This window comes from Lygodium microphyllum, chromosome 18, assembly GCF_053477565.2.
Source record: "Lygodium microphyllum isolate KBCC chromosome 18, Lygodium_microphyllum_v1.1.10, whole genome shotgun sequence".
Lineage (NCBI taxonomy): Eukaryota > Viridiplantae > Streptophyta > Polypodiopsida > Schizaeales > Lygodiaceae > Lygodium > Lygodium microphyllum.
This window is the reverse complement of record NC_141152.1, coordinates 17,953,933-18,098,111: the sequence shown is the minus strand read 5'-3', so window position 1 is coordinate 18,098,111 and position 144,179 is coordinate 17,953,933. Positions and strand designations below refer to the sequence as shown.

General features: G+C 39.6%; 1 protein-coding gene across 2 annotated transcripts; it reads left to right on the top strand.

Moving 5' to 3' along the window:
* Positions 1-73,556: 73,556 nt before the first annotated feature.
* Positions 73,557-123,272, top strand: LOC148020640 (uncharacterized). 2 transcript variants are annotated; one of them, XM_087698446.1, is made up of 6 exons: positions 73,557-74,193; positions 74,285-74,382; positions 74,504-74,528; positions 99,665-99,785; positions 99,913-100,058; positions 122,582-122,748. In XM_087698446.1, exons 1-6 carry the CDS (start codon positions 73,725-73,727, stop codon positions 122,602-122,604), a joined length of 882 nt encoding a protein of 293 aa, XP_087554572.1. In that variant the 5' UTR covers positions 73,557-73,724; the 3' UTR covers positions 122,605-122,748. The 2 variants fall into 2 exon arrangements, with proteins under 2 accessions (XP_087554572.1, XP_087554571.1); XM_087698445.1 differs by having other exon boundaries at positions 73,558-74,193; positions 99,924-100,058; positions 122,582-123,272.
* Positions 123,273-144,179: the final 20,907 nt, after the last annotated feature.

Sequence of the window (144,179 nt, the reverse complement as noted above, 5' to 3'; positions counted from 1 at the left end):
AACCTCTGTATTTGAGAGAAGTAGCTAGAATATTAAAATTTCAAGATAGCATGCAAATACGTATTTGGAGATAGTATGCAAATCTAATTTTGAGAGAAGTAACAAAACTATCAAATTTTGGAGGTAGCATGGGAAGAAAACTTTGTGCAACATCTTTAGTCAAAATAGGTATTCCAATAGCCACCATCTAGTCTCTCAAGTACTTGACTCGAGTGATGAACTTTTCGAGCAATGGGCAAGGATAGAGGAGTACAATAGCACTAGGGGTAGTGGGAGGAACTTGGCAACAAGATCGATGCACTTTTGCAATAATTAAGTCAGAGAGACATACAGGCAAGTGGATGCATGGAGTGCATAGGCAACAAGCGTCCTAGGCTAAGGATGTAGAGCAATCTTATGGTGGCCGTTACATTCTTGTAGTGTAGGCTGGCTCTAGGTCTATACAAGTGGCTTTCTCACGAGAGAGAGAGAGAGAGAGAGAGAGAGAGAGAGAGAGAGAGAGAGAGAGAGAGAGAGAGAGAGAGAGAGAGAGAGAGAGAGAGAGAGAGAGAGAGAGAGAGAGAGAGAGAGAGAGAGAGAGAGAATAAAAGGAGGAGAGGCTAAAAAGGAGGAGGAGGATAGAGGCAACTCATGGTAAGCACTAGTAGTAATTTGCAAGGTTCAAGTAGGCAACAAGCACACATGACCAAAGTGGCAAGGCACAGGTGGAGCTACACCACAAGAGGCAACCAAAAAGGGCAGAGCAGTAAGGCTAGCAAGAGGAGCTCAGTGATAAGGACGTACCACTTTGTTCACTAATCCACAATGCTAATCATCTATCTCTCTCTTTCGATATTGAACCAACATCCTCTCCTTGGTCTTGTCATGCCTTTTATGTTACTAAGCATAGTAAACAAAAATAGGGCAAAAAGCAACTTGTCATCAATTAAAAGCCCCTTAACAAGTATCTAGTTGGATAATGCCATCCACTGCCCCTAAAAGACACCCTTCTTAAAAGACTTTGAGGAGCCCAAAATTTTTGTAAGTTTGACATAAAATTGGTTTTCTAGCAATTGCCTATAGCCCCACAAGACCGATTTAAGACTGCCTTTTATGTTCCATCACCTTCAACTCTTTCTTTTTCAAATTGAAGAAGCAAGCATGGTTCTCTTCCCTTCCAAATTCACCCTTATCATGATTTTTAGGCTTACAAATTACAAATGGTAAAATTGTGCTATAAGATCATGCTCTAAAAGCCTTAAAAGCTTCTAAAAATACATTGCCTTCCATAATCCAACTCTAATAATTTATTGGTTGTTTAAATTGGATAAGCATATCAATGTCTCACATGATCCAGTATACTTCTCTTCTTTATCATCTACTTTGAAATGACAACTTCCAATGGGGTGAGCCTCAAAGAATTGCCAGGATCTACCTCCACCCCAACTACCTACTAGAAAACCCTTTGTTATTTGTACAAAGCCTACCAAAGAAGAGTTTGTAGTCGCCATTGGAGAAGTTGTTCTAGTTAAGTGATGTTAAGAGGCATATTCCACAGTGGATTCCGTGAGGTTTTGCAGTGGATTCTGTAAAACTATATTTATTTGCCAGGGCTTGTACACAAGGTGGATTCCTTGTACAAGAAGTTGACGGGGATAGTTGTCATTTTTGGGCGTCATATTAATTTAATGTGCACATGGGTGATTCCATAGCGAGTGATTCCGCAAAATACATATTTAAATTATTGGATGTTTATGAGTTTAGAGTGCACTCGTATTAAATTAAGGTTAGGATAAAGTTCCGACCTATTTATTTATTTTGTAGCTGAAGATTGCCACTACAAGGATATGAGGGTATAGCGATGCCCATTAGCGACAAGAAATAGCGGTGTCGTTATTTGTGTCGCTATTAGTTGCATTTGCGATGTAAATAGCGATGGTACCCAGAGGAAAAAAACGCGGGCCGAAACCCGAGTGCGTCATTTTTCGCGCATTCACGAAAGAGAGAGTGAAAGGGAGAGTGAGCATCTTGCTGAGAGGGAGAGAAAGAGAGAAATAAGGCTTCTCACCGCCGTCGCCGCTGCCGCCGTTTGCGAAGAAGAGGAGGTGTACGGAGGGCAAAGAGGAGCAGCCGTTGCGAAGAGGAGCCACCAAACCCTTCTTCGAGCCTTTACGGTGAATACATTGTCCATTATTGCTTTGCTTTTGTGTTTTCTTTCTCTCTTTTACTTGTTTTTGATATAATTCATGTGTATTGAGAGAGGGAGAGGAAATGAGAGAGAAAAAGAGGGAGGGAGGGAAAATGAGAGAGGAAGAGGGAGAGGGAGTTTTCTCTCTTTCTTTTACTTGTTTTTGGTATAATTCGTGTGTATTGAGAGAGGGAGAGGAAATGAGAGAGAAAGAGAGGGAGAGGGAGAGGGAGAGGGAGGGAGAGGGGGAGGGAGAGAAAATGAGAGAGGGAGAGGGAGTTTTCTCTCTCTCTTTTACTTGTTTTTGGTATAATTTGTGTGTATTGAGAGAGGGAGATGAAATGAGAGAGAAAGAGAGGGAGAGGGAGAGAGAGAGAAAGAGAGGGGGAGGGAGAGGAAATGAGAGAGGGAGAGGGAGAGGGAGAGGGAGGGAGAGGGAAATATTGAAAGAGAGAAAGAGAGGGAGAGGGAGGGAGAGAGAAAGAGAGGGGGAGGGAGAGGAAAAGAGAGAAAAAGCATTAAACATAATAGGGAAAGAGAGGGAGAGGGTGAGGGAGGGAGAAGAAATGAGAGAGGGAGAGGAAGAGAGCAAAAGGAAATGAGAGAGGGAGAGGAGAGAGAAAAAGAGAGAAAAAACATTAAACATAATAGGGGAAGAGAGGGAGAGGGTGAGGGAGGGAGAAGAAATGAGAGAGGGAGAGGAGAGAGAAAAAGATGTTAAACATAATAGGGAAAGAAAGAGAGGGAGAGGAGAGAGAAATTAGGGAGAAAAAACATTAAACCTAATAAGGAAAGAGAGAAAGAGAGGGTGAGGGTGAGGGAAGGAGAGGAAATGAGAGAGAGAGAGAGAGAGAGAAAGAGAGAAAATGAAACAAGAGAGGGAGAGGAGAGAGAAAAAGAGAGAAAAAAATTAAACCTAATAGGGAAAGAGAGAAAGAGAGGGAGAGGGTGAGGGAGGGAGAGGAAATGAGAGAGAAAAAGGAAGAGAGAAAAGGACATGAGAGAGGGAGAGGAGAGAGAGAGAAAGAGAGAAAAAAAATGAGAGAGGGAGAGGAGAGAGAAAAAGAGAGAAAAAACATTAAACCTGATAGAGAAAGAGAGAAAGAGAGGGAGAGGGTGAGGAAGGGAGCGTATACGAGAGAGGGAGAGAAAGAGAGAAAAGGAAATGAGTGAGGGAGAGGAGAGAGAAAAAGATAGAAAAAACCCATATACCTAATAGGGAAAGAGAGAAAGAGAGAGGGTGAGGGAGGGAGAGGAAATGAGAGAGGGAGAGAAAGAGAAAAGGAAATGAGAGAGGGGAGGAGAGAGAAAAAATGAGAGAGGGAGAGGAGAGAGAAAAGACACTAAACATAATAGGCAAAGAGAGGGAGAGGGTGAGGGAGGGAGAGGAAATGAGAGAGGGAGAGGAAGAGAGAAAAGGAAATTAATTGTTGTTGTTTGTAGTAGTAGTAGTAGTTTTTTTTTCTTTTCTTATTTATTGTTGCTTAATTTTCTTGTTTTTTGTTGTAGTAGTAGTAGTTTTTTCTTCTTTTCTTGTTTATTGTAGTAGTAGTAGTAGTTGTTGTTGTTATTGTTTTTTTTTTCTTTTCTTGTTTTCTTGTTTATTATAGTGGTCGTAGTCGTGGTAGTGGTAGTGGTAGTGGTAGTGGTAGTGGTAGTGGTAGTGGTAGTGGTAGTGGTAGTGGTAGCGGTAGTGGTAGTGGTAGTGGTCGTGGTAGCGGTAGTGGTAGTGGTCGTGGTCGTCGTGGTCATGGTTGTGGTCGTGGTCTTCATCGTAGTCGTAGCCGTGATCGTTAAAGAAAATGAGAGAGAGGGAGGAAGAGAAAAAAGAAGAAGGAACAAGAGAGAGGGAACAAACATATAGCATAATAAAGAAAGAGAAAAAGAGAGAGAGATGGAAGGAGAGGAGATAATGAATGGATAAAAAACAAAGAGAGAGTGGTAGTGAGGTTCGGTACAACACTACGAGATGGGAAACACTCCGACATATATATATTAATCTGTGGGTGGGTGTGTGGAGACTTTACATACATTAATTTTTGCTGAGTTACAAGAGAAGAAATCCCTTCTCAAACAAATTAAGAAAGAAAAAAAGAATGATAACAAAAACAAATTGATGGAGATTACTGGACCTGTCCATACGTGATGGATGTTCTTCTTGGAGCGCTTCATGAAAACCTTGAAAGGCTTTGTGCGACAACGAGCTTGGCCAGAAGGTAGCATGCCTGAAGGTTGGTTGGTGTTTGAGGCGCTAGTGCATATTTCACAATGGCTATCAATGGTGGATCCAGACAACAAAATGCTATGGTCGCTGAAGGACAATGATAGACTGACCAGAGATGTGGTGGTTGGAAATGGGGTAGAAAAAAGAATGGATGCTGCAATGGAGGAGAATGTGAATTGCCTTTGTATGTTGCACCATGCCTCTACGGAGACGTGGCTTGCCAAATACCAGATCGCTAGGCAAGATCGAGAGGAAGCGCGATCTGAATTTCAACGTAGTTTGCGCCGTCGACCAATTTGATATCCCGAGGGCATGGAGGAGATGCCATGGTTCATGTCAACCCGATGGTTGCATGGAGCTTTGACCGCCGCAGTGTCTCGCGAAGGGGCGGAGGTCTCAATGGAGGAGTGGGAATTCTCGAGGGGATGTAGTCCAAAGGTGATGACGTATTTAGGATTTGTTGTATCTATATTTTATATGCGACAACTAATTTGAGTGTTTCAATGTACAATACAAAATATATAGTGCAGCGTGGTTGCGTAGACAGCATTTTCGTGTGAGCGTATTGATAAAATGCACTCCACAATGGATTGTGGTATCATGGCAAGGTTCGAGCAGGAGAGCCGACGACGAGCAACGGATCCAAACACAGTTATAGATGAGATGGAGTATTTTGGAAACTTGCAAAGTATTGTTACAGTGGATTATCGTAGCTTCTCCATGATACTATTCGATGTAAAGTGGTTCAAAGTGGTACTTGAAGGAGCTGGAGCAATAGTTCGACGAGGTCTATCTGGATTTCTCGAAATAGATTCCGAAAAAAATGGACGGATTTGTACGATACCTTTGTGATGCCGGTCCATTGTGAACATGTGCATGAACTCATTTGTTTGTTAATTGTATTACGATATGGTACATGTCACAATAGTTTAATCTCTCTTGTACGTGTTTATGAACATATAATCTTCTATCCAAACCCCCAACAACCTCGATGGTGGTATGTTATACCTTCAGCTCCCTAAACTGCGAGAGTATATGATCAAAGCGATGTTTCGAGCATAAATGAGGACAATATGCAAATAGAGGGGTCGATATTGCAAGGGGTGGAGGCTACCAAAAGCTTGGAGCATGTAGAGGAGCTAGTATCGGTTAACAATGATGAAAATATAGGAGTCCAAGAATTCTTTGAGAACGAGGCAGACTCATCCTTTTGTGGTGACATGTCTATCGACCTTCCAGTGCATGCGAAGTTGTGCAAGGAGATTGACATGGGACCATAGGATACTTCATACTTGGAGCATCCACTTACTCAATCTGTTGACTAATCGCTTATAAAGGTACATGAGATATGCATTTTAAGTGAGATCATTTTTTAAGGATTTTTATTGTCGTGCTTTGTATGATTTAAATTGATTATGCTAACATCATTTTTTTCTGTGTAGGTAATCTTTTCAAGATGAGTCGAGGGATAAGCGATGAAGCATTCCAGGATATCTTCACGCACATGTCTCCAGATCAGATGGTAAGATTCAGAGACATGGCGGACCAGGAGCTGTCTCGGATATCATCACTCTGCTCTATTAGATCTACTTCGGCAAGATCAGATGCTTCAGCTTCGAGCAAATGAGGTCGACACTCCAGACTTGGGCCAGAGGGAGGGAGTGCTTTAGGGTCAGGGGGATGTTGTAGAGATACGGAGGCAGTGAGCCCACGGTCGACATGGGATATAGGTGCGACTCCTCACTCTCATGGTGGTTCCAGGGAGCGTGGCTCAGGTGGTTGCTATGGAGGCACGAACGCTGTTTCTCCATCTCGTCGTTCTGCTGGAGTTGCATCACCTCCAGGATTTGTCACACCTGTGGAGACGTCCACTCTAGTTACTCCGGCTTTTGCTCAACCGTTTGCAGGTGGCACCCCTATGGGTGCTACACCGATAGATACTACCTTGGTTGGTACACCAGATGTATAGGGGTCTCCTGGATATGCCTAGGAGCGTGGACGCAAGTGGGAGAGGACCCATCTTAGGTATACCCCAGAGGGATATGCCTATCTTGTCGATGATAGGTCAGGAGCCATCATCATGAATGATGAGGGGAGGAGGGTGATGGTTTGCATGAGAGAGTTGTGCCAATAAGTTTTTCAGCACAATGTCTTAGATCATTGGAAAAACATACCGGAGGGGAGCAAGGACTACATAATAGCATTCTTGCATGAGGAGTTTCCGGTTCCAGCCACAACAGATAGATTTTCTACGGGCTGGATGATGGACTACATGCGTGTATATATGTCACACAAACGATCGGACACACGTAAGGCACTCAATAGTGGGGTTGCAAAGCCCGAGTGGCTAGACACGAATGACTGGCGCCAACTGAGGGAGGAGGCTACAGATTCTCCAGGACATTGGAGTCAGCAGCAGCGCGAGGCGGTGAGGGCACAACTAGAGGCCGGAGTGGTCCATCATCTTGGGAGTGGCAGCCACAGGACATATCTGAAGGACTTTGTAAGATTTTCTTGCTTATTTTTTTGCAATATCCTTTGTACTGCCTCTTGTTCAATTTTCTTAAAACCATTAAGCTTTTAATAAAGCTTAAGGTTATTAAGCTTCCTAAAGCTTAAATATTTAAATTCTAAACTTCCTCCACAGTGATGTTCACATCGAGCTAATCTCGAACTCGTTTCCAACCTTCAACAAGCCTCTGTTCACACCTGCACCTTGACAGAGTCAATTTCCAGCAAGCAAACTATCATACGCATACAATACGAAAGACGTATTCGCTTGGAAGAACACTGTTATCAATTACTGTACCCACAAAAAAAGCAAGATTGTAAGAGCAAAGCATGTTGTGAGCTCACCAAAGAACTTCTTGGAGGAATATCCTCAATGATCTCTTCACACTCGGATTACAAGAAGAACCAGTTTGTTTGTAAGAGACTGTTCGCACTGCACAATAAACAAAGCAAGTTCGTGGTGGTCTTATTCACATGTGACTAGAGGATGAGTGACGAATCCTCAATCAAATCCAGGTTATGCTTTTCAATTTTACGCAACTTTTGTTTAGTATTCTACACTAGCATGTCATCATTTACATTGAGATCTTAGTTAATAAATTGGATGAAACTTTAATTACGATAATTTATTCTAAAAGTTGGGGTGTGTGTGTGTGTGTATTTGTTGACACCTTATGCCTACCTGTTACTAAGTTCGAGAATGTATATTTCTTTTTTTTTACAATTGTCTAAAATTTACTAGTTTTTGTTAAATCTTTAATAGAATAATAGATTTATATATTTATTAAAGTCTTATTATTATTGACATATAATTAGATTTTGTTTTAGCACCACAATTAGTAGTCAAATATATTTGAAAATATGCTCATAAATTACCATTAGATAAATTAGTTAGATTAAATATCACAGTTGATATTTTAAACATTCTACATAAATTGGTTGAGAAAAGGTAGCAAATCATAGCACCTTATAGACACAATTAGATTGAACAAAAAGAAATCCAAGCACAAGTTGAATAACTGTTAACACGAGGATTCATTAGGCCCAATAGTTCTCCTTTTGGTGCATCTGTCCTATTAGTTAAGAAGAAAAATAATACCTATAGGATGTGCATTGACTATCGTGCCCTAAACAAGATCACTGTTAAGAATAGATATCCTATCCCTAGGATAGATGACCTTGTGGATAAACTACAAGGAGCCACTATTTTTAGCAAGATAGATCTCAAATCTAGATATCATCAAGTACGATTGGATGCACCTAACATTTTCAAGATTGCATTTAGAACTCAATTTGGTCATTATAAATTCCTTGTTATGCCTTTTGGTTTGACTAATGCACTAGCTACATTCAGTCGTATGATGAATCGAAAATTTTTGAAGTATTAGCATTGTGTAATTGCTTTCTTTGATGATATATTGGTTTTCAGTAAGAATGAGAATGAGCATTATGAACATTTATCTCAGGTTTTCAAATTGTTAAAAGAAAATCAATTATATGCTAACCTTGACAAGAGTGAATTTTTCCAAACCCACATTGAATACTTAGGTCATATTGTTTCTTTTGATGGTATTTAAGTTGATCCTAAAAAGATAGAAGCAAATTTGAATTGACTAATCCATAAAAATGTGCATGATTTACGTTCTTTCTTAGATCTTGCTAGCTTTTATAGAAAATTTGTGTAAAATTTTTCATTGCTTGCATTGCCTTTAACAAAATTGTTAAAGAAATGTATTGTATATCATTGGTCTGACAACCAACAAAAGTTTTTTGATTTATTGAAACATGCTTTAACACATGTACCTGTTTTGCAATTATCTAATTTTAATCGACCATTCTTTCTAGTAGTCACTAATGCTAGCAGATCAGGAATAGGAGCTGTCCTTATGCAAGATTCACATTCCATAGCCTATTCTAGTTGCAAACTTAAACCCTCTAGAACTGAAGTCTTCCGCCTATGATAAGAAATTGTTAGTTGTAGTACAGGCCTTACGTCAATGAAAACACTATCTAATGGGATCTGAATTTATGATCAAAACTGACTAATAAAGTATCAAATATCTCCTTAGTCAGCTGCAAATTTCTGACTGTCATATTGAATGGGCTGCTTTCATTCAAAGTTTTCATCCACTTATCCAATATCAACCCGAAAGAGAGAATGTTATTGCCGATACATTGAGTAGAATACCAAGTATCCATAATATTTTCGCTATATCTTTTGATTCCCTTATTCCTATGAAGGATATCTATGACCATGACCCCAGTTTTCAAGTTGATTGGAATAAATTAGTTGCTAATAACTTGATTCTAATTAAATTTTTATCTTATTTTGATGGATTTATATTTTATGATAAAAACTCGTGTGTCACTGTTCCATTTAGATTATTTGTGTTGCACGAATTTCATTGTTCCCTCCATATCAAGGCCGTAGAGGCATTATTTCTACTTTAAGAACATTGGTTAAAGATTTTTATTGGCCACAAATGGAATATGATATTTTTAACTTTGTTTTTGAGTGTTTAATTTGTCAAAGAGTCAAGTGACACCATGGTAAGCAATATGGTTTGTTAATGCCTTTACCAATTCTCGAACGACCATTGGAACATATTTCAATGGATTTTATAATTGGTTTGCCTAGCACACAAGCTCATTATGATATGATTTGGACTATCATAGATCGATTTAGCAAACAAGAATATTTTCTACCATGCAAGAAAACATTAACTGCATCTCAAGTTGCACAATTGTTTTTTAAGACTATTTTCAATGCATAACCAAATATAATCATCAACATTGAAATTCATGGATTTTCTTTTCTTGTTAGCTTGTCTAGTGTATGTTTGTTGGGCTTTTGCAATCATATCTTTAACTTCAACAAAAATAGTAGCATGCATATTGGCAATATCATCAGTAGCTTTAACTTTGTTTGACAATGATGTAATAGGTACAGGCAATCTATGTCCAAAGGCGCTGTATGTGTAGCTGTATGTGGTGTATTATTGTATGCAATTTAAAGTAAATACAAATGTGTATCCCATGTTTGTGGTTTTGAAATTGTGTATGCACGCAAAATATCTAAAATTGTACTATTAGTAGCTTATGTTTTGCCCATTAGTTTCAGGATGAAATGTAGATGAGAAATCAATATTAGTACCTAAATTAGCAAACAAAGTAGTCCAAAAATTGTTGCAAAATCTAGAATAATGATTTGAAATAATAACTTTTGGCAAACCATGGTTAGTGAAAAAAACAAAGTGTTGAGAAACACCCTATTGTTAAATTAATACCTAGATTTTATGGACCTTTCGAAATAATTCACAAGATCAATGACAATGCATATAAATTAGAACTACCTCCACACTGGAAGATTCATAATACTTTTTATATAAGTTTATTACGACCTTTTAGAGGCCAATTACCTGTCCACCTTGTCTATGAAAACCCTTCTTTGTTAGAAGAAGAAATTGAAATTCTTCAACCTGAAACTATTCTAAACATTGATTTTATGACTACTAGAACTAGTCGTAGGTATTCTAGATAAGTTTAAAAATCATCATGTTGAAGAAGCTCAATGGATGCACGCCCTCGACTTAAGTGCTTACCCCTCATTGCTTGCTCCACATTGAGTTAATAGTAAATTAGGACAATTGCTATCCCACCCTGAGGGTATGATACTAGGAGCCATATTTCACAGTGGATTCCGTGAGACCACTCTTGACATATTCCACGGTGGATTCTATGATACCATGGTGGATTCCGTGAGGTTTTGTGGTGGATTCTGTAAAACTATATTTATTTGCCGGGGCTCGTATACAAGGTGGATTCCTTGTATAAGAAGTTGACAGGGACACCTATCCTTTTTGGGCGTCATATTAATTTAATGTGCACGTGGGTGATTCCATAGTAGATGATTTCATAAAATACATATTTAAATTAATGGACGTTTATGAGTTTAGAGTGCTCTCGTATTAAATTAAGGTTAGGATAGAGTTTCAACCTATTTATTTATTTTATAGCTGAAAATTGCTAGGTATTCACTTTTGTTAGTTTAATTTTATTATTTTTTAATAATTGTGAATGCTTCACTTGATGTGTAGAGCAGGAAGCGGTGGCATTGGGAAGCATTGGGCGATGGCATGTATTCAATTTACCTAGAAAACATTATTATTTTTGATGGGCGTGTGCCTTATCATTCAAGGCGTGGAGCCAATATTTATTTAGAGCACTTATTTATTAAAGCACTTGAGAAACATTTATTATTTTGCATGCGCATAGGCGCTCGATTTAAATATTTCATTATTGGACATTGTATATGGGCACATCTCGGACTTTTGGGACGTCCAACAGTTTTATTCTTTATTTGGACAAAAGCAAACACAAAAGCCAAAGTATGCTGATTGTAAATTGGGCTTTTTTTAGCTTGGAGATTAATAAATTTATAAATACATGCCTTGTGAAGCACTCACACAAGGCATGGGGGGAGATTGTACCCAATTGGTCTTTTTGTCTCATGTCATGCAAACTCTCTTCTTGCTTTTATGAAGTTTATGTAGAGTTCTTTGTTCTTGGGAACCTTTTGGAGATCACTACGCGCCGATATAGCATTCGATTTGCGCACCAATAAGAGGAAGCAAGGAAAAGGGTAATAGGACGATAGGCCATAAAAATCACCGGTAAGTGCTTTGTTTCTCTCTACTAGTAGCTATGGTACTATCATCCTATAAGAAATTATCTTATTTGGCTAGGAACTTATTCCAAAAATATCAATCTTTAGCTAATTCTACTATCACAGTAGATGAAACTAATTCATCAAGCAAATGGGTGTTACCCTCTGTTAAGCCTATAGAAGTTTATTTGGAATACTCTCTTTTCAAAATTTAAGCTTCTACTGTCTTTATTGAAGACCATGGGTATATGTCCATTGGAGATTCTTCCCAAGATGAACAATTTATCTCTCATCTTAGTCTTCCTTGTGATAAAATCCAAAAATCCAAAAAAGATATCCCTTACATCCATATGGGATATCTTGCCATTGGCATTGTCCCTATTTTTCCCTAAGGCCTTCCTCTATCTCTTGTGTTACAATGATTCTGGATACCATGCACAAACAACTCTGAGATATGATTGTTGGGGCTATTGTGTTTGATCTTTCCAATGGTCCCATTTTCTTTGAGCTTCACCGAAACTTTCTTATTTCTGTGAATGATCCTTATCTTGAAAATATTCTAACTCTAAATATTTACATGACTAGGCTAGAGATGAAGCAATCATTGTGAGGTACCTCCTCCAATAGATCCGAAGGAGTCCTCTTAATAGTCGATTGAAATTCATATCCATGCACATCACCATCTTGTCTCCCCATGGGAAACCTTGGACTTAGTTGAACATGGAAATCTTAGTTTTACTTCATAGGGGAAGCGTGGACAAGTCACCCCTAACAACAGTCTAACGCCCACCTAAGAAAGACCACTTTGTAATCAATCAAAGGCATAAGTGAGGTTAACACCACACTTAGTTCAAAGAGAGTGAGAGACGGGGGAGAGTGTAACTCGATTCCCCTACCCATAAGATAAAATCTCAGCTCTGGCTCCCTAAAATAGTGTTAAACTTGGTAATTAATCATATCGGTATTGGGAGGGTCACGATTTAATCAGCTCTATCCAATGTTGAAAAGTTACGAGACTTATTGGGTCCACCCAACCATAGGCGTCCAATCGTCAAGGATCAAAGCCTCCCACTTTCCTCAATGGGGTTTGTTAGTTTCCTAATTAGCAAATCATACTACAACATTGTTTGGGCATGTAAAATGAGCTTCCTTTTATTACTCCATTAAATTGGGTTTGTTAAACTCAATCTTTAGCACATAACAAACAATTCAAAAATCATATACTTTATTTCACCGTTACTCCGTAGAGTGATACAAAACTGTCTTTCTGCTGATAGACACCGTTCAGCCTAAGATAGAACCTTCCAATCCCTCAGGATTGGGTTGTATATGATCGCACCCCATTCGCGGTCAACAGGGAATTTACTGGCTCAGAGCCCCTCTGAGATTCCCTGAGCCTCTGAAGTTGTCCTATACAATAGGAAACTTACCACTCGGCCCTGTTATTGGGTTGGGGATTCCAATGTTCCGAACCACCACAATCCACAACTCATCTAGCTATGCAAGCTTGGAATCATAAGAGCCATAACTCATCATTTACAAATCCAAAAGTAGTCATAACCATAAAACATTTTTAACACACTTGTCAATGTATGCGATGCATAAAATCTATCCCCTTCATGAATTTTCGTGTTCCTTTCTAAAAAGCATTTGATAATACTAATATGCTTTTACAAGTTTAAGTAAGTTCTAACTAATCGTGATCCTTTTCTTATGTACTAACCTGATTATCTATGTTCGACCATCCATCATGATTATGGTTTATGGCTGCAACCTTAGTTTGTTGTGGAATAACCCGTCCTTTAGGTTGAATGGAATAGGGGTTAACTTTTGCTTACGCTTCAACAGCGACTACTTATTCACGTTGGGAGTTCTTTGAGCGTGACCTTGCTCAGCATCTTGACGTCTCTTGGGAGCCATGGAAGAAGGTGATGAATTCGAGCAGCGCTTTTACATGGAGAGGGAGAGAGAGAGAGAGAGAGAGAGAGAGAGAGAGAGAGAGAGAGAGAGAGAGAGAGAGAGAGAGAGAGAGAGAGAGAGAGAGAGTGCGTGTGTGTGTGTGTGTGTGTGTGTGTGTGTGTGTGTGTGATTGCAACATAGCTTTGTTGCATCCACAGTAGAGAGAGACTTGTGCACTAGTTCATGGTGCGTATGTCTGTGTGTGTGTTTGATGTGATGCTCTACCCCTGTTCATATAGTAACCGAGGGGGAGAAAGAGAGGATACTTGCTTTTTAGTGTTTCCGATGACGTTATCGATGATAAAGAGAGAACACATTCTTTTAGCATTTTTTATGATATCAGGGAGGGGGTTCTATTTTTGTAGCGTGAAGATAAAAATTGATGAATACATGGGTGAGTAGTAGAGCGTTGTGTCGCCAAGAGACTTCTACACTGGTTTGTTGTACATATGTGTGTGTGTGTAACGTGACGCTCTATCCCTATTTATATAATAACTCGGGGGGAGAAAGACATGAAGCTTACTTTTTAGCATTTTTTAATGACATCATCGATGATGAAAAAAGAACACTTTTTTTAAGCATTTTTGACGATGTCAGGGAGGGGGCTTTGTTTTTGTATCACGAAGATAAAAATTGACGAATACATGGGTGAGTAGGATGTTGCATCGTCGGGCAGGTGTCACTCTAAGACTTATGATTAAGGAGGTGACTAAGGTAGTGACTAAGGCATAGACATTGGCATAGTTGGCAACGGGCTACAAAGGCATCACCCAAGTGCACTTAACTTCCAAGTGACTATGCACTATGCTAGTTCTTTTTTGTGTTTAATATTACAAACATAGTTTTAATAAGCTAGTCTTGGGAGGGTTTTCCAAGTCTTTCTTCTATGAACTGGCATATAATACCTCATTAATAATAACAATTATATTCATAATTAGAGCCAATTTCATGGAACTATGAGGTGTCCGCTAGTCTCAATCCATGGCACACCTTTTAGTAGTCAATCAGTAGGTTTTCCAAAAATGACACCGCCCGACACTCCCTTGGAACGTCATGGGGTTTGTCACTTAGGCCCTATTGAGTCTACTTTGCAACGGGAGAGTTCCGGTTGGAATTGACTAGGATCGACGTGAATTTTTGGGTTCCTAGGATGTGATATCTCGACTTTAATTTAAAAAATTTCCAAATTCTTGAAAAATGGAGTTTAAGAACTCTAAAATCATTAAATAGAGAATATCTCGGGCAAAAAGACCCGAGGATCGTAACCCGACATTTTTTGGATTGACAAGGACTGTAGCCACCCATCACGGAAGCTACAACATGACCGAGAGTTATGATACATATTAGTCATTAATATCAATGTCTATAATATGGATGGTCCAAAAATATTAGATTTTTGGGTAAAACTAGTATATTTGGGATATTATTTATTGTAAATATCCTAAATAGATATGCAAATTTCTAGAATAAGATGTCATGTTTTAAAAAAAGGTGGTTTTTAAAGCCAGTTTTGGAGATTTAATGCAAAAAAAGGATTAGCAAATTCGTGTGCGTCGCGATCATAGTTTAAAGGCAGCAAACAACACTTCGAACATGGAGAAAAAGGAGTGATCTAGAAGATTTCTACTCAGGTGTCTTAGCGTTTTCCCCCGCTTTCGGAGCCAACGAAATCATCACATTTGTGATCTGAGTATCAGATTGCTGATTTTGCCAAGATCCCCTCCATAAAAAACTCTTCTTCTTAGCCACAATCTTTCCTCTCTAATTTAGCTATAAATAAGAGGCATGGGGAGTCATTGAGAGTAATCCAAGCAAGAGGGGAGAGGCCCTTCTCAAGAGTATAGAACAAGAGGGAGTGAGGTAAGAGAAGCGCGAGCACGGGAATTTCTCATCAAGAAGACAAGGAGGATACTCCACGAGCTCTTAAATTCAATTCCTCTATCCCTTCTATCCTATTCCTTCCTATGGAATCAAGACTCTTCTCGATTTCTCAAAATCTTTGGTGATTGCTTCCCTCCCCCCTCGGTCAATCAAGATTCCATCAATCTAATTACCTCCAAGCTACTTCGCCAAATTTCCATTTTTTGCGGTCTTGTGATAAAGACCATGGCCCTGAAGAAAAAAGCTACGAAGGTAACAGAGGTAGGAGCTGCCAATAATGCTACAAACACACAATTACTATAAATGGAATGGCAAATACGTGGATCACAAATGAAGGCGTGAATACCATCGACCAAGCACATGTCACGGATCTTTAGGTACTAATTTTCTTAAATAAAAGCAGCTAGCAGGCCTTTATTCCATGAATAGGCAACAAAAGCTGCATGCAAAAAATAAGATTTTATTCAATTCATGTATATGATTTCTTTGAGGAATTCTTAACCGCGAATTCCAAGGGCTTTGTACAAGATGAACCTATGTGAGTACAAGGAAGGTACCGTGTCCCTAAAAGATTTAATATTTCTGATTTTTGTGTTGATAAAATAAAATCTCTGCATCATAAATGCTAATCCTCAGTATATAAGAGATCTCAAGATGCAATTGCCAAATGATACTATTCATAATTTAACTAATCAAGATTTTCTTTTATTGTGGGGAAAGACCCACGAAACTCCAAGGGAGTTATCCTCAGGTATAAAATTCTTGCTTAAATTCAATCCAAACTAATCCCCAAGGAATAGGGAATCCAGGAAGACTACTGGAAGGTATCGCCACTTGTATTGATTTGTCTTGAAGTTATTTTACCGGTTATGCTAAAATGCCTTGATGTTATTATTTTTGGAAAGAAAAGATTTGTCTTAAAAATAAACTTGTTAAGAGTTTATGTTGTATAATGCATTCGAAATAAGATGTTTATGATTGTAAGCTAGGTATTGTTCTTTCTTAAAATCATCAGGCTAAAAGATGGATGAATGAGTATAGATCACGTGACTGAGGCAATGTTCTTAATGACACGACTTCCCCAAGGCCAACGTGAATAAAGCCTACTCCAAGGGGTTTTTTTTTTTTTTTTTCATGTTAATGAGTTTAGACCAATCATGATGCAAAAGATATTGTCATCATAGAGGGACCTCTAGTCGGCAAGAGGAGGTGAGGATACCAAAAGGCTCTGGTCATAAACTCCTTAGGCTCTTACGAACTGCCAACTACCCTTTGATTTTCAAACTGTGTTCTGGAAGTTCCAATACGAGTTGGGAAACGAAACTTGGAGAGAATCATACTTCGAACAGACGACATTGTACAAGTTCTTTTTCTGAAAGGAACTATTAAGAAGGAATTGCATTACTCTGTTTTTATGTTATAAATTAAAGGCATGTAACGAATTTGTATCAAGAGATAATTTAAGGAATCTAATTTTATATGTTGAACCTAAAGTGGTAGGTAATTAAATAACTAAAACTACTCTATCGAGGGAAGCGGGACGACGGATGTAGACCTATGGTTGGGTGGTCTCGGTAAGCTAAGAGCTTTTCTAAGAAGGAATAAAAATCGCACTTGATGGACCATTAGAAACCAAACAGATTGACTCACATCACTTTAGAATCCGCTGATATTATTTAGTCGCTAGTAATATATTAGATCAGAAAAACTCAAAGTATGTTTTTCTGCGGAAAGACAGTTTTGTACCACTCTAGGAAGTGATGGTGAAATAAAGTATTTGATTTTTGAATTGTTTGTTATGTGCTAAAGATTGAGTGTAAGGAACCTAGTTTAACGGAGTAATAAAAGGAATCTAATTTTATATATACAAACAATGTGGTATTATTCTTTGCTAATTAGAAAACTAAGCAAACCCCATCGAGGAAAGTGGGAGGCTTCGATCCTGTGACGATTGGATGCCTATGACTGGGTGGACCCAGGATAAGTCGGGTAACTTTCTGGCATTACATAGAGCTGATTACATCGTGACCCTCCCAGTATCGGTAGGATTAATTACCATGTTTAACACCATTTTAGGGAGTTTGAGCTGAGATTTTACCTTATGGGTAGGGGGATCGAGTTACACTCTCCTTGGTCTCTCACTCTCTTTGAACCAAGTGTGGTGTTAACCTCACTCCTGCCTTTTATTGATTACAAAGTGGTCTTTCTTAGGTGGGCGCTAGACTGATATTAGGGATGACTTGTCCATACTTCCCCTGTGAAGTAGAATTGAGATTCCCATGTTTAACTAAGTCCAAGGTTTCCCATGGGGAGATGGAATGGTGATGTCTATGGAAATGAATTTTAGTCGACTACTAAGAGGACTCCTTTGGGTTTGTTGGAGGAGGTACCTCACACATGGTATTAGAGCCTAGGTTTCAAAATAGCTTTTAGTGTAAGGTTAAGTAGTCAAAGTATAAAAGGAATTAATAAAATAACCACACTTGTTTGAAGAAAACTGTTGTCAATTATCTTTCACTGACACTAGCATAGACATGGTTTCCACAAGAACTTAGCGATGAGGAAGCTACACGTTTGTGGGATATTTTTCCCATCATGTATCAAGTAGCCTTACGGTTGAATAAATTCTCATACCACGAGTCTATATTTGAGATAATGGATATGATTTTTATTCCTCCAATTGTATTGCAACCTCATTCTAACTCATGGTACATGGGAGATTTCTGGCCAAGTAATAGGTCACATATGGGGATACATTATGGGCATAACATCCTTCTTCATTACAGACTATGGAGGGTTCGATGGTGGGCTGAACAACTAAGGATAGTTAAGATATATCTTTTGTTCAGTGCCTTTGCTAAACGGTTACTAAACATTGGGGATGAGCCTGTACCTGAAACTGCGCGGGTATATTAAAAAATGCTACAAATAGTACCACCCAAGAGAGTTGTTGTAGTGCCAAGAAGGCCTTATTTTAGTACAAGATATTTTGGTTACCCCCAGGAAACACCATATTATGTTGTTTGCCATGTACACGAGAACTCACCAAGATATGAGAGTATAGACCCTAATACTTTTCATGAGGAAAGGATCCATGAGATGATGTATTGGTAGATCATAGTATGATCAATACATTTTTGTAAATATTTTTCATAAATATAAAGTCTCATTATTATTTTTGAAGAGTGTGAATTATGAGCTTATGGTGATAATTGAACTGTTTTGACAAGTTGATGATAAAGTACACTTTATGCGAGTGATTTTTGAGAAATGTACTCCACTGCTTGCCAATCAAACATATTGGAATTAAGAGAAAGCATAATGGCTATCTTAGAGAAGACTCGTCTATGGAGTTGGTTAAGCTTATGAAGGGGCTAAAATTGGAGCCCAAACCTAGGGAAGGGACGACCCTTACTTTTACTTAGACTCAACTCTGTGCGAATATGTGAAAGTCCATCTCAAGTTGTGGAATTGGCTCGGAGACCTCAAATTAATAGGACTTTATAAGTACGATACTCTTTGAAATGATAAGGCAAAATATATAGATGGAAAAATTGTAATGAGAGATAAATGGGTATATGTCCAATATACAAAGGTTATTTCTCCTAATAGGATGGCCCTTACCAAGAGGGTAAAGTCAAAAAATTTATGAGCTTCCAGAGTATCCCAAGCTTCCAAAATCTTATCAATTCCTAGAGACACCTCGTTTTGTATCAAGGAAGTTACAAAGATAATCAGGATTGCCAACTAGTGCGAATTGATGAAACATACAAGGAACTTCAAGAGAAGAAGTTCTTCTCAAGCAAACACCACCATCTAGGTTTAGCTGTGAAAGACCCAAGGTGGAGCAAGATGCATAAGCTTGGATTGAGGATTTGGACGATTATTTTCTAGCCGCTGAAAGTAATCCTGCAAATAAGTTCATGATTGCTCGTCTTCATCTTATTGGCGAAGCTCAGCTTTGGTGGAAATAGTTTTGCTGAGATAAAGGGGTAGCAGAAACTTTCCAAACTTGGGAGGAGATCAAAGAAGTTGTGAAATGATGTTATCTTCCCCCATCTTTTGAATCAATCAAGATGAATGAATTCTACAACTTACGAAAATTAAGCCTAACCTTGGAAGGATACTATTCTAAGTTTGTGAGTTTGCGCAAACATGCATCCCCAACAAATCGCAAAGTTCTGCTAAGAACTAAATCCACCTTTGGACACACGCCTTGAATCAATGAGATCAACAACTCTCGAAGATGCTCTTATGCAATAAAAACCTATGGCCAAGGAAATCGCTCGAAATGGCCAAAGGAACCGTCCAATAAACAACTATGGAAGGGGTTATCCAAACCGTGGTGCCGACATGGCCAATGCCAGAGGGAATGGTTGAGCTAATGCAATCACCCAAGGACCAAATGGGATAGAAATTAGGCATTGCTACTAGTGCGGAAGGATTGGACACCCAAGGGCAAGTTGTCGTAATCATCCTCAAAATCCTAGCCCAAACCCGATTGGTGGAAGAGGCCAAGGGAATGGCAACAACAACCGAGGCCGTGGACGTGGAGGAGCAACTGGTGCCCGGGTAAATACCATGATTGGATAGATTGAGGAATGCACATTAGGTGAAGAAATTGAAAGAGGATCCATTCATGTTGCCATTGAAAGGAAAAGAGCGGACCACTAATGTTTAGTAATTCAATCTCCAACTACTTACAAGGGTACGTCGTTTATAATCTTAATTGATTGTGGTAGCACGCATTCCTTTATTGCACCCAAGATAGTTAAAAGATTGCATTTAGAATCCAGGGGGACAAGGAAAATGATAGTAGAATTGGCAAGTGGAAAGGAAATCACCTCAACCAAAACTGTAGGGAAACTTCAATTTGAGTTGATTTGAGTTGGACATGCATATAACTGAAGCCAAATTTCAAATCCTACCCCTAGGATGCTATGATTGCATTCTAGGGATGGATTGGCTCAAGAAGAACAAAGCCCAGATTCTATGTGCTAAAGAGGAAATAATATTTCAAGACTTGGAAGGAGAAAAAGTAAATGCATATGGAAAAGCTAAAAGAACTAGAGTCCAACTAGCCAAGGCAAGTTGACTCAGGAAGGGATTGAAGAAAGGTCAACCAATCTACATGATTTGGTTGAATAAAGTCGAAAAGACTAATGAAGGCACTCTACCTTCCTAGATCAACAACTTCGATGATGTCTTTCCAAAAGAATTGACTCAATTGCCTCCAAATTGTGACGTTAATATGAAATAAAATTGATTTCTGGAGCTGAGCCAATGTCAAAACAACCATAAAAAATGTATATTCCTAAAGCTATTGAGCTTAAGGAACAATTGAGGCAATGAATAGAGCAAGGATTTATCTGCCCAAGTAATTCACCTTAGGGAGCACCTGTCCTCTTCTAGAAAAAGAAGGATGGAACACTTAGACTATGCATTGACTTTAGAGGACTAAACTAGGTTATGATAAAAAACAAGTACCCCATACCCAGGATAGATAAACTTTTAGATCGCCTATACGGAGCCAAGGTTTTTTCCAAGATTGATCTAAGGTCTGGATACTATCAAGTTTGAATCAAGGAACAAGATATCCCAAAGACTACCTTTAGCACTAGGTATGGTCATTATGAAATTTTAGTCATGCCATTCGGATTGACTAATGCCCCAGCTACATTCAATCGTCTAATATAAGACATCTTTTGACCATATCTAGATGATTTGGTGCTAGTATTCTTTGACATTATACTAGTATACTCAAAATCAATAGAGGAACATGAAGGTCACTTAAACATCACCGTAGTAACACTTCGTGAAAATCAACTCTATGCTAATATGAGTAAATGCGTATTTCTCACTAACAAGATTGAATATCTTGGATACATTGTTTCCGCTAATGGAATCTTTGTAGACCCTAACAAAGTAAAAGATATCGTAGAATGGCCAATACCTAAAATAGTAAAAGAAATTTGAAAATTTTTGGGACTGACTGGATGGTATCGAATCTTCATCAAGGATTATTCCCTCATTGTTGCACCCTTGACAAATCTTTTGAAGAAAAATAAAGTAATCATTTGGACCATTGAGTATCAAGAAAGCTTTGATAAGCTTAAAGAAGTTGTAACCATTGCATTTGTATTAAAACTCCCTGACTTCAATCAACCATTTGAGGTGATCATTGATGCAAGTGGACTGGTAATTGGTGGGGTGCTAGTACAAGAAGGAAAACCAGTGACCTATACTTCTAGAAAATTGAAACCTTGTGAGTCCAACTATGCCACTCATGACCTTGAGTTACTCGTAGTAATCCATGCCTTGAAACTATGGAGACACTATCTATTAGGAAGGGAATTCACTTTAGGGACACATCATAAAAGTCTTGAGTGGATCTTCACCCAAGCTGACCTAAACATGAGGCAAAGAAGATGGATAGAGATACTGCAAGAGTCTGATTTGAAAATCAAATATTGTTTAGGGAAGAACAATGTTGTTACAGATGCATTAAGCCGAAAAGCCTTTCTTAGCAGTGTCGTAGAAGTTCGAAGCTTAAGAATCATATCCATACCTGATAATAACCGTGTACTTGAGCTTGTACACCAAGCTATTTCTCAGGATAAGGAATATGAAGGACTCATGGATAAGGTACTCCTTGATAAGGAATATGAAGGACTCATGGATAAGGTACTTCAAGGAGAAATCTTTGACAAAGAAAAGGTCCAAGATTAAGGATTATTGTGCTAACAATGGTTGTCTATATTAACATGATCGCCTTTGTGTCCCAAAAAGACCAGAAGTGAAGGCTAAGATCTTATGGGAAGCACATGATAGCCCCATTGTAGGACATCTGGGGTATGCCAAGACACTCAATGCAGCTTGTAAGAGCTATCATTGGCCAGGATTAAAAAGGGATGTATTAAAGTATGTAACTTAGTGCTTGACTTGCCAAAGAGTCAAGGTAGAAAGGATCAAGATGCGTGGAGAGTTACAACCCTTAGACATTCCACAAATGAATTGGGAGTCAATAAGTATGGACTTTGTTGTTGGATTACCTATTGCTATGCTAGTGGATATGACTCCATCATGGTAGTGGTTGATAGATTGACAAAAGTTGCACACTTGATCCTAGTCAAAACAACCTATAAGTCATCTGACATTGCTCGAGTCTTTATCAATGAAGTATTTAGATTACATGGATTGCCAAAGAGCATAATTAGTGAGACCAAGACTCCAGGTTCACCTCTAAGTTTTAGAATTGCCAATTCCAATAAATTGGAATGCAGCTATGCTTCAGTACTGCTTATCATCCTCAAATTGATGGCCAAACCGAGAGGGTGAACCAGACCATTGAAGATATTCTAAGGTCTTTCTATGGCAAAGAACCGAAATGGTGGATTGAACGTTTACCTTCGGTGGAGTTTGCTTATAACATTGCCTTTCAATAAAAAAATCAAGATGTCACCATTTCAAGCCTTATATGGGCAAGAATGCCATACACATTTAAACTTCTCAAATTCCACTTTTAAGGCTATGCTTGAAGAGATGGACCAAAAAATCCAATTGATTCGACATGACATTCAAGCTGCTCAAGATTGGCAAAAGTCTTATGTAGATCTTGAAAGATCCATAAGAACATTCAAGGAAGGTGACCTGGTGTTTCTAAGGTAAGGCCTGAAAAGAGCTCATTATCCTTGGGAAAATACAAAAAGCTTAGTCCAAGGTATTATCGACCATATGAAGTAATCAAAGTAATGGGAAGGCGAGCCTACAAGCTTAAATTGCCACCCCATCTCAAGATTCACAATGTGTTTTCATGTAAGCCTATTGAAACCTTATGTACCAAACCTTGATCATGTGCTTAGTGACAAACATATAGTCATGCTTGGCCAAGGAATTCTAGAAATGCAACCCGAGAAGATTCTAGATACAAGGGAGAAACCTCTAAGAAGCCCAATCCTAAGAGAACACCTGGTACAATGGAAGGATTATCCTAAAGAGGATGCTACCTGGATTGATGAGGCAATCCTTATGAAAGAATACCCCTAGTTTCTCTTGAGATGAGGACATCTTGATTTCTCTAAGGAGTGAAGAATTTAATGTCCCCATTACTTAGTTTATTTTAATAAACAATGTGTATATCAATTCCAAAGAAATTTGATTTATGTTGCACATTTTTAAAAACTAGCTCTAATTATGAAGTTAATTGTTATTATTAATGAGATATTATATGCCAGTTCATGGAAGAAAAACTTGGGAAACCCTCCCAAGACTAGCTTATTAAAACTATGTTTGTAGTATAGAACAACAAAAAGAACTAGCCTGTAAATGCATAGAGTTGCACGGTACAAGGCAGAAGCAGAATAGGAGAAACACAAAAAACACAGAATGAAAGCTCAAAAGGACTTGAGATGCACATATAAGGAGACTCAGTTCAAGAAATCTTAAAGCTTAAAGACCTTGTATTGCTAGTGGATTCCTCTCTACCAAATGAATTACAATGGGAGGTTTTATGCACTCATGAGGGTGAAAAGATAAGGAAGCATCTTGGTAGTGGATGTTGATGAAAGAGCATTTGTGCGGTTTGGAAAAATATCTCAAGATAGTGGAGGAATATTGTATAATCAATAGTGTGGGGAATATTGTACATAATCTTGATATGTGTCAAGGTGGCTGTCGAGACAAAAGGTCAACCACAGTGTTTTAGATGCATGGCACATGTTGGAAGGTTGCATCAAGGGCATCGAAGAAAAGGGACCACTGTAAAAGGCATTTGTTTCCTATTTCACTAGGTGCCTTTTTGGCCAGGTAGCTTGGTACATGTCTTAGGTCTGTCCGAATAGTAAGGGGGACAAGTTCAACAAAGAGCCTAAAAGACATTATAGCTTTGATAATTGCTAGAATCTCTCTATGATAGGAGGGATAATTTTGTTGTGTACTATTGAAAATCCCTAAGACGTATTTGCATGGGTGGAGAGTTGATGGAGAGGTGATTGAATCTTCTTCACATAAACATGCACTCCTTTTGGAATTGGATGCATCAGTGTATAGGACTAAAGGTAGACCTGTAGGTAGGCAAAGGGGAGGAAGATGCCCAATCAAATTCTTTATATTTTAAACAGCCAGTGTATGAAGAGGTTTCCATTTGAAATGATCTTTCTGGAGCAGTGGATATAGGTCTTTGGAATAAGTGGCAAGATTTAGTGTGGAATGATTTATCCAATTTAAACACCTTTAAAATTGTTGTAATTGTTTTACACTTGAAAAATCTTCAGATATATCAAGGATTTTTCTTAAAACATGGTCCTGGAGCTTTATGGTGCCTTGGTTAATTTCCAAACCTAAAAATTCAAGAGAAGTTTGGAACATCACTGACTTTGTAGGAGATAGGACCATTCTTGCATCCTCCACTATTGTAGCAAATTGAGTTAGATTCTCAATATGCTCTTTGACAGTCTTTGAAAAGACTAGCATATCATCAATATACACTAGAAAAAATGGGAATTTAGCAAATATGGAATTTGTCAAACCTTGGAATTGAGTGGGAGTAGTTTTGATTCCAAAAGCCAAAACAGTCCACTGGTAATGGCCGTGGGAAACACAAAACCCAGTTTTGTACTGATCTTAATTCTTTAGAGGAAGTTGCCAAAAACCTGACTTGCGGTCAAACTTGCTAAATACATTGGTATTTTTTAACTTTTTTAGTAACAAATCCTTTAGTGGAATAGGATGGCCATGACCTATTAGGTATTTGTTTAAGGGTTTATAGTTAATTACCAACCTTTTCTTTCCTCTCTTTTGTTTTGAGTGTTTATTTACATAGAATGTCTGACATGCCCATGGGGAAGTAGTGGGTTCAATTAAGCCCTTGTCAAGAAGAGTTTAAATCTCTTCTTTGCATATTAAAAGATCATCTTCCTTCATACTTGAGTGAATAGCCTCGGTGGGAATAGCATTGGGCTATATGGGAAGAGAAACAGCATAAGAAGCCCTTTTTTCTTTGTACATGAGCGGGTCATCATGCATAAAAGTTCTGAGATGATCTTTGATCTTCTATATCTCTGGCGCATGCAATTGCATTTCTCCATTAATCCATTGTTCTCTCGCAGTAGTCTTTTGTTGTGGTGTGGATTCTGTGATGGCATAATTATAGTTCTACCAACTCTAGGTAGCAAGGGTAAGTTTGTATTTTTGCCTTTATAGGAGACTGTAAAATGGTCAAACCAAAAAGTGCATGGAACTAAGTGTTGGAGAATATCAGTTTCTATTAGCAAATCATATCTCATTTGCTTCATCAATTGGACTTCAATAGGCACTTTGATATGACCAAGTTGGAGGAAAGCTTGTGTTACATGGATCAGTGTGATCTTCTTGTTATTTGACAAATCAACTATAATATAAGTAGAAGATTTTACACAATGTGGAGGAAAGAGTTCAAAGGGTGCGTGCTATTGTGAGACTGGAACTTGTATCTAATAAAGCATCTACATTCAGGGAAATTTGTGGCTTGTTTTTTAATTGAACACATACCATAGGGATAGGGCCTCCAATAGTCATAGCATTGATCTTATGTACCCGGGGTTGTGACAATCTAATTTGGTTTACATGTTTAGCATGAATTTCCATGGAAGAGGAAGAATTATGCATCTCTTGCAAAATGACAATTGTCCCATGTGCTAATTCTTTTTGTCCTTTAAGGATTCTTTTGTATACTTTGCATAAAGAGTGTAATTCCTATTGCATAAGGGTGAAAGCTTGAATCATGTCAACACCTATTTGTTGAGTGTTAGAAGTTGTAGCAGAGAGGGATTGCATTAGTTAAGTTGTTGTATGGGGTTGATGCATTTGCTCAAGGGTATAAGGGACAAACATATTGGCTTGTCCTTTTGTTTCGAGGCCAAGAGTTCCTGGTTTAGGAAGATCATATGGATTGGCAAAAAATTCTTGACATACCTATTTTTATGCTTTTTGAAGAGGATCTTGTTGAAGTGTTAGAATCATCAGAATCTGAGGTAGTTTGTTTTGCTTGCTTGCCTTTATATTTTCTAGAAGATTCTCTTTTGACAATAGAAGTGGGTCCGAGAGACAATTTATCATTTCGGCCTTGAAAATGAACTGTATGTGCATTTACAGGCTCAAATGTGGAAGGGTGTATAGTGTCATCTTTAGAATCTTCAGAAGTATCACTTAGGGATTCTATATCTATTTCTGTAGAGACATCTGTAGATGTAGATTTGTCAGTAGTGGTTGGAGCAGTGTGCCAAGAAGTATTGCTATTGCTGGAGTCAGAAGTATAGGCTTCACTTTCAGAATAAGAATCTGCATCTGAAGAGCGACCTTTTGAGAAAGAAGTATTGCTAAGGTAATGCATATTCACCTTAGTAGCATTTACTTGGGACTTTCCTTTCTTTGGACACTTATTAGTTAAGTGTGAAGAACTTCCACAGATATAGCACTTGAGTTCCTTTTTGGATTCATTGTCATGTTGTGACCTTTCACAAAACTTTTCAGACTTTTGGTGACAAGATTTGCCATCTTTATGGCGATGTGAATGCTTAGAATGTCGAGATGATCTGTTGGAGTGATGGCCGTGGTTCTGTCTGTTGAAATAGGGTTTGTAGCTTTTATAACTTTTATAATGGAGACTCAAATATTGTCAATTCTGGTAGCCATTGTAAGTAGAACCACAATTACATTGTGTGCAGCCAAAGTCAACTTCATATTTGGAGTCAGATTTACAAATTGACTATGGAAATTTTTTATTTAGTTGGGTCATCTTTTGATGATGGTATACTTCTGTTATTGTCTATTCTATTGTTTGTATAATCTGACCCACACTGTAAGTAAAGTCTCTGTTTTTTTAATTTCATTTTTTGCTTGTAGTAAAAAGGGATTGGATCTGGGAAAGAACACACCAATTGTTCTTTCATACTATTGTCATGTGCTCCTAAACCTTCATAAAAAGGGTCTCTCATATAGATGAGATATTCTTTATATAGTCTTGGATCACAAAGTTTTGATTTGAAAAATACCTATTGGACTTCCAATACATCATCTAACTTGTTTCCAACAAGTTCACCAAGTAAGAGTTCAAAAAATAGGTGCACTAGGTCGGTGTGTTGTACAATTGCCATTTTGACTTGGGGATGTATTGATATCCACCATTGTTTTAAACCACCAACAAAACCATGTGTCATTGCATTAAGTATGTCAATCCTATTTGTTTGTGATTTTTCTACAATTTTTTGGCCTACATAGGCATACACCATATAGATAAGAAATTTAATCTCCTCTTGAAATTTTCCATCTATAGACCAAATAGGAAAAGATTCGACCTTTTAAGGTACACCAATTTTCTTATAGAAATGGTTATAAGAAGGTTTTGAATGATATGAAGATTTTGAAGAAGTTGCATTTAAGGGAGCAATATTTGTATTGGCAGAATGAACTGGAGGCGAAGACGATTTACTTACAATATGTGCGTTGAGAAAATCATGAAGTATTGAATCTACAAAAGTGTTGGCTTTGTGGGGATTAATAGGAATAAAATCATCATCCACCACACTATCATTGTCTTCATTAGAAGAAGAGAGTGTGTAAGTAGCTTGTTGCTGGAAAGCAGCTTGATCTCTAAAATACCATGCATGGAGTTCATTTGGAGTAATATGAGGAGGGTGTTGTTTGATACTTTCTCCCATCATTCTTGAATCAATTCGAGCTTTAACATGGAGTTGTAAATCATCCTTCTGGCGATTTTCAGGATCAATGCATAAGGGAATTTGGTCTAAGACCTAATTTGCTTCTCTTTGTCTTTTAATGCGGTCAAGATCAAAATCATCAATTGTGTCAAATGCAAGTTGATAATCATTATCAAACCAGTCTGGAAACATAAATTCAAGATATTTTGCTAGACCTTCAGCAGTATGACCTGGTTGTAAAGATTTCTGGTATACACTTGGTTGGGGGTAATTCATTACTTCAGACACAGCAGAACAATAAATATGTTGTATCTCTTTCAATGTATTTTTTGTATCCTCATCAGAAGAAGTATTTAGATCTTCATAGCAGTACAAATCCATTTTGGAATTAGAAGGGGTTTTTGAAGTACCTTCACCAGTAGGAATAATCATTTTACCTTTGCCTTTGATATTAGAAGAAATTTGATGCACATCGAGTGTCCCTAAGGATGGGGAAGCAAAATGGGAGCTCCAACCTTTTTGGAGTCTTTTTGTTGAGAATATAGCCCAGTCAGTAAGAGGAGTTGTAGTCAGGACCAATGAAGAAGTTGTGGGTATTGGAAGGGCTGTAGTAGTGGAAAGACTAGATTTTTAAGTCTTCATCATTTGTTGGCAAAGTACAACAAATTGTTTAGAGAGTTGTTGTAATGTGTCAACTTTCTCAATCAAACTTGTAAGAGCCAAGTGTGTCCAATTTGCAGCTTGCAATTCAACAGTCCAAGAAGCACCATCATGTGGTCTTAAATAGGGAGCGGCTTTATATTTGTTATTTTCATACTCAGATTATTGAGTAACATTGATGACATGAGAGGAAACATTGGCCTATTCAATAAGTTTCCAGCAATGTTGTCAAATTCTATGCACAATCTGGTTGTGCTGGCAAGGTTGTGTGTGGAATTGGCTTTTTGAGATGGGGAGACCTTTAGTTGAGGTTGTAGAGATGTCCGTGGTACCACTGTATCAGGAGTAGGAATCTTTGGAGCTTGATGTTGAGGCAAAAGAAGTGTCTTGCCATTAATATTCTGGACTTTGATAAGTTTGGGGGGAAGTAATTCCTTCTTCTTTAGTGAAGATATGTCCATTTGCCATTCATGAGGTAGTTCTATTTCTGACCAGCTAACACAATTAGGAAGAAAGCATTGTGTGCTTTCATCTAATTTCATGATAATTGTTTGGCCTTTGTCTTTGGACAAGTTAATACCTTCTACTACTCTTGGGATTGCTAAAGACATACATCTAAAAACCATTCTATACTGAATAGCTAGATGTGCAGATGATGTTTTCATTTGTAAGCCCATTGTCTTAACATGAAGCATAAGTAATTCAGCTAGGTAAGGATCATCCATAGCAATTGCATAGTTTGGGCGGAGTACAAAGAAAATTGGACCATTTGAAAGTGGGGAAACAACAACTTCGACTATTATGTCATGCAATTCGAGATGCCTAATATCTAACACAACTGCCATACAAGAGACATTAAGTCCTCTGCGAAAAAGGGGAACGATGCCTATGGCAATATAGCCTAGCTGAAGGTAGGGATAATCTTTTTTATGCTGATGATTTTGTATTTTAGGCAAAATAAGAGCTAATAAATTTACATGTTGATCCTCAGCGAGAGTATCACCAACTGTTAATATGCCTTGATCTTCAATATACATGGTAGAAACTTTGAATTTAAATAACTGATTCTCACTATATATCTGTGATGCACCTATCTCAGGAAGTATCCATTTAGAGCTCGAGTGTGCTTCATCCACAAAGATTGTAGAGTTGCCCAATGATTTGTAGTGCTCAGACAATGTCTTAAAAGCAGAGCTGAGCATATTTCCAACTTGGTGAGAGGAAACCATCAGGGTTTACTGGACTTTCGAGGGTGAAAACACTCTTCACATAGCAAAAGCGGCAAACATAGCCTGATTGCCTTAACACGAGCAAGACCTCACTTGTCACTAACTACCTTCTCTCAAGTGGTATATGTTATTGGCTCTGATACCAAAACATAGAGTTGCGCAGTAGAAGGTGGAAGCAGAATAGGAGAAATACAGAAAACGCAGAACAAAAGCTTAAAAGGATTTGAGATGCATAGATAAGGAGACTCGGTTCAAGAAAGTTTAAAGCTTGAAGACCTTGTATTGCAGGTAGATTGCTCTCTACCAAATGAATTACAATGCGAGATTTTCCTACAAGCTAGTGGGAGCTTCTCACCCTCAACCAACGGTGCTCATTGCCAAGTATGCCAAGGCCAAGATGCCAAGGTCTATGCCTTGGTTGCCACCTTGGTTGTACACCTTGGAGTGACACCCACCCTACCTCAAGAGGTAAAAAATGCTAAAAGAAAGTGTTCTCTCTTTATCATCAATGACGTCATCAAAAAATGCTAAAAAGCAAGCGTCCTCTCTTTACCCCTGGTTACTATATAAATAGGGGCAGAGCATCGCGTCTGACACAGACAACACACAATGACCCGTACACAAGTCTCTTTACTATTGGCGCAACGAAGCTCTATTGGAAATCAGTCGAACCTCTCTCTCTCCCCCCTATGTGGAAGCGCTACTCGAATCCATCAAGCTTCTTCCATGGCTCCTAAGAGACATCAAGATGCTAAGTGAGGTCATGCTTAAAGAACTCCCCAATGTGAGGAAGTAGTCACTAGTGAAACTCAAGTGGAAGTTTACCCCAAATCCATTCAACTCGAGGACGGGTTATTCCACAACAAATCGAGGTTACGGCCATAAACCATAATCTTGATGGATGGCCAAATGGAGATAATTAGGTTAGTACTTAAGAAAATGATCACGGTTAGTTAGAACGTACTTAAACTTGTAAAAGCATGTTAGTACTATCAAATTCTTTTTAGGATGGAACACAAAAATTGATGAAGGGGATAGATTCTATGCATTGCATACATTGACAATTGTGCTAAAAATGTTTTATGGTTATGACTACTTTTGGATTTGTAAATGATGAGTTATGGCTCCAACTGTGAGGTATCCCCGCTAGTCTCAATCCATGGCACACATTTTAGTAGTCCATTAGTAGATTTTCCAAAAATGATGTTGCCTGGTGCTCCCTTGGAACGTCGTGGGGTTTGTAACTTAGACCCTACTGAGTCTACTTCACAATGGGAGAGTTCTGGTCAAACCCACTAGGATCAACCTAAATTTTCGGGTTCTATCAGACAAGTCTCTTAATAGCTAGCTAGTATCAGTAATTTCAAGTTCTCACTTCTATAGGATTACTCAATTTGAAGCAGACTTGCCATTGCACTTGGTTCAAAGAGAATGGGACACGGAGGGGAGTGCGATATGTCAACCCTCCTGTTCATAAGGCAAAATCCCATTCTGGCCCCCTAAAACAATGCAAGTAGGTTCTATGTAATGACTAGTTGGTCAATTTATCATCTTCTTATTTCTATTGCCGATTTAGAAAAGCTCCCAGCTAACCGGGATCACCCTACCGTTGGATAGACCTGGCCATCAGGGGTCACACATACCCGCTTTTCTTTGATGACGGAATCATCTTTAGTATTTTAATTACCTACAATACATTTATTGGAATATATCCAACCTATTTTCTTAATTAGTTCGTTAAATCACATGTTCCTTCAGGTAATTTATCTCACAAACATGCATACAAAATCAAACAATCCTTAAATAAAACAAACTTATTTATTATATTGGAAGTTATTACAATTTCCATCTTTTCAACTCTGTGAAAGATATACAAAATTCCACGAAGGTATTTTGCCCACCAAAATTCCACCCTAACTAGTATTTAGGGTTCCAGGATCCCATCCTGGGTCACGAAGGGGCTTATCAGATTCTAGAAAAAGTGTAGGATTTACAGTTAGAGCCCCCCATGGCACCCACATTTCCTACTACCCAAGATTATCCCTACAAACTTTGCTAACGGAGTTGGTCTAAGCCTTGTGAAGTGATAACCATGACCCCCTTGGAGTAGGGTCTCACAATTAGCTTGGGGGTAGCCTAGCGTGATCCTTCCTTTTATCCTGTTTGTTAATATTTTCAATCACAGATCTAGATCCTAGCAAATACAAACAATCCTTCCAAACATATATCAAATGATGTAATGACAATCACACTATTGTGCAGCTCACAGCTTCATATAGCCAAGGTAGACCTTATTCCAAGGTAACTTTACATTATAATGAGGATTCTCCTTCCCACAAAGAAGTGTTGAGTATATATCTTACAACATGTTAAGCAAGGCATGAATTTTCCATTTGGGCTATCTTACCCAACACAAGCAAAATTTCTTAAAGAAATATATTGTGCCAATTATAGATCCCTTTAAATAGAGTTTTACTTTTTAAGAGTTAGTCAATGCTTAACCTTGTCTCATTTGACAATAATTATATCAAGTTATTTTACTAATCTCAAGTGCGTATAAAGCCATATGTGTAATAACCTCTTGTAACTCTTTCCATCACAATTCCACAGTTTAGAATCTTAATTAATCTAACTAAAAATCATAGCGATTAATTGTTTATGCATGCACTAGTATGCTTTCTAGATGAAACTGTCAATTCGTATAAGTGAACAATATAAAAGCTAATATATTATGTAATTATTTTATACGGTAAAATAATAGCCTAATAATGAATAACCTGGTTTGGCACGATGACATTGGAAATTTCATCTTTGCTCGTGCTTGCGTTCACCACACTTGATGTTCCGTTGGTAGTGGCAACTCTAGCAACCTCATGCACTCTCGTATCTCATGCAATACTTGTTCCTTGACCAATTGTGGTGGTTCCCGTGGTCATTCGACCTCATCGCTTTGGAGCCATCCTTCGCAAGTGAATTTGAGAGATAAAGAAGGAGGAATGAATTCAAGATAGGAGAGCGTAAGAGAAGATGGCTTAGTCAAAGACCGAGACAGGGGGATTGAGCTATCTCTCTCTCTCTCTCTCTCTCAAGCTCCTCGCAGCCTCTTGGAGAGATATCCTTCTACCTACCTCTCTCTACCTCTCTCTCGTAGCCTCTTAGGGTCTCCTTATGCTTCTAAACCGCTCCCCATGCCTCATATTTATACTGAATTAGAGAAGAAGAGTTATGACTGAGAAGAAGAGCTCTTTATGAAGGGGATCTTGGCAAAATCAGTGATTTAAAACTTCTAAGATGTAGTGTGATGCTCAAATCACAAATTTGATAGTTTCATTGGCTCCAAAAGTGAGGTAAAGCTCTAAGACACTTGATTAGAAATCTTCCAGATCACTCCTTCTTCTCCATGTTCGAAGTGTTGTTTGCTGCCTATAAACTACAATCGCGACGCATGTGATTTTGCCAATCCTCCTTTTTTTGTATTAAATCTCTAAAACTGACTGAAAAAAAACAACTTGCCTTTTTTACATGACATCATGTTCTAGAAATTTTCATAGCTTTTTAGGATATTTATAATAAATAATATCCAAAATATAAAAAAATATACTAAATTTGTCCAAAAATCTAATATTTTTGGACCATCCATACTATACACATTAACATTAATGACTAATATGGCTCATAACCCTCATTTGCATTGTAACTTTGGTGACGAGTGGTTACAGCCCTTGTCAATCTAGAAAAAATATTGGGTTATGATTCTCGATTATTTTTAAAAATATTTTTAATTAAATAAAATTATTAATTATTAATGTTATTTAGCTTTTACTTTAGTTAGTAATCTTATTAACTTAATAATTTACTAACTAACTTTCGAACTAACCAACTAACTTTTAATTGCTTGGAAGTATTACATCCTTTGATACCACGTATGAGGTATCTCCTCCAACAGACATGGAGGAGTCCTCTTTTAATAGTTGATTGGAATCCATATCCATGCACATTACCATCCCGTCTCCCCATGGGAAACCTTGGACTTAGTTGAACTTGGGAATCTAAGTTGTACTTTGGGAAAGCATGGGTAAGTCACCGCTAACATCAATCTAATATCCACCTAAGAAAGACCACTTTGTAATCAATCAAAGGTAGGAGTGAGGTTAACACCAAACTTGGTTCAAAGAGAGTGAGAGACGGGGGAGAATGTAACTCAATCCCCCTACCCGTAAGGTAAAATCACAGCTCTGACCCCCTAAAATGGTTAAACCTGGTAATTAATCCTATCGATATTGGGAGGGTCACAATTTAATCAATTCTATCTAGTGTTGGAAAGTTACTCAACTTATCGGGTCCACCCAGCCATAGGCGTCAATCATCAGGATCAAAGCCTTCCACTTTCCTTGATGGAGTTTGCTTAGTTTTCTAATTAGTAAAGCATACTACCACATTGTTTGGACATGTAAAATCAACTTCCTTTTATTACTTCGTTAAACTGGGTTTGTTGAACTCAATCTTTAACAAATAATAAACAATTCACAAATCAGATACTTTATTTCACCATCACTTTGCAGAGTGGTACAAAATCGTCTTTCCATAGAAAGACACCCTCCAACCCAGGATAGGACCTTCCAATCCCTCGTCGGGATTGGGTTGTACGTGATCGCACTCCATCCGCAGTCAATAGGAAATTTACTGGCTTAGAGCCCCTCTAAGCTTTCCAAAGCCTCTGGAGCCATCCTACATAATAGGGGCACTTACCACTCAGCTCTTTGCCCTCTCAGGTGCAGGAGTGATCAAAAACCAAAAACACTTATTTTCCTCAAGAGCGTAGGACCCCCACCCGTATGTGAGTTTTTCCACACTCCACAAAGTGTTAGGGAGGATTGGGTTGGGGATCCCAATGTTCCAAACCACCACAATCCACAAATCGTTTATATGTGCAAGCCTGGAATCATTAGAGCCATAACTCATCATTCACAAATCCAAAAACAATCATAACCATAAAACATTTTTAACACAGTTTGTTAATGTATACGATGCATAGAATCTATCCCCTTCATCAATTTTTGTGTTCCTTCCTAAAAAACATTTTATAATACTAACATGCTTTTACAAGTTTAAGTAAGTTCTAACTAATCGTGATCCTTTTCTTATGTACTAACATGATTATCTATGTTCGGCCATCCATCGTGATTAGGTTTATGGCCGCAACCTCAGTTTGTTGTGGAGTAACCCGTCCTTCGGGTTGAATGGATTCGGGGTTAACTTTCACTTGCGTTTCAACAACAACTACTTCTTCACATTGGAGAGTTCTTTGAGAATGACCTTGCTCAGCATCTCGACATCTCTTGGGAGCCATGGAAGAAGGTTTATGGATTCGAGTAGCACTTTCGCATAGGTGTAGAGAGAGATAGAGAGAGTTGACTGATTGCAGCAGAGCGTCATCACATCAATAGCAGAGAGACTTTTGCACTGGATTGTTGTGTTTTATCTGAGCGTGTTAGATGTGAAGCTCTACCTCTGTTTATATAGTAACCAGCCACATGCGGGGGGCGGGGGGGGGGGGGGGAGGGGGGGGGGGGAGGTAAAGAGAGGGCGCTTGCTTTTTAGCTTTTTCAATGACATAATCTATAATAAAAAGAGAATGCTTTCTTTTAGCATTTTTGACTATGTCATTGATGACGTGGGGGAGGGGGCTCTGTTTTTGTAGTGCGAAGATAAAAATTGATGACGTGTTGTCGTGGGTGTGCGTCACTCGAAGGTGGCGACCAAATCATAGACCTTGGCATCTTGGCCTTAGCATACTTGGTAATGGGCTACGAAGGCTTCATATGCACCGTTAGCTACGTGTGAGAAGCTCCCACTAGCTTGTAGGAAAATCCTCGTGGGTGGTCACCCATCTCGGTAGTGTCGTCACCCAAGTGCACTTAACTACCAAGTGACTATCCACTAGGCTAGTTCTTTTTGTTGTTCTATACTACAAACATAGTTTTAATAAGCTAGTGTTGGGAGGGTTTTTCCAAGTCTTTCTTCCATGAGCTGACATATAATACCTCATTATAATAACAATTATCTTCATAAGTAGAGTTAGTTTCATAATTAGAGCTATTTTTTAAAAATGTGCAAATAAATTAATTTTCTGTGGAATAACTACGCACATTGTTTATTAAAATAAACTAAGTAATGGGAATATTATATTCTTCCCGACTTTAATTTAAAATTGTTCCAACTTATCGTAAAATGGACTTTAAGAACTCTAAAATTATTAAATAGAGAAGATATCAAGCAAATAGACCCGATAATCGTAACCTGACATTTTCTAGATTGGCAAGGACTATAACCACCTATCACGGAAGTTAAAATGTGAATGAGAGTTATGAGCCATATTAGTCATTAATGTCAATGTGTATAGTATGGATGGTCCAAAAATATTAGATTTTTGGGTAAAACTAGCATATTAAAGATATTACTTATTATAAATATCCTAAAAAGATATGAAATTTTCTAGAATAAGATATCATGTAAAAAAAAGCAAGTGACTTTTTCAGCCAATTTTGGAGATTTTATGTAAAAAAAGATTGGCAAAATCGTGCACATCACGGTCGCAGTTTACAGGCAACAAACAGTACTTCGAACAGGTAGAAGAAGAAGGAGTGATCTAGAAGATTTCTAACCAAGTGTCTTAGGGTTTTACCCCCTTTTGGAGCCAATGGAACCATCAGATTTGTGACCTGAGCATCAGAATGTTGATTTTACCAAGATCCCCTCCATAAAGAATTCTTCTTCTTAGCCGCAACCCTTCCTCTCTAATTTAGCTATAAATAAGAGGCATGGGGAGCCATTGAGAGTAATTCGAGCAAGAGGAGAGAGACCCTTCTCACGAGTATAGAACAAGAGGGAGTGAGGTAAGATAAGCACGAGCACATGAATTTCTCGTTAAGAAAACAAAGAGGATACCCCGCGAGCTCTCAAATTCAATTCCTCTATCCCTTCTATCCTATTCCTTTCTATGGAATCAAGACTCTTCTCGATTTCTCAAAATCTTTGGTGATCCCCCCCCCCCCCCTTGTCAATCAAAATTCTATCAATATAATTATCCCCAAGCTCCTTCGCGGAGGCAGGAGCTACCAATAATGCTGAAGACACAATTACTATAAACAGAATGGCAAGTATGGGGATTACAAACAAAGTTGCGAATATCATCAACCAAGCACCTGTCACGAATCTTTAGGTATTAATTTTCTTAAATTAAAGCAACTAGCAGACATTTATTCCATGAATAGGCAATAAAAGCTACATGCAAAAAATAAGATTTTATTCGATTCATGCATATAATTTATTTGAGGAATTCTTAACCGTGAATTTCAAGGGCTTTGTACAATATCAACCTATGCGAGTACAAGGAAGGTACTGTGTCCCTAAAAGATTTAATATTTCTGATTTCTGTGTTGATCAAATGACATATCTGAATCACACATGCTAATCCTTGGTATATAAGAGATCTTGAGATGCAATTGCTAAATGATATTGTTCGTAATTAAACTAATCAAGATTTTCTTTATTGCGGGCAAAGACCCACGAAACTCCAAGGGAGTTATCCTCAAGTATGAAATTCTTACTTAAATTCAATCCAAACTAATACCCAAGGAAGAGGGAATCCATGAAGACTATTGGAAGGTATTGCCACTTATGCTCGAAGTTATATTGCCACTTATGCTATTTTGTCTCGAAGTTATTTTGCCACTTACGCTAAATTGCCTTGATGTTCTTATTTTTGGAAAGAAAATATTTGTCTTGGAAGACCTTTCTTCAATCCCTTCATGAGTCAACTTGCCTTGGCTAGTTGGACTCTTTTTCTTCCAACTTTCCCATATGCCTTTATGGTTTATGCTTCCAAGTTTTCAAAGATTATTTCCTCTTCAGCACATAGAATCTAGGCTTTGTTCTTCTTGAGCTAATCAATTCCCAGAATGGAATCATAGCATCCTACTGGTAGGATTCAAAATTTTGCTTCAGTTATATGCTTGTCAAACTCAAATCAAAGTTTCTATAGTTTCGATTGAGGCAATTTTCTTCCCACTAGCCAATTCGACTATCATCTTCATTGCCCCCCTAGAATCTAAATGCAATTGGCTTGGGTGTAAGAAAGGAATGCGTGCTACCACAATCAATTAAGATTATAAACAATGTACCCTTGTAAGTGGCTGGAGATTCAATTCATGAATATTGGTGGTCCACTTCCACCACAGCAGCATGAATGGATCCTCTTTCAATTTCTTCACCTAATGTGCATTCCTCGGGCTGTCCAATCATGGTATTTACTGGAGCACTAGTTGTTCTTCCACGTCCATGGCATGGGTTGTTATTGCCTCCTCCAATAGACCTAGAGGAGTCCTCTTAGTATTTGACCAAAATTCATATCCATGCACATCACCATCCCATCTCCCCATGGAAAACCTTAAACTTAGTTGAACATGGGAATCTCATTTCTACTTCATAGGGGAAGCATGGACAGGTCACTCCTAACAACAATGTAACACCCACATAAGAAAGACCACTTTGTAATCAATCAAAGGCAGGAGTGAGATTAACACTGCACTTGGTTGAAAGAGAGTGAGAGACGGGGAGAGTGTAACTCGATCCCCCTACCCATAAGGTAAAATCTCAGCTTCAACCCCCTAAAATGACATTGAAGTTGGTAATTAATCCTATCGATATTGGGGGAGTCACGATTTACTTAGCTCTATCTAGTGTTACTTATTGAGTCCACCCAACCATAGGCCTTTAATTGTGAAGATCGAAGCCTACCAATTTCATCGATGGGGTTTGCTTAGTTTTCTAATTAGCAAAGCATACTACCACAATGTATGGACATGTAAAATCAACTTCCTTTTATTACTCTATTAAACTCAATCTTTAGCACATAACAAACAATTCAAAAATCAGATACTTTATTTCACTATCACTCTGAAGAGTGATACAAAACTATCTTTGCGCAGAAAGACACCGTCCAGTGCCTGACCTTTCAATCTCTCGGGATTGGGCTATATGTGATCACACTCCATTCGCGCTCAACAGGGAATTTGCTAGCCCAAAGCCCCTCTAAGCTTCCCTAAGCCTCCGGAGCTATCCTACATAATAGGGGCACTTACCACTCGGCCCTTTGCCCTCTCAGATGCTTGAGTGATCAAAAACCAAAAAAACCTACTTCCCTCGAGAGCATAGGACCCCCACCTGCAACAAGTGAGTTTTTCCACACTCTGTAGAGTGTTAGGGAGCATTGGGTTGGGGATCCCAATGTCCCAAACCACCACAATCCACAACTCGTCTAGCTGTGCAAGTGCGAAGTCATAAGAACCATAATTCATCATTCACAAATCCAAAAGCAATCATAACCATAAAATATTTTTAACACAGTTGTCAATGTATGCGATGCATAGAATCTCTCCCCTTCATCAATTTTTGTGTTCCTTCCTAAAAAGCATTTGATAACACTAACATGGTTTTTACAAGTTTAAGTAAGTCCTAACTAGTTTTGATCCTTTTCTTATGTACTAACCTAATTACTACGTTCGATTATCCATCATGATTATGGTTTATGGCCGCAACCTTGGTTTATTGTGGAATTGCATGTCCTTCGAGTTGAATGGGTTCGGGGTTAACTTCCATTTGTGTTTCAGCAATGACTACTTCTTCATGTTGTCGTGATGTTATGAGAACACAGTGTGAAAAAGTATGGAATGCATCATCATCCGACTTCTCTATTGATCTAGAGAGTCAATGTGATATGAGCCATTAGTACTAGTGTGAGTTGCATGGATTATTCAAAAATACTAGAATTTTGGATAATTTTAGTCTATTTTTATATTATTTATAGTAAAAATTTGAAAAAGTTAGAAAAAGCTTCTAGACTAGGATGACATGCAAAAAACTAGTTGCTTTTTCAACCAATTAGGAGATTTTTCATAAAAAAGACAAATTGACGAAATTGCGCACGTCGCGATCGCTGTAAACAGGCTGAAAACTGCAGATTGAACTGAAAGAAGAAGGAGTGATCTGGGAGATCCGTGACTAGGCGTCCTTAGGTTTTACCCCCCTTTCGGAGCCAACGGAACCATCAGATTTGGGTTTTGGGCAGCAGAGAAAGAGCTGATTTTTCTAATCCATGTTTTTTGTTTACGAAGGAGCTCCAGGATAACTAATGCCTGGAGATTACTTCTGAGTAGTGAAAAGATTCTAGGTTCTTTCAATACATATTGATTCAATTCATTGTGATTTGTTTTTATCATGTTTACTACTTGGGTATTCTTTATCTTCTCTTCCATCTCCTATCTCTACTTCCTTCTACTTCTGATCCTTGGTGGATTCGACCTTTCGACAAAAATCCCTCAGACATTGGTGAACCCGACGTGAAAGGTCGTCACAGAAGAAGGAAAGATAATATGGGAGAACCTTCGAATACAATCTCCAGTGATGTTTTGCAATAGTTGGTGCAAAATATGAATATGCTTATGCAGGTATAACAACAACAACAGGTGATGCAAGCTTCAACTCAAACAGAAAGTGTTGTGATGAATGCTTTGCAAACAGTTGAGCGTGAGGCGAAGTTATTCAATGGCAGGAATGTATCTGCATATGTACATACCTATGCTCAGAAGATGGAATTCTTTGGAGTGGCTCAATCTGCATGGAGTCAGTATTTTGTACGTGTTACTGTTCGTGAGCTGAAAGCATGGATTACTGAATTATACTTGCAGGATGCTGACTGGGTAGCCTTCAAGAAGACACTCGAGGAAGAATTTTACATTGAGGACACCAGTTTGATTACGCGCAAGACTTTTTAGGAGTGGGTTATACAACCCAATAAGGGTCCCTTGTGGCTACAGAATTGTTAAGAGAATTTGAAAGTAGATTTGAGCAGTTGGATCTTGCAGAACAGCAAGCTCTTGCAAGTCAGAAAAATGAATTGTTTCTACATGCAGCTGATCCTGAGCTTCAAGAGAAGCTTGATGATTTGCTGGAGGATCAGACTACAGAGATAGGTTTGAGAACAGAGTGGAGACATGTTAAGGAAGATGTTACTGCGCTTGTGAAGAAGCATAGAGGAAGAGAAAGATTGCATGTCTCTAGCTTGCCCACTGTTACGGGTAAGACATTTGAAGTATACAGTAAGCCACCCGCTTCTGTGGCTAACCCTATGGTTGTACTTGCTATTGTTCCCTCTGTTAGGGAAGATGTCTTAGATGAATTGGTCAAAGGGATGCACGATCTTCAATTGAAGGTTGCAAAATTGGAGGAAAAAGGACAAGAGGAAAGGGGACAAGCAGCAGCCCCTAATCCTGGAACAAGATGTATGTGGTGTGACAGTTTGCAGCACGAGAGAAAGGATTGTGCTGCCTATCAAGAGGCCTTGGCATGACAGCTTATCTTTTGGAAAGATGGCAAGATCCATGCACAAGAAACGGGATTATCTCTTGCTTTGAATTTTGGAAAGGGAGGTATGCAGAAGTTGTTGGAAGACTTGGCTGTCCGAAATGCTTATGCGGTCGTACATGCTTCTACTTTTGGTCTATAGTTGGATAGAATGCATGGCCAAGTGCTGGTTGGAATATGGACACATGCTTTGCATGCAGCTGAAAAGAGAAATATCATTGATAGTGAAATGTCTCATGTAGGGCAAGACATTTGTGGCATAACTGGTTGGGAATCACCGGTAGATGCATATTCAGTGTATGCATATTTAGTAAAGGTACAAAACACGAATGTACTTGTGGAAAAAAAACAAAAAAGAGATGAAGATATTGTAGGGACATCTAAAAGAATGACAAGAAGAAGTGTGGATTAGCCTAAAGCTGCAAATCAGTCACCTCTCGAGCATGTTATGGAAGAGGTCAGTTGTCAGAAGCAAAAACAGGATAACAAACAAGAGGGCTAAAAGAAGGGCAAGCAGCTAGGATATAAGTTGCAATCTGACATTGAGACAGCCACAGGTCTTAAAAAGGTTCTTGAAGAACGGATCTTAAACAGTGGGGTGGAATTTACCTTGGGAGAGGTGCTTGGTATTACCAAGTGAGAATTTCATGGTGAGATCATTGACATAATTAAAAGGAAGCATCAGTTTCTTAGTGATACCACTAGTGCATTGCTGAAATTTGAAGAGGAAATTGGTTTGTTGGGTATTTGGGCTGAATATGAGCATGAAGTAAGTACAGGATTGTCTATGCATGATGCTACTAATCAATGGACAGCATGTGAAAAAGAGAAGAAAGTGGCTAAAAATGCATTGTCTTGTAGCAATATGCATGGTGGAGTAAGGCAAATGCAACAATATGGAGAAGAGACTCTAGGATTTATTCCTCGAAGTCACTACACAAGAAATCATTGGGCTAGAGCTACCAGTGAAACGGTAGTGAAAATAGGGGAACGTGAAACTCCTTGTGTTGCTTTACTTGACTATGGGTCTGAGATAAATGTCATTGAGCGGGGATTATATGAAAATGGTGCATGGCCTGTGGACACTAATCATGGTTGGTGTATGAGGGCTACAAATAATTCTTCAAGGGAGCTCTATGCTGCATGTCTTAATGTAAAAGTGATGATTGGTGATGTACAGGAAGAGCAACACTTCTTTGTGCAAGATAATTCCTCATATGCAATGATTTTGGGACAGTCCTATATTACAGGTGTGTGTATAGAAACAAAGGTGCTTGATGATGGCTCTACTTATGCAAGAGTTAGAAGCAAGGATGGGAGAAAAGCAATCCAACTTCTTACTGTTTGTGTTAATCATCCTAGAAATCGTGACACGCTTCGAGAGTCTCCTTTGGTTCCAAATGCAAGGGAATTCAAAGACCTGGATTTTCATTAAGCACTGTTGTAATGCGGGGCTACAGTAGTGTTATTCAGAGGGTGTACTCGCCTCTTGATGAAATGAAGCATGTATTTACTATTGGTAATTCTTAATTTACAGCAAACAGTTCATGTTGATCTAAGCCTATGGAAGCTATGTGTAGGGCTGAACGCATATCTATGAAACTGGCTATTAAGAAACTAAGAGCATTGGGGCTGTTAGCTAAAAATGATGGCATTTCAGGCATCTTTTATGGTTGAATATTAATGACACTATGGCTGAAAATTCAGCAACTATACATGCAGAAAATGAGGCTGAAAACAGAGTGTTATCAATATGTTCTTTGGATATGTATGATGTTATAGCATTGTTTGCTCAGCAGGAAGGATCACAATGGGCTGAAGCACTTGTGGGGACAAAGTATAAGACAGTTGACAAAAAGGTGAAACCAATTGCTTTGCCACTTCCACCAAAGAGTGAGGGTATGTATGAAAAAGTGTCAAGGTAGCCAAGCTTACGGGATCCTAAAGATATAGGTCATCAGTTTACATCTGAAACATTACGAGAATTGAAAGTTGGTGCAGAAGGGTTTCTTTTGCTTACTGAGAGAAACTGTTTTATTTTATACAGATGTTGGCTAGACATGGGAAGGCATTTGCATTGTGTGGATCCAAATGTTATCTCTCCTATGGTCATATTTAATGTGCCACATGTACCATGGAACTTGAGGCATATTCCAGTGCCTAAAGCTTACTTGCCAAAGCTGATGGATTTGCTAAATGAAAAGATTTGCATGAAGATCTTAGAGCCTTCTTCAGCCCCGTACTCAAATCGTTGGTTTATTGTGCCCAAAAAAAATGGGGCTTTGAGATTTATTCAAGACATGCAATCGGTCAATAAAGTGACCATAAGAAATGTGGGTGCAGGTCTTGTGATTGATGAATTTGCTGAGGCTTTTGCAGGCGGAGCGATCTATTCTTTGGGTGATCTTTACTCGGGGTATGATCAGTTTCGGCTTGCAATTGAAAGCAGGGATATCACAACCATGAAGACTCCTTTGGGGTTAGTACAGATATGTACTCTCCCAGAGGGTGCAACAAACTTAGTGGCACACATGACAAATGTTATGAATAGGGTACTTAGGGATTTTATACCACAATTGACTATGCCCTTCTTGGATGATGTTCCAATCAAAGGGTGTGGAGTGGATGAAAATAATGAAGAGATAGATGCTCATGGATGCAGACAGTTTGTTGCAGATCATATTGTGGATTGTGAGAGGATTTTCACACGTCTAGAAAATGTGCATTTAACTCTTTCTGGACAAAAGTCTGTCTTTGGAGTTGAAGAGGTTTTGATTGTTGGGCATATGTGTGGGCCTTATGGGTGAAGGCCATCACCAGCAAAAATAGATGGGATTGATAGAATGCAAGATGTATGCACGAATGTATTAGAGGTGTGTAGATTCTTGGGTGCATGTGTGCTCTATTTGATATGGATTCCTCACTTTGCACATGTAGCCGATATTCTTTATCAGATTCTAAGGAAAGGTAAAAAATTTCATTGGGAAAGAAAGCATTAGAAAGCAATGAAGAAATTAAAGCAACTCTTAAAATCTACTCCTACTTTGACAAAGGCTGAATTCACATGGATAGCCTATCATTATTATTGTTGATACAAGCCCAATCGGGATTGGATGGGCAATCGGGTAAGATGATGAGGAAGGACAAAGATATGCAATTCGCTTTGGTGCTAAAGTATTGATTGAACGATAGAGAAGATATCCACAGGTTAAAAGAGAATTATGGGTAATTGTGACAACCCTTAAATGTGATAAGGAGTATTTTATGGGTGCTCATGTAGTCATTGAGACTAATTGTTTGCCGGTATTGGGTATGATTACTAGTTGTGGTACCCCAGATATTAGTATGCTCCGGTGGATTGCATACATAAAATCTTTGAACCCTGAATTTCAGCATATTGTAGGAAGAGATAACCCAGTGGCAAACATGTTATCTTGAGCACGCTATGAGAATGAAGATGGCATGATGGATGAGGAGGAAGAAGATGACTTTCTTATGGCTGAAAATGATGTTGCAAGAGTGAATTTAGCAATGCAAAGTGTTGCTATAGCATTAAGAGAAGCTTGGACAACAAAGAGAAGACATCTTAGATGTTTTGCATATTGTGTAGAAGTGTTTCTGGAAGACAAATATGCAAGAGAGGTGCTGAGAATTGGTCAATATCTCAGTACATTAACAAAGAGAGATGAATGGTCAGATGAGGAGTTTAAGAAGATCAAGAGGAAAGCCTATGGATTTCTCTTAAAAGATAGATACTTATGGAAACATGCTAAAAAGAAACAGGATATGCCATTGCGAGTTTTGGATGATAGAGCTTCACAAGTAAAAGTAATGCAAGAATTTCATGAAAGCTTATGGGCTAGTCATAGAGGTGTTTGGGGTAATTTTACAAAAATCAAAGAAAGATATTGGTGGCATGGTATGTATAAAGATGTTGCTGACTTTGTGAAAACATGTACGACATGTCAAATGTATTCAACTGTGAGACATCGGGATGGATTGCAACCCACATATCCATTGTCTCTTCATTTTAAGTGGGTGGTGGATTTGGTCACAATGCCTATAGGTCTTTGGCAAATGAGGTATCTTATGCTTGCTCGTGAAGACTTGACTAATTAAGTGGAAGGGAGAGCCCTATGTACTAAGACGACAAATGCGGTATGCACTTTTCTCTTAGAAGAGATCTTTTGTCGATATGGCTGTGTGGGAAAAATTACAGCAGATAGGGGTGAGTTGGATGCTGATGAAGCTCATGATTTCTTTGTACAGTTGGGGATAAAGCTTGCTTTAACTTCAGCCTATAACCCTGAAGGAAATGGCAAAAGTGAAAGAGGTCATCCACCTATTGTGAAGGCATTGGCAAAAGCATGTGGAGAGAAGATAAAAGAGTGGCCACGATTGCTCCCTTATGCTTTGTGGGCTGATAGAACAACTCATAGTGCTGTTACAAGATATATGCCTACAGAATTGATGTATGGTCAATAACCTATCATGCCGATGGAAGAGATGATAGTCACATGGAGTGTGTTACCTTGGGAGGAGGAGTTGAATCGAGAGGAGTTGTTGGCCTTATGCATTAGACAGTTGGAAAGAAAGTCAGAAGACATAGAGGCAGCAACTACAAAGTTAAAGGCAGCAAGGATACTGAACAAGAAATGGTTTGATAAAAGACATAGACTAAGACCAAGAACCATACAAGATGGGGATTGGGTATTGGTTTGTGATAGCAGTTTAGATAACTAGCATAGTGCCATGCGTGAAGTTTCCAAAAGATGGTTTGGACCCTATGTGGTAAGACATGTGTTTGATAATGCTACTTATGCATTAAATGAGCTGGATGGGAAAGCCACAAAACTTCCGGTAGCAAGAAAAAGAATCAAATTATTCAAAAGGCGGGAATCTACTGCCTATGAGTTGCCAAAATTTGAAGAAAATAGTGGCCATGATACATGGGCTAGCTAGGAAGATATGGAAGATGAAGAAGTAAAGGATATGGTTGCAGAGAATGAGGAGGACTCAGAATCCAGTGACAACTAGGATTTTGGTACATACCGGAGGATGTACAGGTTCAGAGGGGGTGGATGTCGTGATGTTATGAGGACACAGTGTGAAAAAGTATGGAATGCATCATCATTCGACTTCTCTATTGATCTAGAGAGTCAATGTGATCTGAGCCATTAGTACTAGTGTGAGTTGCATGAATTATCCAAAAATACTAGATTTTTGGATAATTTTAGTCTATTTTTTATATTATTTACTGTAAAAATATGAAAACTTTAGAAAAAGATTTTAGATTAGGATGGCATGCAAAAAACTAGTTGCTTTTTCAGCCAATTAGGAGATTTTTTATAAAAAAGACAGATTGACGAAATCGCGCACGTCGCGATCGTCGTAAACAAGTTGAAAACTGCAGATTGAACTGAAAGAAGAAGAAGGAGTGATTTGGGAGATCTGTGAGCAAGTGTCCTTGCGTTTTACCCCCTTTTTAGAGCCAACGGAGCCATCAGATTCGGGTTCCGGGCAGGAGAGAAAGAGTTGATTTTTTTTATTCACATTTTTGGTCTATGAAAGAGCTCTAGGAGAACTAATGCATGGAGATTGCTTCAAAGTAGTGCAAAGATTCCAGGTTCTTTCAATACATATTGATTCAATTCATTGTGATTTATTTTTGTCGTGTTTACCACTTGGGTATTCTCTATCTTCTCTTCCATTTCCTATCTCTACTTCCTTCTACTTTTGATCCTCGGTGGATTCGACCTTTCGACAAAAACCCCTCCGACAACATTGGGGAGTTCTCTGAGCATGACCGCGCTTAGCATCTCAACATCTCTTAGGAGCCATGGAAGAAGCTTGATGGGTTCGGGCAGCGCCTCCGTCGCATGGGGGGGAGAGAGAGAGAGAGAGAGAGAGAGAGAGAGAGAGAGAGAGAGAGAGAGAGAGAGAGAGAGAGAGAGAGAGAGAGAGAGAGAGAGAGAGAGAGAGAGAGTTGGCTGATTGCAACAGAGCTTTGTTGCGTGCACATCAGAGAGAGAGAGACTTCTACACTAGTTTGTTGTGCGTATGTTTATGTGTTTATCTGACGTGATGCTCTAGCTCTACCCCTGTTTATATAGTTACTTGAGGGGGGGGGGGGGGGGGGGGGGGTAAAGAGAGGACACTTGCTTTTTATCACTTTTGATAATGTCATTGATGATGAACAGAGAACGGTTTCTTTTAGTGTTTTTGACAATGCTAGGGCGAGGGCTCCGTTTTTGTAGCACGAATATGAAAATTGACGAATATATGGGTGAGGACACACCGTGCATCGTGTCATCGGGCAGTGAGCATACGTCCAAGGCGGTGACCAAGGCATAGACCTTGGCATACTTGGCAACAGGCTATGAAGGCTTCATCGGCACCATTAGCTGCGCATGAGAAGCTCCCACTAGCTTGTAGGAAAATCTTCCCAAGAGGTCACCCATCCCGACACTATCGTCACCCAAGTGCACTTAACTACCAAGTGACTATCCACTAGGCTAGTTCTTTTTGTTGTTCTATACTATAAGCATAGTTTTAATAAGTTAGTCTTGGGAGGGTTTCCCAAGTCTTTCTTCCATATACTGGCATCTAATACCTCATTAATAATAACAATTATATTCATAATTAGAGCCAGTTCCATAAAGTTAAAGCTATTTTTTAAAAATGTACAACATAAATCAATTTTCTTTGGAATGTATACACACATTGTTTAATACAATAAACTAAGTAATGGGGACATTAAAATCATCTATACATATTGTTATCCAATAGTGGTTCATCTTTCTAGTCTCAATGCCCATTCGTTGAGTCATTGAAGGGATCAACTCTCAAAAGGACTAGGGCCAAACAAATGTTATGAAAAGTGATGACAAGATCCAAAGTCTCTCTCCACCATAATCAATCAGGCAAATGTCGACCTTCCCCAGGAATGGAAAATGAATATCTCTTCCATACAAGTGCGAGAGTTGAAACAACCTTAGGATATTCAAATTTACTCGCACATTGTAAAAGGTAAATATGTTATTAGTGCCCCTTCCACAACTAAATCCATCCAAAAGGAGTAGAAAGCCTTCCAGGTACAATCAACTTTGCCTATCTAGCTTAATTTTCTAAAGCTTGCATGTTCTCATGAGTCTATGGATGAAAATGATATATGTACACACTGCAAAAGACTCATCACTCCCACAAGTGGCAGTAATAGAACTATTAATGCTTAGGAATTCCAACCATGAGAGTTCTCTCATAATGACTCTCACTATAAAGTTGCCCCTTCCCTTCACCCACTCAATGGTGATTGGATTGTAGAGCAGTAGTCCCTAAATTGGACATATCTCTCCCTTCACCAACTCAGGGAGCAAGTTGAATGGATTCATCAAAGTATGCACTCTCTCAATACCTATCTTGGTACTATTGAATTGTCTCTCAAATGTGTGGAATTCTCTAAGCTTCAAAGTTTGTCCACCCAACTTTCCACCACTACCACTTCCTCTTCTAAGTCCACCCTACTAGAACTGATAAGGGGTGGGAATTCCACTACCCAACCCAACCTCCATAAAATAGAACACACTTTCAAGGACCTCTAACTCCTCCCCCTATCATGAGTGATATCATGTATTGGGAATTTGAAATGGAACTTGAAGAAGATGATGAGGATGAGGAAGAAGAGGAAGACAACCTCCAAGGTATACCAACTATTAATGCTACTACAACCATCAATGAACATGTTCTCTCTAGTTCTACTCTGCCATAGGACATCCTTGAATATACCCTTGATACAGAACCACCTATCCTTGGTCAATGGAGGCCTTTTAGTGAAATGATCCACAACTTTCCCATGCACATTGCCCCTGATGAAAAGACATTATTGAAAACATATAGATTCTGCCAACTTGCCATTGAAATTTCCCTTGTGGATGAGACTCTCAGGCATCCCGATGGCATTTATGGGAACAATTGTGAACCCACTAATGACTATTGGGGCATCTATGGAGGTTATTGAACTCTTCAAATGAAGAATCTGAGTTGGATGATGTTGCTAATACTACTCCTCTCAATGATGAAGATGATGATGACTCCTCACTAAATAGTAATGAGTTTCAAGTAGTTTCCAGATTAATTAATATAAATGCTCACTCTATTACTCATGCATTTGATCAACAATGATATGATTCTAGTTTATTCATGGAGCTTGATTCCATTGAAGCCAAGTACATTAGTGCACATGGAGTAAAAGAGGAATCTTTAACCTCTAGTATCAAAGAAACTAGCTTGCCTAGTCTTTCCAAAATTGGAAAATTTCCTATCTCTAGGAGTTTGATGGCAAATCACAAAAAGGGATTAAAACTATCTTGCATATGATGTGTGCCTATTGCTATCAGGAGGTTCAGACTTGAGTGAACTTGGACAAGATTGGACTAATATCAAGGTGTGCAATAGACTTGGGTGGACTTGGACTAATATCAATTTTTGCAGGCTTGAGTAGACTTGATGGATGGATTACTCCTACTATCAAGGTGTGCAAACTTGGAAGGATGGATTACTCAAAATTTATGACAATGGAAGAATAGACAAGATAAACATGCTATAATACAAATCATTACTATGTTCAATATTGAAGCAGAGTCCTAAATTGGAAGCATTAATAATAAGATAAGTAGTGCTATGATTAGTGAAAGAGAATTGCATAATGATTAGCATACTTGTTCAAAAGAAGAGAGAACGAAACATTTTAATACAATGCTTGATAAAAGAACTCAAAATGGAAAAATCTTAGATACTCAATTATGATAATATGTATTATAGATAGCTATAAATAGACAAGTATTCGCTACATGCTCAAGATGAAGTTCATATTGTGGCATAGCATAGCTAGAATAGATTGTTGGAATATGCTTTACTACAGAGAGACAGAGATAGAGAAAGAGACTTACTCCATTGTATGAGCTCTAAAGTAAAGTCGGGGGAGTAAGATAAAAGGTTAAATTGATGCCTCTCTCTCTCTCTCTCTCTCTCTCTCTCTCTCTCTCTCTCTCTCTCTCTCTCTCTCTCTCTCTCTCTCTCTCTCTCTCTCTCTCTCTCTCTCTCTCTCTCTCTCTCTCTCTCTCTCTCTCTCTCTCTCTCTCTCTCTCTCTCTCTCTCTCTCTCTCTCTCTCTCGGAACTTGAGGATTAGAATGAGAGAGTGAGACTCCTTCAAGAAGGAAGGGATTGTGGAGGATATGTCTCTATGAGATACATGACAAGGAGAAGGCCATGTCTTCTTTATTTATGTGGTAGAGAAGAAAAGGAGCTATGACATGTCTCTATTATTACAAGAAGGAGAGAAAGACACGTCTTCTTTATTCTTTTAGGGGATGATGAGAAAGGTAATTTACAATAATATTTTCTATTCCTTTGATATTTGGGGATGTCATATCAAGTTAATCAAACCAAATTGCCCACCAAAGAATCCTTCAATAGATGTTTTCCCTCTTAAATAGCTAGCATTATGGTTGAGGTCACTTTTCACAATGAAGTGTACAAATTCAACAAAAACACAGATGCTTTGGATGGATTTTTTTAATTCCCAAAATTTCTCGATGGGATAAGAGATAATTATGTTTAGTGCTAGAAAAGTATCACTTGCAAATCAGTAAAGTATCTCACAACAATCATATTGCTATTCACAAAGAATCCTTGCCCATCTAAGATCACTAGTATTCATATAGATAATTAGGGGTTTTCTAATAGGTAGTTGGTGTGGAGGATTATTCGTGTTCCACTCCTTTGATTGACAACAAACTAGATCTTTTTGCGATTCATCCCATTATGCCTTTAAGCCTAACAAATTGTTTCCTAGATTCTCTCAACCTAATAAGTATCCCCGTAACAGTTTCAACTCCACTATCACTTTTGATCTCAATGGCACACCAACCTAGCACATCCCTCCCCAAGCTCTCTAGATCTTGCAATGAAGTTCTAGATGCCTTTATTCAACAATTCAATGTGCCATACATAGTTAACTATCCTAACCAAGTCAATGAAGCCCACAATGTTGCCATATCTAAATCCTCGATGCAAAAAACACAACAACTCGGCTAGTGGTAGAACATGGCTGGCCATCATGGAATGAAGCACTAAATGCCTTCCATATCTGATTCCAACTAGACTGAATGGATGCACATAAACTTGAAAGACTTTGCCACCCTAAGTAGGGTGACAGATCTATCTAAGTGTATACTCCAAGTTCTCAATACTCAATAGTCACATTGATCCCAATGCTCAAGCAAAAGATGAAATGTTAAATATAATTTATGTTTAAGGTTTCAATAAATCTATTCGAAAGGAATTTGCTTCTGATGATCTATTAGGTAATAGCATTGACCCATTATATAAGAAAGCTCTCTAGTTAGAGTAGTTTATGTTAAAATAAAAGTTAGGAAAAGGGAAGAAATCTAGTAAGTCCACCCCGAAACATCAACATGATGATAGCAATGAATCCACTTTTGATTTTGACTTGGAAGTACAATCCAATAGTGCAAAATTTGGCTCCAAAGAGGAGGAAGAAAAAAAGTAACTTAAGAGTATGAAGAAGGACAAAGGAAAGAAAACGATGGAAAACACCAAGAAGAATGAGGTCAAAAATCTCTCTCTCCTTTGCCTCTTCCCGCCTTCTCTATCTTTGGCCCTGCTCCACTCTCCTTACCATGGTGTCCTTCCAACATACCAACTAAGGAGGTTACACCCATCAACCCTACGACCCTCAAAGATATTCACAAGTCCCTATAGCTCACCCAATTCGCCAACCTCCCATGGAGCTCTACCCCTATTCACCCTGATGCCCAATCCATGTTGGAGTAGCTAATTAATGGCTCCACTGTCCAAATCTAAGGCAACACATATAAGCTCTCCACAAAGAGAGTATAGAGGATGTTCTACTTCCCACCCATGGCAAATAAGACCCACCATCCCTTCCCACTGCCACCATGGAAGCAATCTTCGGTCCCATTGTTAACAAGAAGTAATGACTAACCAACCTGGTTGATGACCATAAGAGCAAACTTGATGCCCTCACATTCTTGCTCAAGGTCCTCTAGTTATAGGCCAAGGCATTCAACATATCCAGAAAGGTAGCTCCCTTTTCTTCTTCCCTCTTGATACTCATATTGCTTAGGTGCATGTACTTTTGGACTGACTCTTGATTGAGATGAAATGTCTATCCCATAGGTAGGAAAACTCCATTGTCAAACCATCAAGGTGATGTGTGGACAACAATTCACCCTTCTCTTCCCCTACCCACCCTTGTTGACCTTGTCCACCAACTTTCCTCATCAATTCGTAGACATCTCCCAGTCTCATCATGAGACAAGAGGTACAGTAGAGCCCACCTCCAAACCCACCAAGGACACCATGACACCGAAGACCAGGTGCTCAAAAAGGAGGAGTAGTCCACATTGTAGAGTAGCAAAAACCAAGTCCTTAAAAAGGATGATCAACTGCCCCATTGCCCAACAATCCACCGAGCAAGGCCCACCACCATAGGAGCCTCAACATCCCTAGTCTCCTAAGAAATGTAGCTCTGCCCCACCATCCTCTCTAGCAAACTCAGTCACCTCACATCGAAGGGCCAAATATAACCAATGATGGAGGAGAGCACTGATGACACAAAGCCCCCTGTTGCCACTTCTACCCTTACTAATCCACGTGGCACTTCCCCTTATGGCTATGCCCCTCCCTGCCAACTTGTCTCGGTAGCTTGTCATTCTCCCATCCAAGTTTAGCTAGGAGATGGCTCACTAGTCATTGAACTTCATCAATGGGTTCTTAACTAGGTAGCAACACTAGCAGGAGCACTTGGTGGTGGCCGAGGTGGATTGCTCTACTTTGATATCATGTGTATCAATGGGTTCTTGACTAGGTAGCAACACTAGCAGGAGGACCTGGTGGCCGAGGTGGATTGCCCTACTTTGATATCATGTGCATCTTTTTATCATGGAATATGACACTATGGCTATGAATAACCTTATGAGTATATGGATCCCAAAGGCAGCAACCCATCTCACCTACATCACCATATCAAAGAAATATGAACTTGACTGACTTTAGATCCAACTTATGGTATTTGTCCTTGGGAATATGGCAAAAAGTCTCACATCCAAGCTATGCAACTTTATATATGAGGAAGGTTTACCAAACCATACCTCTTCTACAACTCTACCATCTCAAGTGATGCATGGGGATCTATTAATCAAATGGCCAATAGTAGTAACTACCTCAGTCCAAAAGTACTTTAATAAGCCTATTTGACTAAGCATACTATGAACTCTTTATTTAATAGTCCTATTTGTGTTCTCTACATCACCGTTTTGGGGTAAAGTATACGTGCAATCAATTAATAATTAATACCCCATCTCATCACAAGACTACTCAAATGTCTTAGAGACATACTCACCCTCATTTTTAGATCGTAGGCATTTCAACATATGTCTAGACTAGTTCTCAACCATAGCAAGAAAGCATTGAAAATTGGCTAGTACCTCTATTTTTTGCCTTATTGGATAGGCCCAAAATTTATACAAATAATCATCAATGAACTCACAAATTACTTAAACAACACTTAATGATTGATAGGGTATGGGACCACAAATATTTGAATGAATAAGAGCTAAAGGCTCACCCACCTACATTGAGCCAAACTTTTTGAAAGAGTCATGTGTCTATATGTCATATAAACATGATCATAAGAGTCAAAATGTGAGTACTCAAGAGGTGGCAAATATTAAAAACAAGTAAATACTCACATTTCTTAAAGGAACATATGTTCAAGATGGTGATGCCAAAGAGGTGCAGGAAGAAGATCAATCATGACCAAAACATGATCAACATATCCAAAAACAAAGATATTGGCTCCCAATCTTGGTACCTCTAGCCAAAACAAGACTACTACGAGAAATCTTCCATGTAATCACCAAAAGAGACATGGTATGTGCCATCACCCAATTGTCTAGGTAAGATAGGGCATTTAGTCAAAGCTAAGACATGAAGTACAAATGGGAAACTAGTACCAAACTACAACTTCACATTACCTATACCAAAAATATTTGATATAGTGTCATCTCCTAGTCTAACCAAACTTGTAATGGTACAATAGGTATAAAACCAATGACAGTGTGAGGTAACATGAAATAAACCCCCCAAACCAAGAAGCCAACATTGAGAGTAAGTAGATTGAACATCAAGTAACCCAGTAGCATTGAGTGATGAAGCATCAAGAGGAGATTTGGCATTTTCGTACTCTTTCCCTTTTCCTTTTTTGCACTTATCATTGCACCCATTATGGCATTGTGGCCTTATGTGACCGTGCAGCACCCCATATAATAAGTAAGAGAGGACTTAGGACCATGGGACCTAATCTTTAATTGTCCATGAGACTTATACTAAACCGTGTTGGGTTGTGAGTCTCTAGTGTGATTATTATTCCCATTACCACCTTGTCTACATTTCGTTGTAATTGCATGAGAAGTATGGGTTGTATCAACATTCTTCATGTTTACTTCTTCTATGAGCAAAGCACCCTCTAAATCCTTGAGTTAAAAGCCACCTTCAAGAGGGTTCACACTCATAGCAATGCAAAAGGTATCCCAAGACTTAGGTAGCGTGACAAGTAAAAAAATAGACTTAACATTCTCCTCAAATTTTAGATCCTACGAAGTAAGTTGACTAAAAATGGAATGAAACTCATTTAAGTGAGAAGACATAGATGTCCCTTCCTTTATGTGAAGGTCCATAAGTTTCTTAAGCCAATAAAATTGAGTTGCAACACTCTTCTTATAATAGAGATTACAAATCTTTTTCCAGACATGCATAAGCACCACACTTTGTCTAAATGACATTGAAGTATACTTGCTTTGACAATGACGAAATAATGGTAGACTTACATATCTCATCAAGCTCTTTCTAATCCTCTACATCATAAAGTTTTAGCTTTATGCCCTTTATTTTCAATGGATTGACTTACTTCTTTTGCACTAATACATGCCAATATAAGCCTTCTAATACTTAAAATTATTTCCATCCAAGTACTCTATGATGACGATAGCACTGTCATTGGAAGCATTTGAACCTTTCATTGTGTCTAACATACAAAGAGAGTATTGGCTGCTATAATAACAACAAATTGGCCCCAAAACTAAGCCAAAAAGAGTGTAGAAAGGGGAATACTAAGCAAAATATCGATGTCCACAAGTAAGAAGTATTAAGCCAATATATTGATGTTCACAAGTAAGAAGTACTAGAGTGCTAAATATAAGTGTTTGCTCTCAAAGAAATTGCTCAAAATTGATTTTCAATATGGCTATCCACCATCAAACTATAGTAAATAAATATGTAATTATAGTCAAGAATATTCGGGTAGCAACCACGATGTATAATACAACTAGGAGCTCGGTGCATCTCTCTCCTCCTCCTCTCTCTCTCTCTTTGTGTAGATAGGCAAGTGGGTAAGTGGAGTGTGCAAGCAACTAGTACAAAGGATAAACGCAACATCCCAATAGGCATTGGCAACATCATGTGAGATTTGAGGAGCTACTAACAAGAATATGATAACTAGGTATTATTAGAAGGGTGAGATATAGGTCGAGCAATATGCCATGAGAGGGAACAATAAGGATAGAGTGAGACAAAAGCACCAAGAGTAGGAGGAGCTCGGTGGCAAGGAAGACATAGTTTGGCGGTAACAAGTAGTATCATCTCTCTCTCTCTCTCTCTCTCTCTCTCTCTCTCTCTCTCTCTCTCTCTCTCTCTCTCTCTCTCTCTCTCTCTCTCTCTCTCTTATGCATATGCAACTAGCACCATAGGCGTGTCAAGAAATGCATGGTGGGGGAACTTGCTTGAGCTACTACTTCACACACACACCATACATAAAAGAGGAAGCACACTCAAGAATAGAATAAGAGAGATGGAGGCCAAAATGTTTTCTTGCTGGTTTTTTCTTATTCTTCCTCACACAATACTATGTATACAAAGTATAGATAAGCTACATTATAAAGAAAAGTGGCCTATTAAGTCAAACAGTGCATGATTGACTTCACATACCAATATGCACTTAACTGCATCCAAACGAGGATTTCTAGGCATTTGCATAAAGTGACTACAAGGCCAACATTATAATTCAAGTCTAGCCTTGTGATAGTCATGTAAATCAAACTTTCTACTATTCTCTTGAATGTAGTAAGGTCTTCTATCTCATCCCCAGCATCAGCACTCAACTTCACATTTTGCTCTAATGGCAATGAAAGAGGCTTACATGCTGTCACACCATACATAGATGACATATCCAAGCCATATACCATCATAACATCCAATAATTTCAATACTAAGAAAGTACCTCAACTCACCGAATTCCTTCATCTGAAACTTCTTCTTCAAAAACTCCTTAACTTTAGCAATCCCATTGTCACTGTCACTAGCAGTGCATGATCCACTAGCACTATAACTATGCCAACTATAGGTAGATGTAACAAACTAAATATAATAAGTGATAAGTTAGTGGCCATGTGAGGATCCTAATAACCACCAACATGCTAAGTGTAGATGTGCAAACTTATTTAAGCAGGTGGTCCATCATCAATGGCCACATGTGTTGAGCTTTCCATCTCAATGCTCCCCCTCAAGCTCAACAGTACCTTTGCAACCCCGAGTAAGCTTTGAAACTTTTGAAGCTTCTTTGCATCCAATGCCTTTGTGAAAATGTCAACTATCTGATCATGTGTGCTTACATATACCAAGTCAATCTCTCCTCCAAGTACCTTCTCTCTTAGAAAGTGGTATAAACCTCGATGTGTTTTGTTCTATCATGGAATACTAGGTTCCTAGCTAACTGTATACTACTCATGTTATCACAATGAATGACAATTGGACCATCCCTTGCATATCTAAATCACCCAATAACTTTTGTAGCCATACTACCTTACATGATGCCATGGTAGCACCTCTATACTCAGCCTCAATACTCAATAAAGCAATGGTAGATTGCTTTTTGCTGCTCCATGTAACTACTATACTACTAAGGGGAAACATGAATTCATTGGTAGAACTTCTATCAGACATGCTACTAGCCCAATCATCATCAATTTATCCAAACACTTATACATCCTTACATGCCTCATAAAAAAGTCCATAATGCAAAGTGGACTTCACATACCTCAATATGCATCTAATTGTATCCAAATGAGGCTTTCTAGGCATCTACATAAACTGACTACAAGGCACACTATTCTCTTGAACATAGTAGGATCTTCTATCTCATCCGTAACATTAGCACTCAACTTCACATTTTACTCCAATGGCAATGGAAGAGGCTTATATGCTATCACACCATACTTAGATAATATATCCAAGCCATATTACCTTTGGCATAGCCATATACTATCATCACATATGATCGTTTCAATACCAAGAAAGTACCACAACTCACCCAAATCCTTCATCTAAAACTTCTTCTTCAAAAAATCCTTAACTTCAGCAATCCCACTATCACTGCCACCTATAATAATTAAGTTATCTACGTGCATGATTACGATGACCAAACATGCATCTCCCTTTCACACATAAAGTGAGTGATCAACATAAAAAATATAAAAGTAAATATTGATAAGATACTCTTCGATCTTATCAAACCATGCTCTAAGTGCTTGCTTCAGTCCATGAAGTGTCTTCTTTAACCTGTATATATATGTGGGATACTCTAAATCCTTATAACCCATTGACTACTCCATATACACCTCTTCTTGCAATTCGCCATGTAAGAAGGCATTCTTGACATCCATTTGTTACAAACTCTAACCTTTTGGCTACTGCCAAAGAAATCATACATCTAACAGTTCCCATCCTAGCAATTGGATTTAATGTCTCCTCATAATCTATACCATATACTTGAGCATAACCTTTTGCAAAACCAACCTAGCCTTATACATGCTAATAGAACCATCTATATTATGCTTGATTTTGTAAACCCACTTACAACCAATAGCTTTCTTGCCCTTAGACAATGGTACTAGATCCAAAGTCTTATGAGCTTCTAATATAACCATCTCATCTATTGATGCATCCCAATGAGCATGACTAATAATATCCTTAAAACAAGTGGGCTCAACATCCTCAACCACCTTTATCATATAAGCATAATGGATGAGTTGTATGACCTTCAAAACCAAATCTTTTAATAGGGTATCTAATCCTACTAGACCTATGTACCATTGGATTACTCAGTGGAGCCTTTACATTACCATGCGCTCTTTGTATACCTAGTTTTCTGATTGAAGAAATACTAAGCTCATCATGTAAACTCTTTGAACCACTAAAATCTCCATCAAATCTCAAATGACTAGTAGATGTATCATTACCATATGACACTTTCTTCTTCCCTTTGTCTTTACTTGTAATACATGTAGAGGCACCTAAAGATGTGGAGCTATTCCTTAGTCTCCCTCCCATACCAAGGACTAGTTGTAGATGTAGTACCATATGATGTTTCTAGTCTACTAATGCTTCATGATTCTTGCTTTTCTTTCTACACATAACTATCATCATCATCATCATCCAATACATCACCACTAGATGCATTCTGAGTGCTCATCTCATAAAAAATTAGCATCCTCTCTTACTTTGAACTCACATGTGCGACATGGTTATAACAAGATATCCTTTATTCTCTAAAAAGTATCCAATATAAATACATTTTCAGCCTTTTGATCAAGCTTCTTTCACAACTCATTTGGCACATAAACATATGCAATACAACCAAATACTTTCAAGTGTAATACATCAAGCTTCTTGACTGTAAAGCATTCTTCGGGGGGGTCATCCCATGAATTACAGCTATGGGAGTTCTCTTCGTAATATTGATAACAGTATGAACAGTTTATCAAAAATATTTTGATATATTCTTTTTAGTCATCGATGCAATATAGCCAGCATGTAAACATATGTAATATAGTCAAACACTTTCAAGTGTGATACATCAGGCGTTTTGCATGTAAAGCACTCTTTGGGGGTCATCCCCCATGAATTGCAATTGTGGTTGTTTTGCTCATAATATAGATAATAGTATGAATAGCTTCACACTAGAAATAAATTGGTATATTCTTTTCAGCCAATCAATGCCAGTGCAACTTCTCTAATATGCCTATTTTTTCTTTTTGTCAACCCATTTTGCTGTAGGATATACTTGCAAGTAAAGTGTCTCCTTATCCCACAAGACCTCAAGAAGCCACTTATTTCATTAGAGAGGTACTTTCCCCTCCATTTGATCTTAAGTACTTAACTTTCAATTCTATTTCTATTTCAACAATAGCCTTGAAAGTTTTGAATTGCTCAAACGCATCTCTCTTTTCCTTCATGAAGTATACCCATAGCTTTCTTGAACAATCGTCAATAAATGTGACAAAGTATTTGTTGCCACTAAGAGATATATTTTGTGCAGGTCCCCAAACATCTATATACATAATATCAAGTATGTTTTTGCTCACATCTCTGTCATGCGAAAAAGGTTGTCTTACTTGCTTACCAAACTAACATGCTTCACACACTTTATGAAATTCTAAAACTCTAAAAGCAAACAACCTTGTAACCAATCCTTTGGATTGTATTAATTTCAACCTTTGTACATTTTTAGTTGAATGTCTAATATATTTATGCCATATTTCAATATTTGAAACCACTCCTTTTTCTTTAGCATACATAACAAAACAGTTCAAGCATTTAAACTAAACATGTGGCCAACTCTACTTTCTTTTGTGACCAACTTGCACTTATCATTAAAGTGTTGTACAAAAACAATCTTTTATATTAAATTTAATCTACAACTCTTGCTCTATCATTTGGCCAATAGATACTAAATTATTTGATTGATGGCACATGTAATACACCTGACAAACTCTTGACCTAGCCATCATACCAAGACAAGGAAACCTTTCTAATGTGTTAAATTAGGTAGCATGAACCATCACCCATCTGCACATAACTTGGATTTCACAGAATAGTTTCTATGACCTTCTAAAACATGTATTTCACAGAATAGTTGATTTAACAGGTTTCACTAGTTATCACCAATACGCCCATACCCCACAGCAGCTTGAAGAGGATCTACCACAAGTCCTTTCTAAACTTGAGTAAAAAAGCTTAAACATGTTTACCATTTCTTTTTAGATGATTCACCTTGCACCTTAATCTATTTGATGATAATGAGAGAGACCAACTCATCAAAATCTGGAAATGGCTCTTGTATATATACATATCAATTGCTACCGAAGCATCTATAATAATCCTCACCTTCAAAACATACTCATTGACATACATTTTTCCTTTCTTCAAAGTATTCAACTCTTGCTTGAGTTGAATCTTCTATACTTTTGTATTTACTAAAAATATGTTCTAAAAATTTATCCAAGCTGCATATGAAGTCAATACATCACCCTTGTGTCCTTTACATTCCATTCTTTCCATGCCTTTAATTCATCTACAATCATAGGGTTACTCAGCTCTGGCTCCTCTTCTTCACCTAAAACGAACTCATAAAGGACTTTTCCAATAAGAAACTTTGTTACATGAAACTTCTATGATGGATAGTTGTTTTTGTCTAGCTTCTCAATGATGGGGTTTCCACTATTATTTGCCATTATAAAAAAAATGATACAAAACAGCAAGCAAGTCTTCTACACCCTTTTGTAACAAGTGTGTAGCAATATATCAAGTAACGATTTTCACTGATTGCTCAATAGTACATGTAATTTTCTTCCTATTTGTAAATAAAACTTATGTTTGCTTCCTACAAAACACCTTAGAACTTATATATTTAAAATCAGTACCTTATGCACTCACTTTTAGTGAACATAATGAAAATTATAGTATATCCTAAAATTGCTATCTACAACCTTGTGGCTCTAAAACGAGGCCCAAAATGGCTTTATATGGCCAAAAAAGCAACAAGAATGTCCTATATGGCTTATTTCTAGGATTTACTGTGTTCTACTTACATCAAAATCTTACAACAATTTGAGATTTTTACTTGTCCCCTGCTTCCGGTGCCTCCACAAGGACTATCTAAGAGAAATAGTGGAAGAATGGGAGAGCTTGTTACCTATTGCGCTTACTTGCTCAAATCCTTCCTTATTCTCCTTCACTTCAGCCTTCAAAACTAGCCTCTCTCAATTGCACTGCTCTGATTCCTTGTCAAGAATCGCATGGTGGAGAGACTTGCTTGAGTTGTTGTGCCAAATACACACCATACACATAAGATAAAGCTCACTCAAGAATACATGAAGAGAGATGGAGGAAAAAACATTTCATTGATGGTTTTTTCTTATTCTTTTTCACACAATACAATGTACACAAAGTATAGATAAGATACAACATAAAGAAAAGTGGCCTACCAAGTTAAACAGTGCATAATTGACTATACTAATCAACTGGCACTATAACTATGCCAACTGTATGTAGGTGCAAGAAAATAAATATAATAAGTGATAAGTCAATGGCCATGTGAGGATCATAATGACCAGTGACGTGCTAAGTATAGAGATGCATACCCATCTAGCTAGGTTGTCCATTGTCAATGTCCGCACGTGTTGAGCTTCCTATCTCAATAAGGCTAAGGATACATAGGGACTATATTATGGTTGCTACATTCTTGTAGTGTAAGTTGCCTCTACACGAGTAGCTTCCTTGCCACACACACACACACACACACACAGAATAAGAATAAGAATAAAAATAAGAGATAGCAAATCTGCAAAACAAGTGGAAATATGGATGTACCAAAAACACATACAAGTAACGAAAGGATAAGAATAAGGAGACAAAGAAGAAGAAAAAGTGAGAGAGAGAAGAAAATGAGAGTGAGAGAGAGAGAGAGAGAGAGAGAGAGAGAGAGTGTGTGTGTGTGTGTGTGTGTGTGTGTGTGTGAGGTAAGGGGAGTAAGGAAGGGATAGAAATAATGAGAAAAAGAAGAAATAGCGAGAGAAGTGAGAGAGAGAGATGAAAGATGGAGCAGAAGTAAGAGGGAAGCAAGAACTATGGAGGTTCAAGCAGAGAAGAGAGAGATTGGCATATGGGAACACCAACATCACAATGTGTGACTTTTCTTCCCTTATTCTATTGCTCCTAAAAGAATAAAGAATAAAGTGATAATGATGGGTGCCTGCTACCTGCAATGTATGTGTGCATGTATGATGTATATAGTAAATCTGCCTCAAGTGAGAAGAAAAAGAAAAAAAGTAAAATATGTAGATAAGTATAACTCGTTGAGGAAAGATATCATCTCATCCTATGCCCATCATCTTTCTAAGGAAGGCCTCTTGTTCCACTAGGGGACTTTTACTAAGCAAGTCTATAGGATTCCTATATGTAGGGATGTTGACAAGCTTAATGGACTTGTCCTCTGCCACCTCTCTAATGAAGTGATAGTGCACCTCAATGTGTCTTATCTTTGTATGAAATATTAGATTATGGACCAACTAAATCGCACTTATTGAATCCAATTGTAGTGTAGGAGCCATGATCATACCAGAAGTACCACTAGACAACCTAACCATAGGGTCTCCTTGCAAGCTTCAATGGCTACAATGTACTCAACCTTGGTATTCGACAAGGCTATGCATTTTTGTACCCTAGATATTCAAGAGATAGCACCTCTAGCAAAGATAAAGTACATACCTAGAGATGGACACCAAGTGGACCTTGGACCACTACATCATCAACATCTATAGTAGTTATCAAAACTAGGCTAGTTGTACTATAATAAGAGGCTCCTTGCGAGAGATCAGCCTCTGCACCTTAATCACCTACTCTAGTCACATATGCATCTTTTTCTCATGGAATATAACATCATAGCTAGGAATAACCTATTGAGCTTGCAGATCCCAATGGCTAGAGCCTATTTCACTTGCATCACCATATCCAAAAAATATGCATTTGATAGACTTTGGGTCCAACTTATTGTGCTTGTCTTTGGAAATATGTAGAAAGCCTCACATCCAAAGACTTGTAAGTGTGCATATGAGGGAGGTTTACCAAACCATACATCCCCTGCAACTCTAGCACCAAGAGTAGTACATGGAGTACATGGGGATCTATTAATGAAAAGCATAGGAGTAGTATTTACCTTAGCATAAAAGTATTGTGGTAAGTTTACCTAATTAAGCATACTACGGGCTCTTTCCTGAATAGTTATATTCATGCACTCTTCAATATGATTCTAGGGTGGGGTGTATGGGCAACCAACTAACTCTTAATACCCCTCTAACCACAAAGCTGTTGAAAAGCCATAGAGACATATTCACCCCCATTATCAGATTGTAGGCATTTCAACCTATACCTATATTGGTTCTCAACCATAGCAAGAAAGCACTAAAATGTTAATTTTTGCTTAATAGGATAAGCCCAAACCTTATGTGAGTAATCATCTATGAATGTAACAAAGTACTTTGTGTCACCCCAATGACTAATAGGCCATGGAACCACAAACATCTAAATGCATCAAGAGCTAATCTCTCATCCATGCATATAGAACCAGAATTTTTAAGAGAGTCACACCTCCCACCATAAAGACAATATTCACACAAATCAAAACACGAGTAATCAATAGGTAAAAGATACTGCAAACAAGTAAGTGCTTTCATTCCTTTTAGGGATATATGCCCAAGATGACAATGCTAGAGAGATACATATGAAAGATTGGTTACATCCAGAATATGGTCAATAGACCTACTGAAAAGTAAGGGGTAGAGGCTACCACCCTTGGCACCTCTAGCAAAAACAAGAATGTAAAGCTCACAACCATAGATGTGATGGCAAAGGTTTTTTTTCCAATTTATTAAGTAAAAACTGCAATGTTAAGTGGGATTGTAGTATTGGGCCATTCCCAGTTAACTTGATAGTTATGGTGCTTCTAACAATGTTGACATGATGACGAGAGATTTAGAAAAGTATTAAAGGAATTGTGCTAGTGACTTGAGAAGATAGCTCTAAAGCTGAGACCCCCTAAGTGTTTCCTGCCCTTGAGATGCCCTAAGTTTACACTAGGGAATAGTAAGCGGGCATGGGGCATTAGAGATGGAGTCCACCTTAATGTATCTTTATTCCTACATGATTAACATGTGCTATCAAACATAAAGAGGCTATTGCTAGGGCTCTTCGAGAAGTGATTGCAGAGATGAAGAAACATTTCGAGGTTTCTTTACTTCTCTGCGGAGAAGCTGGAGCTGACCAATATACTAGTAGATGATATGTCGAGATATTTTACCAAGGTTGTTTCTAATAAAAATCGGACCTACATAGAGTCCATCTACACAAACGATGAAAATACATGGGTGGGTTTCAAGAAAGCCCTAAAAGATGATTCATACTTGTAAAAAATATGCGAGATTTATAGATCAAGCTTGTTAAGCGTGAAGAGTAAGGGAAAGCTTCTACTTTAAAGACCCCATGCATGGAATTTTTTGATAGTTGTTACATATGGTATGATAATATAGAGCATGATTGCAACGATTGTGAGTCATATACAAATGCTTTAAAAAATAATTAGATTTTTTAGAAGCATGGGGAGATTCATGCAAATGAAATTAGTGTACCCCTTTCTACAAACTTCATGAAAGAGAGGTACACTGAAGATCCTTGAACATATTGCAGTGCAAAATGCATATGGAACTATAGATGTTGCTGCTTATGGATTGCAAATAGAGAGATCTTTAGTATATGGTATAAGCAAGAAAGCAGAGTTATAAACCCATGCCATGCAAGCTACAAGCAAGGGTAATGTGCTAAAGACAGAACTAAATGATGTAGGTCAAAGTATTAGAGAGAAGACTCATTGGGATTCCCTTATGGATTCCTATTCTATCTATCCCAAATTGGTAAAGTAATAGAACGCATGCGTAATAGTAGAAGATAAAAGAAAAGGAGACAATAGAAATCCAAGAACCTAAAAAAGGCTAAGACTTGTCACTAGCTTTTACATGTATTTAAATATGTCAAACCTTACTTGCCTCCGAGGTTCTAACCCATATGTTTTGTTAGCACAAAAAAAAAAACAAAAACATTGTGCTTCTGGTAAAATAGGAATCTCATTTTGTTTAATTTTTAATAATTGAAGGGACTTTTTTTAAAAATCTAGATCTCCAAATTCTAAGTTAAGAGAAATTTTTATTTAGTTAGGGCAGTATATTGAAACCTTGTTGGGATCTAACTGAATAACATGATTTGACATTTAAAAGTAATTGTACAAAATTGATCTAGACTTAGGTGTCGACGACTACCAATAATAACTTTAGACACAAACTTAGATTTGCTGCTTTGATTAAACGTCCATTGATGTGCCTTGAGTTATTGAGGATGGTCTAGAAGCATCTATCCATACGATGTTGAGGCTCTTATAAAAATCTACGAGATTAGCAGACTTGGTGTAAGGTTTCTATATGTATAAAACCATTACCAATGTGGCAAGACTTATTTTGAGTGGTACAAGTCTTCTGAGCTGAAAAACATAAAAAAATGACGTGTTTATTTCTTTTCAAAGACACTTTCAACTATTTTGAATAAATTTTCACAATTCCAGCAGTGTTTGCTTGTCAACCAAGTCCATTCGCATCCATTTGAGTACCCTAACGACCCTATTTTGAGTTCATATGCAAAAGTTATGGTGAAAACAAGTGGCAACCACACACACAAAAACAACGAATACAGTAAAAGCAAACAACAAGTGTTTAGAAGGCAAAAGGCACGAAAAGCAAGCTTGAACTGTTGTAAATGGTTATAAATAGAGATCAAAGCAAGTGTTACAAGCTTGGGCAACAAACAAGTGATTTGCCTTTAGGACATAAAGGCTTGCCTCAAAGGTCATTTTTGGGACAATTTGGAAGAACTATTTATCTATTGCTGTGGGTAAGGAGAGCCTTTCTATGGTTGTAATCGAAGAGATCACACATGGCTTTACCAAAGAAAGAGGGTTGAAGTGGTTTCATATTCTGTAAATGCGTATTTGGGCTTTTTTGGCAGGGTATTCTTTAGCATTTCCAAGTGTTTCCTGTGCAATAATTTCTTTTGGGCAGAAAGAGTGGTGGTGAGCTATCTTCTTAGCTAGAGTTTGCAGGAGCTACTGTATTAGGCATTGTATATTATTCAACTTGAATGGATTTATTGTAGTTGTAGACAAGAGCAATACGATTGCTTGCTTGGTTTATCTATTTCTTGTGTTCTACAAGATATTCACGAGTTCTTGTTCCAACATCTCATTCTTCCATATGTCTTCTCTTTCCCCTAATGCCCGATAGGTTTAGGCATAGACCTTTCCAAGCCCTTGACATTTAGCAAACTTGACGTGAAAGGCCTACCTCATATTCTAGAAGATTGGAGAACCAACAAAAGAAGAAATTGTTAGGACAATAGATATCATAGATTTAATGAGGACTTAAGAATTGTAAAGATAAAGAGGCTATTGCTAGGGCTCTTCGAGAAGTGATTGCAGAGATGAAGAAGTCTGACGGTATAAATATTTCAAGGTTTCTTAATCGGAGCTAGATAGAGTCCATCTACAGAAACGATGAAAATAGATGGGTCGGTCACAAGAAAGCCCTAAAGGATGATTCATACTTATAAAAAATATGCGAGATTTATAGATCAAGCTTGTTAAGCGTGAAGAGTAAGGGAAAGCTTCTACTTTAAAGAGCCTATGCATGGAATATTTTGATAGTTGTTACATATGGTATGATAATATAGAGCATGATTGCAATGATTGTGAGTCATATACAACTGCTTTAAAAATTAATTAGATTTTTTAGAAGCATGGGGAGATTCATGCAAATGAAATTAGTGTACCCCTTTCTACAAACTTCATGAAAGAGAGGTACACTAAATATCCTTGAAGATATTGCAGTGCAAAATGCATATGGAACTATAGATGTTGCTGCTTATGGATTGCAAATAGAGAGATCTTTAGTATCTGGTATAAGTAAGAAAGCAGAATTATAAACCCATGCCATGCAAACTACAAGCAAGGGTAATGTGCTAAAGACAGAATTAAATGATGTAGGTCAAAGTATTAGAGAGAAGACTCATTGGGATTCCCTTATGGATTCTTATTCTATCTATCCCAATTTGGTAAAGTAATAGAATGCATGCGTAATAGTAGAAGATAAAAGAAAAGGAGATGACAGAAATCCAAGAACCTCAAAAAGGCTAAGACTTGTCACTAGCTTTTACATGTATTTAAATATGTCAAACCTTACTTGCCTCCGAGGTTCTAACCCATATGTTTTGTTAGCCCAAAAAAAAAAAACATTGTGCTTCTGGTAAAATAAGAATCTCATTCTGTTTAATTTTTAATAATTAAAGGGAATTTTTTTAATCTAGATCTCCAAATTCTAAGTTAAGAGAAATTTTTATTTAGTTAGGGTAGTATATTGAAACCTTGTTGGGGTCTAAGTGAATATTTTGATTTGGCATTGAAAAGCAACTAGTACAAAATTTATCTAGACTTAGATGTTAACGAATACCAATAATAACTTTAGAAACAAAATTTAGATTTGCTTCTTTGATTAAATGTCCATCGATGTTCCTCGAGTTATTGAGGATGGTCTAGAAGCATCTATCCATACGATTTTGAGGCTTATATACAGATCGAGGAGATTAGTAAACTTGGAGTAAATAACCACAAACAAAATATTATCAAATTGGTTAACACAAAATATATATTTGAGTAGGTTTCTATAAGTATACTCATACGCAGTAAAATATTGGCCACAATGTATTATAAGCAACTCCATGCAAGGACGTGCCTTTAAGAAGTCCCTAAAAGTAGATCTTATTGTGTGTGAAAGAGGTTTTGAATGCTAAATAATGTTGCAAATGCCCCATGTAGAAACACAAGCTTTAGAAAACCTTCCCAATTTTAAAGGAGAATGCTTCCAGATACCTATGTAAGAATAGCCTTTAAAAAAAAAGGGGGGTGGGGGGGCGGGGGTGGAGGTGGAGGGAGTAAGATCAGTGTAAAAGGGGAGTTATATGGAAAAGGAGGTAATAAGTAATGGCCCCCCCTCTCATTCTCAATAAAAATCCTGTCATGAATAAGTGGGGTTGTTGATTGGACCCCCTCTCAATTTCCTTCATTGAAAAGACAACCATAAGTTATGAAAATCTTATTGAATTTGAGGCTTTTAAAGGTTTAAAGCTTCAAAAGGTAATCTAGCAACTAAATGATAGCATGAGATGACAATTACAAGCACAAACGATGGCAATAAAAATGGCAACAACCTGAAATATGGCAACAATTAGTGGGCTCAGCTGACAGTCATCCTTCAGCAGGGCAAGAAGGAGATGGTGGCTCCTAGCAGCATGTAGCATTGTCGATGGCAAACATGGCAATTGGGAATAGATTGCTACCTTGACAATTTTATTTTTTTGAAAAAATTATACTTTAATCCTTAAAGCTTTATCGCTTTAAACGAAGCAAGTTGGTGATGAGTATATCTTATGAATGGCAGTGTGCAGCCGTCCATTTGATGGTGAGGAGGAATTAGGGGGCTTAGTAGCAAAGTAGAGGGTGTTTTTTTGAGTCCATGCCAACATCAACGAATTTCTTATGCTTCGATTTGATTGTCTTATCCTCTGCCCCAAATTGCCTTACTACACAAAACCATTGGATGGGTGGTTTTTTCCAAGGTCACGTGGTTTTGAAGTTAGGGGTCTTTTATAAAAGTTGTTTTCATAATCTAATACAAAAGGAAGAGGGTTGTTCTAGCCATGAACCTTAAAGTAAAGCTTTTATCCATATGAAAATGGATGGATACTTGATGTGAGGATGTTGATTACTTTCAAGCATGAATGAAAACTCTTCCTTGATGTGGACAAGTTGACCAATCACACTGTGCCCTAATACCTATGCTGAGGCCCTTTGCCATAGAAAAAACAATTATTAATCAATATTGAAAGAGAACAAATTGAAAAATAAATAAATTAGAGATAGATTGGGTACAATCTTTCCCATGCAAATAGGTGAGCACTTCCCCCATGCATGTATTTATAATATTAGAATAAGCTTCTATGCTCAAAATACATTGAAAGAATCCTTTTTTAGTTCTTACTTTCTCTCACCTTACATGACTCACTTTTGTGCAAATAAATCAAAATACGCTCTATTCTAATAGTTTTACAAAAACAATATTTTGTCTTCTATAATAAATACCTCAAATTAAATATATTGCGCATATATACATGCAAAGTGCTTATGTTGATAGGCATATACAAAATATAATGCTTTCAGTAATATTTTTCCACAATGTGAAGTGTAAAAAAATCCCATGCATTAAAATACACACTCCAAAATAATAATTTCATTTAAATGTGTCTAATTATGTACTCACCACAATATGACATACATTAGTATCCATCCATCTATCTACTAGACATAATCACAGGTTCATATGATGAGTCATGGATTATGTGACAAATAGACAAAAATCCATAATAATAATAATAATAAATTTAATTCCATAACAATACAAGCTACTTTCTGATATAAAGATGGCCACAGATCTTTGAAAGGTTTTGGAAGAGTAAAGTTGAGCTTACATTGGGTGAGATACTTGGAATAGCAAAATGAGAGTTCCATGAAGAAATTATAGACATTATTTTTTTAAAAAATTGCTTGCGCTATGATATACAGTGAAGAAGAAACAAGTTTACAAGGCATACAATTGGTTTCTAAAGATGATGTTGATATAGAGGTTGCTTGTGAAGAAGTTAAAGAGCTTATTGTAGAGACAGTGCTGAATTGAATAGTATTACAAAGAAGACTATGATATATAGGAAAAATGCAAGAGATATATTGTTTGTGCACTATACAGGGGATGAAGTGGCTTTAGGGGTGATACCTAGGAGTCATTATTCGAGGAACAATAGGGACCATACTTCCATAGAGATTATAATGAATGTTGGAGAGCTAGAGACTATACGTGTTGCATTGATAGAAAATGGTTTAGATATAAATATCACAATGAGGAGTATCTATGAGAGTGGAAGATGGCCTATGGATGTTGACCCACAGATGGAGAATGTAAGCATCCAATGACTTTTTAGGAGCTCTATACATTTCTTGTTCAAATGCGAAGATTACTATTGGAAATATATAGGATGATCACCATCTCTTTGTGTAGGATTCTTCATCCTACCCTGTGATCTCAGGGCAACCATTTATTCTTGTAGCATAGATGGAGACTAAAGTTTTAATGATGGTTTTGTCTATGCAATACTCAAGAGACATAAAGATAACAAAAGAGCAATGCAATTCTTAAGTCCTCATTAAATCTATGATATCTATTGTCCTAACAATTTCTTCTTTTGTTGGTTCTCCAATCTTCTAGAATATGAGGTAGGCCTTTCACGTCAAGTTTGCTAAATGTCAAGGGCTTGGAAAGGTCTATGCCTAAACCTATCGGGCATTAGGGGAAAGAGAAGACATATGGAAGAATGAGATGCTGGAACAAGAACTCGTGAATATATTGTAGAACACAAGAAATAGATAAATCGAGCAAGCAATCGTATTGCTCTTGTCTACAACTACAATAAATCCACTCAAGTTGAATAATATAAAATGCGTAATACAGTAGCTCCTGCAAACTCTATCTAAGAAGATAGCTTACCGCCACTCTTTCCGCCCAAAAGAAATTATTGCAAAGGAAACACTTGGAAATGCTAAAGAATACCCTGCCAAAAAAGCCCTAATACGCATTTACAAAATATGAAACCACTTCAGCCCTCTTTCTTTGGTAAAGCCATGTGTGATCTCTTCAATTACAACCATAGAAAGGCTCTCCTTACCCACAACAATAGATAAATAGTTCTTCGAATTTGTCCCAAAAATGACCTTTGAGGCAAGCCTTTCTGTCCTAAAGGCAAATCACTTGTTTGTTGCCCAAGCTTGTAACACTTGCTTTGATCTCTATTTATAACCATTTACAACCGTTCAAGCTTGCTTTTCGTGCCTTTTGCCTTCTAAACACTTGTTGTTTGCTTTTATTGTATTCGTTGTTTTTGTGTGTGTGGTTGCCACTTGTTTTCACCATAACTTTTGCATAGGAACTCAAAATAGGGTCGTTAGGGTACTCAAATTGATGCGAATGGACTTGGTTGACAAGCAAACGCTGGTAGAATTGTGAGAATTTATTCGAAATAGTTGAAAATGTATTTGAAAAGAAATAAACGCGTCACATTTTAATGTTTTTCAGCTCAGAAGACTTGTACCACTCAAAATAAATCTTTGCACATTAGTAATGGTTTTTGATGCTTAGTTTTGGTAGATCACATAAATAATTGAATAACTAAGGCATACAATAATATCTTGTAACATTGAAGAACTTGTTTGTTTTCACACTTCAGAAATGCCGTGTCTTGACAATGTCACATTCGATTCCATAATTTGTGAAAGGACTTGTCCAAGGTAGAGGAGTTGAAACAACAAGTTGAGGGGTGAAGCCAAATTGAGAAATGTTGGTTTAAGAATCGATCCTGAATGGTTTAACTTAGAAAATCTTAGAGGAGAGGTGAGCCATATGAAATTTGAAAGAGACCTGACGTATGTAGCCCCTACTTCTTTTCATGTACTTACTACTATTCAATGTACAGACTTAGCTAATATCCCTTGCTTAACAATATCCCTGTGGATTGCATGTTGCTAGCAAGCTAGGATAAGGAAAGGTACTACGTTTGATGTTGCACAATATTTATCCTTGCTAATGAAGGTGCCATGACTCCTTGATACCTAAGCTACACTAGAGTATAATATTGATTTCTATAACTAGCTTTCACCATCTTATAGTAACATGAAATCATAGTGTATCAAGGTATATATAATTAAACGGTGCTTTCAATGATTGTGCATAAATAAAACTCAAATATGTAAAACCTCATACACCCCTACAAACAATGAGAGTCGAGTTAAGGCAACAAGGATTAGAATTTATTTAATTGAATTCAAAGAAGGGGTACTTCTTTCATCGAGCTACTATGACCAACAATAGTAGATGCCTTGAGCCGGAAAGCTGACTTGAAAGCTGTCAGTGTGGTCAGCAGCAACTTCATAGAACTTGTCAAAGAGGCCCTAGAACAAGATCAAGAAATGCACAAGTTAATCAAAGATGTGGAAGCAGAGAGGACACCACATGGAATGTACACCTTAGAAGAGGGTATTCTATTTTTAGGCAAGAGATTGTATATCCCCAACAATGTGGAATTAAAGAAACTCATCCTGCATGAGATACACGACGGCAAGATTGGAGGCCACAAAGGGCAAAGCAAAACCTTGGAGGCCCATTGAATAATACAAGAGTATACCTTGAGCCCATATCGTGTTACCTTTCTGTGCCGTGTTGAGTGCGTAAGTTACGCATGCAGGTTTATTACTACCCCCCCCCCTTTCCATTGACTTTGCCACATGATTTAATCTTTTATTTATAGCAAGATCATCCATAAGAAGGCTTGGATTACAACAATAGACATTGGCAAGACGAAGACAAATACTTGTAGATTTAGACAACCTCATGCAAGTACCACAACATTTAAATATCTTTATATATAGGTTCATGCAGTTATGACATTGTAGTCATTTGTTGTTTTTATAACCATTGAAAAATGAATTGATAAGTATTATTTGCCTTACAAAAACTTGTACTAAAATCTATGATTTGCTAGTTCCTATGATCAAATCCAACCCTTCACACACCCATACTCAATGTTCACAAAAAACATATTTGGTGGTAGACAAAGAAACCTTTACCTCAAAAATTTAAAGGGATTTTCGAATCAATTACATGTGTTTATCATTCTACGTATTTGTCGTAAACCTACATAGCACAAAATTCACATACACATGCCATTTTAACAACTAAAAGTTTTGTAAATTAAAAGAAGGTTTTTTTTAGTATAATATTGAGATTCATTGAACCTCGGTTTTTGTTGAAGTACATGGTTATAATGCCAGAAACGATGGTGGTGTAATGGATTGAATATGGGTTAAGTATCACGAGCATGTAAGTATTAGCGGTTAATTGGACTGTAATAATAGTAATAATATAATAAGAGTGGGTTGCCGTTTAAGAAGGTTCTCCTCATTCTGCGCAACAATTCGAGGCCTGGGCTTTTACTACCGTACAGTTCTCTGGGTTTGGGAATGTTGCGGCTGCAGGTGCCATGGCCCCGCCTCCACTCCATGCGCAGCAGATGGTGCTAGCCCTCCGTCTTCATCCTGCCGAGAAGGCCCGCTGACACATGGCATCCATGAGTCGAGCTGCGGGAGACTTCCACTCGTCGAGCTGGCGCTCCATCCCCGCCGGTGCCTCAAGATTCGATAACGGCTATTCAGGCCTTGCTGCTTCAGTTTTCTTGGCGAATCTCAACAAGAGGCCTATCGCGCCTTCAAAGCTCCTGATCTTTGCCATAGAGGGATACAGTGGTCCCAGAAGAAGCGCTTCAAGCTGCCAGCGGCAGTCTGTTTCTCAGAACGACAATCAATTTAAAAAAGAATTGGATTCCGGCGCCGGTGTTGATCACGGTCTAGTGCTAGGGCTGTCTCCTGCACCACCAGGACAAACTCAAGCCAATGTACTTACGCAGTCCTCATCAGTAGGCAAAGAGGCTTCAGAGGATGCTGCGTCGGCAAGTTATACTGCACATTGTCGCAAGGGAGGTTTGACAATACCACGGAAAGTGCTTCGAGTAGCTGTAGATGTTGATGAAGGTATGATGGAGTTTTTAGTTTACTCCTATCTCAGCTAAACTGATCGGCATGCGTGGACTCATCGTGTATCTTTTGGCAATGTGCCCTATAGTTCTTGGCAGTTTTCTATCTAGTCTCAATAAGTTCGTAGCGGAGCAGCACTCGATGAAGTTCAACATCTCAGAATATCATGTCTATGATTTTATGAAGGTTTGGAATGCTTAATATCTGATTAATCCTATTGCAAGTTAGTTATAGTGACATTTTGCAAAGTTTGTTTTTTCTCAGGTTATATTGCAAGTTGTTTTGATGTTACAGATGTTCTTTGCAGATCTGGGGATGCACACAATCTGAAGGTATTATTTTCTGAATAAACTCTGGTAAGAGACAAGAATAGGATAGCCTTTCAAGTTCAACTGGGTTGCCCATCTTTCCTAATAATTTCAGTGCTTATATAATGATGGCACTAGGTTGTATAGTCTGGTATATGGTTGTTCTCTATGAAGCTTAGGTGATACAAAATCAGTTCAATTTTCTGCTGTATTGTCGTTGGTAGACGTCTAAGCTTTAATGGTTGCTCTCCGTTGGACCTTATGCCTATTCAACTTTACTTTTTCTGTGGTCTCTTAGATGTTTTCTTTGCTGTTGGGTTTAATTAGCCATGTCCGAGATCTTTTTCATGTTTCAGTCAAGCAATTCTTAATAACAAGAAATAGAGCTTATGGAGGGTGACTTGTCGACATCCCCTTTCAACCTAAAAGAGTGCAAGCCTATGGCTTTATTGGGAAGTGGCTGATGCGTGGGACAATATATTCCGCTTAAGTTGAGGATGAAGGAGTCCCAGCAATGTGGCCCTGACCATTGACATTCTGATGCTCATGATATATGATAGTAACTCGGTGGTCTGGTGTCCAAGGTAAGAGAAGAAAGGCAGAAAAGAGCACAGGACTCAACTCATGGAGGCATGAAAGAAAGAGAAGGCTGAAATCTGATCATAAGGTATGTTCTCCAAGAGCTTGAGCACTCTGTGTATAAGGGCAGAAGAAAGTACCATGCAGAAAGGCAACTACTGCTGTAAACATCAGCAAACCAACTGAAAGTGCGCTATGGTAGGTCATATCATAGTCTGTATCTAATCTCTCCTCTTTCTAGATACAATGAGTGTGTGGATCTGCTTATGATTAACCAAACAGCCACCTTGGACTGAGGAATTGCACATTGACTGAGCTCACTTCCATATGGCAAAACTGGTCCGATTAGCACATGACAGGGGATACCAATCACTTTGCCACATATTCAATTGCTGGCAAAACATCGAGATAGAGAGACTTCAGGGTCATATTGCCCTCCTGACTAGGTTCTAAGATGCATCAAAAGGAGAATTGTAGTTGGCAGGGATTGTGCCAATGGAAAGAGAGTTGTGAATGTTAGCTAGAGGAAAAATGGGAGAAGTTTTTAGAACAGGAATGGTGCCTTTGGTACAAAGTTATCTCAATCATGGCAATTAGAGATGCTCTCACTTCATTGCTTTTGTTGCTTGAGCTCAGCTGCCATGAAGTCAATGCATCAATCTAGGGAATGAATATGGGAGTGCTTTGACTTTGGGTGTGGTTAATGAGAGCACGCTGCAACCATTTGGCATGGGATGTGGGCCTCTTCAAAGAATGAAGATTGGACCCTTTTGACCCCAGGTGTGGCTAATCAGAGTATGCTACAACCATTGGTCTGGGTTGTGGGTCTCTTTTGGTGGGCCTCTTTATAGAACATAGAGGAGCACAAACTTGGGGGTTCTTGCTTGTTGATGCTTTTCCAGCTATGGGTGTTCCAATATTTGCAATGGCAATTGGAATTCTATTCAATATGTTCATAAAAAAGAAAAAGAAAATTTTAGAAAGTTAAGTTTGGTGTACAGCATGGGCTCTGATCTCATATAACCGTTGCCTGCAGTTATTGAGACTGCTGATCCCTCTCTTAGTTGTGGCTTGTTTGGCGTTAAGCCTGTTAAAAGTTGATTGTAATTTTGAAAATGCTAGTGGCTATAGGATATCCTCTATAATGCCATCTTTGGGTAAAAACCTTTGGTGCACCTGAGACCAGCCTTTCTGAACACATAGGGTGGTGATTAACCTGATTAATTGGCAAATGTAGCAAGCAATAAACTTACAATTCTGAAATAAATATTTTGCTACTTAAATCAGAGGCAATTGACACCCAATTGGCCACAAAATTGGTGCCTGTTGCAGTACTTCTATAACTTGTATTCCATGTAATTTATAGTACATTGAGATCTCGATCAATCTCTCTACACGTTTGGAAACTTTGGGCTGTCACAAATGGCCAGAAACATCAGGACTCGATGTGCCCCTCGATTCCACAATTCATTTTTCATCTTCAAAGATGGCCTGAAAACCTTGCTTATTAAAATCTGAAACCGAAAGAAGATTTTTAGTGATGCCAGGCACATAATTCATCCATAAGCTGAACATCTGATCCATTTGTAGTAGTGATCACCATTGTACCAATGCCACAGACATCATAACTAGAGCTGTTTGCACAAGGAATTCTCTTTCCCGCAGGGGCTGATTGCATGGATGTGAATACACACTTTTGAGAAGTGATGTGCTTGGATGCCTCACTGTCAAAATACCATGTATGCTACGTTTCAAGTGTTAAATGCTGGGTCAACCATAGAAGTATCATAACTGCAAGTTCTCCTCAACAAAGTTGGCTGAAGCATTGCCATTTAAAGACTGAGTGGCTTTGCTTGGACAACCAAGCTGGAGTACTCCTTTTTCTCCTTTGCTAACCTCTTTCTATATTCATCTATGTAGTCATCAGGCTTCTTGTAGTAGTAGCATTTACCCTTCTTCTTTCCCTTGTCTGTGTCTTAGGTAGCCTTGCTAGATGGTTGTCCCATATCAGCCTTGGGCTGATTTTTTCCTTGTTGCTTGCCTTTGCCTTTGCCTTTATACCTAGAAAGCATAGCCACATCACTTGATCTCATAGTCATATTCTTTCGAGTTTGTTTCTCTTGCAACAAGAGGCCAGTCAACTCCATGAATACGAGGGGGGGTTGTGCCCCCCAGATAAATTCAATGAAGTATGGAAACTAAGATAGGACTCTGGAAGAGAGTTGAGTGTGATGTTCACCATCTCCTCAACAGATATTGCCTTGTCAATATTCAACAATTGCTCTCTTAAATCTTGTATGTAGGTAAACTAAGATAGGACTCTGGGAGAGAGTTGAGTGTGATGTTCATCATCTCCTCAACAGATATCTCCTTGTCAATATTCAACAATTGCTCTCTTAAATCTTGTATGTAGGTAAGGTGATCTGCCATGCCATCACTCTCATCCATGTATGCATTTGCTAACTCTCTTCTCAAGTAGGAGATCCTAGCCTCATTTTTAGCTGCAAATGTGCTCAAGAACATGTCATGCTACCTTTGAGGTCTTGTAAGACAAAAAATGAGGTATTATTGGCAATTGCTCTTTTGACGAATAGAGCAATTATGGACAAGGCCCCTGCATTTTTGTAGTCCCATCTTCTCTATTTGGATGTAGGTGGAATGGGAACAACAGCAAGGGCATCTTGTCTCTAGCACCTCTTTGAGCATAAATTGGAGTTGATCTCAAGAAAAATCGCAAATTTCTTGTGCAAATTTCTCTGAGCATAAATTGGAGTTGATCTCAAGAAAAACCGCAAATTTATTGTGCAAATATTGTTGAAATTGCACAATGTTGGTAGTTTCAGCGGTGATGTATGCAAAGGACCTCGAATCGAGCAAAAACCCCAAATTGTTGAGTCCTCTAGATTTGTGCGAAGGTTCCAAATTTGAGTATAGGGCAAGAGGTGCAGCAAGGGGCTCAGGGCAGTGCAGGGCAGAGCGCAGGCAGTGCAACACATAGGACAAAGCATAGGTGGCGTAGGGTAGAGCGTAAGTGGAAGCTATTGACGAGCTTCTTGTGGCTTCTCCCTCTCCTCTTCCTTGGTGGCTTAAGGTGGGTTCTCTCCTATTGGGTGAAGTCGGTGGCGGCAAGGTGGCTTGAGGTTGTGACAGGATCTTGCGAGGCCAGTGGCGTCAATGGTCGCGATCAAGTAGTTGTGATACCAAATGTTGGAATTGGCTATGGAGAAGAGAAAAATGGGAGACAATAGACAGTGATAGTGAGAGCAAAAGAGTGTATTCACTACAATTGAGACGATTGAATGAAAGTACGAGTAATATCTAAGGTTGACCTAACCAACCTTCCACATGCTAACTAGAGTCAATTTTACTAACTCTAGGGCTTGGTGTCAATACATTAAAGTCCTCAGACACAAGATGTCCACACCACACTTTGACACTTTTCAAGTGTCCTCACACCACACAAATTACATCAAACACTACCAAAATTGGCAAATTCGAATAGTAGAGTGTAAACATGTTACAATTACTGAGGATATTATCTTACTTGAGGATGCTATCCTTCACATTCCACCAAGTGGCCCTTTGTTCTTAACATATGGTGTATACATAGAAACATGAAACGGGGAACAGGGACGGGGACAGTGATGAGGATGCCAAACTTAGGGAATGGGGACGTGGGAACATGAATGGCATTAAAAATTTTAAAATTAATTTTTAAAAATAAATTTTCATTCTTAATTCATGTGGGGTACTAAAGCCAAGGTCTATAATCCACAATGACAAATTAATATTTCAATCAATTCATGTGGTGTCATGGGCAGAGCGAAGACAGGCATGTGAGTGAGAGATAGGCAAGCTATAGGTGATGTTGGCAGGAGACAGGTGCGTGATTCGGTAGATTGGTCACTTTGAAGGTAAGTTTTGCCACGTGGCATTCCTTGTTGTGTTCCTGATCGGGAACGCAGTAGGGAGCATGGTTCCCTGTCAAGAACGTGACACGGAATGTACGAGCCAACAGGGATGTGATTTGGAACGGATTTCGGTCCAAAACGGCTTTTTGGCATCCGGGGGGGCCATTTTGATCGTTCGCTATCACTGTGGGTGTATATGAGAAGGCACAATCCATTGCAACACAAGCTTTCTCTCTCTTACCATGTCTTCCACCTTTGTTTCCTACTTAGCAAAGAATACATATCCCATCCTACCTTAAACCCAAGTTCAACCACCTTTGGCACGCAAATGTCTTCTTTTATGCTGTTGGTGCTTATTCCCTACCAGCCCATTCCCTACAAGTGTAATGGGGTTGGAGTGTTCCAATCAGGGAATGGTTCTTGAGAATGGGGAATGGAATGTTCTTCCTTGTCTTGGAATGCATTTCTCATTCCTAACCATTAGGAAAGGACATTCCAACGTTCCCTCTTTGTTCAATGTTGCTATGCACCAATCTCTAAGTCCACGCAATACTCATTCTCCAAAGTTTTATGGTAGCTTAGGACACTTATGCAAGACCTTGTTTTCCATGTTTTGTTCCTATTTTGTAAAAGATACCCATCCCCCACCTTCGCCATGGGGGCTGTTAAGCTACCCTTAGAATTAGCCTAGAGTTAATATCAAATGAAGGACTAATTTCTCTCAGCTCTCAAATAGTGTCAAAAAATTCTCTATAAGACCTATTTAAAGGTTGGGGAGTTTTTGGTAAGACAAATGGCTCAAAAACCTCTATATACTGGATTATGTGTTTGACCACCCTTTGCATCATGAATCATTGCTTGCATCCTTTGCATTTGGTGTGAGCATTTATCTCTCTCTTTGTAATTCAGCCTATCGCACCTTGATTTCAGCCTCCATCATTGCCTTCCCTCTCTCAACAATGCCATTCATCAGTTGACAACCTGATTGTTGCTGCTGAATTCATTGCTTGATGTTGGCCACATCATACACTCGTTGGCGACAAACTTGCTGCTAGCAAAATCATCTATCTATTGGTGACAACCTCCCAACTTGTGTTTTCAGCTAATGATTTGATTTCTCAACTTTCTACTTTTGGGACACTCACTTAACAACTATGTTTTACTGGCCTTGTGGATTGACTATATCTTGAATGCAATTGATTCAATTATGTTCTTTACTAGAGGATGTGTTTTGTTGCCTAGTTTTGATGACACTCACTCCACTTAGATAGGGATATTTGGCCTTTTTTGCTATCGTTGTTGTTTGGACAATGTAATGCACTTGGTCACCGCCTACATGCATGTGTTCATACGTTAGGCAGGTGATGGGATAGGTGGAGTTGGATAATGTGGTTGAGGGAGCATGCAAGAGAAGAACGCAAGAGAGGCAAGATGCATGTGCAACCATTAGCAAATCATGGGCAACAAATCATGGGATTGATGGTTGTAAGCAACAAATTGTGATCAATACATCATGTGGGGTAGCAAGTCATCACTTACTGAAGGCTGATTGTCTTTTTGCCAAAAGGCATAACATTGATTGTTGATGAGGTGACAAATTATTAAAACATTGAATCAAACATTTTAATTAGTTAAAGGCAGAACATTGATTCGGTGATGTGACAAATCATTAAAACATTGAGTCAAACGTTTTAATTAGTTAAAGGTGAGAAACCAAAGGCGTTGGCTGTGTGTTGAATCAAGTGGATAAGAACGGTTGTTGGCGACTTGTAAAGATCATTGTGGTGGTGAACATCATGGTGGATCATGTGATTAACGGTCACATCATTTCGAGTTGTGAGGAGCAACATGGAGCAAGTCTTTTTACATGCTAGAGTGTATGTGAGATAGAGGTGAGTTGGAGTGTTTGTGGCTTGATTGAGAGAAAGTGAAGATTGTTTGAGGTAGATTGAGACGGAGTGAAGAGATATCTTGGATAGGACAATTAGGGGATTTATGGATTTGAAGTGCTTGTTCATGCTTGGGATCTCGAAGCCAACACTTGTCTAAATCTCTATTGAATTCATGTAATTGAGGTTTGATGATCTCTTGCACCTTTCTTGGGTTCTCTCTACTTTTGTTGAGTGGTGCATTAGGATTGCGATTCTTACAAATTGATATGAGAGCCAACTCTTGATGATAGGCGATGAGTGATTTGATCGGAGGATTTTAGATTTTCCGCTTAATCTTTACAACATGTTGGGGGTGAAGGCGCTTGTGTCTAATCGCCCGTGTATTCATTACACTGATAATACTCACACACTTGTACACTGTGGGTAACGAGTGCCCATCACTGTCACTTCATTCTTTATCCTTTTAGTAACATTTGAATAATGGAAGGTCGGTCACACATTGTGACTATTGGAGTTCTCACATATTGTGTGTCTCTCTCTTGCTCTCTTGCTCCATCCGCAATAGCTCTTGCTTCCATGTGCGTACTTCCACTTAGGCTCTACCTTTTAATTGGTATTAGAGTCAACCATTGGAGGAGCTTTTTTATCTGTTGCCTTAGCTTAGATTCAAAGCTTTAGCTTAAGGTTTCATGGAAACCACTATTTTTTCCTTTCGAGGTATATATTGAGTCTTTCCCTCTCCTGGCTTGTTCGAGCTTGTTTTGGCTGATAGAGGAGCTTCCTAGGGCTTAGTTGAGCCTTGTTGAGTGCTTATTGAGTTGAGAAGCAACCATTCTATCCATTTTGAGTGGATACAAAGCATGCACTAGAAGTCCTGGACAACTACGTCAGCTTGACAACACGTATTTTGGCAAAAACTTTTGTATGCAATATCAGATTCAAGCGTTCTATAGCTAGAAACGAAGAGCGTGACAAGAGCTATAGATATGACCACTAACAGAGTTGATTTTGTGTAGTTTTTTGTTCTTAGTTTCACATAGAATAGAACAATTTTTTTTGGACAATAAACAATAAATTCCATAATGCATGCTTGATGCTTTAGTTTAGTTATTTTGGTATCCGGATGGTATGGTTATGCTTTTGGGTTTGATTTGAGCTTGAAATAGCTCAGATTTAAGCCTTGTTGAGTGCTTATTGAGGTAAAGAGCAGCTAGTCTATCCATTTTGAGTGGATACAGAGCATGCTCTAGAAGTTGTGGACAATTGTGGTAGCTTGATGACATTGTTGTATTTTGGCGAAAACTTTTGTATATAATATTGGATTCAGGTGTTCTATATCTACAAACAAAGAGTGCAACGAGAGCTACAGATACGAGCACTCATAGAGTTGATTATGTGCAGTTTTTTGTTCTTAGTTTCACACAGAACAGAATAGTTCTGGTTTGGACAAAAAACAATAAATGCCATAATGCATGTTTGATGCTTTGGTTTAGTCATTCTGGTGCTTGAATGGTGTGGTTATGCTTTTGGGATTGATTTGAGCTTGAAATAGCTTAGGCTTCATTGTTATTTTAGTGTTGTAGTAATAGGGCAACAAGCATTTATAAGTGAAAAGCTTATGCCTAATGCCCATTGATGCTTTACGGGTTCTGTGGATGTATCGTTACTTCGCTTATTATGTATATTTCTCGATATGCTATGGCATGCTTTTGAGTTGAGATTTGGACTCCGTTACATTGATTTGGTTGTGGTTACATGCCTTGGTTACTTTAGTGGCTTATGTAGTTTTGAGCTTGAAGAATCTATTGGGTTTTATGCTTTGAACTTATACTTCATGTATTTTGGATACTTGGATGTTATATACTTGATGTTTCGAGCTTGCATTGCTTATTTGGCATTCGATTTTGTTCCAATGGGAGTTACTTACGCTACTTTGGATGTTACATACAACTTTGGATTTATGTAGTTGAGCTTGAGCTTCTTTCATTGAGACCGTGGGATACTTACTTCATGTATATGCTCTCTTGATATGACTTGGATGCAGTTACCTTACAGTGGGATAATTTGATCACTTACTTTGGATCTGACACTTATGTTTGTTAGTGTGTTGTCAATGATATTTATATGCTTCTAGGTTATGTATCGAGCTTTATTTAGTGGGTTATGCATTTGGCAGCTCTTCTCTCTTTATCCTAAGATCTCCTATGTACATGATGTCTATGCCTACCTCATGTATGGTTGCTGACACATTGTAGTTGTGACACCCTTTAGTACCGGTTGTTTTTATTTTTCTTTCTTGGTTGCTCACACTTGGTGGTTGATATATTGCTGCAATTTTTAATAGCAGTCTGTGAGTTTAGTTTTATGCATTTTATCCAACAGTAGTCACTTGGATTTGATAGTTACTTGATTACAGGTAGTGGATTGTGAACAAGTCATTCTTTTGACAACTTGTCTTGCTCAATCTTTGATTTGGTTGTGATTTTGGGGCTGATAGCAATCTATTTGTCTTGGATTGTGCTTTATCTCTTGCATTATGACTGGTGTGTCGAATGGTAGTGCTATCTTTAACATTGAGGAGTTGGATGGCACAAATTACAGCTATTGGAAGGCATAAATTTGACAGGTTCTAGTATAAAGTCATTGAGACATGAGGGTGTAAAGTCCGAATCCTTTGATGTAGAGTGTTGGCTGTAAAGTCCCTTCATCTTCGTGTATATAGTCATACAGGTGTGAACACACTCTTATTTTACCCTAACATATAAATACATTCTTTCATTCATTGTGTACCATGACGAATTGGTACACCTATCTCTGCGTTCACTCTCTCTAACTCGTAGCTCTACAGCTTGCGCCTCGATCTCGCACTCCATTGCGCACTCTCTCCCCTTCAAACTGGTATCAAAGCATTGGTAATGGTGTTCACGCTTCCCAAGAAGCGTGAATCAGGTCTGCATAAGAGAAGAAGCTTGTGTTTGCACAATAGTCGACGGTTGAGGTGACACGTAATAGGTGTCAGGTCCAAGACAACAACAAGCGTGACGGCAACAGACGACTGGACGGCAACAGGCGACTGACGACGTCCGACGGGGAAACCAATGTGGCAATGTGCAATAATGGCTGCAGTGAGTCGTCGTGGCCTGCGTGACGTGTTGACACACGGGTGATAGCGACGAGGGTTTCAGGTCACGTCACCATCAGACGGGCAGCTGGTGGGGTTTCAGGTCACGTGACGTGATTGGTAGGTCACAAACCTCGTCATGGCATTTTTTCTAAGTCACAAATCCGTTTTTTTTTCTTCAAAATTCTCTTTGAATTTCCCCTTGGCTTGACAGGGGTTCGCACTCTCAAGCGCAGAGTTCAGATTTGTGCATATTTATGCCCAAAAATTTGGGGCTTTTCCAGATTAAGTGCTGATCATGCAAATTTGAGGCATTTGCGTCAAAAATTGCAGACATTGTGTGCGTTTGTATTGGGAATTTTGCCAAATTTATTGAAAATTTGCTCATTTGAGTGAAATTTCTCAACATTGGACCCATAAAATTTGGTATCGGTGAAATTTTGTTCAGCTGAGTCAAATTGGCTGACATTGGTGCACATTTGGATTCGAGAAATTTGGGGCTTTTGCAAAATTTTGTGAAATTTTACTAATTTTGCCTGTTTTATGCTTTTGGGAGCATGTATTAATGCAATCAGGGCAGATCGTTCAGTGAAATTTTGGGACTTATGCTGAAATCTGTGGATTTTGGCAAAGCTGATGCGTGAAATGCACTTTGGGAATATTGCTGAAGCAATCTTAGCACATACGTATGCAGTACACATGTTGGACAGCTCCCATTGAGTTGATGTATTGCTGATTATTCATGTTGCAGCAGTCTTAGTGATCATTTGCAGATTTGGGATTGTAACAGATGTATTTTTGGTGATATTACTGAAGTGGGAGTTACCTGGCAGGGATGTATGCATTTAATGTATGCTGAAATTGTAGTCATACAGCTGAAAATCATTCGTTCTACTGCTGTACACATACCTGGACTGATTCTTACTATTATTTGCTGAAAATTTGGGCTGAAATCGACTGAATATTCAGCACATTTTTGCTGTCATAAATTGCAGCATTGAATTTCTTGTGTATTGCTGAAAAATGGCTGCAAATGCTTCTAGCAACAGTGACACTAAATCCCTCTTTGAAATCAAGAGGTTTAATGTACTGGCTTTGACTTGTGGAAGGATAGGATGCAAGGCATTTTGTTTCTCAAGGATTGTGAAGAGGCTCTCTTGGAGACTAAGCATGCAGCTGTGATAGATGTGGATTGGGCTAGACTTAATAAGAAGACCATTGCATACATTAAGATGGCAATGTTTGATGATGTACTTACAGACATCAAACGTCTTGATACAGGTTATGCTATATGGAAAAAGCTTAAGGACACTTATGAAAATACAACTCCTGTGAATCAAGTGCATCTTATGCGTAAACTTGTGAACTTGGAGTTGGATGAGTCTAAGCCAGCATCTGAGCATTTGAGTGCTTTCACAGGGGTTTTGAGTTAGTTGCAGGATTGTGGTTTGGTGGCTTTCGATGATAAATTGAAAGCTATTTTCTTATTGATGACTTTGCTTGACAGTTGGGAATCTTTGGTTGTGTTACTTTGCAACAATCCCGCTTTGACTTTTGATGGTGTTAGAGGTTCAATCCTTAATGAAGAAATCAGAAGAAAGTCTAGTGGTGAAAGCAATGGCTTAGCTTACCATGTAAGAGACAAGTCTAAAAAGAGGGGTAATGTAGCCAGTAAAGGGAAAAGCAGAAGCAAAAGCAAGGGCAAACAACAGGATGCCACATGCTATCAGTGTGGGCGTAAAGGGCATCAAAAGCCCAATTGCCGATACTTCAAGAAAGAGCAAGAAAGAAAGAAACAACAACGTAAGAAAAAGAAGGATGATAAGAAAGATGATGACAGTGCTTCCTCAAAAGAAGTTGCAAAGGCAAATGTTGCATCTAGTGTGGTGATTGAAGAGCTTCCCGACATTGAAGAAATACTTGTTGTAGCCTCATGTAATGATGCAGATATTATGGCAGTAGCGGGTGATATGCACATCACCAAAAAGGAGGAAACCAAGAGCTAATTTTGCAGGATGTCAGATTTATACTTGGCATAAAGAAAAGTCTACTATCAGTTGGGCAGCTTGATGCTAAAGGTTATTTTACTGCCTTTGGTGGTAGAACTTGGAAGGTCCATAAGGGCTCTATGCTGATTGTTAAAGGCAGCAAAAGGGGGACTTTATATTACTTGCATTGTAAAGCATTACTTGGCAAGTTCTTGGCTGTGGCTAAAGTCCATTCACAGATGGAGCTTTGGCACAAAAGACTTGGTCATATGAGCTAGAAAGGCCTTCAGGTTCTCTCCTCTTTAGGGAGATTTGATGTAAAAGGCTCTGGTCTCGAATTTTGTAATGACTTATTACTTTGGTGTCGTTAAGAAGTCTAATGCTCTTGACTTAGTACACTCTGATGTGAGTACTATGCCTGTTAATTCGTATGGGTATGCCAGCTACTTTGTTACTTTCATTGATGATTTCAGTAGAAAGTCATGGGTGTATGTACTTAAGAGCAAAAGGGAAGTGTTGGATGTTTTTAAAAAGTTTCATGCTTTTGTTACCACACAGAAAGGGCTTAATTTGAAAGCCATAAGAACAGATAATGGGGGTGAGTATGTCTTAAATGAATTTAACAAGTTTTGTGAGATGCATGGTATTAAGAGGGAGTTGACAATCCCTTATAATCTTGCATCAAATGGTGTGGGTGAAAGATTTAATCGCACACTTTGTGAGAGAGTCAGATGTATGTTGTCCATAGCTAATCTCCCGCAACAGTTTTGGGGAGAGGCTCTTAAAACTGCAGTTTATGTATGCAATCGCTCTCCCAGCAAACCTACTTCATATGAACATTTGCGTGTCTTTGGTTGTGATGCCTTTGTGCATGCACGTGTAGAATAGAGGACCAAACTAGATATGAAATCCATCAAGGGCATCTTCATGGGATGTGGAGATGAGGGAGAGATGGGTTATAGAGTTTGGCTTCCTTAGGGTAGGAAGATAGTACGCAGCCGAGACGTAGTATTTAATGAGGCAAAGTTGCTGAAAAATGCTACACATGGTGATCTTGACAAAAAGAAGGTCAAATTTCAGCATGAACAGCCAGCCATTCAGCAGCCATTAGCTGAAAGTTTTGTCCCTTTCGATGCTGAAAATGAGCAGTGACCTATTGTGCTACAATCAGAAGATCATGGACAGCAAATAGATGCACAGGATGAAATAGGACAGCAAGAAGAACATGCTGAAAACAGATTACAACAGCAAGAAAACGCTGAAAATCAGCCACCTGGTGATGGTGTGCACATTCCTTAGGATGTAGGCCCACTGCTTGATAATACAGATCGTTGGGTAAGAAGGTCTACACGTGTCAGAAGGCAGCCACATAGGTTTCTGCTTGATAATACAGATCGTTGGGTAAGAAGGTCTACACGTGTCAGAAGGCAGCCACATAGGTTTCAGCCATCTTTGGATTGCATTTTGTTGACTGATGAGGGTGAGCCTTTGACATTTAAAGAGGCAGAGTCATGTGAAAACAAGAGAAAGTGGGAGCTTGCTATGCAAGAGGAGATGAAGTCTCTATATGCAAATAACACATGGGAGCTTATCTTTTAGATATTTTCTTACTACTCAAACAAAGTTATTTAAGAAGTGACATATGAAATGGGCAAACTTCTTCTCAATGCTACATTTTCAGATTATGCACATTGAGGGTAAGAAAAATGTTGTGGTTGGTATGCTTTCGAGAAAGCCTCAAATTTTAGTAGTTACCATGGCTAGTACTTCGAGTTGGATGCCATGAAGAAATAAAATCTTGTTGATTAAGACTTTGCAAATATGTATGATCAGCTTTGTAATGATCAATGATATGCGTATATTGTTCTTTGGGATGGTTTTCTTATGATGCATGGTTGGTTGCATCTCACAAAGTACTTGAGGTCAAAGTTGTTGATGACGGGTCATGCTCCTCCCTATGTAGGACACACATGTACACACATATTATGCTACAATTAAGGTAGTGAAGCATTTTTTCTTTTGGCTAGCTTTGAGACAATGATATTGAGAAGCTGGTTCGTATATACATCATATGTTAGAAGGTCAAATGTGGTGGGTAAAAGGTTCTAGCCTTGTTGCATCCTTTGTATATTTTCCTTGGTAGAGTATTGTTATGGATTTGATTTTTGCTTTATTTGAGGACACTTACCAAGAATGATGATATTTGGACTATCATTTGTAAATTTAACAATTGGACACCTTTTATCCTTGTTCCCTAGAAGATCAAGGTTGTGTATATGGCACAAATTTTTGTGTAGCAAATATTTAAGTATTTTGGCATGTTTGAATTCATTGTTAGAGATGTATCCCCTTGAGGAACCGAGATAGGAACGTTGGGTAGTTGCCCAATCGTTGTCTTAAGGATCACAGTTTGGATCCCATGGAACACATGGGCTTAGATGGTTAGGGGTGTACCTCACAGGGGGTGTTTAGCTTGGCCCACAAGGATTAACTCTAGGTTCCTAATGACTCAACTGAAGTTGCTAACAGCATTCTAGTGTCAAGTTAATAAAGTTACTATTGCGTGATCCATCAAAAGCTCAAAGCGGGCAAGCATTGTCCTTGGTTCAATGAGAGTGAGAAACGAGAGAGAGTAGCATGTCAATCCCTTTGTCTATAAGGCATAGTCTCATATTGGTCCCCTAAAACAATGGTATACCATGTTTTAAGACTTGGGCCTTAGGAAGTTATTGTTCAGCTGTAATCCTAATTGTTGAGAAGCCACTCTACTAATTAAGACTCTATAGCGATAGGACAACTCCCATTGTAGAAGTTATCCTCTTGCTTTCCACATACATATCCAAAACAACTTTAATTTTCTAATTAAGGTCTTAACACATTTAGTTTGGGTTCAAAATCAACTTTCTTATTTAGTCATTTAGCATAAGTTGGTTTCACGTCTTTATATCATGTACACGAAAACAAGTGAAAAGAAGACTGAAGTCCTTTATTTTAACAAATTAAATATAACGATCATCAGTCAATCACGAAATTGGCTTTGAGCAAAACCACCCTGTATGGAGCCAGAAACCACTCTGGAAAGAGTGTCTGATAGCGAGCAAATTGAGTAGCTAAAAACCACTCCGGAAAGATTGTTTGACACTGAGTAGACCACTCTAGATTGAAACTATCGGTACTGAGTATTACCTTGGATAGACCTGTTTGATATTGAGCAAACCGTTCTGAATCAGAATCATCGATATTGGTTTGTACCAAACCATCCCCTAACCAGGGCATAGTTTCCATGTATTTTGGAAATAGGAGTTTCGGAAACTAGAAGAAACCAAGTTTCAACCATATGAATTTTTGTGGAAATGGCGTTTCAGAATATACCAATAAATTATAATATAAATAATAATATATGTGTTTATGCACTCGTGCGCGCGCACACACACACACAAACACAAACACACACAATAAGCATTCTAAAGACTAGAGTCAATAAACAATGTTAACTTTTAATATGAGAATCCAAGATCCATGATTCATAGTGCACAATTTCACATAGTTATTAGTTTTGTAGGTTGCAACTTGCAAGATGTTTTAGTGTTAAGTAATCTTAAATCACCCAAAATAACTTGCAATATTTTGAAACAAAACAGCTTACATGTGACATATGAGTTTATAAGAGTAACAAGACACCAAGTAGGATTGGGGGACTATGGTGATCTGTTGTCTTCAATGTGCCCAAACATCAAACAAACGACAGGTAAGGCTGAAGTACTGCACACATAGCTGGCAAGAGCAGAAATTTATTATAACTTGGCTGAAATTTCAGGTCTGAAATCTGCAAGAAAACAGGCTGAATGTAACAAGTGGACACATAGGCTGAAATAGTGCACACATGGCTGGCGAGACAAATAAATTCATGTAACTTGGCTGGAAATTGCTGAAATTCAGGTCTGTAATCTGCATGCAAACAGGCTGAATGTTCACAGTTGAAGCTTACCTTTTGAGAAGAGAGCTTTCAGCATTGCTGAGGTGACCAAAGGCTGGTGTGCAGCAGTTGGGGCAGGTTCATAGCAGTCTGAGTAGGTGCAGTAGTTCAAAACATGCAAGGAATAGGCAAAATGATTAGGTGATTGAAAAACATAATCAAAAAGGGGGTTTTAGCTTGCCCATCACCCAACCTGTGCGAAACACTGTTTCCAAGAAATAGAAACAACAAAAAATGGCTATCTCATTCCGGTAGGTCCCTAGTTACCCTCCATAATGCAACTTGGCTCACAAGTTACTAATTCCGTCTTGGGCTCATGAAGCTCTCACTAGAGGCTTGCTAGCTATCATGGTCTTGGGTGATCAGTTGCACCTTGCAGAGAGACCTTCCATCTCCTCTGGCGACCCATGATGAAAGAAGTTTATGATGGTGAAACTCAACGGTGTGCTTGGGAATAGTCACAGATGCTTCCCATACTCCCTTGGACGGGCTCGATTCGTCAATTGTGTTTTTATTAATTCATAAACAGAAAACGTAAAGCATACGTACCAAGATAGGGAATACAATTTTTTTTGAACAACCTTTTTCTTAATTACATCTATTGGATCAAAGCAACAAAGAAAGCAATAGTTCTAGTACTTAATGACTACAAAAGTCTACTATGTTCTCCCTAAAAAGCAAAGGGATTGACTAATTAGATATCTTGATTAAAATATAGTAGTCTCTATCTATGATTTTAGAAGAAGGAAACAGATCTTTCCACTAGAGAAAATAGAATTAATCTAAAGGAACCTACTAAACATGAGGTGGATGTGCAATAGGGGTTGTGCTTGTCATGGCAATTACTTTCTTTGCTCTAGTTGTGGCCGGGACTTGCTCTCTATTGTTGCAGTCTTTCTCTTTAGGGCCATTGTATCATAACAGGTAGAGGACTTGGTTAGGAGAAAGTGATGGAAAAGGGTTGGTAATAATTAGAGGGTAAGGAGTAGGAAGTCAGGTAGCAATAATGTCACCATAGAAAAACTTGTCAAAGAGTTACACCCAAGGTAGGGGAGCTCTATGGGAGGGTGGTGATGATCATAGCTATGAAGGCTTTATTGGTGCCATTGGCTGTATACGAGGTACAACTATTTACTTATAGGAAAAAACGTCTTAAGAAGTCACCCATCCCGATAGTGTCATCACCCAAGCACGCTTGTGATAATTCATTAAGCTAGTCCTTGTTATTCATATTGCAAAAACAAATCTTATAAGCTTGTTTTGGAAGCGCTTTTCAAGTGCCCCCTCCCACTTATGAATTGACATACAATGCCTTATTAATTGTAACTTTTATCCTTATCATTGAGACATGGTTAGAGCTAGTGGAAAATTATAAGGAGTATTTTAATGTTTGAAATTGAGTACATTATGTCCTCTCCTGCTCAAAGGAATCAATGTCCTCATCTCTAGAAAAACATTTGACCGCATGAGAAAAGACTTCATCGAAGTCGAGACCATGTTCATGCTTGAAACCCTTAGCTACCAATCTAGCCTTATAAACGGGCTTGGGGCGTCTAGGGATACTTTTCAACTTGTATACCCACTTCCATGGCAATGCCTTCTTGTCACTAGGCAAAGGAACCAAATCTCACGTATGGTTAGTCTGTAAGGATTCAAACTCTGACTACATAGCTATGTTCCATGAGTGATTATCATCTCTATGCATGGCCTCATCATAAGAGAGAGAGACTCATCTATATCCATCACCATAACATAATCCATAGGGAGCATAAAGCACTTAGTAGACTAATGTCTAGCTCTAGTAGAGTGTCTTAAAATAGGTTGATTCTACACAATGGGTGGGGCGTGGGCCATTGAGGTATTAGCTATTGCAGACTATCTAGCTGGCAATACGAGAGTAAGAAGCTAGAACAAGATACTTAAGGGTTATTACCTAAGTAGGGCTTATTACATTGCACGAAAATGAGTTATAAGTTGTTGTGGGCTTTAGCTCGTCTAGGTCTTGGGCTACACTACTTATTGTACTTTAGTGACTCTTTCAATTTGATTGTTGGATCTTCTTCATTGACTCCTCAAGGTAGACTTGTGCTGTTGTTACACGTTCTCTACCTGGAACTATCTCAGGCCATTTGTATTGTTCAACTTAGGGCATTGGGCTTTGAAATGGCCCACTTCGTCATAGTTGAAATACCCTCATCCATCATTGTTTCTATTTGACTAGGCTGGAGAGTTTGCAAGATTTTTTAAAGCCTTGTTTCTTTGGTCATATTGTTGGTAAGATTCTTTCCTATCCCTTTAGTCGTTTTGATTGCTCTAGCAGTGGTTGTTAGGCTTCTTGATGGGGATTCTTTCCTATCCCTCTAGTTATTTTGATCGCTCTAGCGTTGGTTAGGCTTATTGTCGGGGGTTTCCACCAATGGCTTTGTTAGACAAGTGCATCTTCTATATCACTAAAAGCCATATTGAGAACACTGTGTGCTCAAGGGATGATTAAGACTTTGATAGAACCTTGTCACTTGGTCTTTTGTATCCATTATTGGGGTAGAAGTGTGAGTAATATGCTTCTAGGGAGAAGTTTTGTTGCTTCAGATTAAAGAATTCATCCATCTTGGTTGATTTGTACGTGGCAGGAAGATATTCATGCACAACTTTCTTTATTTCTTCCCTTGGAATTGTTGCTTTAGTGGTGGGACTATTCTTATACTATTGTTTCCACCAAAGGTGTGCTTTTCCGATTAGCTTAAGCTTGGTGAAGATAGGCGGTTCGGTGAAGACATAAAAAATGCAGTATTGGGTTGGCAAATGTGGAAGTCCCTCTATAGCATAATCATTGCCCCGAGATCTTACCATCACAACTCTATCCAGGGAGAGCACGTGTATTACTCGTTCGTAGATGTAGTGGTTTAGATAGACTTACTGGCCACTAAAGTGTAAAAGAGAGTTTATTCTAGCCTCTCTAAAGATGAAGATCTTTACTAGGTTAAGTTCATCCATCCAAAGAATTTTCTTAAGATTTGTCTCAAGATATACTAAGTGGATGACATCGATCAAGCAATAGTCCATTGCATCTCTAGCGACGCTTGATGTAGAGGGGTGATGGGTTATATATTTTGTGAACTCATCGCTTCAATCCAATTTCCTTATCTATTCACAAGCTTTTTTAGAGCTTAGATAGGATTAAATAGTGAGAAGCTGAGGTTGTTGAGCTGAAAGGGTGCGGAGATCGAGACACGCAGTGCTTGCTAGCAGTAGAGAGAGACAGAGAGAGAGGGTGCAGAGTTGAGAGTGAGTGAGCACGACTTGTGGGTACAATCGAGTGTGTACCTCTTTAGGTTTTTATTTATATATATATGTGTGTGTGTGTGTGTGTGTGTACACACACACATACACACACACACACACACACACACACACACACACATATATGTATATATATATACATATATATGTGTATATATATACATATATATGTGTATATATATACATATATATGTATATATATATGTGTGTGTGTGTGTGCACACACATATATATATATATATATATATATATATATATATATATATATATATGTGTGTGTGTGTGTGTGTGTGCACACACACACACACACACATATACACACACACACACACACACACACACATGAAAGTACAAGTACTAAGGGTGTATTCACACCTGAGCACATTTTAAAGGCATGAGGGCCTTTATTTCTAACAACCTCCCACCTAAAGGCAATGCGCCTTAAGAGGAGAAAAGAATCAGCCAAGTCTAGGTATATACAAAGCTGAAATACATATATCTATCCAACTCCCATCATCTGTCGACAATGAGCAAACCGCTCTGCTAGAAGATCCTTCGTGAGAAGGTCTGCAGGATTATCATCTGTATGCACTTTGATAAGCTCAATGCTCTTGTTGTCAAGTACATCTCTAATGAAGTGATACTTCACTTGTATGTGCTTCGTCTTTGCATGAAAGACGTGATTCCATGCTAGCATGATAGCACTCTGACTATCACAATAGAGAACACATAACTTTGTAATGCCAAGCTCTTCCACCAGACGTGAAAGCCATAAAGTCTCCTTGTATACCTCTGTGGCAACCACATACTCTGCCTCTGTAGTAGACGATGAAACACATACCCAGAAGTGGACTGTTTGCAATTTGCATGACCAGCATGGTTTGCATCCGTAAAGCCAACAAGTTTTTGGCCCGATTGGTTTTCCTCAAAGAGCAACTAATCCTTAAAGTGAGAGAAAGCCTTCAACTTCAGCTTTAAGAAATAAACCACTGTCATCGTGGTGTAATCATCCACAATTAGCATGAAATACAAGCTTCTTTGAATGGACTCCATCCTCATCGGCCCACAAAGATCTGTAGAAACAAGTTCCAAGGGTATTGAAGATTGCCTCGAAGCCTTGCTGGGAATAGCATCACGAGTTTGCTTCCCATGGATGCCAGGATACACAAGGTTGTTGGCTCACCACAATATTCGGCAAACCTCGAACAAGCTGTCCCTTAGATGCCTTTCAAAGATAATCATAGTTGAGGTGGCCAAATCGAGTGATGAGGGAGCAACCACCGCTTTGGAATCCTTTGAAGATTTCTCTTTCTTCTCCTTGTCCTTCTTCTCTTTGTTGGGGCAATTCTTCTTCCAGTGACCTGTCTTGCCACAGATATGCCAAGTGGACTCCTTTTCTTTGTTCTCCTTTTTCTTTTGGTCCTTCCCCTTCTTCTGAGAGGATTGACCAACCAAGGCCTTAGATTCAGAAGCATTGGTTCCTTTCCACTGCTCCTCTTGGTCCAAGACTATAGGAATCAACTCTTCCCACCAAAGAGTCCTAGACTGCCTTGAGGTAATCAAGGTGGAATAAAAGCCAGTGAAACAGGGCGATAATTGTGAAAGAAGAGTTAATCGCCATGTCTTCAGAAGTGATCACCTTCCCTGTATTTTGTACTTGCATTTGAAGCTGTCTCAGCTTGTTAATATGCTCCGACATAGAAGATGACTTGTTGGCACTCATGGTCCTCATTTGCACTTTCGAAGAAACTCATTGCATGACGGTCATACGATTGTATATCTGATCAAGCTCCAGGCATATCTCCTAGGCTATCATTAAATGCTTAACATGAGAGAGAACTCTAGTGCATGAGAGAAATGAAAATGAGCGGATGCGAGTATTGAGTTTGTCCCAATGTGCCTAAGCATTTGCCAACTCTACCTTATCACACTGGAGGAGAGTCTGGATTTGTCTTGTGAAGAAGGACAATGAATAGCCTTTGTAACGAGCTCTGCCAAATCATAGGACTCCAAAATGGCAAGCATCATGGCATGCCAAATGGAGTAATTCTTGCCATCGAGCTTTTGATTTGATGGAAGAGCTAGCAGCACCTTCTGGTCCATGATCACTTGAAACTTTGTCTCGGCCTCAGAAGACATCTTCACCTACAATGCCTGCACAAAACACAAAAGCAGTCCCCTTTGACTTTGTGAATACAGCTTGCTAGGGCTTTTTGCTGCTCGTCTCGCTCCTCCTTCACTTGTCGAAGGCGATAAAAATGTAAAATCTGCACTTGAAGGCCCAAAATGCAGCCTTTTCCCTTCTAATAGAAAAAACCAATAGCAACTTAAGCAAATCTTCTCCTTTCTCGCATGCCCATGCTTGCCTCATCCTTGTTTTGATGCTCAACCCTCTTGCTTGCCCTTAAACGCTGAAAACATAGCCTTGTGCCACGTTGAAATCTCCTCTTCAGGTAGGTCCACCTTTGGTCAATCTTTCAATGCTCTAATTGTCAGAGTGCAGCGGTGCAGAAGCGTAGGACTGTGAGAGAGAGAACGCAGAGAGAGAAGAGAGAGAAAGAGACAGTGGAAGATGAAGATCTGCTGTATAAAGTGTGCTGAATACAAAGATAAAAAGTGTGCAGTATAAAGTGCGCTGGACTGCGTGTCTCCATCTCGACGATGCAACCTGCTGTTCACCTCGAAGTCCGCTGCAGTCTGCACTGTCTCCTATCTGAAATCTGCGAACAGAGATGGAATCTGCGCGTGCCACCGGTCTATAATCTGCGAGCAGAGAAGTGTGGGAGACTGTGGAAATCCTCGGCTATTTATAGCCAGAAAAACAGGGCGCCAGAAATAGCCTGTCGGCTGCATTAAATGCAGTCGACTGTATGAACAGGTCGGACTGCCACGTGGCAGTCCGACTGCACAAGGACAGCACCTGTCCGACTGCACCTGCTGCACCTGGTCAGGCTGTGATCTCCTCTAACACTAATACCATGTCAAAGTAAAGTAGTGCAGAAGCCCTGAAGGCAGTCTCCACGGTCTGCAGCTTTGAAAACTAAGAGCACAATTGTGAGAGGATGTGAAGATTGGGGCCAATAAATAGGCCACTAATGATGCACCAAAATAATGCAGGTCGACTGCATTAAATGTAGCCGACTGGACAGGAAAATGGTCAGAGTGGATAGTACAACTACAATTTGCCCGCTTGACTTGACATCAATTGCGATGTGGATTGCTTGCTGCACTACCACGTGGACTGCACTTGCTTGTCTAGGGAATGCCACTCTCTAAAGACATCCTAGGTGCAATGAAATAGAGGCTAAGCAAACTAACTAGGTAAGCTAAAGCCTAAATGTGGCCCAGTGTGAATCAACCAAAGGAGTTTCCTAACCAGAGATCTATAGGTGTGTGTAGGCACAACTGCCAAAGACTCTAAAGTGGGAAACTATAGGTCGAGAGCCAAATAATGCCTCATACAAAGTCCTCTGAGGATGTACACCAAAGTGTTAACAACCTTGAACCAAAGGTGCTCATGGAGCTTTGCTGCAAATAACAGTGTGCCATATTCATGATGGTTTGGTTCCCACACTCTACAACTCCATTCTATGAAGGGGAGTTGGTAGAGGCAAGCTGGCGTGTAATATCATGCTCCTGTAGAAACTCGATATAACTTGTGGGAGATAAACTTGCCCCACTGTCACTCCTCATGTATCCTATAGGACGACCAGTTTGGTTATGCACCAATAGCACCCAAGTAGAAACATATGTGAAGGCATCAGACTTGTGATTTAGAAAGTACATCCACATGTAACGAGAATGATCATCCACAATCAAAAGAAGTATAATGCCCCATTTAAGGTGGCGGTGGATTCTTACTCGAAAAGATCAACATGAATCAAGCTAAGAGGCACCACAACTCTATATGTGGACTGCTAAGGGAATGGGGTATGGTGCTATTTCTTGAGTTGATAAGCTCTATAGATGTCTTGCAATAGCTTCAAGCGAGGAAGGCCATCAATCATTTGGCAACATGACAATTCATAAAGAGTATTGTATTCCTAAGTAAAAATGCTAAAGATGCTCTATGCTTGTATGCTCTAGTGTAGTAGCTAAAGCCTAGAAGCAATGGAACTTAGAGCCCTTACTTGTTGGCTTGAAAAGAAGTTGTGTCATGTGGTATAGGTCACTAGGTTGTGCGTCACCACAAGCAATCACTAAACCAGTCTGAGAGTCAAGGGCCTTGTTTGTGGTCGTTGTGAAGAAGATTGCTCACTCCAAGGAGCAAAGCTGCCAAAGGGATAACAAGTTCACCCCTGGCTAGGGGATATAGGATACATCATCTACCGTAGTGCGATCGGGGCCTTGGTGAATGGCAAAATTATGTGATGACGAGCCCGAATTGTGATCAAGGAGTTGTTTCCAACTCGGACATGTTTGGTTGTAGGGGCTCGAGAAATGAAAATATCCTCGATGGGGGTCAAATGATGGGTAGCTCCATTGTCCACCATCCAAGGAGTAGTTGAAGTACACGTTTGACGAGTAAGCCTTTGGAGTCACCTTGTTAGGAGGCAACTTGTAGATGTGGATGAGACTCACATTCTCAAATGTCTTTACGGAGATGATGTGGGTCTCTGCAAACCATCTAGACAAGCCCTTTGATGTTGAGAACGTTGTTGATTGTGATGGTTGACCGGTGGCAATGTGGGTCTAGCCTCGCCATTGCTCTTGCGAGGGTTGCCACGACCCTACCTTCCTTGCTGGGGATTGATCGATTGAGGAGTGGAGGTTTGGGTCTTAGGTTTGGTGTTGTGCCTCTTGCCTTTGATTGACCCTCATCGTCAATGACCACTCTTCTCACAATGTTGACAATACCGATTTTTCTTTGGTACATTTTGCCACTTGGGTTTTAGAGATGACTAGAAGTTTCCTGGGTCTTACTAGTTTGATTTCACCCTACCTTCCTTGCTGGGGTTTGCTCGATTGAGGAGTGGGGGTTTGGGTCTTAGGTTTTGGTGCTGTGCCTCTTGCCTTTGATTGACCCTCATCATCAATGACCACTCTTCTCACAATGTTGACATTACCGATTTTTCTTTGGTACATTTTGCCACTTGGGTTTTAGAGACGACTAGAAGTTTCTTGGGTCTTACTAGTTTGATTTTGAGTTTGTTTTCTATTTTGATTGGAATTTTGATTTTGTTGACCTTGCCCTTGCTGCCCGATTTGGCAAGCAGCAATAGGAGCCCCCTCTATAGAGGTTAAACTATGAAATTGATCGAACAGCCGAGTGTAACACAGTAGTTGACACTCGAGACTCATAGAAAGTGGGCATAGTAGGCAATGAGATTACTTGTTGCACAAAATGGAAGTATTTCCTTGGTAGCTTGTTTAGAACAAGGTAACCTGATTGTTTGAGGACTTAGGAGCCTATGTGGTAGAGAACTTGGCAAGAAGACACCGAACTTGACTTTCAAGTCATTTGGGTCAATGATTTTAAAGTTTTGGAGCTCATGATCTGAATTGATGTGATGGGCCCTATCCTGACCCACATAGTGGTCAGTCAACTGTGCCCAACGCTCGGTTGCTAAGTCGAAATGCTGAAGTTGTGAATGAAATTTAGGTAATAGACTGTGATAATTGTGACCATGGTCAAGAAGCGGCCCAGCCCCTACTATGTCAAAGGTGGAAAAATTAGTTGAGATGATAGAAAAACAAGGCATTGCTCCTAATGTCCCCTATTGATTCATGTATGGACATAGATGGTAGGAGATGGCCACGCAGAAAATATTGCTAGCAATTTAGACATACAAAAATCAAAGCATTACTCCTAGTATCCCCTATTGATTCATGGATGGGGCCATGTAGAACATATCGCTAACAGTTCCAATAGGAAGTGGTAAAAATATAGCCCAAACGATAGAAAATAAAGTCATAGCTTTTAATTTCCACCATTGACTTAGCGATGGGGTTTACATGCAGGAGATGAGCATGCGAAGCACATTGGAATCTGATAATAGAGTTATGAAAGTTTTTGCATATTTTACATACCAAAACTTTTAAGACTTAATGTCAGCATAATGCGATGTTTGTGTATCTGAGCTCTACCTTTCCAAACTAAGTCATTTGGAATTGTACTAAGGGGTTGAAATGAGAATTATAATGTGGCAACATGGCACCGATTGCATGTATGTTTAGGGTAACAATTGGGGGAAAGTGGACATTGATCTCTAGATGTGAGTGGGGTTCCTAAGATATTCATAGCTATATGTGTGGATCATGATGCAAATGTCTGCACGAGAGGGAAAGAGAGGAGCATATGTTAGTGTTTCTTTTGCTACTCATTTTACAGGAGTGTAGAAGACTCATTGTTTTTAAGGCGTTGACATTGTTTATTCTGTTTTTGTTCTGCAGCAAATGATCGTGTGCATGCATTTTTTGAGTCAGTGCATTTTAAGGATGGAATTCTTCCCATCCCTGGTGCCTTTGAAGCGCTTGTTCGGCTTGCTGATTTCTGTGATTTGATTGTTGTCACGTAAGACTGCTCTTATTTAGCATCTCATCATACACGTCTCCTGTAGTTATTTCTTTGTTTTTCTCATCTCCTTGTTTGCTTTGTTTGGCTGCTGTCAAATTTGTGGCAATGCTAATCTCTTTGAAAGTTTCTATGCAGGTCCAGACAACATGTCATTAAGAATCAAACACTTGAATGGATCGAGCGACATTACTCTGGGATATTTACTGAAGTCTATTTTGGGAATCATTTTGCACTTGCTGGTGATGCACGCCCAAAATCAGAGATCTGCAGGTAATGATTGTAGTGCCTTACACTGCATGTAGCAGCGAGTCAATACGTTTTGACATTTGCTGACGTTAATTTTGAGAGTTATTTTGTATGTGCTGGTAAAAGTAAGTCTAAAAATCAGAGGCTTGCAGGTAGTGTTTCATGAGACATGCGATGCTTCACATGGCGTGTACGTCTGTTATCATTATTTTAATGCTTTAGTCATGCAATAGTGGTGCCTGAGCGTGGAAAGGCTGTAATGCTATTCGAGTTGCATCATCCATGCCTCTGAAATCTTTTTTTAAAGATAAGACAAGACCTTCCATTACCTTGGAGCTAGCATGTCTCCTTAAAGGCAGTGGAATCCTATTGCTCTGACCATTTCTATAATATTGGCAGCTCTTGTGGTAGCTATTTGATAAAAGTTTAAACAAAGTTTCTAAGAGGTTGAAGCAGGTGAAGCTTTAGCATTGTTTCACCAATAGATGCAAAGTGGATGGAAGAGGATGACTTGGTAGACCATTTTTAATTGTTACAACTTTATCGAGATGCCTTTCAGTTAGAGCCAACTTTGGTTCAAGCTCAGTCAGGTTCAGCAAAGTAGGGACTTGGAGTATTACCTGATGCTCAAGGGGAAGGTAGCACTTTCACTCCTCTAGTTGTGGATAGCTCTCGTATGTAGTGGATCTCCATGTATTTACCATACATCCAAGGAATTGTGTTGGTAGTATGTCTACCATGGGGTCACTAGGTAGTGTATTAGTCACTCTAAGATGTATGCAGATGAGTATTGTTGTTACCGTAGCTCTGAGACTATACTTTTGCATCAGTTTGGGATCATTTCATGATTAGTTGGGCATGAGCTTTTGCCTCAGTTTTCAGATCGATTTCTGATCAGATTTTGCAATCAGTTTGAGGTCAGGTTTGCAGTAGTTTGTGATGAGTTCTTAGATTAGCAAATGATATGCTGAGAATATGCTTTACTATGATTGCTAAGTCGGAAAAGTTGAGAGATATGAATTATGGATGCATCCAATGGGGTTTCTAGTACAGTTTTGGATTGTATTTCAGATTTATATCATGTTTATGTTGGTTGGAAATTTTCAGTAAGGTTTGGGCCATGTGGCATGGCTGGACAACAATAGCTAATGTTGTGACTATAATGCCTTATGGAACTTCTAGTGTAGTACGCTTTAGCCACCTCGGGATGTGCGCTCAAAATTGAGAGTCTAGGACTTGAACTCTGGTAGCTGAAATTGAGTAATTTCAGGGAAATTCAAGAGTGTAGTCAACCAAAGTCAGATTTGGGATTGAATTTGTCTTACAAGGAGTAGGGTATGCTTAGCTTGCTTAGGCTATGCTCGAGCTTGCTCATTTGTGACATTGCAAATTGAATGTTAGACCTCCTAATGCATATATAAATCAACTATCCAATTATCTAAAAGAAAATATATCAAATCAATCTTCGGTGTCATGAAGGCTGAACTTCAAACTCATCACGACAAGAGTAGCAATAGGCTAGTCTTCAAGACCAAATCTCTACAATAATGTCTCAACATACTTTGTTTGCCACCACAAAGCAATACCACTATCACACTGCTTAAACTAAATGCACCCAATATGCAGTGTTCACAAATGTGTTTTCTAGGTGCCTCAAAAGTAGGCAATGAAGACACTATATCAAGTTTTATTGCATAACTAAGAAGGTAGTACTAAGAAAGTAGGCAATCAAAGTTTTTTTTGAAAGATTTCATAACTAAAAACATAGTACTACTCTCTATGTTTGCTAGCAATCTAGCGCTACTAAATAGGGACATGAAGGCTTGAAACCCTAAACTTTTCACAATTCTTTTGATATAGAGATGGAGACAAGGTGAAGACAAGTTCATGTGACATGAGTAAGTGATATTATGTGCATTGATATATTAATGTACCTATGTATGGATTTAATGCATCCAAAACTAACAACCCTTTCCTTCCCCCCCTCCCAAAATTCCGAAACTCTATTTTTTACCTTTTTCTTTCCCATTTTACTAAAATGCCCCGGTACTATGATATAGTTGTGGCATAAATACGTGGCAATTAATTGTTAATGCTAGTCTTGTTTTGGTGGCTCAACAAAGGGTGATGAGGGACATTTATGGCATGTTTTTTCTTTATTGACCACGAAGAGGCTCTACTTTAAAAAATTGGAAAGGGTTAAGCCCTAATGAAGAGACTCACTTGGGGCATAAAATTTTAGCTTGACATGATCAACATGCACTATGAAGATGTTGGAACGATTGTAGCATCGTTGAGTCCTATACATGTGGATATGTCAAGTATATTCTTGAGGTGTGCTCTGCTGCGCCATTGGTTTGTAAACCAATATATTTAATGGACATGTAAGGTAATGAAGCTTCCTTGTATTTCTTGTGTTGCTCATGGTCATTTTTCGACTTGAGATTATTGGGAATGAATGCTTCTTTACATATCACTTTCTATTGTACGTGTTATGTCTACTCATATGGAATGATATTTGTTGCGCATTCCCATTCTCATTCCCATTCTTACTCTGTCCGTGTTTTGTGTTCCATGTGAGTATGGTAGTAGCAACATGGAGTGGAGCTATTTCATTCAAAGTTTAATGGGGGATTAATAAACATTCAGAATTGGGATTGACCATCATGCACTAGGATGTCTTCCAACTGTATGATGCATACCAATACGATAACTCTCTTTGGTAAGATGTTGACCCTTGTTTATCTAATAGCGACTTTGAGATGAACTGTTTGAAGGGAAAGGAGATGAGAGATAAAAAGAGTAACTGCGAGGGTGCATATATATGTGCGTGTGTAGGTGTGTCTACACACACTCACACACACACACAGAGGAAGTACATGAGAGTTTTCTGTATTAGCGTGTCACTTTTAGTATTGTTAGTTTGTCATCTCTCGATTGTGAGCTCTTATCAAAGTCTAATAGAGACATGGGAGTTCTAGCATTTTAGCATGTATCTCTCTTGTTTTAGGCCGGGTACTTATGCTTGTTTGTTTCTCACGGGGACATGACATCTTAAGATGCTTTAGTCTTGCCGATAACATTTGATTAAATTATTAATCAAATGCACAAGCTGTTTAGCACATGTGATGCACATGGCAGTTATATCATGGTAAGAGGCTAAGAGCTTTGAGGATGCAGTGGGTGTCAAAGGCAAAAGTTGTAATAAGTTATGCTTGACAGATAGTAAGTGATCCTCGGTGTCAAATCTGGTCTAGTCTAATTTATTGACCACTAATGTCGATGGTGACATTAGAGACTAGGCACTAGTTAATTAATTAATACTGGTTTAAGGGTTTATAATTTCTCAGGGATACTTGGAAGACAAATTGGCCTAGCCATTTAAATATTAGATGGTGAAATTGATTTTTTGAGCACTAGAATAATTATTAAATTAATTTTCAAAATTAGTTGGATAATGTTGAAAAATGAGATTAGAAGGTTACCACTTGGCAAAACTTGCCCATGCAAAATGGAAAAACATTTATAGAGGTTGGTGGAAGTCTATTTCAGCCATTGTGAGAGAGGAGGAGGTTGTTAGAGAGCAAGGAGAGGTTGTTGATGTGATTTGCAGCCATCGGGGATTTAATACTACAGCATGTGACAGCAATTTGGAGCCCTTGAGGAATAGGTGATAGGAGCCCAAGGTCCCTTTGGTGCAGATGACAGCACATAGGAGAGGACAATAGTCTTTTTGGTGGTCCTAAGCTTTAGATAACAGATTCCATGACTGTTTGAGCAGGGCAGCTACAGGTTTTCAGCATTTCTCGTGATGAAACTCTAACATTTCTCTCTCTGTAGCATTCTCTTTTATTCCCCTACTGTCTCTCAAGTTATCTCAGCATTTTCTAGTAGTTTGAGCCATTAGCAAAAGAGATTTTGGTTAATCTCTAATATGCAGCAAAAATTAGGATTTCGATAACTGTCTCGGGATGTTTGCTTAAAATTGAGGCCTAGAACTTGAATTTCAGCAGTTGAAATTGAGGATTTCAGGGTGATTCAAGAGGCTAGGCAAACAATATTTGAATTGGGATTGAATTTGTGTTTCAAGGAGCAAGGTGAAGACCAATCTATAAGCAAACCAAGGGGAAAATTGATTTGGAGTCTTGTTAGTCAATTTTGCCAGCAAGAGGCACTTTGATTAACAGAGGACAGAGGATCTCAGTTGGACTCCATCCATTTTCAATGAAAGTTAAAGAGATATTGCAAGGGGTGCCTGTATTGGGACCAATAGGTTGTCCAATGCTCAAGATTGTATGGTAAAGTGTATATTTCAGTTTTGTGAATTTGTTAATGTTGTAATCAAGTGCTTAATCGGGGAAATTGCCACTCTATATGAGGAAGGCTGGTCAAGGTTTCATCTTCGGATGCCTGTATTGGGACCAACAGGTTGTCCAATGCTCAAGATTGTATGGTAAAGTGTGCATTTCAGTTTTGTGAATTTGTTAATGTTGTAATCAAGTGCTTAATCGGGGAATTTGCCACCCTATATGAGGAAGGATGGTCAAGGTTTTATCTTCGGGATACCATCAATTCCTTTGCCTTGGTGGGCTTGAGGGACTTGATTGAAGGTTAGAAGCTTTTCTCTAGTGTTAAAATTGTCTTCAATTGAGCATTATAACAAGAATGTCTTTAGATAGTGAGATGGGATCAAGCAGGGATGATGCCTCTTGATCTGAAAATTCACGAAGTGTTGGGGAAAATGCAATGCCTGATCTTGGACAAGGTACATAGCATGGACAGTAAGGTGATAATGTTGGTTTAGACCAAAATGTGGGTCCTTCTAGGTTGTTAGAAGTTGATGACCAGCAAGAGGAACAAGAATATGATGACCAATGTAAGGATCGACCGAGGACAATAACTGAAATGTTAATGCAATTGATAAATGACCCTGAGTTTATACGCTTTTTCAACCCCTTAGAGGAGGGAGTGTAGGCAAGAAGAGAAAATTGTCTTCAAGAGCTTCAGAACAGGAAGATGCACCGAAGGAAAATGCAATACAATAGCATGATGTTCTAAATGTGGGTAGTAAACATAAGCAAATGATGCCAGTGGGGCAATTGATGCATATGCAAGGCCAACTTGGAAGTGCCAATCCAATGCTTTTTGGACAGCAAGGCATGCATGCAAATATGGGGCAACGAGATTACTTTGGTGATGGCACTAGTTTCCATGCTATGGTGGGTAAGGGACAGCATATGGAGATGTATGACACAACTCCTTATGATATGCATCAACTGATGCATGGTGTGCAAGGCCCAATGTATTTGGGTATGGCTAGTAATATGCATAAATCTATGTATAACAATGTTTGCTTGATACTGGGGCACGAAGTGGCAAGTTTTGTAATGCATATATGCAACTCACTATGTTTGGGACTCATGGTATTAATGCTAGTCATGCAAATGTTTCGTATAGTGTTAGTCATGAAAAAAAATGCAGCTAGTAATGTATGCAATGTATGGAAAAATGTATCTTAGTATGGTTGGTAACATGCAAATTCTCATACATAATCACATTACAATGGACCAAAGTGTGCAAACAAGAATGTTTCCTAATGCATTTGGTGCTCCTAGCATATTAGGTACACATGAGGGGCCAGTCAACTGGATGCAATGTCGCATATTGGTTAAGTTGGACTTGCAACAATGTGAAAGTATGAAGCATGACAATGCTAAAGGGGACAAAAGACTTACAGTCTAATGGAGATTTTGAGGCAAGTAAAGTTAGAGGTAAAGTTTTTATATGGTATTTGGTGAAGCTTCAGTATTGTTTCACCAATAGATGCAAAAGTGGATGGAAGAGGATGGCTTGATAGACCATTCTCCATTGTTGCAACTTTATTGAGATGCCTTTTAATTAGAGCTATTGGTTTGAGCTCAATCAGGCTCAATAGAGTAAGAGTTCGGAGTATTTCTCAAGGGGGAGATAGCACTTCCACTTCACCAGTTGTGGACAGCTCTCGTATGTAGTGGATCTTGGATCAGTATGCATCCAAGGAACTATGCTAATAGTATGTCTACCATGGGGTCACTACTTAGTGTACTAGTTATTGTGAGATGTATGTAGATGAGTATGGTGGTTATTGCGGCTTTGAGACTACTTTTGCATTAGTTTGGGATCAATTCATGATCAGTTAGGCATGAGCTTTTGCGTTAGCTTTTGAGATGAATTTCTCATCAGTTTCAGCTTTGTTTTTGATCAATTTGAGAATTATTTATGGCCACTTTTGGTATTAGTTTCACATCAATTTCTGTATCGATTGCAATGAGTTTTTGCAATCATTTTGTAATAAGTTTGAGGTCACATTTGTAGTAGATTATGATTAGTTCTCAGATTAGCAGGTGATCAGTTTATGATCAGATCATGCTCAATTTTCAATGGTTTACAGTTGGTTCCATGGACAACAGTATGTTAGTAAATGACATTTACAATTTCAGTCATGGTTTTGAAGTGAGAACAATTGAGAACCATGTGTTATCAATGTATCCAATGGGTTTCTAGCAACAAGTTTTGGTTAATTTTCAGCCTCATGTTATGTATATGCTAGTTGAAACTTTTCAGTAAGCCTAGGGGCGTATAGCATTCGTAAACAACAGTGGCCAATGTTATGATTGTAATGCCTTATGGAAATTTTATTGTTGCATACTTTTCTTTTGGCACAATGTAGTGCAATTGAGGATGATTGCAGGGATTTCAAGAGGGAGAGGGTTTGTGATGGGTCGTTAAATTCCAAGATGCTTTAATCAAATGTGCAATGTTGTTTAGGATATGTGATGCACATGGCAATTATTTTATGGTAACATGCCAAGGACCCTGAGAATGCAATGGGTGTTAATGGCAAAAGTTGTAATAATTTCTATCTGATAGGTACTAGGTGGTACGTGTGTGAGATCTGGGCCTAGTTTAATTTATTGGCCCACTAATGTTGGTGGTGACATTAGAAACTAGACATTAATTAATTAATTATTGTTGGTTTAAAGGCTAATAATTTTTACTTGATAGGTACTAGGTGGTACATGTGTTAGATCTGGGTCTAGTTCAATTTATTGGCCCACTAATGTTGGTGGTGACATTAGAAACTAGACAATTAATTAATTATTGTTGGTTTAAAGGCTAATAATTTCTGCTTGATAGATATTAGGTGGCACATGTGTCAGATCTGGGCCTAGTTCAATTTATTAGCCTACTAATGTTGGTGGTGACATTAGAAACTCGATATAAATTAATTAATTTCTGTTGGTTTAAAGGCTAATAATTGCTAAGGGATACTTGGAAGACAAATTGGCCTAATCAATTAAATTATTGGTTGGTGAAGTTGATTTTTTGAGCAACTAGAATAATTATTAAATTGATTTTTAGAATTAATATTTTATAAATTAATTTAATAAGTTGGATAATGTTAGATAATAAAATTATAAGGCTGCCACTTGGCAAAACTTACCCATGCAAGTGGGAAAAACGTTTATAGGGGTTGGTGGAAATCTATGTTAGCCATTGTGAGAGAGAAAGATGGTGTTAGAGAGCAAGGAGATGGTGCTGATGTGGTTTGGAGCCACCATGGATCAGTCCTACAGCAAGTGACAGCAATTTGGAGCCCTCCAGGAGTAGGTGATAATAGCCCAAGGTTCTTCTAGTGTAGGTGATAACATATAGGAGGGGCAATAGTCTTTTTGGTGGTCCTAAGCTGTAGGTGACAACTTCCATGGCTGTTTGAGCAATGCACAACATCGTTTTATCATTTCTTGCGATGAAACTTTGAAATTTCTCTCTACAACATTCTCTCTCATCCCCTAGCTATCTCTCAAGTTATCTCAACATTTTCTAGCAGTTTGAGCCTTCAGAGGAAGAAGTTTCAGTCAATCTCTGCTGTGAATCCTAATTTACAAAAGAAATCAGGGTTTTGACAAGTGTCTCGGGATGTGTGCTCAAAATTGAGGGCCTAGGACTTGAATTCCAGTAATTGAAATTGAGGAATTTCACAATAATTCAAGAGGCCAACCAAGAAAATCAGATGGGGGGTTGAAACTGTCTTGCAAGGAGCAAGATGAAGGCCAATCCCCAAGCAAACCAAGGGGCAAATTGGTTTGTCAGTTTTGATAGTAAGTGGCACTTGGAGTAGCGGAGGAGGTCAAAGGATCTCTATTGTACTCCATCCATTTGCAATAAAAGGTAGAGGAATACCGCAAGGGGCACCAGTTTTGGGGCTAATAAGTTATCAAATCTCCAAGATTGTATAGTGAAGTGTGCATTCCAGTTTTGTGAATTTGTTAATTGCTGTATTTAAGTTCTTAATTAGGAAATTACGACCCTCTCCAAGAAAAAAGGGTGGTGTACTCCATCCATTTGCAATAAAAGGTAGAGAAATACCGCAAGGGGCACTAGTTTTGGGGCTAATATGTTATCAAATCTCCAAGATTGTATGGTGAAGTGTGCATTCCAGTTTTGTGAATTTGTTAATTGCTGTATTTAAGTTCTTAATCAGGAAATTACGACCCTCTCCAAGAAAAAAGGGTGGTTTCACAGTTGGCTTCCATCTCTTGTCAGTCACACAGTGTTGGACATGCCATGACATTATTTATAGCGTTTTTTTCTACAATCAGATTGCATTTATTGCAGTCGTGCGGTCATTTTCAGCTGGTCTGTATTTTTGGCCCTATTTTCAGGTTAGCCAGATCTAGGGCATTTCAACTATTTATAGTTGCCCCCCCACACTTTGGCCATCATCTTTGCAGGCTACTCCTCCAGCTTGGGGGATGATCCTCTGTCTTTGGTGTTCTTGTTGCTGTCATCATTTTCAGCTAGATCTAGTGCCGTGAATGATGCCTTGGGCTATGTGGGAGGATTGATATGTCCTTTTGTTTCTATTCAGCATTTATTTCATTTAGTGCACATTTATTTCTTTCTTCATCTTTTTACTGTCTTCCTTTTCTTGTATTCGAGTTTCTTCTTTCGTTGTGCCCTCACATGGTATCATTGTGTAATGAGAGATCACAAAGGAGATTTTCATTGTGGAGACCACCCTAGATTGCCAAGCAGCCGTCTCTAGATTTGCATTTGTTGCAGACACAACCTTCCTAAATCTAGGCGACAACATCCCATTGCTCTCGCTTCCTTTGTTGCCCAAGTGATAGTTTTTATCTGTAGGGCACAACATTTGCTTGCCAAAGCGTAGGTTGTTTTTTGTTTTTCGGATGTCTGTTTGGACATGGCGAGTCTCCGATTGTAGGTGATAGCATCTGGGTAGAGGGGACAATTGTTTTTATACAAGCGGCACATCTACATTCTAGTTGTATTTGATTTCCTCCTGTTTCAGCACTATTTGATCGTCAAACATAACTTTCTGGGTGATTGTAGGTCTTGAAGATGTCTCAACACCAATGTTTTGGCTTTATTGACTCAGAGATGAGGTCCCCGATCATTCCTCTAAGCGATGGTGAGATTATCAGAGGCTTGAATGCCTTGTGTGGACTTCTCATTTGGAGCACCTCTCTGTTCCCTCCCTCCATGTTTCTTATAAGGCACAGTCTATCGGCTTGAAGATGCCTTAAATGACACTTGTTGTATAGGTATCCGTGTTTCCTTCTTTGCCCAAAATAGGCAAGTTGAATGGTTTTAACTATTCTCTATGGTCATGTAAGGTGAAGTGCATTCTCACACCTTCGACCTTTGGGAGTTTATTTCTCTTCTTGTTCCTTGGCCTGTGGAATACCTCGCATATGGGTCATCGATGGATTGTGCAACCCTTTGGGATCAACTCCACTCTCGAGCCCGCTCTTCTCTCTTTATGAGTTTACAGGATTCTATCTTGATTCATGTTTGCAGATTGAAGACTGTGGCGGAGGTGTGGAAGAAGCTTACGTCTCTCTTTACCATTAGGAGATGCTTGTCCATCGATTCTCCTTGGAGGAGCTTCCGATACTCGATGTTGATGACTCTCCTTCTATAAAGGATCACATCAACAAGCTGGAGAATATGCATGACGAGCTTGCGTCCCTTGGTAGGATGATAAATTTGGAGTATATGACCATGATTCTATTGGCTCAGCAACCATTTCCTAACTGCGATGTCTTCTATACCAACCACTTGACTTCGAGTACTCCAGATACTTTTCTTTGGGAGGAGCTTTCACTGCTTGACTTGGAGCATGATGATGCTAGCATCTTAGAGAGATGGGGACCAGTGGATCCGGCTTCACAAAGGTTTTTATTGCAAGTTTTGGAGGCAGAAAGAAGAAGGGGAAGTTACGGGCAAAGAAATAGGAGAACATGAAGGATGATTTCAAGGACGAGAAGAAGCTGCTTAAGGGCACTCACCCTGAGGAGAAATGCTGACAGAAGTATCGCCATTTGAAGCCTAATTAGGGGTCCAAGGATTCGAAGACTCCACTTGCTACCATTGAGTCCTTCTTCATACACTCGTTTGAGACGAAGGACATGTTTCTTGCCTCTTCTGTTGAGCAGAAGCCTTGGCTCGTGGATAGTGGGGTCTCTTCCCGCACGACTTACCACCAAGATTGGCTTTACGATATGCAATTAAGGGGGGGATCTGTCACCATTGGTGACAACTCTTCAGTCCCCGTGTGTGGAGTGGGGACCATTCCATTGTTGCTCGAACAATGTTTTTCTTTGGCCAAAGTCCTCTTATGTACTATATCTGGGCTTTAACCTTCTGTTTGTTTACAGTCTTATACAACTAGGTGCGTGAGCCATCTTTACCGAAGATGTAGTTATAGCGGGGGATGCATCTTCAGGAGCTGCTCTTTGGATTGGTACATAGGAGGGTGGACTCTACACACTCACAACCCTTGCTGTGTGATCTTCACACGAGCTTGGATTGCTTTGTTATGCTCGTTATGGGCATTTGAATTTTGATGCTATATGGGGGCTTTGAGGAGGAAAATGGTTGAGGGACTTCCAGATTTCCCTCCTGTTCACGCATTGTGCCCTAGTTGCTCGAGGGGCAAGAAACATAGGCAACCTCATCTAAGATTGCTACTCGGAGGGCATTTGTATCGCTTGAGTTGGTTCACACTGACCTTTGTGGATCTATGGGCATGGCCTCCCTTGGGAAGGCAAAGTACGTTATGGTGATTGTTGTGGACTTTGGTCATTATATGTGGCTCTATTTCTTGGAGTATAAGAGTGAGGTATTCTCCCATTTATGTGAGTGGAAGGTGTTTGTGGAGAAGCAAACCTCCTTTAAAGTTTGCGGTATTTGAGCTAATCACGGTAGCAAGTTTTGTTTTGAGTTTTGTAGGGATCAGGATATTTGGGTGGGATATTGGCATTTGAACACACCATCTGAAAATGGTGTGGTGGAGTGTGCTAATCGGACCATGCTTGAGATGGACTGCTGATTGATGTTGGAGCACAATGGTTTTTCCCATTCCTTATGGGGTGAGGCCGTGGCTATTGCGGTCCATATTCACAATAGGTCACCTACTTTGGTATTGTAGGGTACGACTCCCAACCAAGCTTTATTGGGGAGATCACCTACTTTGGCATTGCAGGATACAACTCTCCACTTGGCTTTTTTTGGGCGAAAGCCTTCCATTTCCCACTTTTGCATCTTTGGATGCGAGACATATGCATGTGGACAAGAAGAAAAGGTGGAGCAAACTTGATTCCAAGTTGAAGAAGCTTATCTTCGTTAGTTATAGTACAACAACAAAGGGCTATTGGCTTAATGATGCACCGATTTGAAAGATTGAGGTGAGCAGTGATTTGATGTTTGATGAGGCTATAACCTTTGAGGAGCTGTGTTTGATGGATTGTAAAGACAGAGAGAGAACCCTCAAAAAACTTCTGAGCATGAGTGTCTCTTCTCCTCCCAACCATGCCTAGATCTATGTTGGCCCTTCTACTCGGATTTCTTTGCCAGCCGTCAACTTCCTGGAGTCCTACTATTCCTGGACTCTCTTACTCTCTAGGCTCCCCTTAACCCCGTTCGGGCGCCCAAGAGCCCGGACGGTCATTCTCGTGCACGTTCCCCTAGATTTACCTTAATGTGACATTAAATGTCACTTTTAATGTCACATTCCATATTTATGACCTTAATGTGACATTAAATATCACTTTTAATGTCACATTAATGTCACATTTCCTTCCCCTTAAGAATCGGTTTCGTACTCGAAAACGATACTTGGAAGGTCTAACTGTAAATCGGGAAACCTTTTCTTTAAAGTACTTACTCGCTCCCATGTTGAGCTTTTTCTGAACAATCTTTCCACTTAACCAAACATTCTTGATAAATAGTATTCCTCGTTCGCCTATTACGAACATTTAATATTTTTTCTGGTTCATGTGGATTAGATTGGTCATAGAATAACTCCTCAATATCATCATTTAAGATTAGATTATCCAAATCAGCCAGCCTCTTCCTTAATTTACTTACATGAAAAACTGGATGTATTTTACTACGAGCAGGTAGTTGGAGCTTGTAAGCCAATTCTCCCACCCTTTTAAGTATTATGAAAGGACCACAATACCTTGGTGAAAGATTTGGACAGTGTCCCTTTTTCATAGTTTTAGTTTGTTCAGGCACCTTAAGATAGACCAATTCTCCTTTTTCAAAGGAGATGTCTCTTCAGTGAGGATCTGCATATGCTCTAGCTCTATTTTGAGTTTTTTTAATATTTTCTTGAGCAAATTTTAACATACTATTCATATCCTCCAAAAAATCTTTAGCTACCTGAACCTTTTCCTTATGCAGTCCTACTGCAAAAGGAGCTCTGGGCTGAAACCCATACATTAACATAAATGGACTATATCCAGTGGAAGAGTGCTTGGCACTGTTATATGCAAACTCTGCTATCGGTAAATACTCTTCCCAATTAGTTTGCCTTTTACTTACATATGCCCTAAGCATATCTTCAAGAATTTAGTTAACCCTTTCAGTTTGCCTATCTGTTTGCGGGTGATCCGCCGTACTCATGCTAAGTTTAGTATCCAATTTCCTAAATACCGCACGCTAAAAATGGCTATCAAATTTTCTATCCCGATCAGAAACTATATTTGCCGGAAGGCCATACAATCGGTATATGTTCTCTACGAACAATCTAGCCAATTCTGGTGTTTTAACATCAGTTGAAGTTGGAATGAACCTAGCCATTTTGGTTAACCTATCCACAATCACCCACACAGAGTCGTGCCCCCTGTGTGTTCTCGGTAAAGCAACAATAAAGTCCATGGAGATACTCTCCTATTTTCCCGAAGGAATTTCTAATGGATGGAGAAGTCCTCCCATTTTTAATTTTTCAGCTTTATTAACCTGGCATTTATTACATTTGACCACATAGTCAAGGACGTCCTTATTCATTCCAGGCCAATAGAACTGCCTTTTAATAAGACTATAAGTCTTATTAACTCCTGGATGTCCCACACTAGGGGTATCATGATACTCAAAGAGTATTTGGCGCCTTATTTCTATATCTTTTGGGACACATACCCTACCCTTGTAGAGTAAATAACCATTATCAATGGTAAAATTCTTCCACTTGAATCCAGTTTGAGCAGCCCCTAATGCTCCATTTGCGTGTTGAACATCTTCAGATATTCCTTCCTCAGTAGAAGCATTTTCAGTTGGATCCCCATTTTTTATTGCTTCCCATATGTTGGAATATATATCTGATCTCATAGTCGAACTCTTGGAGGAGTTCGGCCCATCTGGCTTTACGCCCGTGTAAATCTGGTTGATCATTAAGCCACTTAATGCTTTCATGATCCGATAGAATCAAAAGTTTGGCACCATACAAATAGTGCCTCCATTTCTTGATTGCATGTACTATTGCATACAGCTCCCTCTCATAAACAGAGTAGTTCTGTTTTGCACGATCTAATTTCTTGCTTTCAAAAGCAACTGGTCGACCTTCTTGTAATAAGACCGCGCCTATTGCCTTATCACTGGCATCAGCTTCAACCACAAATGGTTTGTTGGGATCCACTATTAATAATACTGGAGCTGTAGCAATAGCTACCTTAAGTTTTTAAAAACTTTCATTTTGGTCTGTTCCCCAATTAAAACTTTTCCCTTTCCCTTTAAGTTGGTCTGTCATTGGAACAACTATTTTGGCATAATCTCGAATGAATCTACGATAAAATCCAGATAAACCTAGGAAGATCTGCAGCTCTTCCAGGTTCCTTGGAGGTGGCCATTCAATAATTGCCCTTATTTTTTCTGGATCCATGTTGATTCCCTCTTTCGAGATAATATGCCCTAGATATTTGACCTCTTGTGCAAAGAATTCACATTTAGTTTTCTTCGCATAAAGGGAATGTGCTCTTAACAATTGGAATACTAATTGTAAGTGTTCCAAATGTTCTTCTCTTGATTTACTAAAGATCAAGATATCATCCAAGAAGACTACTACAAAATGTCCTAGATAGGGCCGTAAAACACTATTCATCAGCTTCATAAAGGTAGCTGGTGCATTAGTGAGGCCAAAAGGCATCACCAAAAAATCATAATGCCCGTATCTAGTACGAAATGCCGTCTTGGAAACATCTTGTGCCTTAATTCTTATTTGGTGATAGCCTGATCTTAAATCTATCTTTGTGAAGAATTTTGCCCCTTGCAATTGATCAAAAAGATCTTCCATTCTGGGCATAGGAAATTTATTCTTCACCGTTATTTTATTAAGTGCTCTATAGTCAACACAAAGTCGCATAGAACCATCTTTTTTCTTTACCAATAAAATTGGTGAAGCCCAAGGTGAATTACTGGGTTGAATAAACCCTTTATCCAGGTAATCCTTAATTTGTTTTTCAACTTCTTGATGCTGTGTTTCACTTAATCTATACGGTGGTTTTGAAATTGGGTGAGTATCCTTATTTATATCAATTGGGTGATTTATATCACCCCTATTTGGTGGAAGGCCACTAGGTAAATCAGAAGGAAACACATCTTTAAAATCATCTAACAAACTGTTCAATTCATTATTAACATTCAACTCACAAACATAAGAAAATTGTTGCTTAATATTACAGAAAGTAAAAGTATTCTGTACAGGAAGAGACCATAGCATATATACCTCACAAATTTCCTTCTTTATCAGCTTCTGAACTTTAGTAGAACACAGCAAAGGATTATCAGATACTTCATGTTCACCTTGAATGACAAAAGTCTTACCATCCCTTTCAAATTCCAGTGTATTATGGTGATAGCTATGTTTTAAGGATGGTTCCAATCCCCATAGCCACTCCCTCCCTAGAGCAATATCAGCTCTTTCCATGTTCATTATTTGGAAATCAAGCTTATCTTTATATCCTTGAATCTCGATTTCCAAATTGGATACCATTGTATCCCATATTTTATTGTCTTGGCCTTGCATCATACGAACAACATATTGATGCTCACTGTTTTGTTGGGGAAGTTTCAATTTTTTGACAAGTGCATAATTTATAAAATTATGTGTGGCAGAGTCATCAATCATGACTCTAACCCGTTTTCCAGCTATCAATCCATGTACTCTAAGTAAATCATCTGGCCCAAAAGTAGGCTGCCACATAGAAGTTGACATACAACACTTATGTTGTACATCCATGTGCAAGACCTCTAAAGATTTATACTTTTCATGGCCCTTTAATTTTAAGGTCTGCACTACATGGATTTGTTTTTCTTTTCCCTTGCCCTTGTCCTTATCTTTTCCTTTGTCTTCCCCCTTTTTCTTTTGAGGGCAATTCCAAGCAGCATGGTTAGGGGATAGGCAATTGAAACACAACTTTTCTTTTTTGGCCTTATCAAAGTCATCAGGACTTAACTTTGGCCTCATATATGGTTTCTTTTCAAAAGGTTGTTTTTTACCCTTGAAAAATGGCATTTTTCTTTTAAATTTACCCACAAATTTTGAGGTTTCCAATTCCTTAGACTTGGGCTCCGTATCGGTGAGACTAGTGAGTGTACCTGGACGCGTACTATCTTCATAAATTAATGCAAATTTAATTGCCTCTTCCAGCGTCTTAGGTAAACTCCGTTTTACTTCCTTTTTACAGGCTTTATCCAGTCCCCTAATGAATTCTCTTGTTTGGTTTCATATCCTTTAAAACTGGATTATCCCTCAATTTATGGTAAGTCTGGGGTTCCTTAGGATCTCGCATAGTCACATCTAAATCTTTCGATGAAGATGGGACATCCGAGGTTTCTATCTTATTTTTATCTCTTTCCAACAATAAAGTTAATTGAGATTTTATTTCAGTAAGTGTTTGGGTTAAAAATTCCATTTGAACCCCCTGAGTTTGCACACGAGCAGTAAGATCATCGAATTGCTCTCGCATGGCAAAAAATTCTTCCCATTGTTCTTCTTGTATGTCTGGTTCATGGGGATCTACCATAGGTTGATCCCCAAAACTAGAACTTTCCATTACCCTTTCTTTCCCTTTTTCTGCCATTAATACACTGGAATTGGAAAGCAAAAATAAGAAATTTGCATACAAGTAAAGTACTTCCCTGATTTTTAATGGCAGATAGTGGCTGTTGATTCGGAAAGAAACTCATAGAGTAAGAAACAATTTGTATCTTCCCGGGTTAGAACAGTGAAGTAATCATGCCGGAAATCCAATTTTGTGACTTCAGTCGTATATGATATTCTTCTGCCCCTCTCACAGCAGTCGCAGTCATGTCCATCTCAGGAGCAGTCACAATTACCCGTCAACAGCAGTCGTGATAGAGTCACGTTTTCTCATGACCCCACGTCTGATACTTGCGACTCCACGCCTGGTCTGGTTCCACGCCTGGTCTGGTCCTCGCGGCCCTGGTCTTGCGACCCCACGCTTTTCTTTTCTCTGCCCGTAACGTAACGGGTCACATTAATGTGACGTGGCGCTTCTCCCTTTCGTTTTTCTTCACGGCGCCTGGTACTCACGCGATGTGACGTAGCGTTTCTTGCCTTTGTTTTTCTTCACGGCCCGTCGCGCCGTCGCGTCTTCACGGCGCCTGGTACTCACACGACTTTGCGAGACGTTGGCGACCTGGTAGGCGACTGATTATCTGACGAGCAACTGACGATTTCTGATAGTCGACGGATCTGATCGTTGAGCCATAGGCTTTGATACCAATGTTTGATGGATCGTAAAGATAGAGAGAGAACCCTCAAAAAACTTCTGAGCACGAGTGTCTCTTCTCCTCCCAACCACGCCTAGATCTATGCTGGCCCTCCTACTCGGATTTCTTTGCCAGCCGTTAACTTCCTGGAGTCCTACTATTCCTGGACTCTCTTACTCTCTAGGCTCCCCTTAACCCCGTTCGGGCGCCCAAGAGCCCGGACGGTCATTCTCGTGCATGTTCCCCTAGATTTACCTTAATGTGACATTAAATGTCACTTTTAATGTCACATTCCATATTTATGACCTTAATGTGATATTAAATATCACTTTTAATGTCACATTAATGTCACAAGCTGATTGATGGTTCTCTTGTTATAGGCGATCTCTTCGACCCTGTACACCACCCCTCCTTCTAACTTCGAGTACTCGAGATACTCTTGTTTGGGAGGAGCTTTTATCGCTTGTCTTGGAGCATGATGAGTGTCTTAGAGAGACGGGGAAAGAACCTCGTGTTTTATGCTCTCACGAAGCACATTGAGGTTCAATATCACTATGTTCAGGAGTGGAGGCCAAGTATGGTGCGTCGTTTGTTGGTGGAGATTGGCTTTTCCCTGACAAGATCTACGAAGCTGTGCATAGACAACTAGAGTGCCGTCGCTTTGGCAAAGAACCCTGTGTTTTTATGCTCACACGAAGCACATCAAGGTTCAATATCACTATGTTCAGGAGTGGATCCTGGATTTCGAGTTAGCAGTGATCTATTGTTCTACTGAGGACATTGTAATAGATCTCTTCTTGAAGCCTTTGTCTAAGGCTTCTATGCTTCATCACATGAGATTGTTGGGTCTATAAACAGTTCTAGGATCTGAGAGGGGGTGCTACCCTGTCACATTTAGGGTCATCAGTTTGTCATCTCCTAGTTGTGAGCTCCTGTTAGAGTTTGATAGAGACATGGGAGCTTGTCAAAAGATGACGTACCAGCGAGACAACAGGGTTGGCAGGGAGGAACACGGAGTGAACTCGGCAAACATGGAGAGAAGAAACTCTGATGAATGAAATGATGAAGATTTGAATCATGGAGTGAATGTGATACAAGGGAACAAGGGTGCCGTAGCACAAGGAAGATGATGAAGACAACCACGAACCACGAACCACAATGTCCTCTTGAAGGGGTGTGAGGATAGTGGAGAGGCTGGAGAGAAGAGGTGACGGACTGAATGGATCAGCCGTGAGGAATGAATGAGAGAGTGGCCTATAAATAGACACAGTTAGTCTAGGATGGCGCCCCTTTTTGGGGCTGCAAACCCTAAATGCAAAACGCAGAAACACAAAAATGCAAATTGCGAGTGAAGGGTCTCTCAACACCCCCTCTCAAGCCCAAAAAGGGGAACAAGAGGAGTGAGAGGTGGAGATGTAATGCTACATGTTGAAGAATGCTCATGCAACAGGTGCCACTTGGACAGTGTCCCTCCTGGCGAAATTGTTCACTTGCCCAAGCGCCCAAGTACAACGATGATGAAAACATACAATGCAGAGGAGGAGGATGTAGAGGATCCCTAAGAACCAAGATTTCCATTGGAAAGGGAACTTGCAATAAAGACCAGTAGACAAAGTGAACCGGAGAACCCGAAACACCGCCTGGGGAGAGAAGCCACTAGCTCGGTGCATCCATGCTGAAAGGAATACGAAGGCCTTGTCACCAAGTCGCGGCTGAACCTTCGAGGTCCCGATCTAGGTGGTACCTGAAGATCCTGGGTATTAGTAGAAGAGATGACTGGTTAAAGACAGCCACCCCAAGAAAGTAGAGGATGGGTGAAGAACTTCATGTGAAGTAGGTTCCCCCTCTGAGGTGGGAGGTGGAGGGGCCCCCGTTGAAGTCGAAGAAGAAGTAGATGCCCCCTCTGAGGGCAAAGAAATAACATCCCCCTCTGAATCCCCCTCTGAAGTGGATAGGTAGGGAAGGGTGGGGCTCAGAGTAAGCAAGAGGTGGGCAACAGTCGCCCCCTCTCAATGGAGCAGACTGGGTAGCTGAAGAAGAGGAAGGAGTCGAGCAGCCACTCTCTCTCTCAGGAGCAGACTGACAAGGAGATGGTATCAAACAATCACTATCTCTTGATGGAGCGGATTGCATATCTGTAGGCCGTGGAAGCCACTGTACCTAAAAATAAGTGGGAGAAGACTGCCCTTGGCATTGCGACGATCTCCAAGAGGTCGTAGCGCCAATCGATCCTCCATGTGCTTGAAAGGACTTAGTGCATATCAGATGCGTTTTATTGCCTTGAGCATAGTACTCTGATAGCCGATGCAGAACAATCTCTGTGGCCCAGAAAGGAGAGGTGGCACAAGGAGTGCCTGGAGGAAGATGCATGTACTTCGGGGGGGTGGGGAGCAAAGGTTGAAGTCGGCAAGCATCGGTGGTGTGTCTTGGGATGCCACAGTAGGATCACCCAATAGTCTGGTCAGCTGTTGGTAAAGAAGCCATGGATACTAGTGTGCCTTGCTAAAGAAGGAAGAGGTCAGCCACCATGAACCATGAACCGCAATGTCCGCCTCAAGGGGTGTGAGGGCAGTGTAAATCATGAACCGCAATGTCCACCTCAAGGGGTGGGAGGGCAGTGGAAGGGCTAGAAGTGAGCTGCCAGTGGGAGGATGTGACCAGTAGTAAGAGGTTGCAACCAGTAGAAAAACGCAGGTGAGGAGAGAGAAAGACTAAAAACGCAGGCAAGACAGCCTGGAGGAGAGAGAAAGACTAAAAATGCAGGTAGTAGGTGAGAGAAAGACTAAAAACGTAGGCAGGACAGACTGTAGGAGAGTGAAAGATTAAAAACGCAGGCAACAAGACTGTGATGACGTGGCAGACTGTACGGCAGCAGGTCTACACAGGAATAGCAGTCGCCTAGCTGGAATCAGCTCTAAACTGCGTGAAGAGGGTTCGAAATCAGGCGTTAATTAATGGAGACAGCAATGGACAGCTTGGACCGCGATGTCCTCTGCATCGGGGTGTGGGCAGCAAGCTGAAATACCTGAAATCTGCAAAACGAGATTGTTTTCTGAATGGAGAGTGATCAGCAACAGTCACTTTGCTGTAAAGTGCTGCAAACTGCGGGTGGAAGGTTAGAAATAGGTGCGAGACTGTAGATGACAGCAAGGGACATGTGAGACTGCGATGTCCTCCACGAAAGGGATGTGGGCAGCAAGCTGAAAACACCTGAAACCTGCAAAAACGAGATCTTGATGCAGCGGAAGAAGAAGAGTGGATGCCGAACATGCTACCGGTCTTTGCCATCACTGGAATGGAGGATCTTTGCTGCTGTTTGAGTAGATCCAGTTCTGATACCATGTCAAAAGTTGACGTGCCAGCGAGAGAGTAGGGTTGGCGGGGAGATACACGGAGTGAACTTGGCAAACATGGAGAAGAGAAGAGAAGAGAGAAGAAACTCTGATGAATGGAATGATGAAGATCTGAATCATTGAGTGAATGTGATACAAGGGAACAAGGGTGCCGTAGCACAAGGAAGATGATGAAGACAGCCACAACCCATGAACCACAATGTCCGCGTGAAGGGGTGTGAGGGTAGTGGAGAGGCTGGAGAGAAGAGGTGATGGACTAAATGAATCAGCCGTGAGGAATGAATGAGAGAGTGGCCTATAAATAGGCACAATTAGTCTAGGATGGCACCCCTTTTTGGGGCTGCAAACCGTAAATGCAAAACGCAGAAACGCAAAAATGCAAACTGCGGGTGAAGGGTTTCTCAATAGAGCTTTGGCATTTTAGCATGCATTTCTCCTGTTTTAGGTCCGGTTCTTATGCCTATTAGTCGGGTTTCATCTCTTGTTAGTTACACACTGTTTGACATGCCATGACATTATTTATGGCTTTTTTTCCTGCAGTCAGACTGCATTTGTTGTAGTCCTATGGTCATTTCCAGCTGGTTGGCCATATTTTTGGCTTTATTTTCAGGTTGGCCAGATTTACGGGATTTCAGCTGTTTATAGTTGTCCCCCCCAACACCCAACACTTTGGCCGTCATCTTTTGCAGACTGCTCCTCCGACTTTTGGCATACTGCTTCGTCTCCGGTGCCGTGGCTGCCGTCATCATTTTCAGCCAGATCTGGTGCCCTCGCTGACGCCTCAGGATGCGTGCAGGGACTGATCAGTCCTGTTTGTATTCGGCATTTATTTCAATCAGTGCATATTTTTGCTTCCTTCATCTTTCTGCTGTCTTGTTTTCTTTGTGTTTGAGTTCCTCCTTCCATTATGCACTCTCACATTCTATACATCCAGTAGGTATTGTTTTTATTGGCCTAAAAGGAAGTACGATGTGCACATGCACGTAAAGCATTGCAAGCATGTCAGTTTTGAAGTCTGGACAACTGAAAGGTGGCAAGCAATCTGCAATGCTCTCTGGAAGAAGGCTCCATGGACTTTGTGGTTGCCCTTCCAGAATGACTCCCTTATGATGATAGTGAACATGTTGAATTGCAAGTGTGAGTCAGATGTTTCTTTTCTATTCTTCCACAGGAAGAGCACCCTAGTGCTTCTGTATAGACACCTGTGATCCAACCAGCATTACCTTCAGTTGTATGCCAGGCACATGCCAGAGTTGAGCTTCTGCAAATTGCAATGGTGTGTGCTGCCTTAAAATAACTGTCTGGATAAGTCTCAGACGAGACTTGACTTTTGCTTGGGCATGATAGGGGATCCGTATACTAATTATATAGCCTTTTGTTCGCACATAGCAAATTTTTATTCTGGTCTTGCCCTGTGTTATTGGTGCTGTTCACCCTTGTACAGGGGCTGCTTTTTAGTAACACAAAATTAGGCATGTGTTTGGGAGGATGAAAAGCAGCAGTGGAAGATTAGTGTTACTGGGCAGGAACTTGTGATCCTGATTTGTTAATGTCCCAAGTGTGGTGGAGCTAAATTTTTCTTTGTAGTATCATCTTGATCTGGGCTTGTCATTCTACTAGTCTAGCTAGTTTAGAGCACGATTTTGGTTTGGATTTGAAATTGTTCAAGCTGAAGGCATTCATGATTATTTTCAGGTTTCCCTTTGCAGGTATGATTGGATGAGTGTTTTTTGGACAAGATCTTCTGTAAAATGTGTTAGAAAATAGTGTCATGCAAAAGAGAGCTAGGTTTAGCAAGTTGCTTTATCTGGTTAAAACAGAAAGAGTGAGGTTTTCTCGGTAACAGTATGTATGCGAGCTGTCTCATCTGTAGTTCAGTGGTTTCTGTCAGATAAACTTTTAATGGATGTCTTTATGCCGCGATTCATTTTCTGTCATATCAGACAGTAATAAAACTTGCCATATTATGCCTTGGTTCTATTTCCTAGATCTTCTAGGAAGCTGTGAGTTGGAACTTGCTTTAGTAATAATATTTGATAATCTGCTGCTCAAAAGAAAAATTTGAATTATTTGCTTATGATCACTGTTCTTTGGGGCTGGAATTTGGTTGTTCAGATCTACAGGGTCTCAAATCTTGATTGATGACAATCCTCGATATGCTGTGGACTGTGCTTCGCATGGGATTGAAGTGCTTCTCTTCGATTACAATAACAGTTACCCTTGGAGCAAAACTGCAGATGGGCCTGTTCATCCTCTTATAACCAGAGTTCAAAATTGGCAAGAAATCGAAAACAGCTTGTTTGCTCGTGCCTATGAGAGGAACTAAAAAGAATTTTTGTCAAGGAGGAGCTGAGATCTGCAAGCAGAAAAATTGGATGCCTGGATCTCATCAAATGCAGTTTGCATGTAACTCATTTAAAACTATGGCCACTAGTCACCTGCTGGACTCCTTTAGTGACCAAAACTTGAGATTTATTCCTCATACATAAAGTTCAGGCTTCTGAAAGAGGCCTATGTAGAAGATCAATATGCAGATTTATTAATTTTCATACATACATGCTCTGAAGCTTTTGGCAAGGCTTGGGTTCCTAATGTGTCTGTGTTGGAGATCAATATGCTCCAAAACAATTTGAGAGTCATGGTACCCTGGCAAGAGTGGCTGAATATTATCTTAGTAGGTATGCATTTGACTGAGATGTTGAAATATGAGTAAAATTTGTGGGTAAGATTATAATGCCTCCTGTTCAGGGTGGTATTGAAATGTGTGGCCAGCTAGAGGTTTAATGAGCTATATGGAGCACAAATGGTGGAATGATGTCAGTCTTTAATGTAAGCAGTTGGACTGACCCGAGGACATGGAGGCTGGCTTGTTTAACCACAATTGCCTTTTCAAGGTTTTCAATGTAGTTATACATGCTATTTCTAGTTTGGACAAGAAGAGCACTCTTTCATGAGCTTACTTTAGGGGGGCGTTTGGGGAACCCTTAGGAAGACAAAAAAGATACGGTATCCACTCTCAGGATAGCCATCTCACATGAAGCGCTGTACAAGGAAGGTGAAGGCCTTTTCTCCCCTGGATCATTTTAAAAGACGATAGAATGGTCTGAGGTACCAGCTAAGACCATCCAACTTTTGATTCTGATAGCCATACATTCCAATAAATTGGCTGACTTCAGATAAAACACAATCTTATACTTCAGCCCCTCAAAGTTGATGGAAAGCAATATTGAAAGGGATATTGTAGGATATTGTATAGCTTCATGTGACCAAAGTTTTCAATAATCAAATTACTTAAGATGGCTGCAATTGTTGTACAACACGATCAACACCTATCAATTTAATGCCTTCCTCCTTTGGAATATAGAAAATCACCATATTGTAGGTCCAATTCAATTCTAACTTGTAGGTCCAAACAAACATAATTTCAATAAAAGGTGATGTGCAACTAACAATAAGGTTGTAACTAATGTTCATGAGGAACAGCCACCTCTGACAAACCAAATACTTCTTACAAGCCATCGTCAAGCTCCTCATTAATGTGTTCACACTAATTTGCAACCACTTAGTGACGAGTATATATTTGCTTTTATATTGGCATGTTCCAATACGCGAATTGCTGAGCCTAGAAGCAACATGGCATGTTGGACAAACTTTCTTTCAACATTTGGTATTGGATTGATGCACCTTATTCTGAAAACACATATGCTCTTTTCACGTTAAAAGGTGCTGTTTCTTTATACAATTTGGTATTGTCAAAGAATTTGCAAGAGTTATATGTGGTGAGGTGTGCTTGTTGTTGACTCAATTTTAAGCATATTTCACTCCAGAAGTAATGTAGGTTGAGCTACACATTGCTTGGATGGTCATATGGGCATCTACTTGACTAGGGATAAAAGAATACTAGAGAGTGTAGACATTGTATAAATGCGAGCAATAGAGTCAAATAATTGGATATTGTAGTGGTTAAAGAATCCAAAACAGAGTGAGATATCTTCTCTAGCATTGATAGAGGCACATGCAAATGTACTAGCTCCATCTTAGGGTATGGTGAAAGCCATTGGGGTTGGATGGTTAGAAGCTTCATTACATTGATAACAATGCAAGAAAACTTGCATGATTCACACATGTTATGGCTCAAGCTTATTATGCTCCAAGCTAAGCCATTGTAAGTGCCTTGAGCTTCACTTTAGCTTTGACAATGCATTTTCTCTTCAACCACGTTCTCCCACATTTTGGAAGCAGAAAGTGTTTGTGATCTTTTAGCTATGAAGATGCTTGATATATTTTGTCATGTTGAAGGTAGGACCCAAAAAGGCCTTTGTCAAAGTAGATGTCATTTGGATAGATATGAATTTTGCTCATGAGCTTGTACCATTGGTTTCCTCTTACAATTGCTCTTTGAGCTTGTGTGTTATGTGGTTTGAAGGTGTATGTGTATTGGTATTTCTAAGGATATTCAATGTAATACCAAGAAAGTGCCCAACCCCTACACAAAAATGCAAGTTTGTGTTGCTATTGGTCAAAGAACTAATGGTTTTACAAGTTTCATTGCATGCATGGGAGCTTAATTGTATGGGCAATAAATATTACCTATTTACCTCAATAGTAGCCACTTCACCTAATCACCTTGGTGGTTTGCAACATTTTCCTTGGTTTCAATTATGTTTCGTTGCTTATGGGTCTTGAATGTGTTTCATTCACTAGTGGTCCCTTCATCACACAACGTTTGGGGATTTCTTATAGTTGGGAAGGCTCACTTGTCCAATGCGTCACTCACTACTCGTGACTTCATCACACCACATTTGTAGTTTCTCATGATGGTAGACCTATTTATAATGTCACTTTGGGTCACTGGGTGTTGAGGTCACCACTTTTGCTAGAAATTTTATGAAATCCATAGTCAATCCTAGGGAATGCATGTAGTATATAGTGCATCAAGTTGTGGGCATAAACACAATTAGAATGAATGAGCATTCAAAATGCATGTCAATGCATACATAATAGGTTTTAGTTCATATCAATATGGGATATTTGCTTATCATGCTTCAAATAGACTTTTATACACACTACTCTTGCTTACTCTTGGATAGACAATACTGAATCCTTCCATATTACAACAATGGATTTAGATCTATTAACAATAGCATACAAGCTTACCTCTATTAAGGAAGGATGTCATCATAGTCCGTTGCTAAGCATTCTTTATGTAGTATGGTAAACGCCTTAGGTGTGGTTAGATAAGGTGTTGCTTCCCTCTTCTTGAGGATACCCTAGAAGAAGAGGATATCCTAGCATGTTTGTAAAAATAAATGTGCTATTCAAGTGTATTTCAAGACCTTTGATATATCTTAATAGGGTACATTCTTGACCACATGTTTTTTTTTAAGTATTAAGTCCAAGGACAAATGTTACTTGGTTACTAGGAACAAAGTAGTTCTAGGTAGGTCCATGGCTTAGAGAATATTTTACCACCATCAAAGGTTCTCTTGATTGACTTACTATAGATTTCTACAAAATAAAGGTTTGAAATATTCAAGATGCCTTTAAATTCCAAGGGTTGGAAATATTGGAGTCTCTTCAACCGATGCCATACATGCTTCTATGATTGATTACTATTGGTATGCTTCTTTCCTTCAAAAAATCTATAGATGATTTCAACTAATAATGGCTAGATTATGAAATAGATACTCCTATGAAAGACCAAGTTGAGGGGTCTACAAGAGTAATTGAAACACTTCGTTACTAAAAGATGTAGTGTTTTTGAAGGAGGCTTTGTACAAACATAGATATATGTCTATTGGTCTCACAATTACCCAAAAATTGATGTGGAGAAACATGACACTACTACATCCTTTCTACAAATGTTGAGAAAGTTTTGAATATTGATGAAAATTGGACTTTTTTTGGTTCTTTGGTGGACATGAAATTACTACATCCCTTAAGTGAGAGTGACATAATGCTCTTGTATTCCTTGTGGAGATCTCGAGAAATTTGGGAAGGTTGCTAAATTTGTACTCCTTTGGTGCTTTGATGTTGTATGTGGGCTTTCTCATTTACTCAATAAGATGTCCTTTTGTGAATGTCATGTACAATTGGATGTATTTTATGCATTGGAATATTGAAGAAGTCAAAATGGTAAACTTGGCATCCTTCTCTTTGCAAGGATGAAATGTGTAATTTCTTAGTTCCTCTTAAGGCTTATTAGGCTCTTTAGTAGCCTATTTTTCCATTTACCCTCCTCCATTCTTCATAGACACCTTTGGACAAGAACAAAAATGAAGGGAAAAAGAAGTTTGAACTATTAACATCTAGAGGGAGAGAAAAAGAAGTTATGTTGTCATATGATCATAATCAAAGGAGAGTGTGAAATCACAATAGTGAAATCCATGAAGGGTTTGACAAACACATGCTAGAATCCTTCATCAAGTGGGACAACTAAGATTACATAGGTAAAGATTGGGCAATGTGCTTGTTAAGGAATATTTGCAAACCATTTCAAACAAAAAGGTTAAGTATTAATCCTAGTATGGGAAAAAAAGCTTTGCAAGCATAGCTTTTTTGCTATCTTCTGGCATGCTTTTAACTAGGACCAATTCCATTAGATGCAGTGAACAATTTGTTTTGTCCTTGAAATGAATTGTTGCATTCTTGAAGTTTGATGAACTTCCATTTTTAGTAAACCTTAGTTACTATCAACTTACCAAAGTTTGGACTTGAGCAGTTACTTCTTATTGAGTTTCAAAAATAAGATTGTAGTTTTGGGGAAAAGAGCCTTGCACAATCTTGAAAAGGAATCTCAGTACTAAGTCTAGATGAAACAGACTTGCAAAGTATAGAGCAAAAAAGAGCCAATTGCTATGGGCCAAGCAAATCTCAAGTAGAACAATAGTTAAACCCATGGGCAAATAAATAAGCATATCATTGTTTCAAGAACCACCCTATTAAAGCTAAAAATGCATACCAGGACAACATGCCTCTAGGTTAGAAAGTGGAGGAGGTGGCTACTCTCTCTTTTAACCAACTAGTACAAGAAACAAGGGTGTACAGTAGCATGGACGAGCATTTCCATTTTTTGACATAGAGAGAGAGAGAGAGAGAGAGAGAGAGAGAGAGAGAGAGAGAGAGAGAGAGAGAGAGAGAGAGAGAGAGAGAGAGAGAGAGAGAGAGAGAGAGAGAGAGAGAGAGAGAGAGAGAGAGAGAGAGAGAGAGAGAGAGAGAGAGAGAGAGAGAGAGAGAGAGAGAGAGAGAGAGAGAGAGAGATGGGATCAAGGACAGTGCTCATGTTTGCCCGTAAGGGCCACAGGTTGTACATACTACATATACCTATCTAAAATCATTTTTGAGGTACACTCTTCAGTACCACATATCATGTGTCTATATCTCTTCTCTCGCTCTCAACTTGCATCTCTACACAAAAGCTCCATTGTAGCTAACTCAACAAACTGGTATTAGAGCTTGGTTCAGACAATCAGGAGCTTGGCATTTCTTCAGGTATAGGAGCTTCAAGTTGAAGAAGAGCTCATTATGAAGAGTTTGCAAGTAGAGCAGCAAGGTTTGAAGCTTCTTCTTGAAGATTGAAGCTTCCCTCTTCATTCGAGCTTGTTGGCAGCCATCATTGGCCACTTGGGGACCTTCACCATCATCTCCAACACTTGACCAGCATTCTAATCCCTTCATAGCTGAAGGTGCCATTAGCATGGGTATGCAGATCTGGTTTTCAACATGCTCAGGACCTACAACAACTGCTCTATTCATTCGGCATCATGGTTGTGCTCCAAACTTTGCATCTAATGCTTAGCATTGAGCATTGAAGTGTAGTATTACACTTGGGGCTGATGTACATTTAACTTCAGGTCTGAAATACACATTATTCAGATCTAAAATAAACAGGGCAGGATATATCTTTGTGTGTCTGGTGCATATAGATCATGCTCATTTGATGGCTATTGGATTTCAGTGGATGCTAGATGTCTCAGGGATCATGTGGCATTTTCTTGAGGTCATTTGGAGCTAATCTTGGCAATCCTTTTGCTCAGTTTGCAGTCGTGCTTGTGGCTAGAATATACAGTCCACAGCTTACAATTTACATGTGCCTCTTTGTCCTTTAATGACATTGGTCCTTGGACATGCATGTTGATGTGTATACATGCTCAAGTGATGCCAAGACAATGAGGAATGATATGTCTATATATTGAAGTGCATTTGGGCTGATTTTGACTAAGATTTCACTCAATTTTGATAGAGATTTGGCTGTTGGGATAACACGACTGAATGACATTTTGACTGTGTATGCATTATGTCTTGCTTCTAGACTTGGTCTTGGGCTTTCTATACCATGTATTCATGCTTATGGTTGATGTTACATGCTTGGATTTGATTCTAGAATGCATTTGAGCAGTGATTAAATGTCATTTTTTGGATCAGCTTTACTTACTGGTCTACTGCTGTACATTCAGGACAGCTTTCTGCATGTCCAGGACAACATATCTCATTGTTAGGAAATTTGATGTTTTGAGCAGCTTTGCATGGTATTTGGAGCTAAATCTCAGTCAAATTGAGAGGTTATTTCAGTTCTAAATTTTCAGGACAAAATTTTCCTAAATATTTGGGGGATTGCACTTATGAATTGCAGGACAACCACTTGTATTGTCAGGAATTTCTGGATTGCACTCTTGAATTGTAGGACAACCACCTGTATTGTCACGAATTTCAAGATTGTACTCAGTTTTTGTTAGGAAATTGGCATGTTAACTGCCATTGAATGCTTTTGGGCAATGAATTGATGTATGTTCTTGTTGTACATACTTGGGGATATTCCTAACATACTACTGAGTGGATTTTGGAGCTTTCATTGCTTGGCATTAGCTGTTGTTTACTATCATACAATTATTTAGTTATGAATCATGGCTAGCAGTAGTGACATGTTAGAATATCAAGCTCCCGTTACTCTTCAGTCAGTCTATCTTTATGTGTGTGATCGACATAGTTGGATACAGTTGTACACGTGTGTGACATTCAATAAGTCGGTGTAATCAGTGACTTAACCACGGTGTGTAAGTCTCTTTCAGTTTGTATGATGGAAGTATAATGGAAGAAGAACAACAATGAGCTGAGGCTCATCTTCTGCTCCACTCTGTCTCTCTCCCTCTCTTCCAACATGGTATCATAACTTGAACACCTGAAGCTTGAAGCCTTCATAGTGGTCATTTGACATCAAGACATCATATTTGAAGAAAATGTCATCAAAAGGAGATTGTGCCTCCGACTCATTTTTTTACAGAAACTATATCTTGCTAGAGAAACGGTTTTTGGAGAAACAACCTACTAGCTTGACCGTTTCCTATTTACTATAGTAAACAACATGTGATTCTAGGGCACTGGTGGCTTTCATCCTAACAATGTATATGCCCTGATTATCATGCATTTGAACATGATATTGGAGTGTTAAATGCTCAGTTTTGGACCTTATTTGTAGGTTGGAAACAGTAAACTGGTTGCTGTCCTGAATTTGGAAAGAATATACCTACAAGGTTGAAGTATCTGTGATGCTTATTTGCTATTGACAAATGCTTGGATCATACCACTTGAGTGGTAGATGCTTTATGGGATATTTTGAGTGCTGAAAGTCCAAAGTTTGGATCGATTTGTTGCTGGTTATACCAGGGTATTGACTAGTTATTGTATGCAAGAAGGATACCTATCATCTTCACTTGACATACATGTAATATATTCTGACCAGTTGGACATGTATCAACTCCTGTATAGAGTGGCAATTGGATGAGATATTTTAGGAATGTTTTGAGGTTTGAATACTTTTGTTTTAACAGAGAAAATACTACTGGTTATAGCAGTGGGCTGGCTATATTTGGTATTGCTACTTTCATACAGTACAAACATTAATACTTGTATGGACAAAATTTGTTGATGGGATGTTTTGCCACTACCATATAATGTTTTGAACTGATTTGAGCTTGGTTTATGCTCAGTGGACTGTGTTTTTTCATTGTTGGAATAGAGTTTACAGCAAGCAAGTTGTTAGGAAAACTGACATGAATGACAAGAAACTGTCATGAATAGCAAGAAACTGGTCCTGAATTGTAGAAAAAGGAGTCAGATACTTACAAGTTGTGGAGCCCCAAGAGGAACACCAAGGAAAAGGGAATTCTCTTGCAAGAAAATCTATCTTGTAACACCAACAAGATTTTTTATCATGTTTCATATGATCACAATGAAGAAAAGAACACCAGGCACAACAAATCTTCATACAGCATCATGTAGATCTCCCACAGATTTGATAGAATCAATCATATTCTTCAATATCTTCATAAAATCCATCAATAGAACAAAGAAAGCAAAGAATACACCATCTTTGAATGGAAATACATCACATAGTATTCATCTTCAATATCTTCATAGTCTTCTCTCTCAATCTCTCATATACAATCACTCTGTTTTAGTAGAATTGGCTATCTCTGACTCTCTCTCTCTCTCTCTCTCTCTCCATCAATAATACATCATATCCTTACTACAATCTCTCAAAATCACTCTCAATAATCCTTCTTAGGTCATGGATACCCCTCCCAAGAGGTATGTCTGATATGAAGAGTCACCAGAGCCACTACAGCATCTTTTCATAGCTCACTACTGTCACTTCACTCCAGTCTTCACTTGAGTCTTCAACAGCTACTTTCACTTCTTTCAGCTCTTTTGCACTTGTATTCACCTCTTTCCAAGGATAGAAAACTTTCCCAAGCTACACTCTCATCCATCAGAACACATACGGAAGCATACAGAACAGTCACAGAACAATAGCAGAACAGCTACAGTACAGAACAGAACAGAACAGAACAGAGACAGAAGCTCTACAGAAGACCTACAGAAGGTTACAGAAGGTTATCAAAACCACATAACTCATTCTCAAACCATGCCAAACTTTCATAAACCATTCAATAAGCTTTCTCAAGATCTCAATCTTCATCAATCAATACTCCATCCCTCCTTACAGAAGACAATCGGAACAAAACAGACCAAAACAGAGCAAAACAGAAGGTATACAGAACCAATCAGAACATCACAGAACCACCAATAAACATCATGAGCTTCCAAAACACAATCAATATCATCCAAAACACTCTCAAACCACTTCCAAACCAATCAATCATCTCACAAAATCAACCATTCAGCTCTCAAAAACAACAAAAATCAGCCAAAAAACAAGTCATTTCAACACTCAACATATCCCCACACTTAATAAGGAAGCGTCCTCGCGACCCAGGAAAAAAGGGAATACAAGTGCATTTAAAATCGCAACTTTGATATTCAATATCTTTTAAAAAAGAATCCATCCACCACGATCCCAACTTATAACTTGTTTCTGAGATAAAAATACAAAGAAAGGAAAACCCTTTATACATTAACACTTCTGATCAAACTAAAAATCACAACAAATTTGTAAAGGATATAAGCGTTTTCTTCTTCTTCATCAGCATCAGCTTCAACTCTGCAACCACGACTCCATCACCACAATTCTCCAAAATGTAGCTCACACACGAAATCCAATAGGAAACCACCACGCTCGTATGACATAAAGGAACGCGCAACACAAACACTAATACAACACAACCATCTGAATGACTCCTTCAAAAAGAGAGATTTTCATTAAAAAGCATCCACCATACATTGGAAAGGTATCAATGAAGATGATCCCTCTTGAAAGATTGATGTTGTCGGAAACGATCCATAGACAAGGATTCATCTACAAAGTTTTTGGGAGGATTTTGAAAAAACTGAAGACAGCACATCCTTTCCAACAAGATCAGGTATCTGCTAGGCAAACAAAGGGCATGAAAATACAATATATCCAGCTGTTGGGAATCAATGCTCACATTGATATTCATGCACAACTTTGGAATAGGCTTGGAATCATTATGAGAGTGCCTATGCATATACGCTAGGTACCAAGCAAAGCGAGCAGTTAATCTCACTGAAGGATCGGCAGACTGTGAATACTGCTGAGCAAAATGAACATAGTTCTGATAAGCTTGACTGGAAGCTGTCCATTCTCCTGGAATTACTGGCCAATTGATCTGAGGTCCTGTAAGGCAATCATCCGAACTCCATCCCCGTCTTCTGGAAATCTGATTATCAAACCCGTCACAATTACTAACCAACTGAGGTGGTTGAGATATAGAAGTGTTAGGAGAGGGTAATGGAATAAGGAAGAGTGAATGAAGGGAGGGATAGGTAAAATCATAAAAGGAAGAAAAGGTTAAAGAAGGAGTGGCAGAAATTTGGAGGGAATCACTAAGGAAGGGTGTTAACTGATAAATAGGAAATGTGGAGGGTACATGAATGGATGGAGAAGGACAGGGCAGAGAAGGGGAAAATACCCTATCCTCAATAAAGGAACAATATGTAAAAATGGGAATTTGAGGGAAAGATGAAGGTTGGAAAAGAAGGGGTAAAATAATTGTGGAATTAGATTGACAAAGGGAAAGATATATAGCATAGCGGTGAGCCATTTGTTGATAATAGAGGACGGTAGGAACAGAAGGTCCTAAGAGAGATCGTCGATGATAGGCATCAAAGAAGGTAGCATCAAATGGATTATGTTTTGAAAGATAGGCTAAGAGATCCATCCTCAGTTGATTAGTACTCTGGGCGGAGGTAGGAGCTGTGTTTTGTCTTTGATTCAAGACCACAGAATCAATCATGGGATGCCACGAATTATCATGACAATCAGCCACTTTGGAGGAATAACTCTGGAACATGTCAGCTATGTGCAACTCCAAATGGTTGACATACAAAACAGCCTGTAATACCACATCCCCCACATACCATGCAATATCCACCTCATCTGGAATTAACAGGTCTCCTCGTAGATACATGTATGACATCAATATGGTATCTGGCGTGACAGAATCTTCAAACACCATTCTTACTACCTCTGTCAGCAACTCAACAAACAAAGCCCCACTCCATCCATCCTCTGGAAGAAGTAAATCCATCGTGGAAAGCTTCATGTAGAAGACCAACTTCTGTAAGTGGTAGTGAACAAAGAAAGAATGGTTTGGTGGAACATATTCCTGAAACTGCTCAAATGTAGACCATAACAAGTCCATTCTGGACTGCAATCTTTCCACTTTATCTTGGAATAGAGTGCACAAAGTAGCCTATCTCTGAAGAGCAGCCAAGTCTTGTTGTGAAAGAGAAGGAATCGCATGAACATTAGGGCTTGGAGGAACAGAGCGGGATTTTGCGAGTTGATCTTGCAACTGCTGGATTTGAGAGGCTTGGGATGCCACTGTGTCATTAGCAATCTGTAAAGCTGAAAGTTTGTCATCTAAGATAGCTTGGAACTCCTGTGCTTCTCTGGACATCCTCTCCTTCTCCTCTGAAAGGCTAGTAACCTGGGATTGAGCCTGTAGTAACTGGAGCTTCAAAGAAGAGATCTCATCGCTTTGGGTGGCAACCAATTGGGTTTGTTGTTCCATTTGCTTAAACAAATCTGCTAGGGTATCCTTAGCAGAAGCTAACTCGGATGTTGCCTTATGAAACTGGTCCTTAGATTGCATGAGTTCTTCATAAAAAGACGCGTACAGCTGTTGAACACAGGCTGTCACTGACAATTCAATGGAACTTTGAATATCTTTACAGAGGAAAGGAATTGCATCTCTTGAGACTAGACTGTGCAGGGAAGGAACTGATATGTCCAATGATCCTTCTCGATGTGCTCTGAACAGGTTATTACAAGTGAGATACCCAGGGAGTTCACTGCCAGAGGTAGCAGGAATGGACACTGAAGGAAGTACTGAAGGAGCTTTATCCACTACCCGCTTCAAGCGTTTGCGCTGGATGACCAGGGGAGGCGGAGAATCATCATCCTCTATGTCAATAGGTTCTGACTCATCTGAAGGTGGAGGAGGAGGTACTGGATCTGATGGAGGAGGTGGAGGCACAGTCTTCTGTAAACCTGAATAGGTTAAGAAGGCAGACAAATATGATCCATATGTGACATTGGTAACATTACCCCTGGTGACTTTGACGAAATGTTGATCCATTTTAGTGAGGAGGTAAGTGCTCCAATCAATAGCAACTCCTTTCAACACCATCCTGGAAGCTGTAAAAAGCTCTTTGGACAAATACTGGGATGGCGTTTTGGCAGGCATAAACCTGTCCTGGAGAAACTGACAGATCGTCTTCCATACGGGATCAGTGATCATAGAAAAGGAAACTCCTGAAGAGTTGATCACCTTCTTTACATTCAGCATCTCCCTTGTCTGCTTTTGCAACAGCTTCAGAATCTCTTCATTAGAGAAAAGCTGACGAGTGGTGACAAAAGGTTCATCTTTGGAGGGAAGAGACAGAGCCTTCCCTAGGCCTCGAGGTATCAAAGTCATAGAAATGCCCTGGACTAGTCCTGTCTTCTTGCAGTAAGAGGCCAGAAACTCATCACATAACGACGGATCCTTGGGAAGCAGTGGAAAAGAAGTAGCCACAAAAGCAGCAAGTCCCGCCTTCGAGAGAGGCTCAAAAGTAAGTAGGGAAGAGTAATCCCTACTAACTAATGGGACGTACTGGATAGGGGGAGGAGCATGAGAAGGCGCCATTCAGATGGTTACACACACACCACAAACACAGACAATCAAGGAGAATGCATGCAAAGAAACAGACAAAAATTCAAGGATAAGAGAACAACCAAAACAATAAAACGTGACTCGACCAACTAACCCCAAGCAAACCACAACCTAGAAAAAATTCGACATGACCTTGAGACAAATGCGACCGAAAGCTTCATGCTATGCATCAGACAAACACCCAGAACCCCGTAGTAGGCAATAAAAGAAAAAACTGCATACCGTACCCGTAACCGTAACAAAGACAGTAAACCAAAATAATACCACATTCGACACATATCAAGACTACATCGTGGAGAAACCAGTATTTGACTATGGAAATAACTCCAATGACTGCGCATACCCACCCCATGAAACCGGTTCATTAAAAAGGGGAATTAAGTGCAGTGAGGGGGAATTAATTTAATGAAGGGTTGATTTTAAGAAATTATTAAGAATGGGTGAATTTTTATTAAGTGATAAACCTTAGCAAGAAAACGGCGGTTCCTTCTTATAAATTTAAATACCAATTATTAGGTGAAAGCGGTGCATTAATTCGAATCCCGGACTTCGATACCTAGACTGGGTCTCTAAATGCAAGTTCATTGATTACAAATTAAGGTGATGTGGAGCGCTTTTTTGCCAGCGCGTGCTCATGTGACGGCTGGTTCATTTTAATTAAAAATTAAAGTGCCTTTGTAGCGCACGTAGCGTGTGCGAAGTGAACGGCGGGTTTATTTTAATTAAAAAGAATATGTGTGTGTAGCGCGAATGCGCGTGGAAACTGTGGGTGAATAAAGAGTTCATTTTAACAATTAATTTGTGATTAAGGGGAAAATGAAAATAAATAAATCACATAAAATAAATACCTGGAAGGGGTGTGTATGTAATGCAGAAATGCGCACGGAAGAGCCCCCAAAAGAAGTGAATCTAGTAAAGGAAAAGTAAAGATCATTGACGAAACAACAAAGACAACACCTTAGTGGGTGTGGTGATATTGTTTTTGTTGGTTTTTTAATTTTTGTAATTTGTGATTATTTATGGTTGGTTGTTGTTTGTGAGGTTGTTTTGTTGTTTGGTTTTGTTTTGTGTTTTTTGTTTGTTTGGGTTGTTGTTTTTTTTTTTGTGTTTTTTAATAAGAATAATAAGAAGAATGAAATCAAGATATAGAGCACATGAACAGCCATGGAGGAAATATCCACAATTGAGGGTATGAAAATAAGATGGGGATTTGTATGGTTAATTGTTATTTGTTGGTTTTTTATTTTTTATTTTTTATTTAAAATAAGGGTGCCATGTATGAAAATATGTTAAAGCGAAAAATAAATGGAAATTTTTACTATTTTTAAATGAATTTTCTACATTTATTGGTAATTTGGGGGATAAATTGGGAAATATTTAATTGTCAGAAATTTTGGGGTTGGAAATGTCCAGTTGAAATTTTGGGGTTGGAAATGTCCAGTTGATAAATTTCCAAAAATTGGCAAAAAGCGAAGGAAAATTTTAGAATTTTTTTTGAATTTTTATGAGGTGGAAATTTATTTATAAATTAATTAAATCAGTTAAATAAGGAAAAACAGCTTAGTCTGGTAAGTAAGTTGAAAGTAAGTCAGCTAAGTCCTGTTAGTCTGTGTAAGTCATGTAACTCTGACTAAGTCAAGTCAGGTTAGTCAAAAGGAACTAGGTTAGTCTAGGTGAAGTCAGATAAGTCAGTTAGGGGGACTAAGTCAGTGAAGACTAACCTAAAGGGGGTTAGTTAACCTAAGTAGGGTTAGGGTTAGGGTTAGGGTTAGGATTACTAACCTAACTAGGGTTAGTGGGGTGGGGGTTAGGTTAGGTTAGTTAAACTAAGGTAAGGTTAGTTAAACTAACCTCTAAGTGCAGTTAGGGAGGAGGAGGAGGGGGAAGAGGAGGAGGGGGAAGAGGAGGAGGGTGGCGGCAGCGTCGCGGGCGGAGACGGCGGGTGTTGCAGGGCTACGCGGCGGCGACCCGGCAACATGGCAGCAGCGACTGGGCGTCGTCGGCAGCGGCGTCGGGCAGCTCCTGCGACGGCGGGCCGGCAGAAGACGACGACGAGGATGGGCGGCGTGGAGGACGGCGACGACGGCTCGTAGCAGGGCGACGACGACGGCGGCTCGAGCGGGACGACGACGACGACGATGACGGCTCGGGCGCTGTCGAGGGCGGCCATGGCGGGAGAGGTGCAGGACCTGCAAGGACGTGGAGGAGGCAAGGGAGGAGGGGAGAAATAGGAGGAGGAGGGGAGAAATAGGAGGAGGAGGGGAGGAAAGAAAAGAAAGAGGAGGCAGGAGAGGAAGGAGGGAGGAGAGGAGCAGGGATGAAGAAGAAGAGGAGGGGAGGAAGGAGAGGAGGGAAAGGAGCAGGAGGAGGGGAAGAAGATGGAGGAGGGGAGATAGGTGCACGATAGGGAGAAGGGAGAGGGAGAGAGGGAGGGAGGCGGTTGAAGGGGAAGGGGTCGGGGTAGGGGTCGGGGTAGGGGGGGGGATAGGAAAGGGCATGGGGGGGTGGAAAAGGGTTGGAGGGGATGGGCAAGGGCCCAGGGGGGGTGGTGGGTACCCAAGGGAAGGGAGGGGGAATGTGCAGGGGCCCAAAGGGGTGCCCGAGGGAAGGGGTAGGGGTAATGGGCCGGGTAGGGTAGGGGTTAGGGGTAATGTTAGGACCCAAAGAGGAGGCGTACCCCCGTCCCGCGCGCGTACGCGGGGCGGGGTAAAAAAATTTGCTGTGACGGGATCGGAAGAGCACCAGGAGGACGGCACGGGGCACGCAGACGCGGCCGGGGTGCGTTCAGATGCGTAAAATTGAAAACAAGTGCGTTTACGCGTGGGACGAGTCGCACGAAAACACGTAAAATTAATATCTCCCAATCCGGACGTCAAAACGAAAGGACGTAAAAATAAAAAGTGGGCAGGACGACAGGGGGAAAACAAGGAAAATATGTGATGGAGGTTCCGGGGGGGGGTAAAGGGTGGTCACGTGCAAAAAACGAACCAAAAAACGCAATTAAAAATTAATATCGGGAGATCCGTGCATCGCAACGAGGTGCAAGAAAAAGGAAAAATGTGTAGAAAGACGTGCTCGCTAATCCTATCACCTCAAAACATAATTCCGACTGAGATAAGACGCGTTCACGTGGGAAAAACCCAAAAAAACCCGAAAATGGGATCGGAAATTAATATCGGACGAAGCGTTCACCGGAATGACATGCAGTAAGAAGGAAAAATGTCCGCAGGAAGGGATGGCCCAGGGTGGTCATGTTAAACTACAGTTCCGGTGGAAGGAGGAGGGGTTCACATGTGAAAGACACCAAAAATACACCCGAAAACTCACTGAAAAATTAATAAGTAAAAATCCGGAAGTCGAAAGAGGGGGGAGGAAAAGGAAAAAGGTGGGGGAAGACACAAAGGACACGACTGTCAAATCAAATTGGAATTCCGAGGCAAACAGGGCATGTTTACATGGAAAAATGTCAACAAGACACACGAAAAAGTTGTAAAAAAACCGGAAAATTAATATTGGACAAACCGTGTATCGGAATGACTCGGAGTAAAAAGGAGAAATGTCAGGGGAAAAGTGGTTGTCAGGGCTATGACGTCAGATCATGGTTCCGAAGCAAGAAAAGCGCGTTTACATGGAAAACCGGCTAATTTGCACAAAATGCTTCAAAAATTAATAATGCGAAAACCGTACACCGGAATAGGGGTAGGTAAAAAGGAAAAATGGCCATGTCAAAGAGAGAAACAGGGCTATAAGGTTGGATGTGGACTTTGGTGAACGTAGGATACAGTCACATGGCAGGACCGCAAAATCAAGGAATAAAGGAAAACTGCAAGGGAACAACCCCAAGGGTGGGTGAAAAATGAACGGGTGGGTGGGAAGGGACCCCATGAGGGTAATAGAAAGGCATGGCATACATGCATTAGCAGGTTAAGGCATATGCAGAAGGATAGGCAATGTAGACGCGCAGGGACGCGTCCCCACACTTAAGACCTCAATGGATAGGGTGAACCGAGCAACAGGGACCTAGGACCACGCCACAGACCATCCACTAACTTCCCCACACTTAAAACATGAACGTCACTGAAAAACAACAGTTGTAGGGTTAGAAAAACTTGGCCCATTGTGTTGAGGATCAAGGTTAATTGTCGATGGCACTTCCTGTGTTGTTGTTGGCTTCTAGAGGTACCAAGGCATCTTCTCGGCACACGTTCGTCATAGCAGGGACTGCACGGCAGCACCCAGGGAGGTAGCTGATGGAAGGAATCGCAGGAAATGCGTTGTCGATGATGAGGGATATTACACTCCACTCACAGTCACTCAAATGAAATGAAAGAACAGTCACTCGCCCCATGACTAATATCACTCGAGGAATAAGGATTGAAACCCATATCTCGTACCCGGTTGAGAAATCGACAAGGGAGAATGGTGCAGAAGGAGTATGCCAGGGTGCACAGTTGATGGTGCATTAGTGCGTCCAACCCGTCTGGCATAAGTGCAAGGAGGAAGGCAAGGGAGCCTTACAGTGTAGTGTACAGAACAGGGTGATGTGTCCTGTGTTGACGGCAAAGACCCATCCCGTGGGTGCATAGGGAAACGGGAACATACCTGACTCCAAGTGTCGTAACGTCCCTCAATCTCACCTCTCGGTAATTGATTGAAGAAACTCTAGTCACACTCAACCCACCCTCTGTCTCACGCTCGGTTGATAGTTACAGGAGAGTAGCCCGTTCCTGAAACCCGTTGATGTAATCCTCACAGTCACTTGTGCAAAGGTTGTATGCCTTGTGCGCATTTGATGGTGCAACTGTGCATCCCGCCTTGTGCCGGCATATGGTGCGAGAAGGAAGGCCAGGGAGCCTTATGGTGCAGTGCACAGAAACAAATTGTGCTTTGTGCATTGAGAGGTCCATCCCGTGCGTGCAACATTTCATTCACACTTCTCACCTCTCATTTGATTTGAAGGGAAAAGACCGGTCTCTTGCCCCACCCTTTGTCTCACACTCTGTGGATAATTACAGAGGGCAATCCATACTCACGTCCCCATTCGGTTAGGATGAAAGCTCACATCACTTGATTGTTTGTCGATGAAGATCGCGTCATCAGTTGTGGAAGAGGCGTACCCAGGGAGGTAGGCATCAAATCGAATGTTGTATTGGATAGGACATGTCGTCTGCGAGAGGACAGGTAGACACTCTATAGAAAGACCCAGGATACAACATACCAAGGGAGGTAGCTTCGGAATTGGATCCTGGAAATTTCAAGTGATGAATCCACTTTCTGGACTGCTGGGTATTGCCACCTTTTCCACAGCCAGCTTCTCGCCCAAGGGTGTTTACCACCTTTTCTTGGAACGAGGCTTGCTATGACAGGGAATTGCTTCCTTTTCTCTCATAACAGATTTTTTTTCTTGTTTTTTTTTCCTTTTTTTTTTCTTGTTTTCCCCTATTTCTGAGGGTGTTTCCACCTTTTCTCGAAGAATAGGTCGGCATGACAGGGACCTAAGTTCTTTTCTCCCATGACCGATATGTATATTTGTTTTTTTTTCTTTTGTTTGTTTTTTTTTTTCAAATTAAGCAAGGGAATGGTAGAAAGACCATTTGTCAGAACCAACCTCGCCACTGTCGCTGGTGGAAAATAGAGGATAAGAGATCAAGGCTGGAAAGGGAGTTTGAGGGGACAGAGGGTTGCGTCCACTTCATAAGTGGCTGAAGAACGGCTATCAGAAGTAGCATCATAAGAGTGATAGTGCCACGCCAATGAGGGAAAGGATCAAGTGACCGTAATTATCAAGATCCCCAAGGAGGGAAGTACTTCTTCAGGCGATATCCATTGATCAGAAAGGGATCATTAGAGGCATCAACGGTCTGCACTTGGACAGAGCCATTAGGGTTGACGGCAAGTACCTTATAGGGGCCCATCCACCGCTGTTGAAGCTTGCCAGGAAACTTGCCAAATCGTGAATCATAGGCTAGGACCAAATCACCTTCTTTGAACTCCTTGTGCTTGATGAAGCTATCATGGTAAGCCTTACGTCAAGCTTGCGTGGCTTCCATGCACTGTAGAGCCATCCTACGAATTTCGTCCAAACATTCCAAGTGCAGGAGATGGCGTTGCAGTGAATCATCGTCCCCTAAACGCTCTTTGATAGCCACTCTCAAAGAAGGTAATTCCAGTTCAACAGGAAAAACAGCTTCTGTACCATACACCAGCTGGAAGGGTGTCTGTCATGTTACTGCTTTATGGGAGGTTCTGTACGCCCAGAGGGCCTCTGTAAGTTGATCATCCCAATCACGACGATGTGCGGCAACCATTCTTGTCAGAATCGAGCAGAGGATGCGATTGGTGACTTCGACTTGGCCGTGAGCTCTGGGGTAATAAGGAGTGGACTTGCGATGGCAGATCTTATACAACTCTGTCAACTCTTCCATGACTTTGTTAAGAAAATGAGTGCCTCTGTCACTTACCAGCTCTAAGGGACTGCCAAAACGGGTAATGATATTCTCGTACATGAACAGGGCCACGCTGTTACCATCGTCCCGCTTGAGGGCTTTAGCTTCACACCACTTTGTAACATAATCCGTACATACGAGGATGTATCGGTTCTGTTTCCTTCTGGTAGGAGGATCGATTGGACCTACAAAGTCGATTCCCCACTTCTGAAAAGGCTTCAAAGGAAGGATAGGTTGCAGTGGCATGGCACTTGTCTTGGTGGGTTTCCCCAAATTTTGACAAGCATCACATCTTTTACAGTAATCATAGGAATCCTTGTGGATGGTAGGCCACCAATATCCTGCTACCAGAGCCTTCCTGGTTGTAGCTTCTCCTGCAAAGTGGCCTCCACATGGCTCGTCATGGCAAGCCTTCAGAACAATCCCAATCTCATTTCTTGCAACACATCTTCGGAGCACTTCATCTTTGCCTTTCTTGTACAGTGCATCGCCTAGCAGGGTGTATGGGGCTGATTCTAACATGAGCTTCTTCCTTTCCTGACTAGAAATACCAGGAGGATACTGTTGGGTTGCTAGCAGATTGGCAATGTCTGCATACCAGGGAGTTACAGTTTCTACCAGGAATAGGAAAGCATTAGGGAGGTCTGGGTCATCCTGCTCCTCGTCTGCAGTTTGTGGGATACGTGACAGATGATCAGCCAGAACATGGGAACGACCAGGCTTGGTAATCACCTCAAAGTCAAACTCCTGGAATAAAAGGAGCCATCTCATCATTCATCCTTTCACATCTGCTTTGTTCATCAGGAAGGATAGGGCCTCATGATCCACATAAAATTTAAAGTGGGTGGATAGGAGGTAGTGGCGAAACTTCTCTAGGGCAAACACCATTACCAAGCACTCAAACTCTGTCACTGTATAGTTCCGTTCCCTATCAGTGACTTTCCGGCTTGCATAATAGATCAGTTGATCTAGCTTCGAGGAGCCCTTCTGGCAAAGGACATCACCTAAGCCTTCAATTGATGCATTAGTGTGTACATGAAACTCTTTCGTCCAATCAGGAGGCTGCAGAATGGGTGCCTCAATCAGACACTGCTTCAGAGTGTGGAAGGCTTTGTCACATTCTTCCGTCCAAGTAAACTCTGCCTCTTTCCTTAGAAGTTTGTGTAAGGAGGTTGCCTTTGTTGCAAAATGAGCTATGAACCTTCTATAGTAACCCACATGGCCTAAGAATCCCCTCAACTGTTTGAGGTTGGTGGGTGTTGTCAGAGCTGCGATCTTTTTGATCTTTGCAGGGTCTGTTGATATCCCTTGTGTAGAGACAATGTGGCCCAACAGGACTCCGGAAGAGACCCCAAAGATGCATTTGTCGGGGTTGAGGGAAATCCCATACTCTCGGCATCGGTCAAAGCATTGTTCCAGGTGTTCCTAGTGTTCACGGATCACACTATAGACACAGAAGTCATCCAAATATACCTCAATAAAGTCGTGTAGATGATTTTGGAATGCGGCCATCATGACTCGCTGGAAAGTAGCAGGGGTATTGCAGAGTCCAAATGGCATCACTCGGTAAGCGTAGGTCCCCCATTCTGTGGTGAAGGTTGTTTTGGATTGGTCTTCTTCTGCGATCTACACTTGGTTGTATCCGCTGAATCCATCCAAAAGGGAATAAAGCTCATGTCCTACCACTGTGTCCAACAGTTGGTCTGTGAAAGGGATAGGAAAGTGATCCTTCTTCGTCTTGGAATTGAGCTTTCGAAAGTCAACACATATTCGCAATTTGCCATTCTTCTTGGGTACGTACGACCACGATGGGTGAAACCCATTCACTATTTGCCACTGGATAGATGAACTCGGCTTCCAGAAGCTTCAGCAGCTCCGCTTTCACCAATGTGGAATAATTCGGGTTCATTCGGCTCTATCGTTGCCGTACTGGCTTGGCATCAGGCTCCAAGTCAATATGATGTTGACATATTGTGGGATCAATCCCCTTTAGGTCTTTGTAAGACCATGCAAACACGTCCAAATTCTCTTTCAACAAGTTGTACAAGGTTGATAACTCCTCTTCTGGGAGGCTGATACCCACCTTCAAGTGGCGTTCAGTGCCTTCTGCATCCACAAAGGTTAACTGCCTTTCACCTTCTACTTCACGGATGAAGGTCCCACGAACTGTTTCTGGATACAGATCCGACTCCTTCAAGGGAGTGGTGTCCTCTTCTGATGTCCCACTAGAACCAACTTCTTCTTTTGGTGGAGACTTAGGTTGCTCCTTAAGATGTTGAAATGGGATTAGAGCTATTTTGGGTTTGGTTTCAAAATTGATTACCTCTTGGCTTGAAGACTCCTCTTCTGAAGATGACACATCCAGGAAGGTCACATAACAGGGACCCTCTGATGCCTATTGGGTTTGTGGGACTGGTGCTCGTTGGCACGGTGCATCATCATCATCTTTCTTCGGCAAGGATTGGTTAGGACAGCATGAGCCACTGCTAAAAGACGGCTTGTTCTTCTTAACCCACGTCTTATAAGAATTTTGCATATAAGAAGATCCATTTACCAGACCAAATGGTACCATCACCATTCTGTCCCATAGCATGAGCTCGCCTGCTTCGGATACTTCTGAAACTTCTTCTC

What these genes read in the sequence shown, in the direction of transcription:
- LOC148020640 (XM_087698445.1), top strand. Translation starts at nt 73,725, where the DNA reads ATGGCATCCATGAGTCGAGCTGCGGGAGACTTCCACTCGTCGAGCTGG. An exon ending in AGCTGTAGATGTTGATGAAG is followed by an intron (nt 74,194 to 74,284) that starts GTATGATGGAGT and finishes TGTGCCCTATAG; the next exon opens with TTCTTGGCAGTTTTCTATCT. An exon ending in GGGATGCACACAATCTGAAG is followed by an intron (nt 74,529 to 99,664) that starts GTATTATTTTCT and finishes TTTGTTCTGCAG; the next exon opens with CAAATGATCGTGTGCATGCA.